Source organism: Crassostrea angulata, unplaced genomic scaffold, assembly GCF_025612915.1.
Source record: "Crassostrea angulata isolate pt1a10 unplaced genomic scaffold, ASM2561291v2 HiC_scaffold_1, whole genome shotgun sequence".
Classification (NCBI taxonomy): Eukaryota; Metazoa; Mollusca; class Bivalvia; order Ostreida; family Ostreidae; genus Magallana; species Magallana angulata.
Window position 1 is genome coordinate 3527 of NW_026441566.1, and position 134086 is coordinate 137612.

The 134086-nt window shown below is 34.4% G+C and overlaps 7 protein-coding genes, 11 non-coding genes and 1 pseudogene across 19 annotated transcripts; 3 read left to right on the top strand and 16 right to left on the bottom strand.

The window, feature by feature from the left end:
* The first annotated feature begins 8373 nt into the window (after positions 1 to 8373).
* Positions 8374 to 12388, top strand: LOC128168481 (zinc finger and BTB domain-containing protein 49-like). The gene is made up of 2 exons (XM_052834671.1): positions 8374 to 8527; positions 11296 to 12388. Exons 1-2 carry the CDS (start codon positions 8487 to 8489, stop codon positions 12200 to 12202), a joined length of 948 nt encoding a protein of 315 aa, XP_052690631.1. The 5' UTR covers positions 8374 to 8486; the 3' UTR covers positions 12203 to 12388.
* A 4943-nt stretch (positions 12389 to 17331) lies between these two features.
* On the bottom strand, positions 17332 to 17419 carry Trnay-gua (transfer RNA tyrosine (anticodon GUA)). The gene is given in 2 exon segments: positions 17332 to 17367; positions 17383 to 17419. It is a non-coding gene; the product is annotated as a tRNA-Tyr (tRNA).
* Positions 17420 to 18329: 910 nt separating this feature from the next.
* Trnay-gua (transfer RNA tyrosine (anticodon GUA)) lies at positions 18330 to 18417 on the bottom strand. Its single transcript is given in 2 exon segments — positions 18330 to 18365; positions 18381 to 18417. It is a non-coding gene; the product is annotated as a tRNA-Tyr (tRNA).
* A 1559-nt stretch (positions 18418 to 19976) lies between these two features.
* Trnay-gua (transfer RNA tyrosine (anticodon GUA)) lies at positions 19977 to 20064 on the top strand. The gene is given in 2 exon segments: positions 19977 to 20013; positions 20029 to 20064. It is a non-coding gene; the product is annotated as a tRNA-Tyr (tRNA).
* A 1123-nt stretch (positions 20065 to 21187) lies between these two features.
* Trnay-gua (transfer RNA tyrosine (anticodon GUA)) lies at positions 21188 to 21275 on the bottom strand. Its single transcript is given in 2 exon segments — positions 21188 to 21223; positions 21239 to 21275. It is a non-coding gene; the product is annotated as a tRNA-Tyr (tRNA).
* A 2514-nt stretch (positions 21276 to 23789) lies between these two features.
* Trnay-gua (transfer RNA tyrosine (anticodon GUA)) lies at positions 23790 to 23877 on the top strand. The gene is given in 2 exon segments: positions 23790 to 23826; positions 23842 to 23877. It is a non-coding gene; the product is annotated as a tRNA-Tyr (tRNA).
* Positions 23878 to 27281: 3404 nt separating this feature from the next.
* Positions 27282 to 27369, bottom strand: Trnay-gua (transfer RNA tyrosine (anticodon GUA)). Its single transcript is given in 2 exon segments — positions 27282 to 27317; positions 27333 to 27369. It is a non-coding gene; the product is annotated as a tRNA-Tyr (tRNA).
* A 1881-nt stretch (positions 27370 to 29250) lies between these two features.
* Positions 29251 to 29338, bottom strand: Trnay-gua (transfer RNA tyrosine (anticodon GUA)). The gene is given in 2 exon segments: positions 29251 to 29286; positions 29302 to 29338. It is a non-coding gene; the product is annotated as a tRNA-Tyr (tRNA).
* Positions 29339 to 30104: 766 nt separating this feature from the next.
* Trnay-gua (transfer RNA tyrosine (anticodon GUA)) lies at positions 30105 to 30192 on the bottom strand. The gene is given in 2 exon segments: positions 30105 to 30140; positions 30156 to 30192. It is a non-coding gene; the product is annotated as a tRNA-Tyr (tRNA).
* A 766-nt stretch (positions 30193 to 30958) lies between these two features.
* Trnay-gua (transfer RNA tyrosine (anticodon GUA)) lies at positions 30959 to 31045 on the bottom strand. The gene is given in 2 exon segments: positions 30959 to 30993; positions 31009 to 31045. It is a non-coding gene; the product is annotated as a tRNA-Tyr (tRNA).
* A 1518-nt stretch (positions 31046 to 32563) lies between these two features.
* Positions 32564 to 32651, bottom strand: Trnay-gua (transfer RNA tyrosine (anticodon GUA)). The gene is given in 2 exon segments: positions 32564 to 32599; positions 32615 to 32651. It is a non-coding gene; the product is annotated as a tRNA-Tyr (tRNA).
* Positions 32652 to 34129: 1478 nt separating this feature from the next.
* Positions 34130 to 34217, bottom strand: Trnay-gua (transfer RNA tyrosine (anticodon GUA)). Its single transcript is given in 2 exon segments — positions 34130 to 34165; positions 34181 to 34217. It is a non-coding gene; the product is annotated as a tRNA-Tyr (tRNA).
* Positions 34218 to 49186: 14969 nt separating this feature from the next.
* LOC128168505 (zinc finger protein 596-like) lies at positions 49187 to 53810 on the bottom strand. Its single transcript, XM_052834716.1, has 2 exons — positions 53656 to 53810; positions 49187 to 50579 (listed from the first exon to the last, which is right to left on the bottom strand). The coding sequence occupies exons 1-2, from the start codon at positions 53697 to 53699 to the stop codon at positions 49742 to 49744; spliced, it is 882 nt and encodes a 293-aa protein (XP_052690676.1). The 5' UTR covers positions 53700 to 53810; the 3' UTR covers positions 49187 to 49741.
* A 9115-nt stretch (positions 53811 to 62925) lies between these two features.
* On the bottom strand, positions 62926 to 73614 carry LOC128168502 (antiviral innate immune response receptor RIG-I-like). Of its 2 annotated transcripts, none has more exons than XM_052834711.1 (16): positions 73520 to 73614; positions 70503 to 70605; positions 69541 to 69675; positions 69107 to 69445; positions 68126 to 68698; positions 67694 to 67759; positions 67411 to 67578; positions 67240 to 67322; positions 66671 to 66925; positions 65968 to 66130; positions 65787 to 65882; positions 65345 to 65511; positions 64898 to 65060; positions 64193 to 64426; positions 63935 to 64102; positions 62926 to 63818 (listed from the first exon to the last, which is right to left on the bottom strand). In XM_052834711.1, the coding sequence occupies exons 2-16, from the start codon at positions 70585 to 70587 to the stop codon at positions 63184 to 63186; spliced, it is 3330 nt and encodes a 1109-aa protein (XP_052690671.1). In that variant the 5' UTR covers positions 70588 to 70605; positions 73520 to 73614; the 3' UTR covers positions 62926 to 63183. The 2 variants fall into 2 exon arrangements, with proteins under 2 accessions (XP_052690671.1, XP_052690672.1); XM_052834712.1 differs by lacking the exon at positions 73520 to 73614 and adding an exon at positions 73150 to 73171.
* A 16687-nt stretch (positions 73615 to 90301) lies between these two features.
* On the bottom strand, positions 90302 to 91647 carry LOC128168503 (interferon-induced helicase C domain-containing protein 1-like). Its single transcript, XM_052834713.1, is given in 3 exon segments — positions 90302 to 90963; positions 91184 to 91351; positions 91480 to 91647. Coding segments are annotated over 3 exon segments (939 nt in total). The 5' UTR covers positions 91643 to 91647; the 3' UTR covers positions 90302 to 90355.
* Positions 91648 to 105680: 14033 nt separating this feature from the next.
* Positions 105681 to 106760, bottom strand: LOC128168504 (ATP-dependent RNA helicase DHX58-like). Its single transcript, XM_052834715.1, has 2 exons — positions 106605 to 106760; positions 105681 to 106348 (listed from the first exon to the last, which is right to left on the bottom strand). Exons 1-2 carry the CDS (start codon positions 106609 to 106611, stop codon positions 105741 to 105743), a joined length of 615 nt encoding a protein of 204 aa, XP_052690675.1. The 5' UTR covers positions 106612 to 106760; the 3' UTR covers positions 105681 to 105740.
* A 2639-nt stretch (positions 106761 to 109399) lies between these two features.
* LOC128168506 (uncharacterized) lies at positions 109400 to 113844 on the bottom strand. Its single transcript, XM_052834717.1, has 4 exons — positions 113664 to 113844; positions 113226 to 113564; positions 112312 to 112854; positions 109400 to 110717 (listed from the first exon to the last, which is right to left on the bottom strand). The coding sequence occupies exons 1-4, from the start codon at positions 113842 to 113844 to the stop codon at positions 110056 to 110058; spliced, it is 1725 nt and encodes a 574-aa protein (XP_052690677.1). The 3' UTR covers positions 109400 to 110055.
* Positions 113845 to 119088: 5244 nt separating this feature from the next.
* LOC128168525 (antiviral innate immune response receptor RIG-I-like) lies at positions 119089 to 127288 on the bottom strand. The gene is made up of 14 exons (XM_052834739.1): positions 127130 to 127288; positions 124923 to 125072; positions 123437 to 123775; positions 123002 to 123115; positions 122716 to 122895; positions 122548 to 122630; positions 121974 to 122216; positions 121625 to 121787; positions 121416 to 121511; positions 121122 to 121288; positions 120717 to 120858; positions 120402 to 120632; positions 120124 to 120291; positions 119089 to 119904 (listed from the first exon to the last, which is right to left on the bottom strand). Exons 1-14 carry the CDS (start codon positions 127215 to 127217, stop codon positions 119297 to 119299), a joined length of 2772 nt encoding a protein of 923 aa, XP_052690699.1. The 5' UTR covers positions 127218 to 127288; the 3' UTR covers positions 119089 to 119296.
* A 1406-nt stretch (positions 127289 to 128694) lies between these two features.
* On the bottom strand, positions 128695 to 132357 carry LOC128168507 (heat shock 70 kDa protein 12A-like; annotated as a pseudogene).
* Positions 132358 to 134086: the final 1729 nt, after the last annotated feature.

A 134086-nucleotide genomic window follows, 5' to 3' on the forward strand; every position in this document is an offset into this window, starting at 1 on the left:
TTTCCCTATTCCGGTGCGTTCGTGAGGCTGTCAAATTAACCACTGTAGCCTATGATATCAAAACAATTTATGCAATTTTCTTAAGTTAAATCTGTACTTAAGATTGTAATAAAAATAAAACTGTCAGAGGTGCTGTTCTAGACCAATACGTGTTTGTGCGAGCGGTCGTAAAACAGAAATAAAACCACACACCTGTGTATTTCACTTACACTTGCGTGTGAACCCAAAGAATTCCGGCTTCGTTGGTATTCATCTTGTATATCATTGCCATCTCAAATTTATAATATGGCTTTCTCGACTTAAAGATTTTTTTTCCTTTTTTTTTTTTTGGCCCTTTTTTCTTTTTATTTTTTTTTTTATTTTTTGTTCATAAAAATTATAGGTTTCCTATCTACTAGCACGATGTGATGCTTTGATAAGTAAATTATTAAGAACACTCTTTACTATACAGTTAAGACATGAACTCATGTTAAGTGGTCATTTTCCTGTCTCAATAAAAATTATTTTAAAGAACGATCGTTTCTAATGGCGAAAGTAACCACCAAATCTTCACTAATACTACATGTACACATTAAATACAGCCAAATATTCTCCAATTTTTTGTTGTAATTCATGTTTTGACATTCATTGTTTAGGATTTCCAACAATTGATTTATAATTATAAAATAATAATATAAAATCATGTGGCACCTACTACTATTTCCAAAAACCTATCTTTTTTAATAATAAAAAAATAATGCCTCAAAATGTGTATCAAATAGTACTTTCAAAATGATGGATATTGTCCGGCCGTGATTTCCTCCCGCTGTTTTCTTATAAATTTCTGGCAAAATATTTTTTCTCTTTGCTTTACGTAGTCATTTTTTATGTTTACATATTATAAAGATGACAAATACCGATATAAATTTACAGAAAAGTAAAAAACATTGGCCATCATGATAGAAAAAATCCGACTGTGATGTTTGTGATCTCCAATTTGTGTTTCATTGAAAGGTTACATGTATATAAAAAGACTGTTATTTGTACAAAAATTCATATTTGATAACGCATATAAAAATCCACGTTTTTAATTATTAATCTGATTTACAAATGTACTTTAAAAACATTGAATTATTTTCTAATGGTTAAAAGTTTAAACATATTATTTTGATTAACACACGCCATAGTACAGCCAAAAATATACTAGTAGTCATTTCACAGAATTCACACATGATCATAATGTCAAAATGTCAAATCGTAAAACAAAAAGAAAAGTATGATATTGGTCATGCCTAAATTTTCAATATAAAGGTCATTTATGCTAATAAATTTATAATCATATTTATGAAACAGGAATCAAGCAGCCTAAGTTAATCATCATAATGTATGAATAACATAAAAACAGTAGCTGTTATAAAAAAGCTCAGTGAATATATTGAAATTGTCAGCAACTTTATTCTTTTAGATATCAATCTTTTTTTTGTACACATTGCTTTTATGAATATATATTGTTGAACTCTTTAAATATTGATTAAACCAAGACACTGACTGAAACATTAATACAGCAAGAAAATATTTGTTTTAATACACATTTTTATATTATACATGTTTAAAGCAAGATAGCAGAAAATTCCCGTGTGAGAATGCCAGCAATGATGTCGTGAGATCTGACAGAACGGTCGACAGAACACGTCTTTCTCTTTCTCTCGGTGAAATCCGATGAAAGTAAAAGTGTGAAACAGGAAAGTGAGGAAGTGCAATGAGATAAACTGAAGACAGTGTACTAGAGCTCCGGGATGTCGTAAAATGTCAACGAAGTACGGCATGTCGCAAAATACCATAGAAGTACAACTGGATATCTAGCCTTCAGCTATGGATTTGGACGAAGCTCGTGATTAAGATATGAAGAATAATAACGGTTAAATGATATTTGATTATTTTTAGATTGGTAACACATACGTCTGCAGTTAATTACTTTCATTCCCATTCTGAGGTTTCAAACTACAATACATGTACACACCTTTGTAGTAATGTTTTTTGTTGGGGAGGGTGATGGAAATTAGACACATGTTCGCTCCTTAGGTTTTGGGTAGCTATTTTGGGTCACCTCTAGTCTGAAAATTCTGCATCACATATTAATTCTAGCAGTATATTTATACTTAACAATGCCAAAAAAATTTTTATCGAATAAAATTGTTTTTAAAAAATTACATTTTTACAGAGGTTAGTAAGGGACTATATTTTGTGGCCGAAGGTTTTCAAGAAGGAAATGAGCAATTTTCATAACTCACTAGTTTTAGAGTACTGTAACTATAGCTTCCTAATTTTCAGCGCAGACCAAACTTCCAGTTAATTTTTGTATTACGATATAATTATGATTTTCTTTAAAAAAAAAACATATTTAGACAATATTTTGATATTTTTATCGTTATGTTTTGGCTTATTTAGCTTATATTTCACATGAGTTATGAAAAATTAACTCCCATTTTGGCCTAAAATTAGCTTATTTTATGCTATATCTCAGATTTTTGAGATGTGACCCCTACTAGTTTTACTTTTGAATGAGACATTAAATGTATCTATTTGTATGCAAAGTTTTGGAAAGATAACATTACAATGATTTTTTTTATTTGCGCTATAATTTGATTACCCCAAAATTTTGTAACGTATGTTGTTGTGTTCTTTATGTACTGGCCTTTGAGGCTACCATTAAAGCAAGATTTTTTTAACTTTGACTTAGATTTTACTTTAATAGTCATCACATGTGTTCAACTTCATACTGTATTAAAATCATAACTAAATAATAATTCAAACTTAAAATATTTGTTTGATTTCTTCAAATTACAAAGTCCATGTCTAATTTTAGTAAAAATTTCAGGAAAATAACCATATCTGTTTGGGGGCCTATATTTCCAGAAAAAGGCACGTGACATGGGTTACAATAAAAATAAATGAACATTTTAGGTCCCCATTTTTAAATCCAAGCGGTTTTCGGATGATTGACATTACTATTATTTCAGGTGCCAATTTTTTAAATTAAATTAAATTCGATGCATATATCAAATAAGTGAATCATTCTCTGCATGATGCTGAAACCTTTGTTGTCTACTGAACCTTATTTATCAAAACCATGAGTATTCCTAAACTTATTTTGATACAAAATAAAAAATCAGTAAAATACACTTGCTATCCAGGAAGATTTAGCAAAATGTTCATCAAGCATGCTGCCTTTTCTAAACACAGAGACAATTTGAAGCCATTAATATGTTCACCAAAAACCAAACACTTGTTTTATGTTCTGTTTTGGCTTTTTCAAAATACTTCTTTTTCCTTAACATAAAGAAACATAGAACTAACATGTTGTTGGATGAGACATTATAGGAGATCTTATATACATAGTCATATTACTTTATACGTGTAATTGGTTAAGTATAGTTTTTATTGATGCGCCATAATGTACATGTATATTAAGCATACGAATACGACAGAGTAGCAGCAGATACCTGTCTCTTAAAAATTAACATTTTTTTAGGGGGTAAATAATAACAGGAGACTTTTAAGGACATCAGATGCAAGGGTATGATAATACACTTTTTATTAAAAAGAAATGTATACATTATCAATGTTTAATTTTCAGAATTATTATAGTTATAAGCTGCGTAAAAATCTTTGAATCATATTATTGATACGTTTATTAATTAACTGTAGTATTGGTTTTTTGTTGTTTTCTAATGCATCAAACTGAACATTTTGCTTTCAGAACACTACACTTAAAAAAGACATTTGCTTTTTAAAAACAGTTCTCCTAAAATATTTATGATAATAGAAGACATTGTTTGGTCTCTTAATCAGATATACATGTGCATGTGATGTTGTTTGCTCGTATATTCACTGCGTCGCTGTTTATTTCATCTTTCCATTCCATGACTGCATAAAAGCCAATTGGCACGGTGTGGATTTTGCGATTAAAGATCGCCACAAGCAGAGGTTTGAATGACTGTTATTGGAACAGCTAAGCGATACTGCTCATTAAATGATGTGTTTAAAATTAGAGTCACAGCTAAATTGAAGAGCTGTCGTTTGTGATATTTTGTATCTCTTTCATAATTTGTCGGGGCCATTCTCCGCCATGGAACCCCAGCCGCGACTGTTTGTCGAACAAAATTGGGTAAATAAATTGTTTAATTTACTCCAGAAACATCCCTCAGATCCCCGCCGGGCCTAATCGACTCGGGGGCGAGGCCTGGTGGGGTGAGATACAAAGAGAACGAGGACTAGAGCGACATATCGTTAGTCTCGATGTCACTTGGATGGGAAACTCGACCCCAGGATAAAAAGAAATGATTTTCAAAATCAGCTCATAAAAAGACCTTGCAGTCATTCTTTTATGAATATGATATATTGACAACATACATTCCAGATTCCAGACTTTTTTGTAATTTGTAAAGTGTCTTCTTCTTTCACAATGTTATCGCAATCTATGTGATGTTTGTTACTTTATTTTAAAAGCAATCTTTTAAGATGAATTAGGCAAACTAAAAATGAATTTGGTGTTCAATATCTATAGGGATTATTTTTTTCTGCGTTGTTTGTTTCATTCTCTTTTTTTTTTTGGAGGGGTGGTTTTGTTTGTTTGTTTGTTTTGTTGTTTGTTTTGTTGTTTGTTTGTTTGTTAATATTTTCATTTTTCTTCTTGAATCATTGTTGTGTTTGTAATTACGTTTGGGTTTGTTTAAACATCAATCTTTTCCCCTTTGTGGATATGTTTTATAGTTTACAAGCTTTATCATTTTTTTAAGTGATGGAGTAAATTAACTTGTGTAGACAACAAAGCCCAATTGGATGAATTGTTAGTTTTCATTTAAAACTGGTGATTTCTAAAATTTCAAAATGTTATTTCCCTCTTTCTTTAAAAATTCTCGAAAGTCATTGTCTTCGGGGTAACTTTATTCATAAATTCATTAACGTGCGCAAAATGTTCTTACAATATTATATTTTTCTGCGTTGATGGGCAGTTTCCACGCCAAACTGGCTCAGATAGAACTGCAAAAGAACTGTCAGCAGAATTATCAACACTACAAAGAGACAACAAAAAACACAAATTAAAGAACCTGATACCTATATTCACTCTACTGTCCTAAAAATGGAACTCTTTATCTCACCCAAAGGAACGCGACTTCATAAAGCATGCGAGAAACAAAACAAAACTCGGCGAGCCACGGCTAAAAAACACCAACAATAATTTGCAACTCTGCATGGTTCCAATAAGCTGCACGCGCCAAATGATACATAAACAAAATTTTGCATATCATGAATGACTTCCATTTGGCATATGTGAGAAATACTAACCATTATTGACAGGAGTGGCAGTGCGACAATTACCCATAAAGCCAATTTGGGATACTCGATACAGCCTCGGGATCGGGAGCCTCACACGTTTTACAAATGCTGTGGTATTCCCCGCAATCAATTAAAGCAGATTTACGATCCCGCAATTGGATTGGGTACATGTGCCGAGAAATTGGAAAACATCTCATCGCTGCTCGTTTGATTTGGCATTTGGTTTCTGTACAATTCTCGTAATTACTGAGAAATAAGACAGATAAAAGAATAAGAAAAAATGGGGCTTTTTTCAATTATAAGCACGTGTAATTTTGTAAAATTTAATGATTTATATTAAATAGATGTGTTCACACTCGACAGTTCTTTTGAAAATACTAATGTTTATGTCCAGATTCGACATTTCTTATGAATATACTAATGTTTATGGCCAGATTTTACATTTCTTTTGAATATATTAAATAAATGTTTATATTCAGATTTGAAATTTCTTTTGAAAATACTGACGTACATGTCCAGATTTGACAATCCTTTTAAAAATACAAATTCATATATCCGCAAATTTTCTCGGGCAAGCTGTGTGTTTCTACATATCTAGAATATCGACAAAGGATGATATCCGATTCCCCGTCAAATATTACCTCGTCCCGAGTCCCCCTGTACACAATACAAATATGTTCATAGGACGAAACGAGAGTGCGCGAGTAGGTCCGTTTTTGTCGGATTGAATATCTAGGTGATATAATAATTGCAAGTGAATAAGTTTGGTCAATTAATTTCTGCGTGAGGAGGAACAATGATCGTGAATCTCTGTTTTCTGGTTGGGGCAGGTGTGGGTCCTGAGATCGGGATATCACTTACCAAATCTGGATGACAATGTGGGAATGGCGGAAAGTAAATACATACATCACTGGGAAGTCTTGGTTTTTTATTCGTGAAAAGATGGAAATTTCATATACCTCTGTACATTGGCTCAGCTTGAATTCTACATAATACACTTTATTATTGACAAAAAACATGATGTATTTTTCATGTTTGGGTATTTTCATGCAAACTTTAAGCAGTAATTGATAACCTTGTATTAAAAAGTAGGATAGAATTAAACTGCTGGTGCGTTGGTACGAATACAACCATATTTACCTCACTCCCCCTGTAAATTCAAGACCAGGCAGTTATTTTTCTCTTTAATCACAAGAGGAAAAAGATTTGTATTTTTTCTATAAATAATTTCTTCTGTCTCCCGAGTATCGTATTCCCCTAAACATTGCACCTCCAGGTTGACATAAAATATCGTGTTTTATGGACTATTACAATTTCTTTTCTTTAATTTAATTTTTTTCAAGTAATAAACACATATAAATCTTTCTTCATGTAGACGGTTGACGCCTGAAATTCACAGGAGAGTCCGGAAAAAGCCTCGCTACGAAGCAAGATGTCGTCTGCAACAGTCGTGTACAAAGACCTACCAACGAAACCACTCCGCGGGTGGGTGACCATAAAACCGGGGACTCCTATTGACAACAGACAAGCTGGTATTCCTAGTCGTAGAAATGACGATTATTTTCTGTATTTTAACGTTTCATAGCAGTTTAATTTAGTCCGAGAAAATCTACAGAGCGTAAATGGCCTCGCTGCAGAGTGGTTTTATTGCAGATTGAGGTACCTTAAATGGATTAAGATGGTATTGAGTTAATTTAAATGCTGATCCTCAGTGAACGGATTTTTTTTATCACTTGGATCTATCGCAAACGTGCGAATTAAATGTTTATTGGGCATTAAACTTAGAGGACTGTAGGAATGCTATTAAGAAATTAACTGACTGTCGAACGGTGGACAGTTAAGGTGTGCTAATCCCTCAGTCCTCTATTGTACAAGTTTGTCTATGTTTGTGCCTTTGTTAAATGAGTATTTACACATTCGGAATCCCTTTGAAGTTTTTCCTCCACAGACATGTTTCGTGTGTGGTACTTTACGTAACTGATTATTATAACATTTAGAACCGGAGTACAAGAAAATATAAGTTCAGTATAATTCACATAGTTATTCATTTTGTGTAAAAATGAGAAACGGATGATAAAGTATGAATGAAATATTATTAATTCTCTAACAAATCATGGATTTAAACAAAAATGGAAATACAGGAAATACATTCAAAAAATATTGTATAACTATGAAATTCAATTGCAAAAGAAATTATTTTATTTTTCTTTATTTCGTTTGAATATTTTTAGTCAATAATATGATGGTAGACAAAATATGATGAAACTTATCTTCCCCTGTGTTAATTATTTATCCGATGTCCGTGAAAAAACTGGAACAAGAAAATATTTGATTTTTAATCTTTATAGAACTATTAATTTTAAATATGATTTATGAATATCTCATTGATAAAATTTAAAAATTACAATGCATTTATTTTTGTTTAACAATTATAGCTTGCCTGACTTCCTTTTATTTTTGAAGTGCATGCATATTATTTATTTTCTCACCCAAATATTTATTCATTTTATACTGGGTGTTCCTTATGTATTTAAATACAGACATTTATTTTCTTAGAATTTTTGAATTTATGTAAAACAGTTTTGTTGTTAATTTGTGTCCATATTTCTTAAGGACGTTAGCATAATCAAAATAAAATAAAATTCAGATGAGCATCGTGCTATCTGATGTCATCAAAATTACAGATACTGGCGAGAAAACGGGGCAATATGCCGTCACACTATTTTCTGCACATTTGCATCTATAATTTTCAGTTTTCTACTTTACGATTAAAGATAATTACAGAGTCATTTCGCATTAAACGAAATCATATCATAAAGCCTCTATTTATATCGGTTTAATCTCAAACGCGGGAACGCCCCCTACATTTTTCACGTATCGCAGACGTATTATCCCGACTTAATTGACCATATTGCAAGCGGGGATCACGTGACAAGAGGCGGGTTGTGATTGGTCGCTGGCTATTGAACTCCGACTCTCACTCGATGCGTTTCCCTCTTTGTTACCCTGTAATAAATGTAAATTTTTTAAAACTCATCTCATTTTATTTGACAGAAAACGTTAGTAAAATACGTCGATGAAAGCGATAGAGTTCACATGTAGTCCCCAATAGAAAGCTAATTTCTGTATATTATATCACGACTCTTTCATCAATTTACGGAGAAGTCATGGAAGCAGGATCCGTTTTTCTCTATTCCACACCATTTAGGTAAGGTTTAATTGTAATTAAGATATTCATTATCATTTTAATATAAATTTAATCAGTTTGTAATTCGTTTTTACTATTCATTTACAAAAATGTACATGTACTGCTATAATTTGGATTATATTAATATTTTGTTTTGAAGAGAAAAACTAGCAATTCAGAAAATCTTTCAATGCAGAAAATCTTATTTTTCCATCAGTTAATTACTTGTTTAATAATAATATATATATAATTATTTTGTTTAAGTACACTGTTTCAATCAATCTAAACAAACTGGTTTTGGTTTGCACACTAATTAATTTTCTTGTTTAAATTTACCATGAAAAAATGACAATGTAGTAAAATAATTTATTTAATATTGCTTTTGGGTTTTTTCTTCTGTATCATCATTTTTATAGATTTTCAAAATATTTACATTTATAAAATTTTCTTTTTAACTATATATATTTTTAATATTTTTTTAATCAAAACAATTTGCATTTTAATCCCCAGGTATTTTTCTTTACAGTTTTTTTATTTATAGGAATTCAAAATTTAACAAAACCAATATTGTTTTATCTATGTGCTGAATATTTTTTTTGTCTATGGTACTGTTTGTTTATCATTTTTTCTAATATTTATATCAATGCACTAAACATTTTAAATCTGTCGGCTTTGTGCTTTTTACAAGCAACTCAAAAATCAGCAACGACAAATGAAATTGATTGAAACGAATTGAACGGTAGAATTGAAATACATTATTATAAAAGGATATAATTTTTTAACATATTTTCGTCAGTGTTTAAATTTTTCTTGAACGATTTTAACAAGATAATGCTTAATATTTTGTTTCACTTTTGGTTTTAAAAAAAAATACTGGATACAAATCTGGGCTGGTAAAGAGCTCGCTGTTCATTTATGTCAACCATTAACTTCAACGTTTCTGCATAATGATTAATTGCGCCAATATGACATCCATTTCATACACACGACCCCTAAACATCGGCAGACACCCAGTAACATGTCCTGTAATAGCTGGGTCTCTGTTCACATATTGCTGGAAAACAATCCCCTATTCTTGGACGAATGCGCGCCAGTGTAAAACCAAGAGCCGAATCTGTTCCCCTGACCCCGCATCTTACAAACCCGGCGACCTTCGAGGAATCCATCAAACAGGGACCAAGGTCAATGGTTTTATATAAAACCCCGTGTCACGGCGAAGTCGTTGATTTGACTTTTAATGCAGTGTCTCGGGAATTAATGGCGGTGGGCTTCTCTGGAATGAAGTACCCAACATCGCACAATCTAGTAACGGGGGTACTCGCTTACCACACGGAAATCCACTCATTCTAGTAACGGGGGGGGGGGGGGGGGTTACTCACTTACCCCACGGAAACCTGGTCAATGGTCAACTGTTAAAACAAAACCGGTATACACAACACAAACAGCAAACATTTGTATATATTTACATTAATGTGAAATTCAAAACTATTCACAATTGTTTCTCATGGGCTTTATAACAATTTAAAACAAGTGTAAAAAAAAAAAAATTAATAAATACATGTACATGATATAAACTACTCTCTTACGAATTCAAATATTTAAAAACAAATACCTTGTTTGTAATTTGTTTAAGGCATATTTTTACTTTTCTTTTGCACATATTTTTTTTAAATGTGTTATTTTCATAAGGAATAGAATTTTGGGGAAACCACTAAACGGGAAAAAGTAATTTAACTGACAGATAGACAGGGAAACTATATAACGCACTGCCTCTAGATCTCAGCGTAGGGTGGGGAATTTGCGTGGCACTAGTTCTCAATAACAAATCACGGCTCCTCAAATTACGAGGTTTCTTTGGGATGTAATGTCGTCATGCGAGATTTATATTTTCTCTATTTTTTTTACTTCTTCATAATCCCATACTTTTCCAGGTATTTGGTTATATATAAACGTTAATATTTCTTTCATTAAATGAATAAATTTACCAGTGAAAAACTGTAAAATGACTATATTTTAAATAATGAAAGAGTATGTGTCTAAGTATTTAAAAAAAGAGTATGTTTTTAAGTAATAAATATTCACAATTTTACTTTATTGTCTTTATCTCATGAAATTAATAATTGGAATTTTGCCTATTGAATAACAGTTTTCATTGGTACAATCGTTGACAATGATTAGCATCAAAATGTCCATACACATAACTTTTCGTGCTTTCATCAAGTAAAAAGTCTTCTTTAACCATTAGATTCTGTTTCTTGGATTTAGAATACATGTAAAAGATAGTCTTAGATTTGAAGATAACAAAAGGCTCTGAAATGTTTATAGAAACTTATTTACATTATCTAATTCCTTTATCATGGGAAATTTTTTATATATTTTCACAGAACAGGGAAATACAGCAATAAACTGTGATTAATGTCTTTCTTCTGTAACCATAAAATTTAAAAAAAAAAAAAAAACCAAACAATATGATAGTGAATACTCTAAACTCGACGACAGGCGTTCCGGGGTGTGGTGATTGGGTGGGGCTGTGTGGAATTATAGAGGACCGTGTGTCACAGATACCACAATTTCTAAAGGCCGTACAAGCTCTCGTCTCACTGGATCGAGTTCTCGTGGAGGTGGGACGTCATTGTCGTAGGGAGCAACACAATCTCTCCAGCAGATGTCTCCGTCCTCCTCGTCAAGAGCTGAAATATCTCGCACCTCACTGCTCAGCATTGAGTGGTAAAGTTTTAAATTTCACAGACCTACGAAAACTTAATGTCGGTTTTAAAATTTCATTTCAGACCTATACCCCTTTATGGCGGACAGAGGCCAACATTCGACTTTTCAAGGTTTGGTGCACTTAATCCATCATGGCCGGGATTTCTACCGTCGTCTCCATGGAAATTGACTGACGTCACATCCGCCACTGGAAGTGGAACGGCTACTTCCAATCACCTAGCGGCTTACAATCTCTACCTTCAAGAACACATTAAACGGTTACAAGAAGCCAGTTTTCCAAAACTATTTGACAGCACACCTACCGTTCAAGCTCAAAGGTTGCCAGTAGCAACGTCCGGTGAAACGCAAAGAGAAGAGGAAATTCGGAAGTCCCACGTGTCCCTGGTTTCTCCTACAAACAGTAAGGATGTCAAAAGCCCCAGCCTTACGTCGTCTTTCTCCGAGTCCTACGGCTCACAGTACAACCTGGGGAGGAAACTGTTTCCCTGTCCACAGTGCCGATACACCACGGACCGTCGAAACAACCTCAAACGCCACATGCTGACGATGCACCAAACTTGCTCCAAGTTGTTAGAATGTTGTGGGATTTTGTTCAATACTAAGGCCTCGTTACGGGAACATTCGATGATATTTCACTATCATGGATATACGTGTTTCTATTGCGGTCGCAGATTCTGTAGGAAAGCACTGCTGAAACGCCATCTTTCGGTACACAACGGCCAAAAAGACTTTGTATGTACAGTCTGTGATTATGCCACGAGCCACAAAAGTAATCTTGAGCGTCATCGGAAAGTCCATCTGCGTCAAGAAGACGCTTCAGATGAAGCGTCCAACGATAACGGGTTAGAGAGAGCTGTGAGTCCAAATGAAATGGAAAAGGGCGAAGAAGTGTGCGAGAAAGGAGAAGACATAGACGTGTCGGTTTGTTCAGAAAGTGAGGACGAAGAAATAAACGTCCATACTGACTAGATTTTGGGCCGAGAGGGACGGTGACTGTTTACATATTAATAACTAACTTAAGGACGATGGAGATTGTTGATTTTCTTTATCACTTTTCAGTGTATGTTAACTGTTGTGGGTGAATTTGTTATTTTACCATTTCAACTATGTGAGATTTATTACTGTATTAAATTAAAGTGATTTATTAACAAACAATTTCTATCGTACCTATATTTTTGCATTTTCAAAAGGGGCTAATCATAATACCATGCAAACATACCTCCTCAGAAAATTCTGATTACTAGTGTATTAAAATAACTAATCCAGACATAGGATTTTGACGTTAAATACGACCTCGTACTTAATTATTTGAGCCTGATATTGTATTGATATAACTAAAGACATGCGATACCACGCATGGAATGTTTAGTTACATTGCTACCCGCCCTATTTTGCCGGGTATTAGTTGCGTAGGGTTGTAATGCCGAACCCGATTAAATGATAACACGCATTATTATACCGCGTGCCCGAAATGAAAGTGTCCTTTTCAAATGATTGTGTCTCAGATTTCACTCCTGCAGAAGCATGCAACAAGAATGACTAAAACCTAGTTTTTTCGTGTACCAAGGGGACTAAACATGAAAACAAAGCCCCCGCCATTGTGAGGGGTAGTATCGGGTCCCCAGTGGAGAAGAGTCCCAGCTCCCCGCCATTGTTTGGAGCTAGTGTCATATTATAAAACATGTTTTAGTGACATCAATGAGTGACAGTAGAGAAGAGGGAACACAGAGACCTCAGATGCATCCTGTTTCTGGAATTAGTGTTGTCTGCTGACAAAAGATAATCTCTGTGATCACGAATTGAAAAAAAAAATGTTTGCATGAAAGGAGGCATTTTGTCAGTTTCGGCGTGTTTGCGGTTTAGTATACATGTATTGAAAACAAAATGCTTTAAAAATACATGAAAAATTACATTTTGTCAGTTTCGCCGTATTTGCTGTTTAGTATGGTACGAACTGAAAACAAAATGTTTACATGAAAGAAAACATGTCAGTTTCAGCCTCTGTAGTCCTGAAAGTAGGTACTTAAAATCAACCAGACGAGGTCAATGATTAAAATATATTGATAATTGAATCACCTACGTCATAGAACTAATAGCATCTAATTAAAGACGGTGGCTCCAATCAAAGCAATGACAATGACGAATTCTTTATTCTGTTAACGTAATTAACAGTGTCGAGTATATTTATAGTATACTTAACTGGCATGTATTCTAATCAAATAATTGTCAAAGGAACCAACTTATGTATAGTTTAGAAGTTGTCGATTCGATCTCAAATTTCAAACACATACCATGATTTATTGAATTTAATATTAATGAAAAATTCTATTATTGATTTCTCGTCTGTATGACGTAATGCCCTCTCTGATACTTTCTTAACTTGTAACATTTTGACTCAGAGTTTTGGGTCGCCATACCGAACATTCATTTCATGCTGACCAAATATGTACATGTATATAAGAATGCAGAGTGTAAAAAAAGACCCCGAATTGTGATATAGACAGTATATGTGTACATGTATTACCTGTCGAGATGGGTTAATCCTTGGATGGAGTGGAGGGGTTAACATCTAAATCAGTTTGAGATAATTTTTTAGTTAGTTGCAATTAATGGAGAACGGATGAAGTTAATTTACAATTAGGAAAATTAAATAAAAGTTAGTTAGGAAAAACATGTGACACGAGAGGATCTTAAAAGAATCAAAGAAAGAGGAACGTATTTTATTTTCTTTTACAAAGGAAATTTTAAGTATATCGGTTTAGTTATTTGATGGCTCTCTTTACAATATTGAGCGCTGTACGTGTTTTATTTGGTAACTTTTCTGCCAATTTCAGCAGTATTAATACAGTGCACCAATTAGTATTAATACAGTGCATCAATGATAGTGTAAAGGTGTTCTATAAACCAGTGAAAAATTCAAATCTTTGGGAAAATCAATTTTTAGAAGAGCAATAAATAAAAGAAGTTATAATTTACTGTAATCTGGAGAAAAAAATATCACAATTATGATAAAATTGATATTTGTCAAATTTTGATTGAGAACAATTGACGGGTTTTAAACGAGTTTCAATGTAAAACACCAAAATTTATATTTAAATATCTTAATAACCCAAAAATTAAAACCGCATGTTCTAGGCGTGCAATGTATACGGTCTTGAAATAAATTCTTATTGTACAGTAATCTTTCAAATTTATATCATCCAAACCTCTTTTACCATTATTCTTTTTTTTTGTTTCTTGGATGCAACATTATAAGTATCAGAAAAAAAAGACAGAGTACATTTCAAGTTGACAGTCAGAATCAGCTGCAAAAAATGAAAAAGATATGAGTTTGATTTTTTTTTATTTAAAAAAATCATTTAATGAAAAAGTACTTTAGGTTTATCTGTGAGTATTTCTGTTATCAATTTGGGTGAAACATTATAGCATTGTGCTATTTAATTAATGTGCAGATTTCTCAGCGCGTACAACCTGCAGCCCCTCGCTTCTCGCCATTCCTGATATCTTAACTGATGTCGCCCGCAACGAGCAGAGAGATGCACAACCAGCGATAGATAATTAAAGCGCGCACTGCCTGTTTACGCTCCCCCAATTATCACTCCGCCACGAGAATTGACAGAATGATAAAGACATTTACTTCTAAAGATAAACTTAAAACATGGCTTAAGGGATTTTTAGCGCTGAAACTTGCCTGTGATATGTTATGTCTTTTTATCTAGTTATCTTTAATTTACAATTAATGGCCGGGTTTATTCGCTACATCAGAGATCCTGCCGTTCATTTTCAGCAGCTAATGGCGTTTAATTAAACTCGTTATCTTTCTGTGATGACAATCGACTTTGAAATACTTTACAGTAGTTAACACATATTTATTACTGTTTTCCAAGCGTGTCCGATTCCTCTATTTAATATCAACCGGTATTGCACTGAGTGTCCGTTTTGCTCCGAGTTAGACAATTTAGGCGTGAGCCGTATCCTATTTCGTGTGTCATTTCCGGTGAAGCCTTCGGGAGCATTTATCATAATACAAAGATAAAACAAACTAAATTTTATGCTGATCAAACACAACATTGATTTCTGTTTAATCACTGCCTCTCTCACCTTCCATTTCGAACAACATTTCCTCACCGCTATAAAATACCTTAAATTGATAGATAATTGCCGTTAATGAGCTTCGTAAACGGGGCTGAATTCGCATAATGATGGCGATTCTATTTGATATCTTGGGCATGTACGGGGAAAAGTCATAACCGTTTACCGATTTGAATTTAAATATTTTGTTTTGGGTGACAGGGAGAGAACCTTCAGCCACGCGGCCGATCGATCGACGCGATAGGTACAACAGTCAATCATGATTCAGGAGCCTTTGACAAGGAGCTATATTATGATGGCGGATAAGGATGGCGGCTACACGCGACCACTTGAGAGAGGTGTACGCGCTGAGAGGTCGATACCACCTTATCACCGAACGCATCTTAAAAGCAGTTTGTTCTGGGGACGGGCGGCACGCTTTTCAACACTTACACCTAGTCCATTATCCGAAAGACTGAATTAAAAGTTTCAAATTTATACATGATTAAAAGTGATTTGAAATAAATACAGTAATAATTGAATATTGAGAAGAATGGATTTGCTTCTTTCTCTGCAATACAAAGAACATTTCTTGCATTTGCACTTCAATATTTTGAGTTCAAATCAGTTCGTTTACTCAGATATTCGCAAGTGTAGCCGATTTTTCTATCAACCTACCAAATGCATTAACTTTCTAAATAGCTGTTAAAAAATACAAATCTTAAATTTAGCAATTCCTTTTGAAGTTTGATTTTAGGCTTGTTCATATCATTTTGTGAATCTGTATTTCAATCGTTTGAATTTAATTGACAAAAGGTCTTCATTAGTCTGGGATACATATGTTACATTAATTCCTGAATTTAAAATGGCAGTATTCCTACTTTCAGCTGTTACAGTAGATTGATAACTTTCATATCATAGGTTTTACTTTTATTCTTTAATTCATTAAGATGTATATCGATGTATTTAGTGGGGTTTTTTTATAGCTCTGTTATGGAGGAATGAATTTGTTGAGGTTGGAAAACTTACTTGAGTTATTTATGTAAACGTTAAGCCAGTCACGATGGTCTAATTCATGTACTCGAAAATTATCCTGAATTGTTATCGATCACAGAAAGACTTTTACTCTGAATGTGGTTTACTCTGTCAGTTTCTCTTATTTCTCAAGAAAAAGTTTTATTTTCTCTGTTTTGAGTGTTTCTTTTTTTTTTTGGGGGGGGGGGGGGGTGGGTGGGGGTTTGTTTGTTTGTTTGTTTGTTTTGGGGCTTTTTTTGGTTAAATGTTAGGAAATGCAATTGGGAAAGTTAATACTTTATAATTCAAGTTACCCCCCCCCAAAAAAAAAATAAAAAAATTATTAAATAAACGCATAACCACAATCACCATTTTCGATGATTAGAAAAAAAAACACCAAAATACCTGATAATTTTTTAAATCTTGGAGACGATCGCGAATTGTCACTTTACTGATAAATATTATATGCATTCTAAAAAATATACATGTATATATATATAAGGTGCATGTAAATTGAATATAGCCCTTTTCATCTGAATTACATTAAAAAGAAGGTGGGTATCCATGTTTTAATCTCTTATTTATCCATTATGGTAATGTTGTAATGCCAAAAAATAAAATCTCTGCATGAATCAATTTTAATTTCTTTTTCTTTATAGAAATCCTACAAATGATGGGAATATAGTTCTTTTGATAGATTATGCTTGCTTTCAATGCGTATCGTATTTCTGTTATGCATAAAGTAATACCTTTTTTTAAGTAGCATTGCATTTAAAGTTTAAAAGTTAATCATCATTCTAATGAAAACTTGAGCACAAGGAACTTTTTTTGCTCTAACAATTAATTTTTTTATCAAAACAAATAGCCGAAATGTTTTAAAACAGCATTCATTAACATCTATTTGAAATAAAATAGATATCAGATAGATTTAGTGTACGAAAAATACTGTTATAGTATTTATTTATATATACAAATGCAAAGTGTGGGAGAAGATCTATTTTAAAAAATACTATTCCCGCGAGGCGGATTTGAACCACCGACCTAAGGATGACAGATTTCTACCACTACAGTCCTCCGCTCTACCAACTGAGCTATCACGGGATAACATTCAGTAATGAATACCTTTAATTAGATAAGTTTGTTGCCCTGTGCAATATTTTTTACCAAGGTAAAAATAACCAATAAATCATTCGTCACACGAGGAAGTGGTCTCTATGACCGGAGGTTATTCATAGACCACAATGCCACCACAGTACTCATCCATGTAAACATGTTCAAAATTCTCTTTTAATTTTCAACTTTGGAGGAAGGAAAAATATTAATATTTGCAGAATTTAAAATCAACGCACGTACATGTACATAATGTGTATTAAATATATAGCTACATGTACCCATCTGTAACGAATGCACCAATCCTATAATTTGCTTTTATCTAATTTTCATAAAAGTAGCCAAGAAAAAAAGTTCGGAGGAGTAAAACGAGGTAGAAAATTAGTACATGTATTTTACTCTGTATTACTATATAGCTACCAATTATTTAAATAATTATTTTTTTTTCAAATCACCTTTTAAAGGGAAAGGGTACATTTTTTTAATTTAACTAGATTTTAAAAGTTTCATGATAAGTGCATTTTAATGTTTGAAATGCTGAGTGGCTAATTATCGTTCGTAAAAAAAAATTGTGAAAAAATTTACATTATTATAAAATTATAGAAATGACATCTAGAGAAGAATCAGGTTAATGATAAACACGTAACAAATGCATCTATTCTTGATTTTAACATAGATGTAAATGCATCCTATTCTTGATTTTAACATAGATGTAAATGCATCCTATTATTGATTTTAACATAAATGAAAAAAATGTACATGTCCTTATAAATAAAGAGAAAAATCAAAGGTCTCTTCGTAAAGATACAAAATCTATACACTGAATCCGAAAAGCATGGTTTGTACTAGTCTTTGGATCTACGATGTGTGGGCATTGGGTCTCATTAAAAAATATTTATACTCCCGCGAGGCGGATTTGAACCACCGACCTAAGGATGACAGTTATCTACCACTACAGTCCTCCGCTCTACCAACTGAGCTATCACGGGATATAATTATGAAAAATGTTGACCTTTATATTAATTATTTTGCCTATTGGAAAATTGCCTTCTCCTTTCACTTTTTTAAAGACAAAATAATCAATCTATCATATACAGAAGAATGCATGTGGTCTGTTACAAGGGATCTAAAATGACCCACAACTTATCTCTATTTAACTGCTGTTGTGTTTTTCAATATTTTCTTTCACTGAAATTTTTCAGCTGAGGGTATTTTATAAGAGACCGTAATTAGCTGTATTCATAAATTAATTGTTATCTGTTATATATTAGTCTATCAATAACACATGTAGCTGGATAGTACCTTTAACTTATCTTTCATGCAGCAAGTATATCAACAGTTATCCTTGTTAATGAAGTTTCAAAATGTTTCAATAACATGTTTCGTAACAATAGGGAACCCAAAACGCACTGAATATATATATATATATATATATATATATATATATATATATATATATATATATATATATATATATATATATATATATATATATATATATATATATATATATATATATATATATATATATATATTCGCAATTTGAAATATATACTTAAAGTCTCTCCCACAAATATTCGGTCCTGCTGCCGACGGGCAATCTCTGGACAACCACGTGATTTGTCCCATGTACTTCCTAGTTCCCGACTCACGGGAACACACCAAGTGTGTGGCCGTCAAGTTATCAAACCAATGCAAAAATTACTCTAATATTTTAAGTGCTACTACTTTTCTCAATGTTTTATTTTCCTTCCACATTTTGGATACACCGCAAACATTGTAGATTTTTTTTTTATTCTGTCTGATAACATTTTGATTGATGGTCACAATGTTGGCTAAATTAACTGATAGATACATATGTAAATCAGATAATTTTAAGATCTGTAGTATTACATTTTTTAAACAAATGCGAGAAAGAAAAGGTTTTCTTTTCATCTTCTTAATTTCACAAATTTTACAAGATGACCAAAATTATAAAAGCAGCTGCATTTTTTATTAGTCGTAAAACAAATGGAATATAAAGTGCACAGTTGTGTGTGTGTGTGTGTGGGGGGGGGGGGGGGCAAATTTCATACTTCAAATTTGATCTTATATCCAATGTCGGAGGATCTCACTAAGGTTAAGTTCTCCCCTTTAGTCATTTTAGTTTTTTTTTCTTTATAGTGTCAAAATAAATATACTCGTACTCAAACATGTGTTTTTGACAGTCCTAGCCAGATCACCGATATAAAGTAGTTCAAAAGTAATCTGTAAATGAATCATTTTTTTTTTAAATTCCTCACATAAAGGATCTCCGTCATACGCCAAACTTAATTGATTACATGTATAAGGATTTTAAAATCTATTTTGTCTTATCAACCGTCCCGTAGTTATATATAGAAGTGTTTATTTGCACAGGTAAATGAAGTGTTTTGATGACTTAATGTTCGCCGGTGTGAATGATTGATAGCGTTCGCTGACCCCATATGCGACTTATGTCAACACTGCTATAAAAAAGTCTACCGGTAAATATATGACGAAAAATAATCTGATATACACAAATACTTATCCCGTGATAGCTCAGTTGGTAGAGCGGAGGACTGTAGTGGTAGAAAACTGTCATCCTTAGGTCGGTGGTTCAAATCCGCCTCGCGGGATTAGTACTTTTTAATGTGGTTACTTGTAAAATATACCCAATACCCAATATAAAAATATGTAGTTTTCATAACTTTCATATGACATTGCAGGTTGAATGGGACGTCTGTCGATATAAATCCAAACCGGTGGACGTATTTTTTACTATTATGTACTTTACGACATATGTACCATAGCACCTTAATGTGGATTAAAGTACGTTATAATTAAAATAGTTTCACCGGTTTAGAATTTTCAAATTTTACAATATTTTACCCAAAAAATTCGTTTTACAAATTTTTGAAAAGATAAATATTTTAAAATCCCAACGGGATTCGAACTCATGACTTACACATTCGTAGTGAACCCTTTAACCAACTGTACTACGCTGTTAGGTGACAAACTTGGGAAAGAAACTATTTATAAAATTACACTTGATTTTAATGTTAATTTCGATGAATAGTAAATCACAACATGGATATGTCCCATAACACCTTAAGTTATCTTGTTGATTTACCCAAAAGATATCTATACTAAAACGCAAATAGCTTTAGAACTGTATCTCTACGGGAAATTCTGGTTACCAGACCGTATAGCTACAATTCCATCTATACAAAACACATTGCGGTCAAAAAGTTGCTCACTGTTTTGGACTTATTAAACTATCTTAGGAATACTTGTACATTCTGTAAATATTTCCCAACCAAATATTCCCGAGAGATTTAAGTACTGATTCACCACTTCACTTTAAACGTTTTCTTAAACAACGTAACTGACCCCGGAAAGTGAAGTATATTAAATTCCATTCGGATCAAGAGTCGCCATTTTTACCTGTAAACAAACCTCCCGTTTCACTTTACGCACCTGGTGAGGATAATTGAAAGATATTCAGAGGCAAGTAATGACATCTGAAATATATGAAATGATATCTGTTTCAGGATATATTTTGTATTACAATTTTCACGTAATACATCCCTAAATTAAATATAGAGTTTGTTGTAAGTGTGGAACTGCAGCTCTGCGGTCTCTCAGCCCGAATTGGTAAAGCTAGCTGAAATACAAATGAAATATCAGACTAATTCTAAGCAAGATCAAAAATTCAGTGAAAAGTGAAAAACTTAACATCAAAAAGGAAAAAACAGCTACTCCCGCGAGGCGGATTTGAACCACCGACCTAAGGATGACAGTTTTCTACCACTACAGTCCTCCGCTCTACCAACTGAGCTATCACGGGATATTATTTTAAATCACAGGTGGGTTTTTTTTTATATCTCAAGATATTTTCCTTGCAATAGCCATGAAAATATGAAATACTTGTTAATTACTAGGTTAAGGTAAGTTATCATTTACATCGGCGTTTACTCTACATTCATCAAAACAGTTCATTGTGTACTATCGAGTATAATGAATCATACGTAAATATCATTTATCTCTTCTCATCAACTTAAGATTGAGCTTGAACGATTTTTATAATATTCAGAGAAACGAGAGATTTCATAAACCATGTTTACTAACACAGATTGATGATGAGTTTCGTTTTATTCTTACCTGTCCATTCTACAAGGATATAAGAAACGTGTGTGTAAAAAAAAAATTTAATACACTGTACAAAAATTCTTCTACCTTTAGGGTCCTCGTTACACTAATATTTTATTTGATTGATCGATAAACAATCTGTGTTTAAGTCATATTTAAAAAAAAATCTTAAAGGAACTTCAACACAATTGGAGCTCACGTTTTTAAATGTTATTTTTTCCGTTTTTAATGTTTTGAATTTTAAAAATGCGTACTATTAATGCTTCCTCAAAATTTGAAAGTCAAATATTGAGTTGGACGCAAGATGCAGTGTTTGAAATCCTCTGTTTTTGTTAAACAAAGCTGGAGTCATGTTACTGTGTACATTTAAGTTTCAATTAAATGTTGCCTTTTCTGCTGATAATATTGTTTATGAACAGATTAAAATCAAATATAAGACTCGAGCTTTGTTTACAGAACAATGATTTCTTACCTCTGTATCAAACTTATTACTTGACTTCAAACATTTAAACTTTGGTCAACTATTCAAGATGCACGTGTAAACCATATAATACATAAACAATAAAACTGTCATCTCAAATCGTGTCTGGGTCCCTCTGTTATCATGTTTACTATCATAATTATTTTTCCCATTTTCACCATATCATACTCATTATAATACATTACTTTCCCAATTTTATTTACCAGTATTTATATGTCTTCATATTTTTGTTCAACCAATTCATATGTATACTTTAAACCTATGAACGGTATTGCTTTTGGTAATTAGCAATACACTCTTCACAATAACATCATACATTTTTGACATGTGTATGATCTTTTTAAAAATATTGTTTTAACTTTTGCTGTAAATTAAACTTGGACAATGATATTAGGGAAAATGACGTCCACATTTACATATTTATCTCTATTTCATACTAGAATAACTTTTCCTTCTAGTTGCCTTAAAACACAATAATACTGTTCCTAAATATATTTTAAATGAAATAAGTCTTCATTCTTTAGAGAATAATGATCAAAGGCATTACAGTGTTGAATTTGTGAGAAGTAATTCTAACATAAGAGATGTTTGGTCATTTAACCACATTGGCTGTGTCCCTCTGGGTTATACCGGTATACCAGGAAGTAGGTTACATTATTTTACATGGTGTTCTGGAGAGCACCCCGCGGCAGAAGTATTTCTATGAAAAAGTGATCAAATAAAATTTTGGTGCCAGTCGTTGAGTTTTAAGCAAGATACAGGGCTTATAATTCTTCGTCATGTAAACAAGGCTCGTGTCCTGTTTTTGTTTACATAGGTTCAATATACCAGTAAAAAATCTTTTTAAAGCTAGTTTGTCTATCTAATTATTCAGTTTAAGCATAAATAAACAGTTCCTAATGATTAACACATTCATTTTAGGTCTAAAACTGGAATTTTCACTTCAACATTCAAAATGTAAACAAACGCATTGTTTTACATAGCGAAGAATTGTAAGCTCTGTAACTCGCTTATGACTCAACAAATGACACTCAAATTTTGGTTGTCTATTAAAATTGCCTTACTAAAGCAATGTAAACATTAAAATCGAAAAAATAATTTTTGACCAAAATCGTGACCATGCCCCTTTAAGAGAACCCACTTTATTACTGTACTGTTTTCATAATAGAAATGTTTATCTTCTAACTATTTTTCTCTTGTTGTTCATATTAATTTTATCCAACTTTAGGAAATCTTAAAATCTAAGAGGGCTTAATGTATCAGGTTTTAGATATCATTGCGAAATAACAATGTTGTATGATATAGATTCCGCGCATTTCTTTTTTCTTGTGAGGTTATTTGAAGCATTTAAAAACTTTATCATTTAGGGATTTTTTCATCACTAATAATTATACTATTTTGCAGCATGAAAGACAATGGTAAGAGAAAAATCCAGCATATATATATATTTTTTTTAATTTGATAGTCATAACAATATCCAGTGCGGTAATGATTACCTGTTGTTAATAATTACCTCTGTGACAAAATACCACAATAAAATGAAAAGTAAAAAATTCAAGCACAACAGCGAATAAACAAAATCATGTTGTGTTGTATTAATTAAGATCATTTCATTGTGTATGATTAATTAGTTTTTACACCTTGGTAAAAAAAAAAAATAGAAAGGGAGCAAGCAATTCGCTGACAGCAAAATATTTCATTAAAAAGATTGGTAATGAGATATACCAACATCCCGTGATAGCTCAGTTGGTAGAGCGGAGGACTGTAGTGGTAGAAATCTGTCATCCTTAGGTCGGTGGTTCAAATCCGCCTCGCGGGAATAGTATTTTTTTCCCATCTCTAGATGTTCAACATTAAGAGGGCTGGATAATCCTAACAACATTTTTGACTCTATTGATCTCCTATAAAAGAAGAGGTCTGTAAAAAGATGTAGGAAAATACTCGATGTCAAAAACTGATATAAATAGAAATTTTCTTTACAAAATAATAATCATAACAAAAGAAATAATTTCTAAAAATGTAAGGAAAATCTGATGGGTAATTTGTTGAATACCCAGCCTTTAACAGATCAAATATTGTGCCATTCAGTCAACTGAATAAAACTGAAAGGTTGTGAAATGTTTATGCATTAACTGCTTATTTTTGGATGCCGTCAGTCCTATAACACACCAAGCGGTGCACACAAATTGAAAACCGCGCGTTAGCGCAGTATGATAGTTTGTCTTCACCGCTTGCTGTGTTATATAACCGACGACATCCAAAAATAAGCATTCAATGCTTATATTTATATTTTCATACTGATGTCTTTTTAAATGAAATATTGTGTATCGCCCCTATAAAGCCGTTATTTGCGCTCTTAGTCAGGAATATGAAACATACATGGAACAGCCATATCAACCTGTTATTTAGTTAGCTTCCGAGACAAAAATTATAGTGCCCGAAACTTTGTGGTGAAAAATTTAATATTAATTATTGTTTTTCAAAAGTACATATCAAATTGGTTATGTAAGATTAAAAGTTTCATTTAATCTTGATAAAATAAATATACTCAAAACACGTGAAGACGTTTGTATCTGTGCTCATGGCGCATGAATTAGCACTTAAGTCTATTCATAGAAAATTGAGCGTCGCAGATTTCCAATGCAAACATAAGGGGAATTATACACTGAATATAAATATAGCTGAAAAATATTTGACCCTTAAGTTTTCCAGTCAGTCACTTTTTAGTTGCCAGAATGTCATAACTTGATCTTATGTCAAGATTCAGTAAAACACATTAATTTTTTTAATTTCAGCAATGTGTGATTTACATATAAGTATATACATATATATATAAGTATGTTTTACATCTTTTCATTTTAATGAAAATATTTTATAAAGAAATCCTTCATAAGTTCGAATATACAATGTATTACAATTATGTTTCATTCAATTATATGAATTAGAATAGCAATGCATGTATTTTATCAGTTCTGCAATGTATGTTGGGAAAATAATTTCTCTTGCATTAAACATGTGTGAAAAATACACTGTAAAATCAAGACCTTGTCGCTGACAATGGTATGAATCGACATACAATTAATATCTGCATTGCATTCATCTCTTTGATTTATGAACAAATGATTAATTGATTATGGTCAATAATGACCATAATCAATTAATGTACAGTTTAATTCAATAAAATGTTTTTCATTTTTTCAAAAAGGTTAGAAAAGTTTGGGTATTACATGTGCACTGTACATTGTGTATGCATGACAATTATGGACTGCAGTTCGTGTAAACAAAAGAATTTATAGTACAATTATTGGGGGGGGGGGGGGGGTTCGTTTCACTTTGAATGTTTTTCTTTTTTCCAATTTTTAAATCAGAAACATTTCACGATGTCTTCCCATGATTAAACACAATTTTAGCCATTTTATCAATCTGTTGTTCCTGTTTAGTATTTTTGATTTTTACTGTTTTTGCTTGTTTGTTTTTTAAAATAGGTAAACATTAAAACTTTTAGTATTCACCAGATTACTATTTTTCATGGATCAGTTTTACAGGGTTTTTTTATATTTAAATAAATAAAGATGAATTTTGTTCTAAGACATTTTCCCAAGAAAAGATTTGAGCCCTTCTTTTTAAGATTTACCCTAATCCTAACACATTTTTAATGATTGTCTTAACATGTATTAACAAAAGTTAGTACCGTCCATCTTCTTTGACTTTTGATAATGATAATGAGAAGTATAAATACATATTAATACAAAGAAAGTATAAAAAATACTCTTTGTCAATGATGAGAAAAACATCTCATTAAATCTTAAAGTATTAAAATATTTACATCTATATATTTAAATAATGTTTCTAAATGATTAACAACGAATTTGTTCATGTAGTTTATGACAAATACATGTAATAAATAAATGTATTATATATTTGTTCTGTATTGAGAAAAATTTGACAATAACTTGATTTTGTTTTACCAACTTTATACAATTGTTCCTGTGTAGTTATTGCATTATGATAAAATTTCAAATCTAGTTCAATAATTTCAGACGGTTTATAAAACTCCAAAATTGTAGCCTATCTTTTGGATAAAACAACGGAATAATCAATATTTCCATAACATATTTGATAGAGGATGTTGGTATTTAATTATTTTTGTACCAATAATTTGTAAAATATTTTAACAGGGGACATGTACTAAAAACTACATATTACTTTTTATAAATTCTGTCCATTTGTCGGAATGCTTTCTTGAAGAGTTATGTAATTTTTCTAATTAGCCGATACATTTGCATCAGGGCCTCCAACAATATAAGAACAGTAAAAATGTTGTCCGCTCTACCAACTGAGCTATCACGTGATATATATCAAACAGCCTTTAATCAAATATTTTTATCGCTCTAAGCAAACTGCATACTCTTTTTCTTTACAGAAATCTTTCTTCATAAAATTGAAAATTTTGAATATTGGTAACTGAAATTCATCAAATATATTTTAGAACAACAGTATCCGTTTATAAAATACCTAAGACTGATATTTTTCATCTTTTTCAAATTTATGATTAGTAAAGGCGATGAAGTACGAAATAAAATTGGCAAAAACATTAAGAAAAAAAAGAATACAAATAAATATATTTTTTAAATCTATAAGTAAAGGTAAAAAAAAAAAGTTAATGCTATCAATAACTCTGAATAGATAGAGAGGACAACCACGGTCAATTTTAGCCTTTAATTATTTAAAATCATTAACTAGTTCTGTTGTCGTGGGGTGATCTCAATACAACCACGTGACATGCCCCCCCCCCTTCCTGGTCCTTGACCTTCGGGAGTATAGCGAGTCTGGGACTGTAAAGTTCTAAACTAGTCCCCAAAATACCAATTCATATTAAATCAGTATTTGTAATGCCCAAAGTCAGAATTAAAAAAAAATAACCAGAAGTCTCAACCTACCCGTAAGATATTTATTGTGTATTTTGGTGTGAGGATCATAATATGGAATAGAAATAAAAATGGTCAGAGATATATATTAACGTCATAAATAATTAAGTTATGGAATTTGTTCCTCAAATCAAGAATCATAAAGATTGACTTTGGACAACACAAGTATTAAAATCTATTCCTTACGATTGATTTTTAAGAAGTCAGTAAATAATTTTCACTACATAGGTTACGAGTACGTTTTTTCAGTTAAACCATCGAGGTTATTTACATGTATTGGATGAAAAAATACTTTTCCCGCGAGGCGGATTTGAACCACCGACCTAAGGATGACAGTTTCTTACCACTACAGTCCTCCGCTCTACCAACTGAGCTATCACGGGATATCTAATATTGATAAGCAATTGATTTTTTAATTTATGTATTTCTGTTAAGCAATAACAAATTATTGGGTCGATAATAGTTGTTTACTGGAGACATTATTCACACAGGACTAGAGCAGTTCATTCACATGTGAAGGCATCAACAGAAAAACCAAACACAATGTATGAATTTAAATAACCGTCATATTTCAAAGTCATTCAATTCTTAAGTTTTATTTGTTTTCTGCTAAATAGTGCTCTGATATACCTGTGTTTATGGGTGTTAATGTTGGTACGAAGAGCAGAGTCAACAAGTTACTAGTATATACTTATCTAGATTCGGCAAAAAAATGTACATATATTAAGCTTAAATTGGGTCTTTATTTTCGTTAAATTCCTGTTGAAAATGGTTTCTCTAAAAATTTTTATGATTAATTGATTGGGTTCTTTCATTGTGTTTGCTGTGCAATGGGCATTTAAATATATAGATACTCATGTAAGTGGGTAAACGTGCAATGGATAAGTTGAATACTTTTCTAATGTAAAAGTAAATATTGCTCTTTCTGAAAAAGTTTTATTTTCCAGCAAGTCTGAAATTTTTGAGGAAACAAATTCAACATTGTGGATGGCAAATTTGATATTACGAACACACATTGTAGGTCTATTTGAATCAAAAGGAATTTTATCACCAGATTCAATAACTTTCAAACTGAATGAAGTTGTACCAATTTTTCTCCGTTTTCCATCATTTATTTTTAAACTTTGGTTTAAATGATTTTTCTTAATGCATTTCACCTGGTCAGCAATGATAGAACCTTTATACGTATCATTGACTTTGTGACTTGTTTTTGGGAGAGTTGGTTTTCCAGTGTCTTGTGGAAACAGTTGAAGAACAACGCCCTAAGCTTTGGTTGACGCTGTGCATATATGCTACGAAAGGGGTGTTGCTAGTATGTCTATTGCTGAAATGTCGTAGCAGAAGACACAGAAGAAATAAGCTAAGCTGCCGCCACTGGGGGAGTCTTGTAGGTATTGTATGGGTGAAAACGTCTATTCCACCCTTGATTTTGTTGTAGGAGGGCGCGGTTTTCCGCACTCCGAATTTTCTTCTTGTCATCTGAGTTGGTCTCAATTTCTCTTGATTGATGATCATTTACTGTTTTCCATCCGGCTGGAGAGGAATCAGCGATTCCAATATGTTTCTGGTGCGTTTTTATTTTTTCCCGCAATTCATTTTTAATTATAGTAACTGAATCGCAATCTTTAGTGTCAAAAGCTGGTGTTTTCCAGTTTATACAGATGTCATGTTGTAAATTTTGAATTTACTGGGTGGGTGTAAATACAAAATTTACAACATGACAAAGTTGTCATGTTGTAAATTTTGTATTTACACCCACCCAGTAAACTCAAAATTTACAACATGACACAGACCCTCGAAAATCTCAGCGTTAAACTCGTACTGTGCAGATTACTTCAGATTTAATTTTTAAAATAGATCTTAGTGATTAACTCAGACTGTTCTGCTTTAAGCTGACCTGATGAATTGTAAAATTGGGTTTGCTGAACGCCTGTGACGAGTTTAATCACGTCGGAAATATCCAGTGAAGGGTTTCAAACAGTTTCTTTTTGAGTTTCGTAGGTTTCGCTTCTTTCTTATAAAGAAATTCAAAGCCAGAGTCGTTATTACCGCACGAAACAGAGCCTCCAAACAGTTTCACTATTACACAATAACTTGCACGGTCACCCATAGCCCGTACTATGAATATGAATGTCACCTGACTAGTTGATAATTATAACAGTCAATAGAGGAAAATAATAAACAAACACAACCATGTGTTTGACTAACTTATTCATGTAGATGCATCATATTCATTATACATGCAATGGATGAAAAAATATTACTCCCGCGAGGCGGATTTGAACCACCGACCTAAGGATGACAGTTATCTACCACTACAGTCCTCCGCTCTACCAACTGAGCTATCACGGGATAAAAGTTAAAAAAAGCAATTGGTTTTTAAATATATATTTCTGTTAAGCAATAACAAATTATTGGGTCGATAATTGTTATTTACTAGAGACATAGTACGCTAATATTCACACAGGATTAGAGCAGTTCATTCACATGTGAATGCAGAACTTTAATATATCAACAGAACAACCAATCGCATTGAATGAATCTAAACAACATTCATATTTTAAAGTCATTCAATTCGTGTTATTTGTTTTCTACTAGATAATATTTTAATATACATGTATTTATTTTGAAAAATTAAACATCTGTTCAACATTGTTGGTACGAGTGGCAGAGTCGACAAGTCATTCACTTAATATGGTGTAGATCTAGATTCGACGAAAAATGCACATTTACAGAGTTTAAATCCAGTCTTTATTTTCTTTAAATTCCTGTTGTAAAGGGATTCTAACGTCTGTATATGTAATTGATTACGTTCTGTCATTGTAATCATGGTGTAATGGACATTTAAAGATATAGGTACTCATGTTAGCGGGTAAACTTGCAATGGCAGAGTTGAGCACTTTTCTAATGTAAAAGTAAATATTGTTCTTTCTATATATGTTTATGTTTCAAAAAATGTGAAATTTCTGAAGGAACAAATTCAGCATTGTGAATGGCTGATTTGTTATTACAAAAATACAGTGTCGGTAGATTTGAAATAAAAGGAATTTCATAGCCAGATTCAATAACTTTCGAAGAGAATTGTACCAATTTCTTGCAATGGATGAAAAGATATTACTCCCGCGAGGCGGATTTGAACCACCGACCTAAGGATGACAGTTATCTACCACTACAGTCCTCCGCTCTACCAACTGAGCTATCACGGGATAAAAGTTAAAAAAAGCAATTGGTTTTTAAATATATATTTCTGTTAAGCAATAACAAATTATTGGGTCGATAATTGTTATTTACTAGAGACATAGTACGCTAATATTCACACAGGATTAGAGCAGTTCATTCACATGTGAATGCAGAACTTTAATATATCAACAGAACAACCAATCGCATTGAATGAATCTAAACAACATTCATATTTTAAAGTCATTCAATTCGTGTTATTTGTTTTCTACTAGATAATATTTTAATATACATGTATTTATTTTGAAAAATTAAACATCTGTTCAACATTGTTGGTACGAGTGGCAGAGTCGACAAGTCATTCACTTAATATGGTGTAGATCTAGATTCGACGAAAAATGCACATTTACAGAGTTTAAATCCAGTCTTTATTTTCTTTAAATTCCTGTTGTAAAGGGATTCTAACGTCTGTATATGTAATTGATTACGTTCTGTCATTGTAATCATGGTGTAATGGACATTTAAAGATATAGGTACTCATGTTAGCGGGTAAACTTGCAATGGATGAGTTGAGCACTTTTCTAATGTAAAAGTAAATATTGTTCTTTCTATATATGTTTATGTTTCAAAAAATGTGAAATTTCTGAAGGAACAAATTCAGCATTGTGAATGGCTGATTTGTTATTACAAAAATACAGTGTCGGTAGATTTGAAATAAAAGGAATTTCATAGCCAGATTCAATAACTTTCGAAGAGAATTGTACCAATTTCTTGCAATGGATGAAAAGATATTACTCCCGCGAGGCGGATTGAACCACCGACCTAAGGATGACAGTTATCTACCACTACAGTCCTCCGCTCTACCAACTGAGCTATCACGGGATAAAAGTTAAAAAAAGCAATTGGTTTTTAAATATATATTTCTGTTAAGCAATAACAAATTATTGGGTCGATAATTGTTATTTACTAGAGACATAGTACGCTAATATTCACACAGGATTAGAGCAGTTCATTCACATGTGGATGCAGAACTTTAATATATCAACAGAACAACCAATCGCATTGAATGAATCTAAACAACATTCATATTTTAAAGTCATTCAATTCGTGTTATTTGTTTTCTACTAGATAATATTTTAATATACATGTATTTATTTTGAAAAATTAAACATCTGTTCAACATTGTTGGTACGAGTGGCAGAGTCGACAAGTCATTCACTTAATATGGTGTAGATCTAGATTCGACGAAAAATGCACATTTACAGAGTTTAAATCCAGTCTTTATTTTCTTTAAATTCCTGTTGTAAAGGGTTTCTAACGTCTGTATATGTAATTGATTATGTTCTGTCATTGTAATCATGGTGTAATGGACATTTAAAGATATAGGTACTCATGTTAGCGGGTAAACTTGCAATGGATGAGTTGAGCACTTTTCTAATGTAAAAGTAAATATTGTTCTTTCTATATATGTTTATGTTTCAAAAAATGTGAAATTTCTGAAGGAACAAATTCAGCATTGTGAATGGCTGATTTGTTATTACAAAAATACATTGTCGGTAGATTTGAAATAAAAGGAATTTCATAGCCAGATTCAATAACTTTCGAAGAGAATTGTACCAATTTCTTTCCATTTATAAAGATTCTTTTTAACTTGTGTTTATCAATGAACTTTGCTTTAAATAATTTTTCTGAAAGCATTTCATCTGGCGAGCAATAATAGAATTACCATTATGACCTTTATACTTATCAATGACTCTGTGTATTTGGGACAGTTGCTTTTCCAGTGCCTTGGGTAAAAACAGTTAATGCACACGTCACTGGGCCATGCGTTTAATTTCTTAGCGATAGATTCAAACTGGTCTGCCTTAAGCTACATCCCGATAAATTTCGATATTGGGTCTGCAAAACGCCCGTGACGAGCTTCACCACATCAGCAATATCCAGTGGATGGTTTCCAGCGGTTACTTTTTGAGTTTGGTTGGTTTCGCCTTTTTCTAATAGAGAAATTTCGTCGCGAGAGTAGTCCATGACAAGTCTGTCTTGACTGCACAAAACGGAGCCTTTGAATGGTTTTACTAGTACACAATAACTGTCATTGTCGTAATTTTGTATAATTAATTGTCATTCTGTACACTCAAAATTTACAACGTGACATTACTTTCACGATCACTCATATCCCGTGCTATGAATATTGTCATCTGACTAGTTGACAATTATAACAGTCAATAGATGAAAAGCATAAACAACCACAACCACGTGTTTGAGTAACATTAATAATCATTAAAAAGTACTTAACTTTTATTTTAAATTTTATCAAGGTTCCTTTAAACTGCATTTACGAGAACGTTTTTCAGTTACAACATTAAGGTTTTCAACATGTATTGGAGGAAAAAATGCTATTCCCGCGAGGCGGATTTGAACCACCGACCTAAGGATGACAGTTTTCTACCACTACAGTCCTCCGCTCTACCAACTGAGCTATCACGGGATATTTAATATTGAAAAGTAATTGATTTTTAATATGTATTCCTGTTAACCAATAACAAATTATTTGGTTGATAATTGTTGTTTACTGGAGATTAGTTACGCTATCATTCACACAGGACTAGAGCAGTTTTACATGTGGAGGCAGAATATCAGTTTATATAAACAGAAAAAGTGTTATTTGTTTTCTGCTAAAAAAAACACCAAGAAGTGTATTATGTTATACTTGTATTAAGTAAAGTTAAATATTTGTTAATTGTTTGTAGGAGGACATAGTCAACAAGATAATTAATTAACATGGTGTAGATATAGATACGGCGAAAAAATACATTTATAAAGTTTAAAGTGAGTCCCAATTTTTTTTTAAATTCATGTTGTAAAATGTCACTTACGTTTTTGTGATTAATTGATTGCGTTCTTTTAAATGTGTTCGCTTCGCCGTGTAATGGGCGTTTAAATACATAGGTATCCATTTAAGTAGGCCAATTTGCAACGAATAAGTTGAGCACTTTTCTATATACTTAGTAAAGGACATACAATGTATTGCTCTTTCTAAATAAGTTTAAATTTTTTGAAAAAACAAATTCACAGAAAGGCTGTTGCTAGTATGCCAATGACTGAAATGTAGTAGCAGAAGACACAGAAGAACTGAGCTGAGGTGCCGATCCTGTCGTCGCCGCTGGGAGAGTCTTGTAGTAGGTGCCAAATGGATGAAAACGCCTGTTCTGTCGGAGGGCGCGGTTTTCCGCACTTCGAATTTTCTTCTCGTCATCGGAGTTGTCCGCAATTTCTCTTGATTATTGCTCATTTACTGATTTCCACCTGACTGGAGAGGAATCAGCTATTCGAATATGCTTCTGACGCGTTTTTAGGTTTATTACGCAATCCTCTCATAACTGTAACTCACACGCTGTCTTTTAGAGTTAAAAAAAAAAACTATAATTTCCAGTTTACATAGACCCCAGATAATTTTACTGTGCACGGTTACCTTCATTATTTCTTAGTGATAGACTTACACTGTTCTGCTTTAAGCTGACCTGATAAACTGTGAAACTTGGTCTGCAAAACAACCGTGACGAGCTTCACAACGTCGGCAATATCCAGTGAAGGGTTTCCAACAGTTTCCTTTTTAGTTTGGTTGGTTTCGCTTCTTTCTTAGAGAAGTTCGTCGCTACAATCGTTCATGACAAGCGTGTCTTGACTGCACGAAACAGAGCCTCCGAACGGTTTTACTAGTACACAATAACTTTTACGGTCTCTCATAAACCGTGCCATGAATATTTATGTCACCTGACTAGGTGACAATTATAACAGTCAACAGAGGAAAATAATAAACAAACACAACCACGTGTCTGACTAACATATTCATGTAGATGCATCATGTTCAATATTAGCAGACTTCGTCTAAACAGCATTTACGAGTACGTTTCTCAGTTGCAACATCAGGGTTACTTATACATGTAATGGATAAAAAAATATTACTCCCGCGAGGCGGATTTGAACCACCGACCTAAGGATGACAGTTATCTACCACTACAGTCCTCCGCTCTACCAACTGAGCTATCACGGGATAAAAGTAATTAAAAGCAATTGATTTTTAAATATATATTTCTGTTAAGCAATAACCAATTATTGGGTCGATAATTGTTCTTTACTAGAGACATAGTACGCTAATATTCACACAGGATTAGAGCAGTTCATTCACATGTGAAGGCAGAAATCTTATATATATCAACAGAACAAGTGTTATTTGTTTTTCTTCTCCACAAAAATGCTTGTTTTTATGTAAAGTTAAACATTTGTTAACTGTTTGTACGAGAGGTTATTTACTTTACATTGTGTGGATCTGGAAACACGATACAAAATACATTTTAAAGTTTAAATTGAGTCTTTATTTTCTTTAAATTCAAGTTGTAAAGGGTTACTAACGTTTTTATGAAAAACTTATTGCGATCATTCAATTGTGTTTGCTTTTTTGTGTAATGGACATTTAAATATGTAGGTATTGATGTTAGCAGGTAAATTTGGATGGATAAGTTGAACACTTTTCTAATGTAAAAGTAAATGTTGCTCTATCTAAATACATGTAAAAACAAATTATTTCTTTAAATCTGTGACTCAGTGTCAAAATATGACAAATGACATTGGGGAGCCAAAGAGTCAGACCCGATTCCAGAATTCACGAATCGGCTTGTTGTAGTTAAGCTTTAGGACTCGGCGTCCAAAGGGTCATTGCCTATCAGCAGGGATTTTCTTCACCGTTCCAAATTGTCATTAGATTCCTCTCAGTAGCGTCATATACACCCTTTGTTGACAAAAGTCAACTTACAAGCCGGAAAAGAGGCCGTAATGGAGTCGTCTTTTATACTCGCAATAATCCTTGTCAGTTCTAATGGATGGTCCATTCAGAGATGAGTAGCAGCCACTCCATCAAACGCTTTTAAGACCCTTGAAGTGTTTGAAGAGGGACAGACAGGAGCAAATCGTTCTCATTTTTCTGATTGGAAGACTATTTCATGCTATTGACAAAAGATTTGCTCCGTGTTTGATTCTGTTGTCAATACATTGGTTTACAGGATGCCGCCAAGTTGCCGGACCGTGGGGGAGAATCAATGGTGGAGAAGGGGGCGTGGTCGAGAGGATGAGTCAAGTGACCGTTGTGGTCGGCTTTAATTGTTACTTCTCCAGAGTCAGAGTAAGGGTGGTCTAGGACTCTGTGATCTAAAGGTTTCATCACGACATCTCTCTCAGAAACTAGGGTTATAAGGGAGCAAATTTATCTGTTTACCCAACTCAGGAAAACCCGTTGGCCAATTGTCCTCATATATACGTCCTTGAACGCTGATTATATGTATGTCGATAACGGTTAGAGCAGAAACGAAAAAAACCCTGATCATTTTATTAGATTAATCTCCTGTCGCATTACATTTCACCCGCTCCGTTGTCAATGGATCGTGGCGATTAAACAGTTCTTCGATCAGATTCTCTCTATTGATGGCACATCGTTCATTGTTCTATCAGCGTGCCACTTTCCATGTTGTTTGTTGTCTATCCTCCTGTACGTTTCAGCGATTTGTTGTTTTTTTCCTGAGCGAGTGACAACACGTCCAGCAACTGAGCGAATGACTAGAGTGAGATATGGAGAAGGTTGGGTTTCTCTCACGTTCCAGTATACCAGATTTGGGCGCATTGTGTTTTAATAATCATTGATTATGAATACTTTCAGCATGTTGTTGCCCATAGGTTAACGGCGCGGGACGGAGGCTGATTCATAATTTACAGCGGGAATCGAATTCATTGAACATTGATAGGACCTATCAAATTTTACAGCGCAAAGAAAAAAGAAGTCAACTTCACATGAGCACGCCTGCTCGTATGACTTGGACAGCTGTTGATAATATAAGCATTAAAGAACATACTGAATGTATGCAGCTACAGCCTTTAACAACAGTCGGCGAACTCAATAGTATAGAACAAATTGAATGGAGACATGTATAACCAACAAAAACAGTAAGCAAACACAAAATGGTGCGGGAAATGGCAAATAAGACAATGTATATGATAACTCTAAGAACAGAAAAAATGGAACAATAAGATGGAACAGCATGAAATAGAAACTTATAAAACGGAACATTTTTTTTAAATATCAAACAATACTTCTTTAGAAACAATTAAAAAGAGAGAAGCACAAAATAAATGAAATGTGTAACCAATCGCAACTTCTCGCACCTTTCGTCAGAGCTTAGAAAAGCACCTCGAATATATTAACATTACCAGATGTTAGAATTTAAAAAAAAAAAATACTGTCGCTTCCCATCAATTTAAGTATCGGCGACACAGCATTGCATGTATATTTCAGGATACATCATTCAATATATAAGTTTCACCTGCATCTCAACCGATCGTAAATTAGGTTGTATTTATCTCAAGTTTTACAGAAGTGCAGGAGGGTGTCATGGACGCCAAGTAACGAGGGGCAACGAATGAAAGCGAGTCAAAGGTCAAAATGTACTGACTTCTTCAATCATGCATGATCCGTTTCTTACTTTCATCTATTTTATTTCAAGAATAACCGTTAGAAAGATTTAAGAAAATTAGCAGCAAAAAGTTATTTTTTGCCTCTTATGTGTGTTATAACGGAAAAAATAAAAAAAGGCAATAAGGAAATCATTGTTGTTATTATTCAAAACATAAAGAGTATATCACATGTTATTAAAGTATATAATGTGATGTATATAAAAACACAACAAATTAAATAAAATATTACATAAAAATATATTCAAGATTTTATTTTCTTAAACATAAAAAAATATAAATTAACAATCATAGACTGAATTACAACAGAATACAATTAAGAACTGTATTCTATTTTATGCATCAATTTAATTTTTATGAAATTGTTTCAAGTTTGACTTTAAAGTTTAGATTAAACTTATAATTTGATACTGGCTAAGGCTGGGTAGTCAACAATTTAACCATCATTCTTTCATTCATGCTTTATTTCCTCTACATAGAGATTCAACATAATACATAAAGTAAAGATACTGTTAAGAGTCAAATCAATTATATAAAAACAAATAAATAAATAAATAATTTTAACTTTTAAATTTTAGTAGTTTCCTAAACATCTCAATACAGAGTTCTTCTTCTAAAGGAGATCAAAACAGTCTAAAATGGTCACAACCACCCAGTCCTCTTAAGTTGAATGCATACAGTATACTGTTCGTATCACAGAGGGGAGAGGGTTTGTTAGACGGCCCTCTGTGTGTTTGTGTGAGGGGGACTAGGAGAGAGAAAGGAAATGTGAAATACAGTGATACCACATTCCAAAACACTCGAACCCTCCCCGGACATCACATACCGAGGACTTAGAAATATTATCCGCTGCATAATTCATCATAATATTATAGCGTTTTCAACATCACGATTCAATAAATCTGGCCTGATATATTTGATATACCCAATAGCCAGCGTTCCAGAGTTTAACATAAATAATATACACGTTTATCCCATAAATTGCTGGGTGCAATATGAACGAAGTCCAAAACTCATGAAAGGCAATCTGCAGCTACTTTATAACAGGTGCTAGGGAATCGGGATAGAGTTTCCATTTATTTTGAACACCTGTATAGGCAGCGGACGTATCCCCCCACTTACTCACTGCATATCGAGTCCCATGTTGTGACAGGGGTTTTCCCGGGGCCCTGCACAGAATGCACACTTGATCAGGAGTCACAAAACCCACCATTGTCCACGCGACGGTTCATTCACTTCACAAGTCTGCTCTGACTCAGAGAGGGGGTCCAACAGAAGCTTTCTGTATCTTTGTTTCAAGCGATGTGATACAATGGGTGAATTCAGATCGTAGATTATACTTGGCATTCATTAATGAAATTGGTTGTAAAAGATAGCTATTAATATTAGTTCGACAAACTGTTACATAATATAATATGCTCCATTCATCCGAAAGGGTCCACGAAATTCAAGATCTTGAATAAACCCCCCGACCCATGCTTCCAGCTCGGCACGTGTGTGTCTTAATCTTTGTCATCTAAACCCCCGAAAGTCTGGGATTATGATCAGCTAAAATTCCCATCACGAGCTCCATTTCAACAAAAAGAATTATGTTTAGGAATACATTTTGTTGTTAAAGAAAACAAAAGACTTTTTGTTTTTCTAAACTAGCAGAAAACGAAAATGAGTTTGCCACGAGCCCCCAAATAGCAGTTCAAATTGATGTGTTTTACAAAGGCTAACATTTCATATAGAGTTACGTGTATAAAGCCAAAGTGAATTTAGAAAGGATTTTATTTTTCGCAAAAGATATGACCCTTTATCCGTTTATTGAGTGGTATTTTGACTTCCAGAGTATATTTTCTTTCCCTCGAGACCAAATTCTAAAGAATAGCAAAATGTTTCAGTGATGAATTCATATCAATAAATGTAAATAAAAGTTTAGGGCAAATGCAAAAAACTGTATTTTAATGTCAGAGTGTACTTGAAATTTGCTGCAATCAAATGCAGTCCGAAAAATGGCCTTAAACGAGCTGTTACTTTGGACTTCGGACTTTTGAGTTCGAGATACAACCAAATAGTTTGTTAAAATAAAAAGTTCTCTAAAAGGCAGGAGTACGATGCACGACTTCAGGTTCCCGTTTGTGGCGTCACATTCTGTGCGGTGCTGGAAAATGCCGACAAACTCTCGTTTGTAAAAGTCTGACCAAATCCATTAAGATTAGACAAAAGTCCGGAAAAACCTGTGATGTGGTATAGAGAAGAAAATGCTCTCATTGTTACCTCACGGTCGGCATATTTCCCATATTCTTAATAAATTTGTCGGTGGAGGGTTGCGGCTAATTGCATGCTGAGTCCAGGATAAATTGATTTTTAACACCAGAACACTGATTGGTTTGTTGTAAAAACAAAGTTCAATTCAGCAACAGATAATGCTATATTTTGGAGTTAATACTTGGGCTGTTGTCTGTTGATTTATGACCAATCAGATAACATCATAACGAGAGTCACCATGCCACAGCAGGCTCTTAATCGTTTCTCACCCGACCAGTCTGGCCCTCCTAACAACACGTTGCGTCTTGCAGCACAACCTTAATGCGCGGAGCATGAAAACGGAACCTAATCATTCAAACATTAATTGTATACTTCAGAAATATTTAAAGTTCGAAAGGTCAGTCTATCTATACGCCTTGATTGACCTAGGCGAGCAGAAGAAAATGGTGATAAGATCTCGGGTATTTAGGAGGGCTAGATCTTTATCCAGCATGGGTGGGAAAGACAACAAAACATTATGTATCGTGTAACAGGCTGGGGTTGTGTTTTCGCTTTCTGGTAATCAATCGCTGCTTACCGATTTACATCTCGTACGATACTTGAAGCCAGTAGAGCGAAAGGGACCGCGGCAATACACAACCCTTTACGTGTGCGGAGGTCTAAAAGCGAACCGATTAAAAGAAAAAAAAACACAAGGTATTCTTGTTGATGAAGGCTGAAGACATGCTGGCATGACAAATTTGCCTGATAAAACAATACGGTGTCTATTTCGCCGAAATAAAGGTGTTCCTATGACATTGCGGCGGGCCACCATTGTTCTTCTTTGCCTGATGTGTTGACCTTGTGATGTCAAAGGTCAGCCTTGACATCTGTAGGAGAAGAAAATCCTCAAAAAGTGACTTCGTATCCGATCAGTAATTCAATGCCTTCAAATATTTGTCATAGCTTAAAGAGATAACAATTGAATGGGTAATCCTTGCATACTATATACAAACCACAATGACAACCAAAGTGATATTTCGTTGATAATATCTTAAGTGTCAAGTGAAAACTTTGAGCAAAGTTTTATCCAAACCCTCATTTGCTTTCTGTACCATCATCATCCACAAACGTATGAATCTACATTATAATTTTACTGTAATACTGTTACATTATTTCTTCCTTAGAATCCGTACCCAATATTCATTTTTTTGTCTCCATTTACCCTATAACCAGCAATGCTTGGTAGGAAAGACGTTAAACAAGACACGAATTCGTGCAAATGTTTTTATTGACCCTAAAACTTATGTAGGACCATTTGACTTTTTGAACCTTGAATATCAGGCTTTGAATTGACCTTGACACATATCCATGACCTTGGGATTTGTAAGCTAGCGACAGAACAAAGGAACACAAACGTTACAATACGGCCCTTGGTCATAGATACAAACGGAAAAGCCTGGTGAACTTTTTGTACAAGAAAACTCGGTTAAAACAATCATTTTTTATCATCAGAATTCTTATAAATCACAAGAACTATTATATATGTATCCGCCATGAGCCAAATACCGTTACACTATTACAGGTCGTAATGGATCTCTCACTTACATACAGTATTCCGATCAGTGAGCAGACTGGAAGGAAGAATAAAATAAAAGGAGATAATTATACAAGTATAATTTTAATCATTGGTACCACTGGGGGAATTTGTTAGGGATCCAGAGGGGGACACCAAACTTATATACCAATACAAACCCAAAGGCAAGTGTATGGTTTGGCAAAAAGCAAAAAAATGCAAAGTGATGAAATCTGAAGCTGACTTTGGGTTTTACATGTATGTTTGCTATGATCGGCCTTTGGTGACTTTAATATGCATACCAAAAACAAATAAACAAAAATTTGGCCACGTGTTAGAATTTGGACACCGCATGGGATATTGTTAAGGAAATACAAGGTTTTTCTGTTCGGTTCGTGGGTGAGTACATGGAATTATCTCCACTGGTCTGTGAGGATGATGCACACCGCGCCTGTTCCCAGGTGTGCTAGTCTTACCTGTGTCCAGGTGTGGGTCTGTGCAGGCTGGTAGTGTTGATTACAATCCTGGAATCCGCGTCATTTAGATATCTGCTTCAGAAAGCCAAACAATTTGTTATGGTCTAAGTTTACATAAAACGGAAATGATGCAAACGGTTGTCTACTTATTACATCTTCCCAAGTCACGTGTTTCTGATCCGCTCCGCTACTACGTGTGGAGCTACAAGTAGAGCGGATCAGAAACTATTGACTTATGAATATGATTTTTTAAAGAGAATAATTTGTTTCCTTGCGAGTTTTCTATTTCTGCATACATGGACTTAACCTCGTTTGTAGAGGAGGGATATCACCTTGCAATGAATAGAGTTAGTTTAAAAACCCTTCCTCCTGGAGAGACAAAAACCCGATTGATTTCAATAGTTAATATGTTAATCATTTAACCGTATTTTGACACCTGAACAACGTTCATATGCACAGAAAGAGCACTCTATACTCAAATACTGTATGTAACCTGACGACGAGAAATGAAGCAGACAGGTAGAGTGCACGAGATAAATAAATGATAGCAGTCGTATTTTCCGGACGAGTCGAACAGAGCAGACATTTCATATTTCAGGAAATAAAACTTTAAAGCAACACATATTATCTGCTCGTAAAAGTGCCAGTCTCAGTGATGTGGAGATTGCAGCGATCCTAAGGTTGTATGTAGCGAATATTAATCGGACATAACTTTGTTGAAAGCGTTCTCTTTAATCCACCAGGTCAGGGGTCAACAGAGATGGAATCGTTACAACTGGGAGTGATTCCCATCCCTAATTTGTACTTCAACACTATTGTGATGAGACTATCTTTGAAATCTTTGTATTTGTTCCATTGTTGTGTGATTTCAATGCCGGGACTATAAAACAAACCATAAAAGAAGTTTGTCAAACCAGACTTATAATAAAGCCGGTATCACGAGCTCGGCAACCCCCCAGTTAGTTGATATCAAATTCCGGGACAGAAAAACCAACCCATACACGGATCTTCATAAATAAAAATTTGGAGGTTTATATTGCGCTCAGCAATTACTTTATCCGCGCTCGGTTGCAGTGAAAAATGGGATCGGGCTCGGAATTTGCATATTGGGACAGCATTTCCATGGATCCCTGTAATTATTTAGCTCCCATCCTGCACCCCTTCTGAGCCAATTTACATAAGTTCCTCGGGTGTCTCATTCCAGCACGGTATGCGCCAAGTCATGATTTTTTATTGCAGCCCAAACTCTCTTACTTCCAACCTTCAAAGCGCGGTTTGTAATTTGTCTTTTGGAGTCCTGTGACATTACGAATTATAGATGCCTTGTTATTTCCTTACATAAGACAAAAAAGAACCATCGTATGCAAAGACTCGGGGTTACAAGGTATAAGCGCGGCTCTGATCAGTGGTGATGGAGTCCATGATGTTCCGTAATGCCTGTTCAACACAACACTACAACTTGTCCACTGGCTATTTCCTTTATCGTAGTCGGCGATTAACGCGGGATTTACATCTCGGCTAAATGTAACCCTGTAATCCTCGGAAAGAAGAATTGCAGTATTAAATATTTTTGTCCGACATGAAGGGAACATTGATCATGTTTATTGCGTAATTATGCCGGGAATTACCTTGAGTACTGCTGGAGTCGCTCAGTAGGTCAGCACTGGGACTCGGTGCAACCGGGTGAGGGGTGTTAAGATCCAAGCCATAAATGTCACCAATGGCCGCGCTACGTTCTGATATTATACAAGATGCATACTACCGCTTTAGTTCTGAAAGCTTAACCTAAATGTGGCTTGATAAAATGTTACTTTTTTGCTTTGTGCTTTGAGTGCGCTGGGCGTTCTGACTTGAAGGTTTTGTGTATTTTTTTTCGTTCCCTTTTGATCCACAAACCTACGGATGGATTACGCCACGCATTAACTCGTCAAAATTGACCCGATTTGAGGTCGACGAGAACTAGATATTCCGTTAATTGGTTTGGAGACCATCCAGTGTAGACACTTTAAGTGAAAGTCCTGTTTGACGTCGTGTGGTTGGGAGAAGTCGCGTGCTTAGTAACCAAGCAGATGCGACTCTTAAATTGGCGCCTTGATTTGTCTTTCCATAACAATCATCCTCTGACGATTTCTCCGTCGCTAACGGGCCATCACTGGATTCGGAGGCGCTAATCGTCATTGTTTACAGTCCCTCGTCGCCAATATATCTAATTCCCGGGAACCGACAAACAAGCCAGCAGACTAATGTCTTCACTTGCCGTGCAAATCCGTCAGGAGAAATGTACGGCCGTCACGAAGATTTCTCGCAATTCTCGCCTGCTGTTTCCCGCTAATATATCGCTGGTTAAGCGTTTGGTTGAATCAGAGTCCGAGCGCACGCCTCTGTGGAGACTTGCGTTTCCGAGGCTCGGAATGGTCATTCGTGCCTCGCGATAATCTCACGAGAGTTGGTTTTCCTCGACACTGAATTCAGGATGAGTCTGTATTTTAGGGAACAAACGCAAGACTTCTGGCGCCCACGTCAAAACTGAAGAATTCTTTTCCCTAATTATTAGATACGTTGAGAAAATAAATTTATTGAATTTTCCAGAAGCTATTGTTTATGAAATGAATAAAACTTAAGAGGCGTCCGTTTTAATCAAAAAGTTATAAATTATAACATTAATCATATTTAACTCGATGAGAACGTGGATTCCAGAATGACGGCCTTGTTACATGTATAATGAATTTTGGAGACACTTTGATAGTGTGTATGAACTATCTTAGATTAAAGAACAGTGGGAGAGCTAACTGCCTCGTCTCCGCCATTTACAAACGCTCAACTTCTATAAAAAGGAAGTGCACCGCAATTCCGTAGAACTGTGTTCACAGCCGGCTGTCAACACAAAAGAAAGGACGAGAGATTTTTCGTTTTATCAACTGGTCTGCTTGTATGACTTTTATTGTTATTTAAAACGCTACATTAAATTACCACAGACGTTGTTAGTTTAATTCCGAGGCGAATTCCGGAATAGTTCATTCCTTTCTTCCGAGCGGCGGCACAGTCTGTATTTTACTTGATACGAAAATTGCAAATACAACGTTTTCTTTTAAAATGTAACAATGATCAAAAATATTTTAATTAACTCTTTTTCTGCATTTTAAATTACAGTTAGCGAGGAACTGCGCGTCCTGGAAGACTTTGTGTCTTTTTCCACGTGCAGCAAGAGGATGCAAGGACGATATTATTCAACATAAACCAATATTTAATTGCAATAAACCGTGCGCTTTAAATTTCGTCAGCATTTGTAACGAAGCATTAAAATTTCCGGCGGTTTTTTTCTCTGATGTTCATGTTATTTTCTTGGGTAATAAACTTGATTTGCATTGTTCTTTGAGTCGCATTTTCTGGGGATCTGGTAAACCGAAATCACACCCCATCATCAGCCGATCGTCAATATGACAGAACAGAAGAAGTTCCTCGCTTCATAATTAGGACAACCAAACATTAGTGGTTGTAAAACAGAAATGTGGCAATAGACAATGTTAAAGTAATCGGCCAGACACGTTACAGTGAGAAATACAAAAATGTTTAGGTTTTTTGGGAAAACAAGGTTGTTCGGTTGGTAAAAATGTCATGTTGTTAATTTTGAATTAACCGGGTGGCAATAAGTACAAATTTTACAACATGACAACTTTACATGTTGTAAATTTGTTATCTACTTGCCATTCAAAATTCAAAATAAAAACATGACAAAAATATCATTTCTATTATGAATATTCCAAAGCATATCACTATTTTCTCATAATTTATTTGTCTTGATAAAACTCAAATTATTTCCTAATTTCTTACCCGATGCCATATGTAGTAAAATATTGGGTGTTTTTTGTTGTTGTTTTTTTGTGGTTTTTTTTGGTTTTTATTTGAGGGGCCAAAAAAATTAAAGCAAACAAACTTATATCTGAAACAAAAAGCTCTAAACAATTATAGTGCAAAATTACTGTATCCTTAATTACAGTACATTTTATAGAATTATGAAGTAAATAGGGGAATCCTAAATACGGTTTTTGTACGCATTGTGACGTGTACGAGGTGTTATTCCATGCAATGGTTTCTTGGACATTACCGTCCCCGCTGTACATTCTCTGGGTGACTTCATTCTGAGCCACCACGCTATCTTAACCACCTTGGCGATCTTAAAGTCAATAGTAGGTCTGAACTTTAACATCCTTCAGGCATGCACATTAATTTAAGTGTCAATTGCTTTGAATTAAAACGAACCCGTCATTAGGATCACGCCCGATTCTCACCGAGGGGCGAGAGTATATAATTATCAGCCGGCAACAGCATGAATACCAAAATAACAATTAAACGTTTTACTGAGCCAGATCAAGAAGCGCTCCGCGAGTTTCCTTTAACTCTTCATTTTTCGCGCAAGCTCGATAAAAATTTTCTCTCCGGGTGGCACAGGTGTTTGAAAATAAAATGGCCGTGGTCGGTGCTGATTGTCAAGTTATAATGTCACTACAAATAGAATTTGATTGGGCAGTAATAATAAATCGCATTTCATATGGTTTCTTACTCTTCAATTAAGTCGCAGGGGCCTTTTATGGGGGTGCATTGTCCTAAGATTGCTATTTCATTGGGTTGTTTACTGAAACTCTCTTTATCTCCCAAACATTCCTAAATTTGCAACTCTATAAGATGCTCGAAGCAAAGACCGTTATTTCAAGGGTGAACAGAAACGTGAAGAAAATGGTATATGTCTTCAGTTCTTCTTGAGATTTGGATAGTCAGATTAACGATTGTTAGCGTAATACAATTTACTTTAAGTGCTGTATCTAAAGCAGTCATCAACTAATTCACTGCAACTTGCATGTACAAAGAGAAATTATTTAGGTAGTATAATCGTCTCTTTGACTGTATCCTAGACATGCAAATGTGTAAACTCCTGAGATGTTCTTATCTAAGGTTTTCTGTAGAATTTTTATGAAAACATTTTTTGTTTTGAAAACAAGCTCCAAAAACTGAACAAGTCATGAGAAACATAATTTTATCGACAGATTTAAATGGGAAAATGCGTATCTTGATAAATAATTATGTTTTGTTCACTTGAGCGTGTTTTAACCTTTTGTATCCCAGAAACGATAAAACAGTATAATGGACGTAAATTTTCATTTGTTCATAGTTTATCAGATGTATCAATACACTGTCAGTGATATTAACAGAGGAACTATTTTTTTAAGGAAGTTGAAAACTCGAGACCGATATTCCCTTGTCGTGCAACTTTCGTCCGAAAAAATCATCAAATTTGCACCCAGGAAACTTTTTGTGATATAAAATGAAATTTATATGAAGCTTGGCCAGGTGTTTATTGGGAGGCTCCTCTCTCTTGTCATTGATATCAAAGTTAGAATTACAGTTGTTTGACCTGATAACAATTAATATACAGCCACTATGTGCCGTGAACCCGCGCTGAACGCACCCGACGATCACGCGACGATTAGCGCCATTGTTTATACGGGTTACTTTGCGTTCTAAACTACGAAGCGCGAATTATCTGCATGTAAAAATATCGTGTAAGAAATGGATGAGGATTTAATTGGAGTTTCTCTCTATTAATCTCACTATTGATATCGATAAATAATACTCGAGGAGAAGTTTATTAAAGTTGTAAAACTCACGCAAAGTTCGCTCGGCGGTGTTTTGTAAATGGCGACCCACAGTGGCTACGTGCTAATAAGTGCGGGATATGAAAAATGACAGAGTGAGACTTAACGCTGTTATATATTTCAGTCACTTTTTGAGGTCCTTTTATTTGGTTTCAGATGCTTGCAAACTGTCGTCCGGTCAGTAGACTATGGTCATTGGACGCATGTTACACACGGCACGGTGTGTAGTTTCTAAATCACATGTCATAACTAATGTGACATAATTTATTGACCTTTGCTAAATACATATCAAAACAAATTCTGTTGAAAATAAAATCGCAGTTAGGATTCTTATATAAATAAATATAAGTATTTTACAAATTACAAATATAAGTATTTTAACCCCAACAAAATAACTAATCCTTATCAAGTTTAATCATTTATTTTTATATGATAAAAGAAAACCCTGAACAGTACCGATTTGAGTCATTTGTTATACATCAACAACAAAAATAACAACTGGTTTTTTTTTCTAATTTGGAATTTGGAGGAGGGGGGGGGGGTTAGTGTCTATTTGTTTTGGCTTAATAATACTATATACATAAAAAAAGGGTAAAGTTTTTTATGGACCTGAAAACAACTCCAATTACTTATAATCCGAGTAAATAAAATCAAATAGGTCAAGGAGGATGGATGGTCAACAAACAGATCTACCTGACATTGTTAAAAATGATTTTTAAGCTCTATACTTTTATTTAGTAAAGAGAAATTCCACATTTTTTTACTCTAAAATTTTGTTGTTTATCAGAAATTTCATATGCTTTTACCTTAAAACCTGAATGTTCATCTTTATTCAGAGCTCTTTTTTTAGGAGATACAAATAGTCTAAAAATGGCCACGACCATCCCACCCGTTCAACAATACAAATATTTTGACATTACAATTAATGCTGAGAGAACTCTCGCTGGTTCTAAAGGCTATTCTTGTAACAAATTAACAATAAAAACCGATATCAAACTTTTAAAAAAGCCTTACATTATATATATCAGTTAAAACTGTTTTAAATGATTTTTATCACACTACTGACCACACTAATCTACATGAACTGTGGAATCATTAATATTCGTGGATGCCAATTTTCGTGAATTGCTTAAAATTTACAGGTTTGTAGGGACGTAGTTTCGTCTATTATATTATACCTACAAAAGGAAATAGACTTTACAACTTTAATTTATTTATTCGTGTAGGATGTTTTAAATTCGTGAATGAGAGGTACTCACGAATTCAATGAAAATTGAACCACCTCGAAATCTAATGATTCCACAGGATATGGTTCAGGGTATGATATTTTATCTACCGAATTTAAAAGAAATCTAAATTTTGCATTAGCCAATGTACCAAGATTAAGGTGATGAAAATCTTAATCTTAGATTTTTAACTAGAATTTTTTATGGTTCGATGTAATGCAGCAACTTTGCCCTAAGATCTGGGCTAGGACAATAATAACTATTGCATATACACTGTTTACTATTTATTAGAAATATGTTGTCATAAAAATAAGCATTGCTCCCATTGTAATATCCTGTTGTTCTATATATCCTTGATTCCTCTGGACCCTTCTTTATCTTTCCTTCTTTGTTTTTTTTTTTTTTTTTTGGTTCTTGATCTTTACAGCTTATCGAGATCCCAAATTGGACAAATAAATATAGTGTATATAAATGTACGGTAAATCCCAAAAACAAGCATTGGTCTTTTTTTTCGTACATACCGGGTATTTCTCTGATATTTGTCTCACCATCTTTTACAAAATGTAGCGAATATTTAACTTTAGCTGTCAATTTTTGATTCAAGAACAGACAACAATACTTAATTGACATGTAAAGAGAGATTAACTCATACATGTAAGACACATGCAATGTATTTCTTCCGAATAAACTTTTTAGTAAATAAACAACCTGTCATTAAGAACTGTTTAATTAAAATGTATGTATTATGTCCTTCTGGAAAGAAAATGACTGGATGCTTTGCTTTTTCAAAGATATTCAGCACGTGTTTCTGAAATCGATGTAGTAAATTATGTTACTTCTTTTATCAATATATAACTTCTTTTTAATTTAAATGTAAGTCAATAAAGAATTTTATTTAATAGTCAAGACTAGAGTTGAATGACAATATCTAAAGAATTACAAAAAAAATATTGTGTAGGGATGCATGAAGATCTAGAGCTTGAAAAAAAAATAACTCAAAAAATTTAAATGCAGGCAATATATCTTCTTTTGTGAAAGATAAGTGATATGTTATTTGTGTAAGAATGAAGAGTTGGTTTTTATTTATTTTTTGTTTGTTTGTAATCTGTTTTTTACTTTTAAATTTAAATCAATTAAATGTTTTTTATTAGATTTTTTTTTAAATAAGACTTTCATTTCGTTTTATATTTAACTATTACAACGCCAGATTTAAATCACAATTCTTTTAAAGGATATCGCATGTCATCATTTCAAATAATTCTTGTGAAAAACGTTTTTGAAAAGCAAATCAAGCTAGAATAGTGTATGTTTCATGTTTTACTTTGTTTACTGACAAATGTAGAAAGAAGAAAGAGATCAACTTTTTTCTTCAAATTTTATTGCGTATCTCTCCTCAAAAATAAAATAGTTTTGGTCAACGCCCTCAGAGCTGGATTGTGGCTAAAATGGCGTGAGTGCAAGACATTACGAGAAAGATGAGGAAAAATGTATTTAACAACTAACCACAGACATGATTCTCTGTCATCCAACACACTCCCACACACACAGCATACATTCTCCCTGCCCAAATCTCACGTGCCTATAGCCCAGGCAAAGACAGGTGATGGAATCATAGATTGTAATGGATCAGGAAAAGTTTTATTGGATTCTAAAAAGGAATGTATTAACTCTGTACTGAATTCATATACATATATATTATGTTTCAAATATGACACTAAAAATATCTACAAACATTTGACCACGTCATAGTGGTGTGGTAAACATGAAATAAAAAAAAATAACATTTCAAAACAAAAAATATTAAATATTTGCTTATTTTTATATAAATTATTTGAATAAAATATATCTATGATATCAATGATTCGAAAATTTAAAAAAATTGATTTTATTTCTGTAAATTAGTCCGAACTGACATCAATTTCTTCATCTGATGTTTCTGCTGACGAGGAGTCGGCGACATATGACTGTTCCGGAGTAAACGAACTGTCGTCTGCTGAGGATCGGGTTTCGCTTGAACTGTCCGAGTTAGTCTGTCGCACGTGCACCTTCCTGTGTCGCTCCAGATTACTTTTGTGACTAGTTGCGTAATCGCACAGATGACACCGGAAGTCCTTTTTCCCGTTGTGAACCGACAGATGTCGCTTCAATAGAGCTTTTCTACAAAATCGCCTACCACAATATAAGCACACGTAACCATGGGAATGAAAAATCATGGAGTGTTCACGTAAAGAAGCCTTGGTACCAAACACAATCCCGCAGCATTCCAAAAGTTTGGAGGACTGCTGGTGCATGGTTAGTAGGTGTCTCTTGAGGTTGTTCCGCCGGTCCGTGGTGTAACGGCACTGTGGACAGGGGAACAGCTTCCGCCCAGCTATGACTGTGTTTTGAAGGTCGACCAGGTTGGAGGCAGACGACGGAAAACTTTGTACGCGCTCGGGCGGAAGTTGTCGACTGGAATGGAATGATTCCGGGTCCACCAAAGATGGCGCTGCTGGTTTTGTTGCCGCAAACGAAAGCGAGGCTTGGAGAAACTTCCAGTGCTCCTTGTAGTAGTTGAGGATGTCCGCGGGGTGGGGGTTTATGTAGTGGGGAAACACGGCCCTTGGTTCCGGTTTTATCGGCTGGGAATGCCCGACTTCTGATTTCCACGGCTGGAACAGTTTGCCGTCTTTGGTGCTGCTTTTGCTGTCATTGTCTGTTTGTCTGTAGGATGTGAGGGTGTAGGTGGGTATTGGCCTGGAAAGAGAACAATGTTGATGGTTGTTATTCAAAGAATTATCCACTGCCGGGATTCATTTTATTTCACGGGGCATTCAGATAATGAATGTATTGAATGAATATTAGCATAAATGAGAATCTGGCTATTTTGAATATATTTTATTTGTGTTTATTACATAGACATAAGTATTTGATGTACGTTGACTGCATTTATTACACTTTGACGTCACCGATCACGGAAGTAGTAAAATTTGTAGGACCGTTACGGAGCACGCATCAAACCGTCTTCTGAACGCCATCCTATGTAATAAGGACATGTAGATACAAACCACTCTACCCAGCGAGAGAAGGGAATATATTTTGTCAGAATGTAATTCAGCGATAAACGGACAATAAACCTGCTAAGACCAATAGATGTAAACACCAATAGGATGTTTTATTACGCGGTGATGTCAGATTTCGGAGTGTTCATTATTTTCTCAAATTTTAGTGAAAATGAAGCATAATCGATAAAAAGCACTCAAAACAAGCGGCCATAAAACGACTCGTCCAAGTTGGTTGGTATTTTATGACAAAACTCGTATAAACCTCACATTTTCCGCCCCATTGAAGAGCCTAAATCTCTTGAGTAATGATGGAATAATACGAGTCCTGTGTTACGGAGCCTGCACCGGGAATTTCCCTACTAACCAGGCTCCCACTAAAACCCGTGACGGATCTAATTGGACTGATGTTCCTAATGGCTGCAGATGATGCTTGGCAATTTGTTGAAATCAGTGTTCATTTCACCGTTAAATAAACAAGCCAATTTGCGGGAAGATGTATTGATAAATGGACGGCCATTTATTTGATTTCATTTTTACAACAGATTTTTAATGCTATTTTTGTGATGTGATACTTCGAACGAATGTATTCTCTCAAATCATAATTTTTCACTTCTTTATACTAATTTTTTGGCAAACTGTCTTAGTTTAAGAAGAATTTTTTTCGGTTCTTTTTACGTTTCTCTCTTTTTTGTGATACATAAAAAAAAATTGCCCATATGCAGTTTTAGTTATTTTTTCTTTAATTTCGTGTAAATCCAGCTTATGAAAACAAAAGTGGAAATCCTATTTTTCACAATCAAATGTCAAAAGAATTTTATCCACAGCTATGGGGACCAAAATACAATATAATATATCCAAATCAAAATAAAAATATGTGTAGGTTCAGTGTAGCGGGTAGTGTGACCGTTGTGTGATGACATTGTTCAGTGGTTGACAGTTGTTTCGTGTTTTGTTTGTGTTTATTTCGTCAGATTACCGAGATTGTAGATGTGGTTTACAGCCCTACAACGTCATGTTACAGAGTTTACACCCATATACTCCTACACACGCCCAGCACACAGTACACAGACAACAGAAGACATCAATACACATACATTCCTACAGAACCACTGGTTCTGTGGGTATCAATCTTCCTGGTTGGAATGAAATTAGTTTCTTGTATTTATTAAGTAGCCTCAAAGCACGTGTCTTATGGTTTTGAAAGATTAAGTATAATAATTTTGCAATACCTTATTTGCCAAATATAGGTGTTCTTATACATACATAATAATGTTGAATCTTGCTAAGTAGCTAAAACTCTTGCATACGACGATTTGCATATTTGAAAAACCAAATCAAATCGAATAAACGTAACAAGAAAAAAATGGCATTTCATTTGATCAAAGTCCTGTGTATATATATATTGTTCATGTCTGTCCTAGCTCTTTCAATCATCCAGCTCTTTCCCTTTTGTATATGTTTATTGAATGTTTTATGTTCATTTGATGTTGTATGTACAGTCTTCATGTTGCCCCTTGAGAGCCCTTAATTGGTTAATAAAGAAATTGGAAAAAAATTATATATATATATATATATATATATATATATATATATATATATATATATATATATATATATATATATATATATATTCCTTTTTAAATTGTTTACAGTGGGTGATAATCGTTACGATTACGCATTTGTGGTGCAGTGCATCAAAATCTTCCGCACAATTTGTTCATGTTCCAAAGGCGTGTATTACACTCGTCTTTCAATTTGTAAACAAACAGACAGAAATCAGCTCAATATACGGGTGGATAATTTGTGTTCTCCATTTATAGTTTATACATAAATTTATGCATTCTGAATTATAAAATTTATAATTGAAATTATTCACTTATTTAGAAATGAATTAATTATACTAGAAGTGTTTAATTCAAAAATGTATGACAAGTATTTCTTGTAATCATCTACATATTTTGAATACCGGGTTTTTTTTATATAAAAATCATTGGTTTTATCTTATAATAATAAAAACTTTGAAGAATGAATTCAGCTTTCTAATTAATGATCTTAACAAATAGTTGCTATTTGCAAAGAATAACTGTGGTTGCTTTGTACAAATTAAAACATAAAATGTTAAAAAAAAAAATTAAAATAATTGATGGCTCACTAAATCCTTTTTTTTTTTCATTATTTGGTTTTATTTACTACATGTTAGGCTTTCTTTAATAGTTTTATAATTTATTAGAAATAAAAGATCTGACTATTTAGTATTTTTCCATATAAATTATACGATATTCAGAATTATTTGTTATAACATATACAAACATACAAAGTAATATTTATATTCAAACTCTCGTTCACCTGTCTATTTATTTTTGTCAGCGATCCTCCGTTTACTGTACGAGTTCGAAAACAATCATGATTTTTTTTTAAACATCTCAAAATTTAGATATTCAAAATATGTCTGCATTTAGAAAACAACTTAGGAGCACATTTTATTTTTATCTCAGTCGAATACTGTTAGATAATACATTAAGCGATTCAATTAACAATATTCTAATCATAACTCTTATCATAATTTTAGTTGCTGCGAAATAGCGGGGGAGCTTGATGACTGCATTATACCGTAAAGCCTCTTAAGGTCATGAAATATTTTTCGCATAGGATTAACTATATTTTTCAACAAATTTCTTGAAGCAAATTCTGACAAGAAATTTTAGGCTTTACATTCCACGATTTAAGTCTTAAATACAGGTAACATGAGGTATAAGATAAAAGCTTACCTTAGAGGGGTAATATTCCGAAAACCCGGAACACTATTCTCCATGGTAACGGTCCTAGCATGCAGAATCCAGATACCCCGACTTTGATCCTCTTATTATCTAATCTCGACCACTTACCAATAATCTCTGTCCGCCGTCAATTTTAGCGTTACGGGACACTAAAATTGGATTTGGTATGATTTTGAAAGCAACATCCAATCAGATTGTGTTTTGTAATTTATGCTGATGAGACAAGTTCCGGTTGACAGACTATGAAGTGAAATGGGCGTCCTCTTGACGATGGTGGCTTTTCACGTTCCAGTGCGTCCATGACCAAACAACATTATTATTTCTGTGGCTTAATTCAACCGTCCGAGATTTTGGGGAAAATATTAATCTGATTTTTACTGAATTTGTAAATGTAGCTGAGTTTCTGTTGCCGGCGCTGTAACGAACGTTTGACAAAGTCCCGATACAAGCACGGAAATGCAACCGTCTCAAAAACTGTAGGAAGTAGTCGTTCTACTTATCTAATCAGCTCAACTGATCAGTGGAGAAATGTTTTGATTGTTTTTCTTTTTAAAATAGTCAATTTCATTTTTAATCTCTCTCTCTCTCTCTCTCTTTCTCTCTCTCTCTCTCTCTCTCTCTCTCTCTCTCTCTCTCTCTCTCTCGTAAATGATAAACCAAACTGAATAAAACAAAGCATTTTTATATTCAAATTTTATATTTCTTTATTTCCTTTTGTTAGAAAAGAAGTAAATAAAAAAGATAATTTTACGATTTACATATAAAGTAAATTATAAAGTAAAGTAAATTAAACAAATATAGGTTAACAAATGTTAATGATATATCAACTTGTTTTCATTTTAAATGGAGTCTCATTTCTTAAAATGATGAACACATATATTGTGTTAACTGTTTACGTTAAGTGTGTCAATCTCAATTGTAAACAAAAATATTGCTATCATTACTGACATTAGCATCACTATTGTGTGTTTGTTTTGGGTTTTTTTTCACATTTTATTAATTATTGAACAAAACACGAAGAGACAAACATATACACACTCATTCACACACACACACATTCAAAATGTACAAAGTCTAGTAGTTATCATTTTGAAAATATTTCCATTGTGTTAGGATGATAAAATGAGGAAAAAAATTGAACAACAAAAAAAGTAACTAATTAAAGACCAATACATAATTCAAGTGATGTAATAAAGTTATTAAGCATACCCATCTTATAGTGAATTTATCTTACATCATTTGAGTAGCATATACTTTTTTCTCTATCAAATAATATGAATATATTTAATTTTTGAGTTCACTGATATAAAGGCTTGAGCTTTTTCTTGATTTGTAAAATATGTATTTCTTTGTTAACAAAATCAATAAATTAAGAATATCATTTGTTTATCTTGTATAACCAAACATGATTTCACACAATGAAAAATGGACATTGAAGTGACAATAGACTGATATTAAGTATTCCAACTGTATCCACAGTTGTTTACTCTTATTACAGTAAAAAAAAACAGGTGTGCATAAATTACATTTGTTGTTGTTAGTTATTTTACAATTGAATAAATACGTATTTGTTCCTAGAATTCGGTGAAGTATTCAATATTCCAGCCATAGCAGCTTACTGTCTTTTGTGCATTTAAAAAGTGCATTATATATTGCTTTCCAACAGAATGAGTCATCTAGGTTAAATAAAGTTTTTCATTTTTCTTCATGTATTATAGTTACTTATAAACACATTATTACATCTCTGTTGCTTTTGATAAGATTAGAAATGTATCTTGGCAAAATAGGCAACGTTTTATCCCATTCATTAACATTGTTCACAAATAAACAAAGGGCTCTTTTAAGTCCAAGTATAATGGTGAAGGGTGAATTTACATTGAAATCATTATATTGAGCTGGATAAACTCTCCATCTTCAATCAAAAAGTCAGATACATATATAAACCCCTTTTTATACAGTATTTCAAAAAATATTGATTTTCTATCCATATTTATCTGGGGGTTAAACCACACTGGGGCCTGTTGTATATTTGATGATTTTTGTACTATGCCAATGTATTCACTAAATGCCAGTAATGATTCTTTACAAAAAAAGTTATGAATTTTTATGAAATATTTCTTGAGTAATCAGATCCCTTCTGCAAAAATTTTGAGACTGTGCTTTTTGTGATTATAACAAATAGAGTATTCTGTAGATCATCTGTAGATTGTAAAATTCTTCTGAACCATGATAATTTGAGTGATTTGATATATGATTCTAAGTGTACCATTTGGAGTCCCCCATCAGTATATTTCTGAACTAATAATGTTCTTGATACCATATCATTTTTTTTCATTCCAAATAAATTGAAAAAACAGTTTTTCAAGTTTTGTTATCCACTGTTTAGAGGGTGTAGGTAAAGTTATAAACAGATGGGTCAATTCGGGTAATAAAGGGGATTTAATGACCGTTATTTTTCTGTCTTTTATTCCAGTTATTTATTTCTTTGATAATTGATGCAAGTTTTGGTTCAAAGTTTATTTCTGTAATATAAGTAAGACTTGAGTTAAATTTAATTCCTAATACATTGAAGTCTTCGTTTGTCCATTGTATTTTAAAGATTGGACATAAGATTTCACTGCTTCCAGATTTTGATCCTCGTGTGTTTGTTGATATTAAGTTGTTTAAATGAAGAAGCTCTAAACGTTTAGATCAAAGACATACATGTACATAAGTGTGTGTGTTTTCTCTTTGTGGTGAATATCGGTATATTATTTATCCCGGTTTTCTTTTCAACTGCAATTCAGCACTAACACAACTCCTTCATTTCCGAAGTATATGACTTTTTACAATATATTTTAATTAGTTTTTTTAATATATCTTAAAATTACTAATCATTGAAAATTTCAATGAAAATAAAGAGCGAAATGATTAAAATAGGTTAAAAGATATAATAAGCACAGTATAAATCGGGTACACTTTTCACCCAAAAAAAATTAATGGATCTAGTCTTGTAATTAAATAAAATTACAAATCGGGATAAAATAAACAATTTAATGATTAGAGAGATATCAGTTATCATATTTCAAAATTTTCTCAAATATATGAAATGACACAAAACAATTGAATACAATGAAATATTCCGAAATCCATACAACTTTTTTAAATCTCTTTATATAGTGTGAAATAGAGACATCGTTTGTTGGCAGAGACGCTACCTTTCTATTGGCATAATTTGTCAAATATTAGTGTTAGTTTCAAAAAACTATATTGAATAGTTTTTCGAATATGAGAACTACAAAAAACTATTTGAGCCGGTGGAAAAAGTACGACATTCGATCGCCAAATCAGTACCAGATCCTTGGTACACGGGCTGCTGCAACATTTAGAGTGATTTAAGTTGTCAGAGTTTTTCTAGTTTATGACTTTAATTTAGAAATTTATGAATTAAATTTCCGGAGTGAATAATGTAAAAATCGCAGTGATCCGACCTCACTCTATTTGTCATCAAAATGTTTTATGATAAGCAAGAATTTTTTGACATTTTTCATCTATTTCTTATATCACATATTTAATTTCAGCCTATCAGTCGTAAAAAGTCTATAAAACGCCAATAAAGAGGGAAGGAATTGAATTTCTTTGAGGTTTTTACGGTTCAAATCTACCTCGCCGAATCACCAAGATTGTCTCAAACAATGGCGAAATTAAGAATCGTCATCCCAGCTGACATTTTGATGGCATCAGACTCGGTTTCACCTCGCTCCAGAGTCCCCCTCCCGCACATAAAACCAGAAGTTACCTTTCAGGTTTATTGAAACGAGCAACGTAAAAATCAACTTTGGAGAATGTCTTGGGCATCAAACTTGACCCCGGGTGTATGGTGGGTGCCGGCGTAAATTGGGGTGTAAGGTTGCTTGGTAAGGATGTGTCATGGAGCCGTGATGCTGGTATGTGTGTGTTGGCGCGGGGTTGTTTACACTCTATGACACGGCTATCCTACAGAAAAGCTGTACTGTATTTACATGTAACATGTAGTCAGACATGAGTCAGCAGGATATTACTTTATGTATGTAAAGTGTAGTTAGTCGTGAATTATGCACCCCGAGACAGAGTATGTCTTACGATGTATGCAACAAAAGACAGTTTAAGTTAAAGAAATATTACTTATGATATATCATAAAAATCAGTTATAGTGAATTATGGGGTCTCAAACCAAGACTCGAACCGCGATCTGAGCTCACTGAGTGAGAACTTTTAGCCACGCACCTGTTCATCCGGTGACGTGTACGAGTCATACTCAAGGAACAATAAAATTCATTTTAATGTGTTTCATTTTTACTCTTTAGTTTTGATTTTATCATATATACCTTTTATCCCAGATTTTATAAATACTTTTTTTTTTGCTTTTTATTTGCTTTTGCTGTTTTGTCACTGATAGTCATTTCTACAAGTTAACTGAGGAATTCCCTTTGACAGAAACAATCGATTCCCGGAAAAATCACAACATTTAGTATCAACACAGCTATGAGCTTAAAACATTTAATTTCAATGGACGCAGAAAATATATTATTTGCGAAAGAGAATTTTAACTCTTAATCGGCATTCTCAGAGCAACTCGGGCTTAATCGATGACCAAAATAATCTAGGTATGTACAGCAAGACTTAAACGAAATCAACAAAAGAAATGGAAAAACCTCTAAAAACTCTAGCGATTGTCTATTGTGAAGAATTCAAAATTAAGAGATCGTTTGTCAAGCAAAATTTTTTATTTTCAGAGAAATATGAATTTCACATTGTATTCCGAAGGAAATTTTGCCCAGACAAAACCATTGGTCTTTCCTCTGAGAGCTTGCATAGGTTTATCATAGGTTTATCATAGGTTTATCATAGGTTTATCATAGGTTTGTCATAGGTTTATCATAGGTTTATCATAGGGTTTATCATAGGTTTATCATAGGTTTATCATAGGTTTATCATAGGTTTATCATTCAATAATCGCAGTTGGAATATAAGTTATAACTAAATGCTGAATCAGTTAAAGTCATTATTAAAGTTGATACATTATTTATTATTTAATTCGATACATTGACACGAATACTAGAAATATTGTCAGCAAATTTCTAAGCCGTGTAGCAATAGCATACCTTTTTAACGATTCAAAGAAAATTTGTTTCATTTCAGTGTTGATCTGCTAATGTTATTCGATACAGTAACTGGCCATCATTTTCATAAAACCAATTAATCGGAACACCGAGTGACGACAATGGCTGACAACATGCATCCATTCGATGAAAGTCGTGTTATTAATAAGTTCATCCAGAAAACTACTATCTTAAATTTCATTTTAACTGTAAATTTTGTCTGTGAACAAAAACAATCGATTAATGGGATTTTCAGAAGCGTGCCATAACCGCTTCCTTATGTGATAAATCTACAAATAGTCACAGTGGTTTCCCGACATCTTACCCGCCGCACGAGTCCGCGAGGCGGCGCTTTTCACGGGTTGTTTCCCGCGCCTTGTCCCGTACCTTTCAGAGCGCGATTACGCCAGCAGATTAAGGTTGCTATCGACCTCGGCATCTGAGACGGTTCCAGGACTTCAGCCGCACACGGGGCACTTTATATTTATACCAATAATTTAGTTCTGATTCAGTCAACACTTTTCCCCTCTTATCGAAGAAATGAATCTATAATTGCGCTATATCGATACTATTACAAGGAGATTGGAGGAAATTGTGTTAGGGGTGACTTTTGTTCCATCTCTGATCCACGTCCTCTGTTTTCACTGAAATGTCGAACTCTTTCAGCGTCAACCCCCAATCACGATCAAACTCGCCGATGAATGAGCGCTCGGCCTTGTTCTGTTTTTATCTTTCACCCAGCGGCCGGATTTTCCGCGGGCGATTCTGTTCCCTTTATACGGACCCAGATCCCGCCTCATCCCACGAAAACCTTTCTCTGTGTACTTCAAACGCCGATCAATGTCGTCGTGCTCGTGTCGGTAGGCAATGAAAGATTCATTAAAATTACATACATGCATATAACTATTGATAAGCCATGAAGTAGAGCCCTGTGTGCGCTGTGTTTTTGTCTTCAAACGGCCGTTAATTGCTGCTACCGCCGGCAGCTCGTTGTTATAAAATCAAATTAACGTTTGATATGTGGACTCCCTGAGAGTACGCCCGGAACGGAACGGAGCAGAACCGGAAGTACAGATCTACACAGCTTCCGGGTCGATGCATTTTCCGCACAATCACCACCAACTTCCGCCTGGAGGGCAGCATTAACAACTAGCGGCCTACGTGCGTAGAGCAGCGCTCAGAAACAGATTATCAAATGTCATCTTAATTATTACTTTAAATAACGAACAATGCATTTATGGCATTCTTGTAGATTAGACTTCATTTAAACAAATAACTTTAATGCACAAGGTTTGAACTTAAGAGGAGCAGCATCGTTTTCTTTAGCAAGACATTTTTACATGTAAGTTAAAAGTATACAAAATCTTTATTATATAAATGATCGTTCCATTGAGTGGTAAACTGTTTCTGTTTCACTAGTTAGATGTAAACGTGACTTAGACCCAACCGCGTCCAAACCGTTGTTTGTTGTTCTACTGGATAACCATCCAGGTACCAAGAAAGATAACCCCCGAGTGTGTGCTTTTTCAAAGAATGCGATCATAATATTTGCCATATCTATGTGGGGTTTTTTAAAATCATTTTTGATATAACTGTTAAACAGAATAAATCTTCAAATTTGGCAAGAATCTATACTACTATATTAAAATAATAGATTCGATTTTTGGGCTTTAATACCGAGACATCGGAAGACTACACTGTCTTTTGTTTTATATATTTTAAACATTATTGGTACTTGCAGATTACCAGTTTGTTTTCATTTTTCTCAATCAATCTTCGCTAATTAATAATCAACGAAAATTACCTTTAAACATCCGGAAATCATCAGGATTATTTGGATTTTAAAATCTTGCGCAGGCGCATTACACTCACGCTAAATCACAGGAGGCTCTTCACTTTATGTTTCCACAATATCACATTTGCATGGATCAACTCAGAAACGATATTACAAAAACATGAACAAAAACATTGAAAATTTGTCATATAAGGAAATACGGGAGATAAATCTAATTCGGTGCATTCAATAGGAAAAATTCCGAGAGTTCCGAATGTCAACGTTAACATGATGTGTAGTTAAAAACATTGGTGAAAAAATGTGTTGTTTTCTTCATTAATATGAATTAAATTTTTAGATGAAAGGTATTTACAGCCCTATAATGGTTTGTTATGAATAATTTGACTGTTATTTTCAATGCAGCTTCATTAATTTTCTCAAAAATGGTTTCGGAGCGATTCTGCAATTTTTTGCTACATCACGGGTATACAGTATGGGAGGCATTTTAACTGTTGTGAAATCCTGTCCCGAGACACAGTTAGATTATTCTAACTAAGCAGAGTGTAGTGAAATAGCATTATTGTAGGCTTAAAGCTTGGTTATGTAAATGTGAACAATACGTTGTGTCGATATGAATGTATTTCGTAAATGTCCGATATCATTTGCAATGTCAACCCGTGAACGCACGGGTGAAAGTCTAGTATTTATTAATGGTCCGATAAGATGCCATTAGAGGTCAATTCTAAATCGGACTAGCACGATATGTACATGTATTCCACTCAGAACCCACGTTCTTTTTCAGAACAATGAGACCCAAAAAAAAAATTCTTAAAAAAACTCGCTTCTCTTCGATATTCATAAACACCTCAGGATTCCACGGATGTTTATTCAATCGTTTAAGTCTAAAAACCAACAAAAATTCATAAAAATCTACGGGAATTTCTATTGTATACGATATGAAAATACCCCGGATGATAATCTAAAATATTGTGTGAGATGTTCTTAGTGACATCCGAAATTAAAAAAAAAATATGTCAGATTTTCCCATTGTAAATCTCCGTTGAAATTCTTTATCCTTCATGTGAATAACTCAAAGAGATGATTGTTTTTTTGACAGAATTTGCGTATAAATAAGGTTATTCCGCCCAAAACTAGTGCACGTTTTTCTGCGCAATAAATACTCATTTTTTTCAGTGGATGGCACTGTAGCTCCCAGGTCGTCCATCAGAATTTTTTCAGACCGGGAGCTACAGACCTGCAGCTAAGAGATGACGTATTAATTTAACAAGTTGCTATCCTTTAAAAAAGGACTACAATACGTGGACCATTTGCTTGTTTCCAACGAAAACGTGAAAGCCTTAAGATTATCAGAGATTCCACCGACTCTAGCCCTCTGCTTTTAACCACTAAATTTGTACGTTGCATTATGTATACATGTATGTATAGCCCTGACTTTTTATCTCAGAATTTAAAGGGTTCATACTTTTAAAATAATTATGATCTATGAATGAAGTTTCCATGTATAGTATCAGGCATTTGGTGAATTCTACTATTTGCGCACACATTACGATTCGCACTACTTTGTTAATTAACGTTATACAGTGACAGCATTGTGTAAATTAAAAATTTTATATTTTGATGCATTTTTCTTGAGATTTAAACTTTTATACAGTGACATAATTATTCAATCATACTTAAATGCTTAAAAAAATTAATCGGGAAGTTCTCTAGTCTAGCCTTGCCTACTATAAAAGTAAAGTTAAGTTACATGTGTATTCGGAAAACAACAAAACATTGCAAATCATGCTATTTGATGCATGTTGTAGTTTCGGCATAACATAAACTTATTTCATAATACTGATAGTTCATATCACATGCCAATCATTTCTTTAAAAGGGATACTTTGTTTCTGTACTGTTTACCGACACATTTTTAATTACAGCGCCTTTGAACTTATGTGTGCATATTGCACGGAATCCCGATCCCGATTCAGAGAAACGTGCTAGCCTGGTTCCCTGAGCTACCAATTACGCACAGGAACTAGGCTAGCTCATGCGCAGGCTAAATTTTTCCCATAGCATCCGGTTTAACCTCGCTTATATATTTTCTGCGTTGACCTCATGGTCCACGCAATGAAGAATTCTTTGAGTTTTACCCTCTTATCGTTTTTAATAGTAACTTTTTGACCGCTGTGTATTTTATCGCTAAAAGAAGTCAAAAATGACAGAAAACGGTATCTTGGACAGACTATACATGTAGCTGTAGTCCTTTGAGTATCTCACTTGTTTTGTGAAACAGGAATACTTCTACTTACAGAATTTGACGTCATATATTCAGTATAATTAGATAAACATAAATCGACGATCAATCATTTCCAGTTTTATTAATAGAAAATAAAACGTGCATTTCATTCGGATAAAAGCTCACACTGTGCTGCGTACGATCCCAATGGATGAAAAAAAAGGAAAGTGGACGTAGAACGATAGGTTATGAAACAATATTGCGTCAATAACGATACAAGAAACAGAAGATAAAACCAGTACTTGAAACTTTTTCATTACATTTGTGTCCCTGACAGGGTAGGCAGGGTGTGTCTGACATCAGAGGGTATAAACACCTCTCATCTTACGTGGTTATGACGTCATTTTTCCCGTTGTTGAGATTCTCAAGCAGCTTGATTTTGCCGATGTTTGCAATGGCGAACTCCACTCTCCCCCAGGTCTTGAAGCGCTTGCGTTCCTTCCACTCCGACAAATCTCCTCCGGTGTACCCAGGGACGAAGAGAAAGGCTTTCACCTTTAGGACAGGAACTTCAAACTCGTCCACCCCAAACGTGGTCCCCCATTTTGTTTTACATTCCTTACAACGGATAATCCGCTTCTTGAACCTCGAAGTTTCGTCCAAGTCCTCCAGCACACAGCGGTCCAGAAAGTCTGGATCCAGTACAATCCGGTGCTGACCGGTATAAATTCTGACGTCATTGCCATGTACTGCAAACGCCTGACATTTCCAGCAGATAATGGCGAATGACATGGTTTCTTTTGTTACTGAGTTTTCCAGGAAGAAGGACCCGATTTCTGTGTCCTTTATTGTCGTCTGCTGCTCCCGGATCTTCCTGTGTCGGTCCTCCTCCTTCATGTCACCCAGGCGGTCAAACGCACGCGCCATCAGTAGGGCTTTCTGTAGACTGGTCTCCTCTCGGCGCTGTATCGTCTGGTCAGAGATGTGAGTCACTGTGGAGTCCTGTCGTCTTGCACGTCCTGAAAAATATCAACACTCTAATAATCAACAATGCTTTATAATAATTTGCTTTTAAGGTTTCAGATACTTTAGAAACGAATTGTACATTTGTTATTATTGCTTTTAAATTACGCACCACTCATTTGCATGATGTCGGCCTCGTTTCCGGTGTAGTTGTAGGTGATGATGAAGTTACTGTCTGGGACATCAATCCCCTCACTGCCGACAGAGGTCGCCACCAATAGATTGATCTCCCCTTTCCTGTATTTCTTCAAAGTGTCGGTCTTTTCTTCCTCAAGCATACCTATAAAAGTCAAAACTTTTAGTATTTCTTTCGTAAAGGAGGGAAAGCTTCTAGCGATAAACTGAAATCGGTGACGAAAAATTGGAATACCTTCACTGCTGTCACTGGATTTACTTCCGGTGAATGGCCCTGCCCTGTATCTCATCATTTCTAATTCTTCAGTGATGTATTTTGCGAGGGCAAAGGCAGTGGCTCTGGTTTCCACGAAGATCATGCCCTTGACGTCATCGCCAAGGTCAGTCCGAAGCTCGACTAGGATATCCCTCAAAGTCTTTAGATGGTCATTAGTGACACCTCTCAATAACTCCAATTGCTGACAAACCTCTGACAAGAAGAACACAAGTCTGATGATACCTGTATACTGGTTTTGGGGACAACTTTGTAACTAGGATCTGCCGAGATACTATTTTCTAAGATCCAGTCAGAGACAATACCGTAAGTGATGTCGAGAGGGCAATAAACTTGCTATTGTCAGAAAAGTCAGGAAACATATGTGTGTTTTTATACAGAATAATTCTCTTTGTTGGGCTTAGTTGTGTATAAAAAAATTAGAAACAATACCATAATTATCCAAATAACACTAGAAATGTTCCGAAATTATTATCAGAATAATAAGTTTCGCAAGGACACAATTTCTCAATTAACTTTGTCTAAAGAAAAGCAGGTTTAATAAAAGGAAAAACTGTTCAAAGGTAAAATAAAAAAAATAATAGTATTTATCTTTGTTTTCATGAGTCATGCACATATCATAAGCTTGTAAGAGGTTTCATCTGTAATATATCTTATGGTACCTACCTTCATGATATCGCAAAAGTTTATCTTCAGCGTCATTAAAAGACGCCTTCTCCTTCAGTATCACCTTATGCTGTTTTATATCGTCTGCCAACTTCTGCTTCAGGAATTCTGCCACGTGGGTGCTGTTCATTAAGTAGTTGACAGCAAGAGCCTCGTTATAGGTCTACAGAGATCACGTGATCATTGGTTTGTAATCCATCGGTAATGCATAATTATATGTACTTACATAAAACAAAATCCTTCTCTTAATTGACCCTCACCCTTAAAAATGCATTTTTCATTCAACTAGAGATTGCCCATAGTTCCAAATGATTTATCGATCTTAAGAGTTTTAAGGGATACACAGTGGTCATCACTAGCTTGCAGTATTTAATTTTTAAATGAACGTATTTTTATGGATGACAATTAGATCATAGTAATATGAATTGTTTTGAAAACGATGCATACCGACAGATGTGTGAGAGCTGCGTGTAACTGTCTCAGGAGTGTAGGCTCTGTTTTCAGTTTACAGATCACTCTATTTCTCAGATGAATGGTCCACTTCTGATATTGTTTACCATCTCTTTTCTTTGGTTTTTTGTCCCATTGTTTCTTCAGTTTCGGCTGATTGACGACTGAGAAAGTAAAATTGAAAAAAATGTACTTCTTAGTTTTGGAAATTTAATCTGAATGTATAAATAATATAATAGAATTACATAGTCAAATCATTATAAAGTACGTGCAAGTTTACATCTGATCTGGTAAGCTCTATTTTCTTCAATGTCATGTAGATTTCAATGATCTTCATTTGTCTAAATGATTCTTATGGATAAAACTCTTTACTTTCAATCAGTTTACCTCAGGTACTTGTCAGCAAGTTTATCTTTACTTTATTTGAATTCATTGTTACCTTCAGTTTTCGCAACATATTTTTCAATCAACTCCATTTTTTCCAAAATGATATGTTTGGGTAAGTCTTTCTCCTTTTCCATCAATTTCTTGGTTTCTATGATAAAAAAGCAATATTATAATTCAAAGCAATATGCAGTCGGAAATTGTTGACACAAAAAGTTAATTTCAGTTTAACTTGCCTCGTTTTGGTATTGCCACGTGACTTTCTAATTCCTCTTTGTTGTTCTTGACCATTGAAATGTCTAATACGTCTAAACTTGCACACACGCTTAGAATGTGTGACACGGCTCCGTCCAGGGTACTGGATTTACCCACCCCTATTGTAGCAGTTAGTCCAAGAACCTATTAATAAAATCACCAATTAGATAGGTGCAATTGAAATCGTCGTTTTGACTAGTGGTGAAAAGAAATGTTGGTTATTATTTGTCTGCAATCAAAAAATATCTACTTGTCGTTAACACAACTGTACATAGATTGATTTTTTTACCACGAAGCTGCTATTTTCTTATCACAATTACAATTATGTACTTTTGTTTGATAATTTTTTTGTTTCGTTTCGATTGCTTACAAATGAAATTTAAAGCAAGAAGAAAATTTGCATATTTATTTATTTCCTTTATTTGACTATTATCTATATAAATGCCGAAAAAACTAACAAAATAAGGATAACGCGGAGGATCTCAAATACATAATCCGTTAAAGTGAAAACTATAGTTAGATAATTAAAACTTCAACATGATCTCACTTACCGACGGGCGGTAGCGTAAAACAGAATATACTTGCTTCTACACTGTAGATCGCTTGCATATATTTAACAGATATAATATTTGATCACTTAGCATATTCTTATAACAAATATGACGAAAGATTTGGCGCTCCAACCCGAGGAAGAGAGGTGTTCTTGCTGTCCCTCTTCAGGTGAAGGTACTGCTTCATCACGTTGTTGTACGGCTCGCGCTTGCGCGTGTGGTGGCATTCATCCAGAATCAGGAGGGACACTTCCTGTAGAGAGATCTGTTTGCTGTTTATGTTGTTCAACAGAATTTGGGGAGTCATGAAGAAAACCTGGTGGTTCTCTTTCGCCATTACTAGCTTCCTTCCCATTGCCGCGGTTTTGTCCGTTTTTAAATGATAAACCTTACACAAGAAAAAAAAGTTGTCTTCAATAAATGGTTTGTTATGGTTTGAAGGAAACCGTAAATATATGAAACAAGCATCATAAAAGTACTACAAATAAGTGATACATATCCCCTAACGGCACCCCTTTTCATTTTTAAATAGGTTTGGGAAAATTCGGATCTTTTTTAAAAGGACGAGTCGTTTAAAATTATTTTTTTCTTCATCAGTTGTTGATTCCTTTGAAAAATATTCTCTTAAGATGAGTTTTAAAAAAAAATAAGCTTAATTCTTTATTAATAAAATAAGTATTTATACCAGTATTTGTAACTTACCTTATATTTGTATAGGAACTTACTAAACTTCTCGTACTGTTGTTCAACCAAGGCGTTTGTTCGAGCCAAGAAAACAACACAGGCTAAAAATTCATAATAGATTAAATTTAATATTTCAATATGTACATTTTCATAATTTGATGTAACTTTTTATAAATGGCACAAATCTACCGTCATTTTTGCTTGCAAGATGTTGCTGTGTGAGGTAGAGCGCCACGTATGTTTTTCCGGTTCCGGTTTCTGCGCAGATTATGGTGTTCCGACCACTCAAAGCTATTTCCGCTAACTCTAACTGGTAGTTCCTCATTGTCAGTGTAGGAAAGGTTTCCTTCTCAGTGGCTTTAAAAAAATATGAAACAGTTATTTTGACATAAATTACAAGTATTTTTGTTGGGGTTTTTTCTTTAGACAAATAATGATGTCATTTTTTTATGATTTACAAAAACCTGTTAACCTTCATTGATGTCCTTTTCACTCCGCGGACCGTCGTCTTTGTCCGATGACACTTCCGATTCTTCGTCTATAATTCAACTCATTATTAGTTCTTAATGTTTTTTAAAACTTTTTAAAAGACTTAATTGATATGAATAATACTAACAACTGTATAAATACATAAATAAAAATAACTTGTTTAAAATTTAAAAAAAAATGATAAAGGTTTTTAACTTCAGAATTTGACAAAATGTAATTAATTAAGATATTGTTAAGTCATATAAGATAACCTTAAATAACTTTTTTTATATGTTTCTCCCCATTGTAAGTAAAATAGTGTTGTATTTGTACATCCGTCTTCCGGTTAAGAAACCTACCCCTATAAATTGCCGAACGGTCCGATTAAGGTACCTACCCCTATACATTGCTGGTTAGTTCCGATTAAGGTACTTACCCCTATACATCGCCGAGTCGTTCCGGAGCCGGGATCGCTCCACAGTAGCATCTAAAACCTCGCCTATTTGATTAATTTCACCTGTAGTTACTTCGCGAGCTGAGTTCTGATGGACCTCCCTTGGTGATTCGATAGATATATATTCTCCAGGGTCACTTATCGAGATCTCTTGAGATCCCCTCATGCAGGATTCTGAGCTCAAAGAGGACAAACTTTCTCCGACCTTTTTGGGTAAGTCTGAGAGATGCGTGCTTCCCCCCACGCAGGGTTCTGTGTGCAAAGTGGATAGACTTTCTCCGATTCTTTCGGGTAAGTCTGAGAGTCTCGTGTTTTCATGTACGTCTGTGGAGAAAGTGGCCGGACTACTTTCCGTCTCAGTTACACGATTGCTTTCGGATGTTCCCGATGCCATGTGCAATAGTTGGGCGTCAGTATGTAGCAATGTTTTTGGTTCGGTCTCTTCCTGTTCAGACTTGGCTTTTTGCCTCCGGTCTCTATCAACATACGTCATTGTGACGCCACTGTCTTCCTTGACAACATTAGAAACTTCCTTTGGTTCTGTTTCTTCCGCACCTAAGATTTGAAAATTGAATGCAAAACGTTTTAGTTTAATATTCCTATTAACGATTCCAATGATTCAAGTTTGCAACTTACTGTGGAATCTTCATTGTTTGTGGGAGACAAATGCTTGTAGTTGGTAACCCTTGCCCACGAATTAAAATCTCCACGAACCTATACATTTATAATAATAAATGACCGGAAACGGCGGCTGTGTCACTTCCGGTCATTTATGATTCATTTATTTAATATTTATTATAATTATCCCGATTACACTACCAAGGAAATTACGTCCCCATGAACCAAAACAATTTTGGCTACCCACGAACAGTGACCCCACGAATAAAAATGATTCCACATTCATGCATGCCTAAGAAGAACTTATTGATTTCACATATATAATGAGAAAGGTAATTTTTATACCTGTACTGTACTGAAAAAGCTTCTGAGAGAAGACGTCATCCTTCGATTTGAAAATGTTCGACAACTCCTCAATCCACTTCGTGTTTTTTCTCCACAGTCTGTCCAAAAGTACCAAAACGGCGGCTGTGTCACTTTCGGTCTTTTCTCTTTCTGATGAAATATTGTAAATGTCTTCATTAAATAGCACATTTCTTTCAACCAATTTCTTTTGCGAATCAGAGCTCAGGAGACCATGTAAATGCTTGATGTTTTCAGGTTGTAGTAATAGTTCGGAATACACTTTCCGTACAGTATTGGGAATCTTTTCATATTTCAGGGCAGTGATCACGTGTTCAAAATCTACAATAGGTAATTGCAGTTAGTTTAATATTAGAAAAACACACAAAGAGTCCATATTGCTGTGAGCTTGCTGATCGAGAAGGTCATTGAATTACCGTTATTTTTCAGAGCCTTGTAGAAGATTTCCCATTTGTCCTGGTTGGGGCTGGCGTCTATCAGACCCAGTAGGACCTGCATGGACCCCGAGGCTCCTTCCCTTTTCCCCGCCCTCCGGACCTCCCGTCTGCCATCTGTAACCGAGCAACAGATGTCAGAATCAAAGTACCGAATATGCATTCGGCATGGTACATTAATGGGTTACTATTTCTTGCATAATTTTCATGTCTTAAATTTGTTAATCTATGCAATAATTATGCATCTTCATTGGCGGATCCAGAAAGGGGGTTCCGGTGGTCGGAACCCCCCCCCCCCTTTCTCTGGGACATATGAATTTTTTGGAAAACTTGTAATGCCTATTTAAAGGCAATTTTTCCCATTTATACTATAAATAATTAGATATTGACGAGATAACTGATAATTAAATTTACGCACAGAAAACATTCAAAAGGCCTTGTTTATTGACAATAATGAATTTTGCACGTATCGATTTTCATCGATTGGAAACCCCCCCCCTTTCCCAAATTGCTGGATCCGCCTCTGATCTTTACTATATAAATGAAGTAACATTTTCTATGAATTAGAACCGTTATAAACAAGAGCTTGGACTTTGGGCAGAACGTGATAAACTCAGATTTGATGAAGGCGGGGTCTACTAATAGTTAACTGTCCAGCCATTGGCTAATAGATATGCATACATTGGACGCATTGACACTCGTCCGACTTCATCCAGGGATGTATATTTCGCTGAAACAGCGTCAGTTTCACACAGCAGAGCAACGGTTTTGACAGCATATGAATATTAATGAGGTTCTCTTAGCGAATTCTAAGAAAGGAGGTCAATAATTGACAGCTTGTTTTGATGAGCACACTAGTTAAAACATCCCACCGAAAGTCCAAGCTTTTGTTAAAACGGTTCTATATCTATGAAATTGATGTTGCCTCAATATAAAACACTCACTTTCGTCTATGACGTCACCGAGGTCAGACAGAAGGTCAGTGCCACCGATACAATCCTTCAGCAAGGGCCGGTAGAGGGACACCATTGTTTAAAAAGTTTTAGTCTAAAAAGAAAATGTTCCAATTTTCTCACATAATTTTTTTTTTAAAAATGCGACACTCAAATGCTGTATTAGAGTTCAATCGCTTCCTAATAATGAGATCATAAAAATAAAAGATGGCGCTCAATGTTTTTTTAATCTGTGTTTATGTTCGTCTTTATGCTGTTTCGCATTCATGTTCCAATCTTTTTCCTCTTCACAGTACTTTGGAACTTAAGGAAGGAGTCTTTTCATTATCAAACATACTTCTTATAATAAGAAATGCATGAAATTTTGACACAGTCAAACGGATCATATTACTTAATGATTCTATCAGTTTAATTAAATTTGACCTTTTTGTTTTCGGATAAAGGTCAGGTCAAGGTCACTACCTTTTTCCTCAACGTAAAGAGTGATATAAATAAGTGTAGCTCTTTATAGTTCTGTAGACATTTGTTTAAGATTTGAAGATTTAAATCTTCAATGAAATCATAGACCATGAGAGTGTCTATCAGCTTATGCTACTAAATGGAATAAATATTTATACTAAAATTGATATTGCTTAGCCCGCATTTCCTCTAATTTTCTTAAATTTTGAAGAAATTTTGATTATTTTTTTATGCTTCCAATAATGAAATATTTCTAATTTTTATGTATTATGAAGACTTTATATGAAGATATAAATTGACAGAAAAGCTAATTTATTGACCGTTTCATAAGAGGGAAAAACTGATTTTAGTGATTTTTCACAAAAATCAATGTATAGAATGGGCGCTTTAAAAAGCTTATAAAAATGTTATTTGATAGGCAAATCATATTTTAAAAACATATTCTGAAACCCAAGTATCATATTATAAATTCACATTAGTAAAAATAAATCCAACATTATTGTTATTGTTTTTAAAATGCTAAAACAGACTCATTATATATATATAATCTGCAGCAATTCTGAATTGCGCAACATGTGATACTTTCCTACGCCAATATTACGCCAAAAATATAGTCCTTGTTCCATTCTAAACATTGATTACATTTTTCTATGCCAAGTTGTATGATAGTAAAAAAGAAAGAAAAATATACTATTTTAATTTCCTTTCATCTTGATTTAATGAACAATTAATCAAATTTACGTTTGACAAGTCGAAAACGAGAAAAGACTCCTTCCTTAACCGTGTGTTTGTCTGTTTGTCGGTGTGGACTTTTTTGTCAAATGAATTTTTCCAGAAAGGAGTATTTACATTATTCAATGAAACGCAATACTTTGATGTGAAATGTATAAATGCTTCAGAATCACATTTGACGTCAAATTTTGAAAACGTATTTCATGTGCTTATTTTATGCAAGAGTGTTTATCATATCAAATGCACTTAATCTAGAACATGGAATTCATGTCAATTTTATTTTAACATGAAATGCGCCGGGGTGTTTTTGTCTCGTGAATCTCTGAAGAAAAACACGGGAAATAAAGATGATGTACATGGGACATTTCTTATTTGTTTAACAGAATGTTTAAAACTATATTTTAAAAATTTAATCTGATGACAATGCGGTCGTGGGCGATAAAACCCAGTAAAGCCGATGGGCTTTATGATAGATTTGACCACTCCACGACAATATTTATCATGTAAATGATTTCTTATGACATTTATTTATTTAATGTCCAATAATTGTTCAACGAAAAAGATAAATTTCACCACCCCGCGACAATATTTATCGCCTCATAAAATTTCATAAACGATTTCTGTAACTTTTATTTATTAAATGTTCACTAATTGTTCAATTAAATATTAAGTTATTGACATTTTAACGCAACTATTACAAATCAATTTGTACAAGAGTGAAGATGTAAAAAAAAAAATTACTCATCAAACTTAATCATAGAATTTTTAAAACAAACTTCAATTTAGAAAAGTACTTGTTGATTTTACCTAGAGATCTACCGATCACGTTTACAAAATTACGAACCCTGTAACCATCAATTCCCAATAGAAACAGGTAGATGGAAATAATATTGATGAAAATTTATGAAAATGTACATTGTGTGATTGTAATAGTATTTTATATTTAGAATGTACACGCTTTTCAAACAATAGAAAAATGTTTTTGTTCAAGACATCCTCCAAATATTGTAAAATTTAAAGAGCTTATGAATATTTATGTTATAGAAAAACTAAAATCTTTGTCAAGATTTATTTAAAACATTGAAACTCATATAAAAAAAGTAAACAATTCTTGAGTGAATAAAGAATTGAATTGAATTGAGATTACAAAAGATATAACAAAGATACTGGAAAATGTAAATATATATGTTAAAATTTGGTGTTTGAATAAAATTCGACAATTAAGGCATGTAAAGTATAATTTCCAACGAAATTTTTAACCATAAAATTAGCGTATTTACGTTATATCTTGCAATTGTCTGATCCGAAGAATATTTTTACAGAACCGCTCTCAGTCGGATTTAGCGAGTGAATTGTTGCTTTTTTTTAAAATCTCGACAAATGTATACAAGATAAAAGATCAATACAGATTATCATTCTATACAAGTATAGATATTATTCTACTTACCTGTATGTTATAATAAAACGTGTATGTTTTAATCCGAGGTCTATATTTGTAATAAGAATGAAAATCGATCTATTCTAAAATTAGACATGGAAAACCCACGCGTCTATAATTAAGTTGCTCTTAAATGTTCAAAATATCGGGTTTCTTATTTATCGGGTTTCTTTTTTATCTTAGATACACAGATATACTGAGTGAAGACACATACGAAGTGTACTCATTAATTTCTATGATATGTAATTAAAGTTTTCTACATATGAATGAGTAAACTGTTCATCATAGGAAATTCTTTCTTTACGAACTGGTGATAATCGGCTGTAATGTTCAATAAAAATAGCTAAAGGGAATCCCATCTCAATGATTATGTACTTACACAAATTATCTTCCATGGAGTACGGAACCAAAATTCCATTGGAATTTCATGCACACGTAGACTTTTGTTCCAGGTAAATATATCGAAAGTAAAACTGACGAATTATGGAGGCTCACATTTGTCAAATATACACATGGTCAACATAACAATAAATGAAAAAGAAATTTTGAAATCTGTGATTTTTGTGTGTTGTTTATTAATTTTTTATATTTTTATTTTGTTATTTTTTGTAGTTGTTTTTTTCTATTTTTTTTTAAATATTTTTTGGTATATTTTCTTTCTTTCTTTTTTTTTTTGGGGGGGGGGGGGGTGGGGTGGGGGTGGGGGGGGGTCTTGGGGGCTGTACGTGTGTCTTATGTGACCTTGTGACTGGGAGCCGCTTAATTATCCCAAGAAGCGAGTAGATCAATAGTTACATGGACGTACATGTATTTGGCGTATCTAGGCTAGAATTTTCGACATGATGTTGAATATATAGATAAGGCCTAAAAAAAAAAGTGTGTTTCGGGTAACCGGACCTAACCTACAAAAATGGCCCAATCCTACCATTTTTAGATGCCTGATTTTTTCTGATTGTGAATTTTATCTTACTTCCAATAAAAAATACGTTTTTAAATATGAAACAAACAAACATTCTTAGACTTAGGATTCATGCCAAAAAATATGATAAAATAAAAAAAAAATCCCTACCTACCTAACCTAATTTTTTCATCAGTGTTTCCCTAAACACACAAATTTTTTTTTAGGCGTAAGTGTTACACATATTTTGATAAATCAATGTTCGCAATTAGAACACTTCATGGTAACTGTAGTACTGCTCTTATGCAAGGAAAAATGACATATTGTGGTGAAATTTGACGTAACGTCAATTATTTTTTTACGGCATTTAATTATCTACCAATAAAAATTTGGCAAAATATATCTTCCCAGTAAGAGAGCAGTACCGCAGTTTTCAATTAATTCTTTTGTCTAGTAAATACCCATTGCCACTTGTTTTACCTTGAACAGCATATACTACTATGCATGAACAATGAGTGAACAATAATTTATATAGTAATATATTTGATTCAATAAAAATCCTTACATACTATCGATCTAGATATCTCAATCTTTCTAATTGTTTGTTGTTGATAATATAAGAATAACTAGACTTTGACCCGTGCGTGCACGGGTTGACATTGCTTATCGGACATTTACGAAATAGGTACATCGAAACACTTTAATTATTATTGACATTTACATAACAAAGCTATAAACCTACAATAATGCTATTAATTTTTACTACACTTTCCTTAGTTTGAATAATCTGTGTCTCGGGAAAGGCCCTCACCACAGTTAAAATTATACCCTTATACCCGTAATGTAGCAGAAAATTGCAGAATCGCTCCGGAACGATTTTGGAGAAAGTTAATGAAGTTGCCTTGAAAATAACAGTCAAATTCATCGCAACAAACCTTTTTGAGACTGCAAATACCTTTCGAGTAAAAATGTTAATCCATTGAATGGAAGAATTCAACACCTTTTCACCAACGTACACGTATTTTCTTTGTAAAACTGGGTCATTAGGACATTATTCATTTTTACGATAAAACGTATTCTATCTTCACTCTCCTTAAAAAATATATGTAACTTTTTTTGCATGTAATCAAACATTTTTGTCATCACGAAGACAAAAGTAAGTACTTAGTTGAAATGTATATTTGATATTTTATACTTTCTCTCATAAGAAATCATTTATATATAAGAACAGAATATATAGCAAAAGTCCAATGAAAATTTGCCCGTATTTGTATTACCATTTCTGAGTTTATTCATGCAGATATGATATTGTGGAAACATAAACTAAAGATCCCGTTAGCGTGAATGTTTTGCGCAAGCGCAAGATTGTAAAATCTAAAAAATTCAGGTGATTTCCGGGATTTTTTGAGGAATTTTCGTTAATTATTAATTAGCGAAGCTTAATTGAGAAAACATAAAAACAAATTGGTAATCTTCAAGTACCAATGATGTTTAAAATATATAAAACAAAAGACAGTATTCTTCCGATTTCTCGGTATTAAAGACCAAAAATTCGAGTCTATTATTTTAATATAGTAGTATAGATTTCTCCAGACCAGTGTAAGGCGGAACTATTCAGAGCGTTTGTATATTTTTTTAATAATTGAAGAAAGAGAATATTACCTTTGTAATGCGCTTCACTTAATATCAATATAAATGATACCACCACTGTTGTGACGATATTTTTTAAACTAATGAAAAATTATATAGTTTCATATGTATAGCGTTAATAAGTTTTAGTCTACTTCGCTTCTCAACAGGTTTTATAAGTCTTAAATCCAGAAATATTTATTCATATCACAGAGTATGGCTTAGACGTAAAAAATGTGTAAAGACATCACTGTGCTTGTATGTTATGGATAATCTTCAGTGGAAAGACTTAAGTTGAAAGACGGATTAAATTAAAAATTTTTGCTTTCCATTCTCGAGTCAACCGTTATCGGATGTTACACAAATCTCCATATTTCCTGTATTTTATAAAAATCTGACAGGGCATAGGATGTCATAGCTTAGGAAAACACCTGAATACCTTGGTTCTTCTTTTTGTTTCTTGATTTATATTCGTAGAAAGTATAAAAACAGACAATATCTTAAGAAAGATAACACTTCGAAATTTAGCAGGATGAGTATCTGACAACTTTCAGAATTAGATAGAATTAAGACTAAATATTTTAAGTTATTTTATTTGTCAAAACATTCACAATTTTTAATGCAATATAAAAGATGATAAAAAATTAAAGCCCATTTTCATAATGAAATTGTTCATAATCATATAATCGTAATCAAATATTGTTTTATTGATTCAAAAGAATTATAGATAGTATGCATGCCAATATTCGTCACAGATGATCTTATCTTTTTTTTTTTTTTCGTTTCTTCAGTCGTCCGGTTCTTCTAATTCCGGAGCGTCTTTGAATATATCCAGAAGTTCCTGTTTGTCGATGCTTTCAATGTGGAGGCTGACTTTTCCCCATTTCTTGAATCGATGAGGCTCCTCGCCTCCCGTCGTAAACAAGAAGGCGGTCACTTTCAGGACGGGGATCTCCAGCTTTTCGATTTTGAAGGTTGTTCCCCACTTCAGCTTGCATTTGACGCACCTGATGATAGATATAGTGTACCTAGATGGCGTCGTGTTGGTGTCAAACTCACAACGAGACCGGAAGTCGGGATTCGTCACAACACGATGCTGTCCGACATATAACCTCAAGTCAGTGTTGCTGACTGCCTCGGCGTGGCATTTAAAGCATATTAACTAGAAAGATTTCTTGGCTTTGCTCGCTTCGTCCACCGAAAGCGAATCGTCAACGTTTCGTATCTCAGATTGGTATTTAAGGATTTTACCCATACGGTCATCTGGGTGCATCATGTACAGTCGTCGGAAAGCTTCGCCCATTAGTCTAGCCTTCTGAAGACTGACTTCCTCTCGTCTTTGGATAGTCTGGTCAGATATGTGAGCTACAGTGGAACCATGTCTGCGCGCTCGACCTATTTAAAAAAATTTCAACTTTATTTACATAATCATTTTTGCAAATATCTTATTTGGGTTTTTGTTAACATTAACACAATTGTAGTGACAGAACCAGACTTAGAATTTTCACTTTAACTCAATCAATATCCAAGTTAACCATCTATGTAAAGATTCAAATGTATAACATTTCACACATGTACAAACAAGGAATATCGGTGTTATGGATTAACTTACCGCTCATCTGGATGACGCTCGCCTCGTTTCCGGTGAAGTTGTAGGTGATGATAAAGTAACAGTCCGGGACATCAATCCCCTCACTGCCGACAGAGGTCGCCACCAATACGTTCACATCGCCTTTACGGAAGTTGTCCAGGGTTTCATTTTTCTGTGCATCCGGCATTCCTGTGAACACATACATTAAAAATGTATCGGAATTTGGATAGGGTTACAGAATATGCTCTCTCTCTCTCTCTCTCTCTCTCTCTCTCTCTCTCTCTCTCTCTCTATACCTTTACTGGTTTCCGAGGAGTTGGTCCCAGTGAACGGAGCTGCTCGTATCCCTAGTGATACCAGCTCCTGACTCAGATACTGTGCCAGGGCGAACGCCGTGGCTCTCGTCTGACTGAAGACCATCCCCTTCACTTCCTTGTATTCTCCCACAAATTCAACCATTTTCTCTCTCATCAACTTAAGGTAGGGATTCATCTCGACTTTCATCTCTCCAGCCTTCTTACAAAATTCTGAAACAAAACATATGGTGAGTAATCATTATTATAATAAACATATATATAATAAATTTGTATATTACATAAATATAGGCGTTTATATTTAGATTTACCCGTTATCATTTGTAGAAACTCTCTTTCTTTTGTACTTGCGGTGTCAATCGTTTTGAGGTCATCCTCGAATTTCCTCTGCAGATGTTCAATGACATGATCCTTGCTCATCAAATATTGACATCGAGGGCTTCGTTGTAAGTCTGCAGAAAGGACATCCATTCATCTAGCAAGCTGCCCTTCAGGATCTTTGAAATTCATTAACAAGTGTTTTACAAAATGAACTACAGCCAGTAATTCCTTTCTGGTAACACAATATTTCCTTTCAGATTTGGCCAGGCATCTGCTTGCATATGCAATAGGTCGTTCTATGCCATTTTGTATCTGAGACAACACTGCACCAATTGCATAGTTACTAGCATCAGTGTCAAGAATGAATCTTTCCTTAAAATCTGGGTGTGCTAGCACGGGGATGTAGATAGTTTCTTACGCAGTATGTCAAATGATGTCTGACAGTCGTCAGTCCACCTAAATAAACTACCTTTCTTGGTTAGTTCATAAAGAGGTTTAGCTATTGCTGCAAAGTTTTCTACAAAACGTCTGTAGTAGCTACAGAATCCTAAAAATGACCTCAATTCTGACACATTTGAAGGAACTTCCCACTCTTGGACAGCTTTGATTTTATCTGGGTGTGTTGCTATCCCCTCTGCAGACACAATGTGTCCCAGATATTCTAAATCTGTAGCAAATAGGTTGCATTTTTTAGCTTTCAATTTGAGCCCAGCTGCCAATAAGCGGTCAAACACTTGAGTAAGGTTTTCAATCATGGACTCTACAGTCTTACCAACCACAATAATGTCGTCAAGGTAGACCAGACAGTGTTTCCATTGTAAACCTCTAAGTACTGACTCCATCAGTCTTTTAAATGTTGAGGGGGCATTGCAGAGCCCGAATGGCATGACTTTAAAGCCATATAATCCCTTTCTAGTCACAAATGCAGTCTTAGCTCTATCTTTATCAGCCATTTCTACCTGCCAGTATCCAGCATTTAAATCTAAAGTTGAAAAATACTTTGTACCCGAGAGCTGGTCAAGAGAATCATCTATTCTTGGGAGTGGGTAAGCATCTTTAATTGTTACATTGTTCAATTTCCTATAATCTACGCAAAACCTGGTTGTTCCATCCTTTTTCTTAACCAGGACGACTGGAGATGACCAAGGACTAGAACATTCTTCAATGACTCCTCTTTTCAACATGTCATCGACATGTTGATCTGCCTCAGCTTGCATATGGTTTGGCATTCTCCTTGCATGTTGTTTAATTGGGGTTGCTGGTCCAGTGTCAATGGTGTGTTCGATCACTTTTGTTCGTCCTAAATCTGCGTCATTGGCAGCAAACAGGTGTGAATACCGCAAAAGTAAATCTTTAACTGCCTTAGCATTATCTGCTGTTAGTCCAGCAACAGACCTTTTATACAAATCTTTAAGGTGACTAGGAAATCCTTTAATATGATAAAACTGACTGTCATTTTCATAGACACTGTCAACAGCTGACAGTATTGCCACAAATGTACCTTTGTATATATTCTGTGCCTCCTTAGATGGATTCATAAGTCTGACTGGAGCTACTTTGTTTCCTTTGATTAACGTTCTAGCCACCAGCCCTCGATCTGACTCTAAGAAACGATCCGATGGTTCGACAATACCGAACAGTGGAACTTTCTCAAATACAGGAGGCTTGACATTGCACATAGTAATCAATTCACTGCATGGAGGAATCGTGACATTTTCTGCTACTATTATTCTGCAACATCCCAACTTTCCCTCAAAAGAAAGTTTTATCTGCTTTCCTTTAACAATCATTGATGCATTATAAACATCAACAAGACTTTCATTGTTGGTCATAAAATCAAATCCAAGTATTCCATCAATACCAATGTCTGCTACTGCAAACTTCTGAGTAAAAGAGAAACTTGATATTGTGAGGGGTATTATGAGGGAACCCTCAACTTTCATGGCTGTTCCATCTGCTGTGAGGATAGGCTAAGTAACTTTGGCAAGGTTTTGGTTAGCTCTCTCAACCACAGTATTGAGTATATCTGGCGAAATAATACTAAGTGTTGCACCAGTGTTTATCAACAATTTCACCTTATATCCATTGAGGGAGGCATCAACAAAAATAACAGCCTCACCTGCCTTGCGGCTGACACCAGTCCGGCTTGACGCATCCTTTGTTTTATCATTGGAATTTTCTTCTCTCTGTCCAGTCTTTGGCTGTTTAACAAGAGGGTTTGCACCTAAAGACTCTTGATACTTGAAGCAATATCTCTTGATGTGACCTTTCCTCTTACAAAAATTGCAGATCACAGAAGATGACTTAGCAGGTTTTGGTTTTGTCATTTCTAGCTTCAGTATCTTCATCTCCTCCTTTATATCCTGTACTGCTTTTATCAGTGCAGTCATAGAGTCATCCTGCTTAGAGTCCTCCGCACTCTTGGCTTCTCTCAGATAGCCTTTACTTTCTTGTAAACGCTGTTCCGCTGAGTTGAAAGCGTCGAGCTCTACTGCATGCCGGATAGCATCATTCAGGTCCAATGGTCTGGCCTGCTTTACTCTTAATCGCATGTCACTATCCTTAAGGGCATCAATAAACTGCTCCTGAGCAAGGGTTTCTCTCACCTCCGTAGGGGCTGTAGGATATGCCAAGTTTGTCAGGCGACGCATGTCCTGACCAAGCTCTGGTAGTGTCTCAGATGCTCGTTGTCTTCTCTCTCGCAACTGTGCTCTGTATAACTCTGTCTGGTTCGCAGGTGCAAACCTTTCTTCCAGTGCCCTGCATAAGTATCTATAGTTGCACTTATCTTCCCTTGACAAATTTCCAAGAACACCCTGTGCCTGACCTCTCAGAGCAACAGCTAGGTACATGCCTTTCTCTGCTGTAGTCCACTCATTTAATTCAGCACATACATCAAAATGGGACTTAAAGTCAATCCACGAGGAATTTCCATCATATTTGTCTGGCTTAACACAACCACTTTTAGACTTGTCTGTTCTAGCTGTACCAGTGCCACGGCGAGTCGTAACATTACTCTCCCTTGGTAAATTGTAATCATATCTGGGTAGATCTGCATGATAGGGTGTACTAGTAAATGAGGGTCTATCTGTCATTCTATTAACACGTCTATCGGGATCTAGGGGACTTTCAGGCCTTTGATTTTCTATGGTGTCTGTCCTAATGTTTTTAAGTCTTGCACCCTGTTCTAAGTAGTCTTGATCTTCGGTGGAATTCCGCATACTTTCAGGTAAACCTGAATCTCTTGCGGCTTTACTCCTACTTTTATTTATGCTCTCCTGAAGTCTATTAAACTCATCTTCAAGCCCCATTAATTCATCTTGCAGATCTGTCATCATGTCAAAATATGCCACCCAATATAATGATACAATCTAACTAACAAAATATAAACAAAGCAAATAAAACAATGCAAGTGTATCTAATTGTTAACCCCAAATCCCGACGCTGCCACCAAATTTCTGTAACGTACCGAGCTACTAATACTGCCAGGGGAAGGGTTCGTGCCTGGTCTTTTCCAGGGTTTTGGGTGTACACTAACAAAGTCTTATAATATAATGATTTTCTATTGATTGTCAAAAATGATTGGTATAGCCTAACCTTACTTAGGTTATTAACCAACAAGCAATTTCAGGGAATCTAGAATATTTACAAACAAAACAAGGGTAAAATAAATATATATAATTGACACTGTGTGTGATGTACTGGTGTTGCCTTGTTCAGGTCGGACAGTACACACCCACAGTGACAATCCACTGAGGTCAACCACTCAGCTAAAATGACTGACCGTCCTCAGATTACCGCATATACTGTAGGCTGCCTTATTCAGGACGGACAGTATATGTGGTAGCCCTTCAACCACTGTGCATACTGTAGGCTGCCTTATTCAGGACGGACAGTGGGCACAACGGCCTGGACGACAGTCTGATCAGCCACTAGAGATATGAACAATGGCTAGCCTCTCCGAGGAAAGCTTACTGTGACACACTGACAAGCCAAAATGACTGCAACCTACAGTACCAAGAGGACAACCTCTCTATGGCCTATCAAAAACACTTAACGCCGTTACGAACGGACGACCACTGTATTGACACAATACCTTTTATTATTATACTTCACAGCCTTCTCTCTTCTGCTGATTTCCAAGTAAGCAGCCGACAGCTGATTCACTGTCGTATTTATACCCTTGTATCACGTGACATAAACAAAGGAACTAAAAGAAAAACTCGGTCCGGGCCGAACCTAAAATATCCGGAATTATTACAATAACAATAGAAAGGTTGTCAAATGTAACAAAACCAAAAACGGGTGAAAGTCTAGTATTTACTTATTAATTGTCCTTCGAATGTATTCAGATAAGAGGCCATTAGAGGTCAATTCTAAATCGGACCAGCACGATATGTACATGTATTCCAGTCAGAACCCACGTTCTTTTTCAGAACAATGATACCCAGTATTTTTGTCTTATAAAAACTCACTACTCTTCCATATTCATAAACACCTAATGATTCTTACGATGTTTATTCAATCGTTCAAGTCTAAAAACCAACAAAAATTCATAAAATCCGCGGAGAATTTCTATTGTATACGATATGAAACTACCCCGGATGATAATCTAAAATATTGTGTGAAATATTTGTCACAATTTACGTCCATGTTCAAAAGTCATGAGGAAACCAGCTGAAGTAAACAAAATACCAGAGAAACCAAAAGAAGGACACCCTCAACAGCAACAGAAGTCAAGGTTTGTTCCAATAAATGAAAGAAACTGTTATAATTGTAATAAACACGGTCATATTGCACCACAATGCAAATTCAGAAACAGAAATTCTAGTGCAGCAGTATATGCGGAGGACGACGCAGACAAACAAACCACTTGACACGCTACTGCAAAGAATTGCGCTGCTCTTATCTACACCCAAAATCTATCAATTTATACTCAAGTAAGTGACCAAACACCTGATTTAACATCTGCTTGTCACTCTGTGCAAAAACCAATGCCACTCTCAGCGGGTTACGTTGATGGTCAACCAGTAACGTTACTTAGAGATTCTGGTTGTCGGAAAATTGTTGTTCGGAAAAGTCTTGTAAGAGATGACTACTTTACAGGTAAACATGAAACTTGTATTCTAGCAGATAGTACAAGGATAGTGGTTCCAGTGGCAAAAGTTGTTATTGATTCCCACAATGCATCTGGTGAATATGAAGTTTGGTGTATGGATAACCCTGTATTTGATTTGATCATAGGTGAAGTAGACAATGCAAGAAAACCTAATGATCCAGATCCAGAATGGAAACCAAACACTGTGTCTACTGAGGAGACGTGAAATCAGGTAAAAGACAAACAGAAAGCATACCCACCACTCAAGGTTCCGGAATCGTCAAAGAAGAAATCAGTCCTGAGGACATACTGCGAGAACAACAAGCAGTTCCTTCGCTCGAAACAGCCCGTCAGAATGTAAGAGACGGTCGAACATCACGTGATGGTAAAGTAAAATGGATTGAAAGAAAAGGTTTACTGTACCGTGAATATGAAGGATTGGAAAAAGATAGGAGTAAAACCTATTCTCAGCTCATTGTTCCTTCAAAGTTTCGCCATATTGTAATGAAGTTGGCTCATGAATCAATTATGTCAGGGCACTTAGCAATACAGAGAACGATTTCTAGAAATTTGTCAGAATCTTTGGCCAGGTATGCAGTCCGAGATCAAACGTTTCTGTCAATCTTGCGAGACCGTGTCAAAAGGAAAGGTGAGTAAACGGAAATTATTCTCCCTGCTAGAAATATATAACTAAAGTATATATATATGATGAAAAATAAATTGAGTTTTCTCGTTGTTTTAGTGCAGTTTTCTCTTGTTTTAATTGTTTACAAATTCCTATTATTTTTACTAACCTGAGAGTCAAGCTTCGAGTTATAAGAAAGATAAAGAGCTTTGCGCCGCACAATGCTACTATATGTTTGTACACAAAGCTGAGGTCATGCTTTAGTTTGTTTATATTTTAAATGCAGCTATGCTGAATAGGAAATATCAAGTTTGAAATTCTTTAAGTTGAATGTAAAAAACTCACGTGAACAAAAACATGACTCAAACCAAGCTATGAATCTTGCTTATGATTCTACGATTGACACTGAAATTTTGGTTGATCAATAGAAATGTCTTGCTTAAAGGATGATATGCTGTGATTACTTTCTGTTGCCCCTTCTTCAACGGTGAATAGCTTAAAATCTACACAAATTTTTTATAATTTTTGAACACTAGTAAATGAAAACAATGCCTTTTTAACAGTTTCCATAGGCCTGACACATTATTATTATGAGGATAAAAGCATTATCGGTGTTCTTATTGCAATGGAAAATCTTTTCATTTAGTTATTTATATTGCATATGATCTTATTTTCGGTAAAAATGGTATTCATGAAGGTAAATATGTCAAAGATTAAGTATATGCAAAAATGAGTGAAAATTCGGATATTCATTTTTGGTTAATTTACCGAGGGGCCACATGGCACAATAAGCTTTGAACGCCCATTTAAAGCCAGTGTTGCTCAGGTGAGCGATGTGGCCCATTGGGCCTCTTGTTTGCATTCCAGTCATGTTTATGGCGGATCATTTGTGGCAATAACTGATATGAAATTAATTTCTCATAATAAAGGATAATAATGGCATTTATTAATACATAGTATAAAATACCTGGATTTTTGTGATCGGCTTCGGCCGATCACTGTTGTGTCAATATTAGGCATTTGGCAAATGCTTCCACGTGCGCACACATTCCGCTTGCATAAGTAGTTCTTATCAAAACTTGAAGTTTGGTTTAGTATTCATATAACATTTTAATGCGACCTCAATAGCAAGTTATGATGGCATTCAATGTTTTTCAGTCGCATTAAATTATTTTAATACAACTCTTTTTTTGTATACGTGTTAATGCTCTTTGAGTAGCCCTATTCAGTATTCTGAAGAAGAAGATACATAAACATTTAATAATTACGTTAAAAAATTAAATTTGTTGACGGTTTATAATGATCAAATTATGGTGTACAGATTCAAAATATTCTATATAAACTACAGTCCTTTTTTAATTATTTTACATCAAACTGATCATGTTGATTGCTTCTAGCTATCAATATATCATTATTGCCGATCATCCCTTTAAAAGGAATACTTGTTTCACTTTTATATGAACAAAGACAAGCGCCTTTATAACATTCCTGTGGCATTCCCATTTATTTCACCATTTGTTACACCTTTTTGGAACACCTTTTATTCGGATTTCGGAATACCTCAAATCTTTCCCGACTAATCGATGCTTATCTACAGTTTTGACTTTGACGTTATGACATCGACATTTTTCACAGAACACGGCATAATACATTATAAATAGGGATGTCAATTTTACTCGGTTGGCTTAGTCGATTAATCGGAGGCTTTAGTCGAGCGATAGTCGTTTACTCGATGATTTTTGCGTATTTTAAACTGAGAGTCTTTTTTTAATCAAATAATGTTATTGCCACATTGATCTTATCATAAATTAAAGAACATCTAAAAATTTATGATAACATATACCAAATGTATTTGACTTAAAATAAATTGGAAAGTATTTCATCGAAATAACCGTTAGAAAGTGCTCTGGCTTTTCCTTTTTTTCTCGTGACTCTTACATATAATTTAGCTTCGTATCATCTTAGGCAAATCAAATGTGACATTCTCCACGTTACTAAGTCATTGTCCTTGCCTAATCAACAATCAAATATTAATGATTATAAAAACAAATGCCGTAAGATAATTATTGATATGATTAAAATTTTGTTTATACATGTACAAACATCTAATCCCATACATAACTTAGAAGAAACACAAATTGGTAGGTAACGGTATATGTCTAAGTAAAGAGAAATAATCAAAAGAAAATAATTATTAGCCGCTTAAAAAATACACACGGGACATCGATGAAAACGAGCGTAACTTACGGATCAAACATGTCAATAAAAGAAAAACTGTTATCAACATCTGTAGAACAAAAACTGCCGCGTTACGAAAAAATTATCAATATTATTTTTTAATTTTATTTACTTTATTACGAGTAATCGACTAAGAAAATTTTAGTCGATGATCGGTGTGATCGAGCGATAGTCTTTACATCTGTAGTAATTACAAACGCTATATCGGGATCTATTGGATCATTAATAAAGTCTGCATCGCCGACAAATAAAGTTTTCCTCGGTATATTTACTGTACTGACTCCTCGGACGATAGCAAGTTTATTGTCCCCCCCCCCCCTCAACAGCATCTATTTTTCTCATCTTCGCCACTTGAAATAGTTGCTATCTTTGGGGACAATAAACTTGCTATCGTCCTCATAGCCAGTAAATAGGTATATAATGTTACATTGCTTCGAGGGCGATATACCAGAAAATTTGCCCTGAGATGACAGGAAAGACCTGGAGTGTTATGTCACCCGATGCCGAGGACACGTTAGATCCCAAGGCTTTCCTTTCACCGAGGGACAAATATTATGGTATTGTCGACCGAGAAGACATGTAATATATGTTATATAGCATTTTTATGAAAAATCAAAATCAGTTTTAGGACATATCTAACTCATTAAAAATGTATTTTATTATATGTGACATATCTCCATTTCTTACAAATCAATGTAAGATGTTTTGTTAAATTTCGATCTGTGCTTTCAATTTAAATGATTATTTTTTTCAAATTAAACAACTTAAGTAATTTCCTTTGAATAGCAGCGTCCCGAATGTCTGACACTGTCCTGACATTTTGATTTACTAAAACTGTTTACGTTAGCTAAATTTCGAACCCAATATAATTGATATACATAGTTGATGCGCGCGAGTGTGATATAACAATTTCGGGAGGGCAATATTACTATTTTCGGTAGAATATAACTGTTTCTGGGGGCGATATAACTATTTCCAGTGTAATTAAGCAATTTTCAGGGCATATGAAAAAAATTATCTCATTTGTGATACAACGAGAAAACTTGTTCAAAAATATTATGTATACTTTTGAATGATATTAATTACTTTGCCTCGATGAAAATTGGGTAAGGTCTGAACACACTACTACTTCATTAGCGATCCTTCAGTTCTTCCAAAAATTCTCTAAAACAGAGGTTTAGCCTGGGCAAAATTTGCACAAACAGACACTCAGACTGACAAATTTATTAAAAAATTCTCAATACAAGTGTTTATTTTTTAAAACCAAGTACTTTTTCAATTAATTACCTTAATAAAGTTCTATTTATAATTCCATTACACGTATGTTCCATTTTCAGCATTGTTTATAAAAAATAATAAATCGGCAAAACGAATCTTAACCTGTACAGATGAATACAGGTATACATGTATGCAACCTGGGAGTGTAGAAATATTGGTTTTATTCCTTACTGTGTTTCCATAAATATTTTTTTTTATAAAATCTGAACCAAAAACGTGAGGGAGAAACCGTAATATTGTGGAAAAGCTACTATATAGTAGCTTTCCCCCAAGGAAGAAAGGCTACTTTGTAGTAGGTTTTCCGTAGGAAAAAAATTCTTTGGAGTCTAATGTAGTCCAAGAACCCCAGTACCTAGGCAAGTGGATCGTCGAGTCGTTACGGGTTCGGGATTGCTCCACACTAGCGTCCAGATCCAACACAATCTGATCAATATCCCCTACCGAAGAACCCGAGTACCTTGGCCAGTGCATCGCCGAGTCGTTCCGGAGCCGGGATCGCTCCACACTAGCGTCCAGATTTAACGCAATCTGATCAATATCCCCTGTAGTTACCTCGTCGGTGGCGTCAACATCGTGATCTATTTGAAAAAAATCTCCTATATCAGCCTCTTCGTAATCCCTGTACTGGCTCCGTACGATCTCCCTAATTGGTTTGAAATCTCCAGTTTTGGAATCTTTAACTAAAATATGTTCAAGCCTCTCCGCGCTGTCCTCCAACATAGAGGACAAGTCTATTCCAACTTCCTTGGGTAAGTTTGAGAGACTGGTGCTTTCTTCCTTGAAAAAAGTGAAGAGACTACTTTTTGTATCATTTTCCTGATTGTTTTCGGATGTTCCCGATGCCATGTGAATTGGCTGGGCGTCAGTCTGTAGCAGTGATTTTGGTTCAGTCTCTTCTTGTTCAGGCTTGGCTTTCTGCCTCTGGTTCCTATCAAATTTTATTTTGACGCCTTTGTCTTCCTTGACAACATTGGAAACTTCCTTTGGTTCTGTTTCTTCCGCACCTAAGATTTTAAAAAATGCATTGATTGTATAAGACATTTTTAGTTTAATAAACCTATTAAAGAGTCCAATGATTTAAGTTTGCAACTTACTGTGGAATCATCATTGTTCGTGGAGGACCAATGTTCGTGCTGTTCGTGGGTAACCATTCCCAACGAGCCTTTAAACAATCATTTGTTTAATATTTATTAAAATTATCCCGATTATACTACCAACGAAATTACTTCCCCACGAACAAAAACAATTTTGGATACCAATGAACATTGACCCCCACGAAGAAAAATTATTCCACATTAATCATGTAATCCTTAGAAGTAATTATTGATTTCACATACATGTACTAGTGTATAATGAGAAAGGTGATTTTTATACCTGCACAATACAGAAAAAGCTTCTGAGAGAAGACGTCATCCTTCAATTTGAAAATGTTTGACAACTCCTCAATCCACTTCGTGTTTTTTCTCCACAGTCTGTCCAAAAGTACCAAAACGGCGGCTGTGTCACTTCCGGTTATTTCTCTTTCTGATGAAATATTGTCCATGTCTTCATTAAATAGCACATTTCTTTCTACCAATTTCTTTTGTGAATCAGGGCTCAGGAGGCCATGCAATTGCTTGACGTTTTCAGGTTGTAGTAAAAGTTCGGAATACACTTTCCGTACAGTCTGGGGAATCTTTTCATATTTCAGGGCAGTGATCACGTGTTCAAAATCTACAACATGTAAATGAGGATATTAAAATATTAGAACAACACATAAAAGAGTCCATATTCAGGCACGTAGCATCAGGGGGGGCCAGGGGTAATAGAAAGCCTTTAACTGTGGTGAAGGCCTGTCTCGATACACAGTTAGATTACTCTAACTAAGCAGAGTGTAGTTGAATTAATAGCATTATTTTAGGCTTAAATTTCAAGCTTGGTTATGTAAATTTAAAAAATACGGTGTCACTTAATGTATCTATTTCGTAAAATTCCGATATCATATGCAATGTCAACCCGTGCACGCACGGGTCAAAGTCTAGTATTTGTAATAAGAATGAAAATCGATCTATTCTAAACTTAGACATGGAAAACCCATGCGTCTATAATTAAGTTGCTATTAAATATTCAATTTACATCTTAAATTCCTAGGACATAGATATACTGAGAAAAGATACACAAGAAGTGTATTCATTTTTTAGTTTTCATTACATGTAATTTCAGTTTTCTACATATGAATGAGTAAACTGTTCATCATAGGAAATTCTGTCTTTAGGAGCTGGTGGTAATTGGCTGTAATGTTTAATAAAAATAACTAAAGGAAATCCCATCTCAATGATTATGTACTTACACAAATTATCTTCCATGGAGTTCATAACCAAAATTCCATTGGAATTTCATGCACACGTAGACCTTTGTTCCAGGTAAATAACTGAGGAATTATGGAGGCTCACATTTGTCAAATATACACATGGTCAACATAACAAAACATGAAAAAGAAATTTTAAAATCTGAGACTTTTGTTTGATGTGTATAATTTTTTTTTATTTGTTTGTTTTATTAATACTTTTTTCGTTTTTCGACATGAAGTTGAATATAGATATGTTTTATACATATTTAAATATGTCAATCTATTTCTAAAATATCTATTAGATTGATTTATCAATGTCCGCCAATATATCTCTTCACGGTAACTGTGGTAGCCTTTTGTAGAGATCTCATTGTGCTTTTACGTTATGGATAATCTTAAATGGAATGACCTAAGTCAAAGACGGATTATTATATTAGAATTTTTTGCTTTCCATTCTCAAGTCAACCGTGATCGGATGTTACACAAATCTCCATATTTCCTGTTTTTTATAACAATTTGGCAGGGCATCGAATGTCATAGCTTAGAAAAACATCAGAGTACGTTACTCATTCTCTTTTCTTGATTTACATTCGTAGAAAGAATAAAAACAGACAATGTCTCAAGAAATATAAAACTCTAAAATTTAGCAGGATGAGTATCTGACAACTTTAAGAATTACATGTTGATAAAAATTAGGACTTAAAATCTTAGTTATTTAATTTGTCAAGACATTCACAATTTTTTATGCAATAAAATCATAATAAAAAACTAAAGCCCATTTTCATAATGAAATTGTTCATAATCATATAATCTTAATCGGATATTGCTTCATTGATTTATAGATAGAATGCATCACAATATTCGTCTCAGATGGTCTTATTTTTTTTCGTTTCTTCAGTCGTCCGGTTCTTCTAATTCCAGAGTGTCTTTGTATATATCCAGAAGTTCTTGTTTGTCGATGCTTTCAATATGGAGGCTGACTTTTCCCCATTTCTTGAATCGATGAGGCTCCTCGCCACCCGTTGTAAACAAGAAGGCGGTCACTTTCAGGACAGCGATCTCCAGTTTCTCGATTTTGAAGGTTGTTCCCCACGTCAGCTTGCATTTCGCGCACCTGATGATAGATATAGTGTACCTAGATGGCGTCGAGTTGGTGTCAAACTCACAACGAGACCGGAAGTCGGGATTCGTCACAACACGATGCTGTCCGACCTATAACCTCAAGTCAGTGTTGCTGACGGCCTCGGCGTGGCATTTAAAGCATATTAACTGGAAAGGTTTCTTGGCTTTGCTCGTTTCGTCCACCGAACGCAAATCGTCAACGTTTCGTATCTCAGATTGGTATTTGAGGATTTTACCCATACGGTCATCTGGGTGCATCATGTACAGTCGTCGGAAAGCTTCGTCCATTAGTCTAGCCTTCTGAAGACTGACTTCCTCTCGTCTCTGGATAGTCTGGTCAGATATGTGAGCTATAGTGGAACCATGTCTGCGCGCTCGACCTTTTTATTTAAAAAGTATTCAACTTTATTTACATATTCATTTTTACAAATATCTTATTTGGGTTTTTGTTAATATTAACACAACTGTAGTGACAGGATCAGACTTTGAATTTTCACTTTAACTCAATCAATATCCAAGTTAACGATCTATGTAAAGATTCAAATGTATAACATTTCACACATGTACAAACAAGCAATCTCGGTCTTTGGATTAACTTACCGCTCATCTGGATAACGCTCGCCTCGTTTCCGGTGTAGTTGTAGGTGATGATGAAGTTACAGTCAGGAACATCAATTCCCTCACTGCCAACTGAGGTCGCTACCAATACGTTCACATCGCCTTTACGGAAGTTGTCCAGGGTTTCATTTTTCTGTGCATCCGGCATTCCTGTGAACCCATACATTAAAAATGTATCGGAATTTGGATAAGGGAACAGAATCGTTCGTTCTCTCTCTCTCTCTCTCTCTCTCTCTCTCTCTCTCTCTCTCTCTCTCTCTCTCTCTCTCTCTCCCTACCTTTACTGGTTTCCGATGAGTTGGTCCCAGTGAACGGAGCTGCTCGTATCCCAAATGATGCCAGTTCCTGACTCAGATACTGTGCCAGGGCGAACGCTGTGGCTCTCGTCTGAATGAAGACCATCCCCTTCACTTCCTCGTATTCTCCCACAAATTCAACCATTTTCTCTCTCATCAACTTACAGCAAAGTACATTGAAGCGTTAAATAGGCGCTTACTCCACAAAAGTTTCTACGTAATGTTTTGACTGACCGTTGTCCAATCAGATCGTAGCTGGGCGGAGTTGAGACATTACCGCTCGTGACCTGAGAGAGAGAGAGAGAGAGAGAGAGAGAGAGAGAGAGCTGGTTAACTGGTTAATGGAGTAAATTATAGCCTAGATGAGTCAGATGAGCGAACTATCTGTCAACAATAGTTATAAAGTAACAAATCAAGGTCTAACGTTAGTTCATCTTTTTTAATTTATGAAACTTTGAAGTCAACAATATCTATATATAGATAATGTGAGGAGTTAATGTCAAACATAGAAGACTGTACGAATATTTAAGAAACTGTTTTTATTACAAGTGTTACCGTTAGTACTCTAATCAAAGTTTGCCGAATCTTCCTGGAATTAAACATAGGTTGTAAACTTACTATAAAAACTGTCTTCATGGTTACTCAGTGTGAAACATTCTTTACCTTAGGACGAATTTGTCCGCCATTGTTTTACTTTTCTACTAAGCATCCGCCTGCGTTGCCTTTCCTTTACACTACATCTCAATTCATAAGTGATCATTCGTTCGCATTTCAAAATATTTAATGTCCGTATTCTCGGACTCCATGCTAGGAGATTTAGTTGGTTAGCTTCGTCATTCTTATCCATGTACATGTTGTCGACGGCGCGCGGCCAAAGAAATTTTCACAATCGTTCTTTAAAACGCTTTAAAGTTATACCAATATAGGATATACATGTAATTTTATATTCAGACCTTAATTAATTTGTTTGCAAGTTAATAACAATGATAATTTCTTCATCGGCACCACTTATCATTTACTCAATTCACTCTCTCTCTCTCTTCTTTTTCTCTCTCTCTCTCTCTTTCTCATTCAAGTCACGAGCAATGTCTTAACTCCGCCCAGCTACGATCTGATTGGACAAAGGTCAGTCAAAACATTACGTAGAAACTTTTCTAGAGTTCACCTCTATTAAACGCTTCAATGTACTTTGCTGTAAGGTAGGGATTCATCTCGACTTTCATCTCGCCAGCCTTCTTACAAAATTCTGAAACAAAAGATATGATGAGTAATCATTAGTATAATAAACATATATATATTATTAATTTGTATATTACATTAATATAGGCGTTTATATTTAGATTTACCCGTTATCATTTGTAGAAACTCTCTTTCTTTTGTACTTGCGGTGTCAATCGTTTTGAGGTCATCCTCGAATTTCCTCTGCAGATGTTCAATGACATGATTCTTGCTCATCAAATAGTTGACATCGAGGGCTTCGTTGTAAGCCTGTTTTATCAAACGGAAAAGTTAGTTGTATATGCACCAAAAGCAGATGACCACAGGCAAAACACAAAAGGAAAATCAGTTACCGGGTAACCATTATTTAGTAATAACAATAGAAAGGTTGTCAAATGTAACAAAACCAAAAACGGGTGAAAGTCTAGTATTTACTTATTAATGGTCCTTCGAATGTATTCAGATAAGCGGCCATTAGAGGTCAATTCTAAATCGGACCAGCACGATATGTACATGTATTCCAGTCAGAACCCACGTTCTTTTTTAGAAAAATGAGACCCAGTAGTTTTGTCTTACAAAAACTCACTACTCTTCGATATTCATAAACACCTAAGGATTCCAACGATGTTTATTCAATCGTTCAAGTCTAAAAACCAACAAAAATTCATAAAATCCACGGGGAATTTCTATTGTATACGATATGAAAATACCCCGGATGATAATCTAAAATATTGTGTGAAATATTTGTCACAATTTACGTCCATGTTCAAAAGTCATGAGGAAACCAGCTGAAGTAAACAAAATACCAGAGAAACCAAAAGAATTACACCCTAAACAGCAACAGAAGTCAAGGTTTGTTCCAATAAATGATAGAAAGTGTTATATTTGTAATAAACACGGTCATATTGCACTACAATGCAAATTCAGAAACAGAAATTCAGGTCCAGCAGTATATGCGGAGGACGACGCAGACAAACAAGCCACTTGTCACGCTACTGCAAAGAATTGTTCTGCTCTTATCTACACCCAAAATCTATCAATTTTTACTCAAGTAAGTGACCAAACACCTGATTTAACATCTGCTTGTCACTCTGTGCAAAAACCAATGCCACTCTCAGCGGGTTACGTTGATGGTCAACCAGTAACGTTACTTAGAGATTCTGGTTGTCGGAAAATTGTTGTTCGGAAAAGTCTTGTAAGAGATGACTACTTTACAGGTAAACATGAAACTTGTATTCTAGCAGATAGTACAAGGATAGTGGTTCCAGTGGCAAAAGTTGTTATTGATTCCCACAATGCATCTGGTGAATATGAAGTTTGGTGTATGGATAACTATGTATTTGATTTGATCATAGGTGAAGTAGACAATGCAAGAAAACCACATGATCCAGATCCGGAATGGTAACCAAACACTGTGTCTACTATGGAGACGCGAAATGAGGTAAAAGACAAACAGAAAGCATACCCACCGACAATGTTTCTGAAATCGTCAAAGAAGAAATCAGTCCTGAGGACATACTGCGAGAACAACAAGCAGATCCTTCGCTAGAAACAGCACGTCATAATGTAAGAGAAGGTCGAACATCACGTGATGGTAAAGTAAAATGGATTGAAAGAAAAGGTTTACTGTACCGTGAATATGAAGGATTGGAAAAAGATAGAAGTAAAACCTATTCTCAGCTCATTGTTCCTGCAAAGTTTCGCCATATTGTAATGAAGTTGGCTCATGAATCAAATATGTCAGGGCACTTAGCAATACAGAGAACGATTTCTAGAATTTTGTCAGAATTCTTTTGGCCAGGTATGCAGTCCGAGATCAAACGTTTCTTTCAATCTTGCGATACCTGTCAAAGGACCGTGTCAAAAGGAAAGGTGAGTAAACGGAGATTATTCTCGCTGCTAGAAATATATAACTAAAGTATATATATATGATGAAAAGTAAATTGAGTTTTCTCTTTGTTTTAGTGCAGCTTTTTCTTGTTTTAATTGTTTACAAATTCCTATTATTTTTACTAGCCTGAGAGTCAAGCTTCGAGTTATAAGCAAGATACAGAGCTTTGCGCACAATGCTTCTATATGTTTGTACACAAAGCTGAGGTCATGCTTTAGTTTGTTTATATTTTAAATGAAGCTATGCTGAATAGGAAATACCAAGTTCAAAATTCTTAAGTTGAATGTAATAAACTCATGTGAACAAAAACATGACTCAAACCAAGCTATGAATCTTGCTTATGATTCTACGAATGACACTGAAATTTTGGTTGATCAATAGAAATGTCTTGCTAAAAGGATGATATGCTGTGATTACTTTCTGTTGCCCCTTTTTCAACGATGAATTGCATAAAATCTACACAAATTTTTGATAGTTTTTCAAACACAAGTAAAGGAAAACAATGCCTTTTAAACAGTTTCCATAGGCCTGACACATTATTATTATGAGGATAAAAGCATAATCGGTGTTCTTATTGCAATGGAAAATCATCTTTGTACACATTTGTTGTTTTTTAATAAAGATGAAAATGATGGAAAGGCCTTGGTACAATAGAGCGACATGCCTGCCAATACATTAATTTGAATTATAGCTTTTTAACATATGTGACAACATTTTCAGTTAAGTTTATTTTCTTCAATCAAGTGAGTAAGGATATGAAAGGTCATACGAAATGAATTCATGCCTGGTAAATGACAATCGTCTACAATGGAGAAGGCCAATTGAATTTTTCAATGTTTTTAACTTGAGGAATAGAGCGCATTCATTCTGGTGCATTGAGGTACACTTTTCTTCTTTCACATATAGAATTTTTTAAAATACAATAACTAGTAAGAAGTGGAGGGAGAAAATTTACCTGTATGCTCTCATGTATTTTAATCGTTTTATAAAGTGATGGGAGGGGGGGGCTAAAATAAAGGGAACTGGGAGTTAACCGTGAACACCAACTGAAAATTTAGTAATTTACATTGCATATGATCTTATTTTCGGTAAAAATGATATTCATGAAGGTAAATATGTCAAAGATTAAGTATATGCAAAAATAAGTGAAAATTCGGATATTCATTTTTGGTTAATCTACTGAGGGGCCACGTGGCACAATAAGCTTTGAACGCCCATTTAAAGCCAGTGTTGCTCATGTGAGCGATGTGGCCCATTGGGCCTCTTGTTTACATTCCAGTCATGTTTATGGCGGATCATTTGTGGCAATAATTTGCAATAACTGATATGATATTAATTTCTCATAATAAAGGGTAATAATGGCATTTATAAATACATAGTATAAAATACCTGGATTTTTGTGATCGGCTTCGGCCGATCACTGTTGTGTCCATATGATGCATTTGGCAAATGCTTCCACGTGCGCACACATTCCGCTTGCATAAGAAGTTTGGTTTAGTATTTATATAACATTTTACCCAGTTTTATTTTAGTTCATTTACCTTAAGAGATGCAAACATACATAAAATACAGTTCGACCTGTTAATTCAAGAATGCACATTTTGTCTCACGCGTAAGAATTTAATCGAAAGATTCATTCAGTAAAGCAGTTGACCTCGATGAACTGACCTCAATCAAAAGAAGATGCTCCATGAACTGACCTCGATCTATTGATGTTGCATAATAGTAGCTAGGAAGACGGCTTGATTTATAAACAAGGTTACGTTATAATGCGACCTCAATAGCAAGCTATGATGGCATTCAATGTTTTTCAGTCGCATTAAATTATTTTAATGCAGCTCTGTTTTTGTATACGTGTTAATGCTCTTTAAAGAGCCCTACTCAGTATTCTGAAGAAGAAGAGATACATTAACATTTAATAGCGAGCGCAACTCGCCGGCGCGCAGGGCCGGCGCGAAGCGAGCTCTACCGGCAAGGCGGGTGTGAATAGAAAATTCGGACTATATGCACATTCATTCAACGCTTTTTTTGGCGTCAGTAAATCGGACCAGTAATGCATTGTTTTAATCGTCCCAGTAGTTCCCTGTAATTATGTTTTCCCATTTCACACTCTCACGAGAACAAGATAAAATACTATGTACATGCACTGTAAATAACACAACGCCAATTTCCATTATTTTAAAGACTAATGGAGTTATCGTCCTTTCGAGTGACGTCACAATGGATTTCTTACACATTGATCCGACAAAATTTTTCGGAGTCAGTAAATTTCGACCCTCAATGCAATTCCTCAATGTCGGCCGATCTCACTAGACTGGATACCATCTCGCGAGAATCAAAGTAAAACTTTTGAGAAACAGATGAATTGTGTAATTTCCAGAACAATATGCTTTTTAAGTGAACGAAACAGTATTTTTCGCTTAGTTTTTTTTCTAGTGTGTTTTCAAAGAGACAAACTACACTTGACCGACGTGAACTTTGACGTCACAATAAGGGGACACTACTCTAAGTAGTTATTGTAAATCTGCTGAAATATAAATACCAAAATCTTCTCAAAATCTTGCAGAGCTAACGAATCGGGACATTTCTTCAGAGATAGGAAACAGCTTTAACTTGCTCTCATTTGGATGAATGCTCACATTTAGTATTCACTATATTTACGGTAATTTCCAGGAACGTTTTTTAAATGGGGCGTGGCAACATCATTCAAAAAATCTTCACATGCAAAAAGAAAAAGAAAATTCTCAAAATCAGGAAAATTCTAATCGGGGTGAGGAATGGGGAGTGCGTGGTATGCCTTTAGCTCTTTAGCTGCTCAAAAGTGTCTTTATTTGAGGATCCATTTTCCTTATGTGATCAACAAATTGTTTTTATACGTTTATTTGATTTTTTTTTTTAAACGGGGGAGGGGGGAATCTGTGATAAGTCAATTTTTATTTGTAAGTTTAAGAAAAATGTCTGCTGCAAGTAAAGAGGAAATAAACTGCAATGTACATTATGTTAAAATCTTTATTATTCAGCAACATTTTATCTGAGATAAATTCTATACTGGCGTGCGACCAGTATATAAACAATCTAAATTAAAATCAGATCTTTGATCCGCTCCAACAAATTCTGATGTCGCTATTGTTCAGCGACTCTCAGAATTTCGGAGCGTTACAAAGATCTGATTTTAATCAGATTGGTATAATAAATAAATAAAAATCTTATGAATTATGAATAATGAAAATTTACTGGGAAAATAGGTATATTTATTTTATTTTGCATTCAAATTCATTTACTTTACGTCACTACTTTTATTTTTCTTGATTTATCATAATTCATTTTTGATCACCTGCTGCGCTCGCCCCAACGGTCGCACCGTAAAACATATTAATCAATAAAATATAAAACTAGACAAGGAGTTTACGACCGGTTTTCCCCAAATTTATTTCAAAATTAAATTTGTTGACAGTTTATAATGGTGAAATTATGGTGTACAGATTCAAAATATTCTATATTTTGTAAAAATACAGTACTTTTTAAATTATTTTTCATCAAACTGATCGATGGAAAAGAGCGTAACTTACGGATCAAACATGTCGATAAAAAAAAATCAACATCTGTAGAACAAAAACTGCCGCGTTAAGAAAAAATTAATAATATTTTTTATGTTAATTTTATTTACTTTATTACGAGTAATCGACTAAGAAAATTCTAGTCGATGATTGGTGTGATCAAGCGATAGTCGAGTACTCGAGTACTCGTTGACATCCCTAATTATAAAAAATGAAAATACGCCGGCTTGGAACTTTTGCCATGTATTTGACATGTATTCATGTTATCATCTATGTATAATCTCCTCCCATAAAACTAACTGACTAATCTTGACTTCATTTTGTAGTTGAAGAAATAAGAATTCGAAAAAATATGTATTACTTCAAAAGGCTATAAATTATAAACTAAACCGTTAGAATTTACGATTTTAAATATGATTTTATTTATATATTAAACTAGAGACAGGATGCAATATATCGAGAAACTGAAATGTTTTACTTCGAATGATGGGGTTTTTAATCATGGATAAGGGGTATTATATCTGATTATGTATTAAAAGCATGTGTTAGGTTAGTATTTAAAATTTTATTCGAAAGTCACGCATATTCATGTTTTATTTTTTTTACGAAAGTCGAGGTTTTATAATGTAAACAATTTTTTAAAAATGAAATGGCTTCACAACCATAACAAAGTCGGTATCTTTGTTGGTTACTTAAAAAATGAGAAATGAGCCTAAACTAACCTTATGTATATATTATCATTCACTGCGTGCTAATTTGTCCGCTTTTTATTTTGCACCGTGATTTAGAAATATACAATTTGGGAAACTATGCCATATGAAACAAGATATACGACTAACTTACCTAAAAATCTTATCATACTATTTATTTCATATTTTTGCAATAAAGATTGACTTGTTTTCTGTATCATTTCTTCGAACATTGAAACAAGGGTAACTGAAAATTATAAAAATAACATATTTTTGTAATGAGCTGACTTATTTTTTGAAATACAAGCTTGTTCTTCCAATCAATTGGCGAGTAACACAAGTGCGCTTTCAAAATCAAGGAAATAAACAAAAATATCACGTAAATTCTTATTGGACGCATACAGCTGTAGACACTGTACTCCTTTAATGTATGGTCATTACGGACGCTCTATTGGGGCGCAGCTACATGTGCATATAGGCAGCATACACTTTACATCTTTAGTCATTACGGACGCTCTATTGGGATCTATAGGATCATTAATAAAGTCTGCATCGCCGACAAATAAATTTTTTCCTCGGTATATTTACTGACTCCTCGGACGATAGCAAGTTTATTGCCCTCCACGACAGCATCTATTTTTCTCGTCTTCGCCTCTTGAAATAGTTGCTGTCTTGGGGGACAATAAACTTGCTATCGTCTTCATAGCCAGTAAATAGGTATATTTCTGGTATATCGAGGGCGATATACCAGAAAATTTGCCCTGAGATGACAGGAAAGACCTGGAGTGTTATGTCACTCAATGCCGAAGACACGCTAGATCCCATGGCTTTCCTTTCACCGAGGGACAAATATTATGGTATTGTCGCCCGAGAAGACATGTAATATTTGTTATATAGCATTTTTTATGAAAAATCAAAATCAGTTTAAGAACATATCTAACTCATTAAAAAATGTATTTTATTACATGTGATATATCTCCATTTCTTACAAATCAATGTAAGATGTTTTTGTTAAATTACGATCTGTGCATTCAATAAAAATAATTATTTTTTTTTCAAATTAAACAACTTAATATCCTTTGAATAGCAGCGTCCCGAATAGCTGACACTGTCCTGACATTTTGATTTACTAAAACTGATATACAGAATGATGCACGCGAGTGTGATATAACAATTTCGGGAGGGCAATACAACTATTTTCTGTGGAATATAACTGTTACTGGATGTGATATAACTATTTTCGGTGTAATTAAGCAATTTTTAGGGCATATGAAAAAAGAATATCTCATTTGTGACACAACGAGAAAACTTGTTCAAAAATATGTATACTTTTGAATGATATTAATTACTTTGCCTCGATGAAAATTGGGTAAGGTCTGAACACACTACTACTTCTTAGGGCATCCTTTAGTTCTTCCAAAAATTCCCTAAAACAGAGGTTTAGCCTGGGCAAAATTTGCACAAACAGACAGACAGACTGACAGATTTATTAAAAAATTATCAAAACATTTTTTACTTACAAATTCACAACACAGCGTTAAGCATACAAGTGTATATTTTTTAAAACCAAGTACTTTTTCAATTAATTACCTTAATAAAGTTCTATATATAATTCCATTACACGTATATTCCATTTTCAGCATTGTTTAAAAAAAATAATAAATAATAAATCGGTCAAAACGAAACTTAACCTGTACAGATGAATACAGGTATACATGTATGCAACCTGGGAGTGTAGAAACATTGATTTTATTCCTTACTGTGTTTTCATAAATATTTTTTTTTATAAAATCTGAACCAAAAAACGTTACGGAGAAACCGTAGTATAGGGGAAAAGTTACTATATAGTAGCTTTCCCCACAGGGAGAAAGGCTACTCTGTAGTTGGTTTTCCGTGGGGAAAAGCTCGTATGGGTAAAGATACCAGTACTCCAGTACCCCAGTACCTACGCCTGTACATCTCCGAGTCGTTCCGGAGCCGGGATCGCTCCACACTAGCGTCCAGATCTAACGCTATCTGATCAATATCCCCTGTAGTCACCTCGTCGGTGGCGTCAAGATCGTCATCTATTTGAAAAAAAATCTTCTATACCAGCCTCTTTGTAAGCTCTGTACTGGCTCCGTACGATCTCCCTAAATGATTTGAATTCTCCAGAAGTATCATTTTCCTGATTTTTTTCTGATGTTCCCGGTGCCACGTGCATTGGCTGAGTGTCAGTCTGTAGCAGTGTTTTTGGTTCAGTCTCTTCTTGTTCAGGCTTGGCTTTCTGCCTCTGGTTCCTATCATATTTTATTTTGACGCCTTTGTCTTCATTGACAACGTTAGAAACTTCCTTTGGTTCTGTTTCTTCCGCACCTAAGATTTCAAAAAATGCATTGATTGTATAAGACATTTTTAGTTTAATAAACCTATTAAAAAGTCCAATGATTTAAGTTTGCAACTTACTGTGGAATCATCATTGTTCGTGGAGGACCAATGTTCGTGGTGTTCGTGGGTAACCATTCCCAACGAGCTTTTAAACAATCATTTGTTTAATATTTATCAAAATTATCCCGATTATACTACCAACGAAATTACTTCCCCACGAACAAAAACAATTTTGGATACCAATGTACATTGAAATGACCCCCACGAAAAAAAAATGATTCCACATTAATCACGTAAGCCTAAGAAGTAATTATTGATTTAACATACATGTACTAGTAAATACTGAGAAAGGTGATTTTTATACCTGCACAATACAGAAAAAGCTTCTGAGAGAAGACGTCATCCTTCAATTTGAAAATGTTCGACAACTCCTCCACTTCGTGTTTTTTCTCCACAGTCTGTCCAAAAGTACCAAAACGGCGGCTGTGTCACTTCCGGTCATTTCTCTTTCTGATGAAATATTGTCAATGTCTTCATTAAATAGCACATTTCTTTCTACCAATTTCTTTTGCGAATCAGGGCCCAGGAGGCCATGCAAATGCTTGACGTTTTCAGGTTGTAGTAAAAGTTCGGAATACACTTTCCGTACAGTCTGGGGAATCTTTTCATAGTTCAGGGCAGTGATCACGTGTTCAAAATCTACAACATGTAAATGAGGATATTATAATTATATTAGAACAACACATAAAAGAGTCCATATTGCTGTGAGCTTGCTGATCGAGAAGGTCATTGAATTACCGTTATTTTTCAGAGCCTTATAGAAGATTTCCCATTTGTCCTGGTTGGGGCTGGCGTCTATCAGACCCAGCAGGACTTGCATGGACCGCGAGGCCCCCTCCTCTCTCCCCGCCCTCCGGACCTCCAGTCTGCCTTCTGTAACTGAGCAACAGATGTCAGAATCAAAGTACCGAGAATGCATTCGGCATGATATATAAATGGGTGACTATTTCTTGCATGCATAATTCTAGTTGTTAAATAATCTATACAATAATTATGCATATTTACTATGTAAATGAAGTATCATTTTCTATGAAATTTCTATTTTTATGAAATTGTAGTCTAAATATAGAACACTGACCTTTGTCTATGACGTCACGGAGGTCAGACAGAAGGTCAGTTCCACCGATACACTCCTTCAGCAAGGGCCGGTAGAGGGACACCATTGTTTAAATAGTTCTAGCCTTAAAAGAAAATGTTCTATGTTTCTCACGTACAAATTAAAGAAGATATCAACGCTCAAATACTGTATCAGAGTTCAATCGCTTCCTAATATTATTAAGAAGCGATTGAACTCTTATACAGTATTTGAGTGTTGATATTAAATCTGTCTATAAAAAAAGATGGTGCACAATGTTTTTTGATCTGTATGTCGTCTGTCCGTCTTTTTCCTGTTTGCCTGATCTAACTTCTGAATCGAAGTAGATGAACTCCAAAGTTCCGTACATAAGTTCCAGTTTCCCCCCTTTCAATGTACTCCGGTATTTAACTGTGTGCTTGTCTGTTTGTTGGTGGGGACTGACTACGTCAATTTTTTGTTACATGAATTTTTCGAGGAAGGAATATTTACATTATTCAATGAAACACAATACTTTGATGTGAAATATTTAACTGAATTCAGAAACTCATTTGACGTCAAATACGCTTATTTATGCAAGAGTATTTATCTTTTCAAATGCACTTAATCTGGAACCTGGAATTCATGTCAATTTTATTTTCACATGAAATGTGACTGAGTTTTTTTGTCACAGGTCATAAAGATAATGTACAGGGGACATTTTTATTTGTTTAATAAAATGTTTAAAACTATATTTAAAATTTTTGATGACAATACGGTCGTGGGTGATCAAACCCAGTAAAGCCGATGGGCTTTATGATTGATTTGATCAATTTATCATGTAAATGATTTCTTATGCATGACATTTATTTACTTGATGTCCACTAATTGTTCGATGAAATAGATAAGTATGACCACCCCACGACAATATTTATCCCCTCATAAAATCCCATAAATGATTTCTTATAACTTTTATTTACTTAATGTTACTAATTGTTGAATTAAATATTCAATTATTGACATTTTAACGCAAATATTACAAAATCAATTTGTACAAGAGTGAAGAGGTATAAAAAAAAAATAGCTTATCAAACTGAATTGATTATAGAAATTTTAAAACAAACTTCAATTTAGAAAAGTATGTGTTGATTCAATCTAATTAAAATTAGATCCTTCACGCTCTCGTATTTGATATGTCACAGCGACATATCAAATAAGAGAGCGTGAAGGATCTAATTTTAATTAGATTGGTGTTGATTTTACCTAGAAATATACGGATCCCATTTACTAAATTACGAACATGTAACCATCGATTCCCAATTTTTTTTAATCTCGACAAATGTATACAAGATAAAAAGATCAATACAGATTATCATTCTATACAAATATAGATATTATTCTACTTACCTGTATGTTATAATAAAACGTGTATGTTTTAATCCGAGGTCTATATTTGTAATAAGAATGAAAATCGATCTATTCTAAAATTAGACATGGAAAACCCACGCGTCTATAATTAAGTTGCTATTAAATGTTCAAAATATCGGGTTTCTAATTTATCGGGTTTCTTTTTTATCTTAAATACACAGATATACTGATTGAAGACACATACGAAGTGTACTCATTAGTTTCTATGATATGTAATTAAAGTTTTCTACATATGAATGTGTCACGTGGTCACTTGGAGGGAAGTAGTGGATTTTTTCGCTCAGGAACTTTCTGTAAATTTTGTTAAATTTAATGGTTGTTTACAGCGAACAAATTGTATAAACTTGCCTTTATTCAAGTGACCATTATATGTATTTTACATGTGTATATTAATTGTATATGTCTATGAGCTGTACAGCTGTTGACCAATAAACAATACAATACAATGAGTAAACTGTTCATCATAGGAAATTCTTTCTTTACGAACTGGTGATAATCGGCTGTAATGTTCAATAAAAATAGCTAAAGGGAATCCCATCTCAATGATTATGTACTTACACAAATTATCTTCCATGGAGTACGGAACTAAAATTCCATTGGAATTTCATGCACACGTAGACTTTTGTTCCAGGTAAATATATCGAAAGTAAAACTGACGAATTATGGAGGCTCACATTTGTCAAATATACACATGGTCAACATAACAATAAAAAAAAAAAGAAATTTTGAAATCTGTGATTTTTGTGTGTTGTTTATAAATTAATTAATTTTTTATATTTTTATTTTTTGTAGTTGTTTTTTGTATTTTTTTAAAAATATTTTTTGGTATATTTTCTTTCCTTCTTTCTTTTTTTTTTTGGGGGGGGGGGGGGGGGTGGGGGGGGTCTTGTGGGCTGTACGTGTGTCTTATGTGACCTTGTGACTGGGAGCCGCTTAATAATCGCAAGAAGCGAGTAGATCAATAGTTACGTACATGTATGTGGCGTATCTAGGCTAGAATTTTCGACATGATGTTGAATATAGATAAGGCCTAAAAAAAAGTTTTGTGTTTCGGGTAACCCGACCTAACCTACAAAAATGGCCCGATCCTACCATTTTTAGATGCCTGATTTTTTTCTGATTGTGAATTTTATCTTATTTCAAATAAAACATACGTTTTTAAATATGAAACAAACAAACATTCTTAGACTTAGGATTCATGCAAAAAATATGATAAAATAAAGAAAAATTCCTACCTACCTAACCTAATTTTTTCATCAGTGTTACCCTAAACACACAATATTTTTTTAGGCCTAAGTGTTACACATATTTTGATAAATCAACACTTCATGGTAACTGTAGTACTGCTCTTTTGCAAGGCAAAATGACATAGTGTGGTGAAATTTGACGTAACGTCAATTATTCTTTTACGGATTTTAATTATCTACCAATAAAATTTGGCAAAATATATCTTCCCAGCAAGAGAGCAGTACCACAGTTTTCAATTTTAAATTCTTGTGTCTGGTAAATACCCATTGCCACTTGTTTTACCTTGAACAGCATATACTAATATGCATGAACAATGAATGAACAATAATTTATATAGTAATATACTTGATTCAATAAAAATCCTTACATACTATCGATCTAGATATCTCAATCATTCTAATCGTTTGTTGTTGATAATATAAAAATAATATCTCCAGACCAGTGTAAGGCGGAACTATTCAGAGCGTTTGTATATTTTTTAATAATTGAAGAAAGTAAAAGAAAATATTACCTTTGTAATGCGTTTCACTTTATATCAATATAAATGATACCACCACTGTTGTGACGATATCTTTTAAACTAAGATGGTAAAAAATTTAAGCACATTTTCATAATGAAATTGTTCATAATCATATAATCGTAGTCGGAAATTGTTTTATTGATTCAAAAGAATTATAGATAGTATGTATGACAATATTCGTCACAGATGGCCTTATTTTTTTTTCGTTTCTTCAGTCGTCCGGTTCTTCTAATTCAGGAGCGTCTTTGTATATATCCAGAAGTTCCTGTTTGTCGATGCTTTCAATATAGAGGCTGACTTTTCCCCATTTCTTGAATCGATGAGGCTCCTCGCCTCCCGTCGTAAACAAGAAGGCGGTCACTTTCAGGACGGGGATCTCCAGCTTCTCGATTTTGAAGGTTGTTCCCCACTTCAGCTTGCATTTGGCGCACCTGATGATTGATATGGTGTACCTAGATGGCGTCGAGTTGGTGTCAAACTCACAACGAGACCGGAAGTCGGGATTTGTCACAACACGATGCTGTCCGACATATAACCTCAAGTCAGTGTTGCTGACGGCCTCGGCGTGGCATTTAAAGCATATTAACTGGAAAGGTTTCTTGGCTTTGCTCGTTTCGTCCACCGAAAGCGAATCGTCAACGTTTCGTATCTCAGATTGGTATTTGAGGATGTTACCCATACAGTCATCTGGGTGCATCATGTACAGTCGTCGGAAAGCTTCGTCCATTAGTCTAGCCTTCTGAAGACTGACTTCCTCGCGTCTCTGGATAGTCTGGTCAGATATGTGAGCTACAGTTGAACCATGTCTGCGTGCTCGACCTTTTTATTTAAAAAGTTTTCAACTTTATTTACATATCCAGTTTTGCAAATATCTTATATGGGTTTTTGTTAATATTAACACAATTGTAGTGACAAAACCAGACTTAGAGTTTTCACTTTAACTTAATCAATATCCAAGTTAACCATCTGTATAAAGATTCAAATGTATAACATTTCACATATGTGTAAAGATTTAAACGTATAACATTTCAAAAATGTGCAAAACAAGCAATTTCGGTGTTATGGATAGACTTACCGCTCATCTGGATAACGCTCGCCTCGTTTCCGGTGTAGTTGTAGGTGATGATAAAGTTACAGTCCGGGACATCAATCCCCTCACTGCCGACAGAGGTCGCCACCAATATGGTATCAATGTGGTATTTTTAATTGTTTGGATTTTTTTTTAGAATTTTTTTGTATCAAAATTGTGATAAGTTTAAGATGGAAAATATTGTGATTGTAGCGACCCTGTATTAAAATAAGTCTGTTATTTACAATGTATTAAAATGGTTTCATTATTTGTTCAATTTAAAGGTTTCTTTTTTTATTATTGAATTAACCAACATTAGTAACATTGCTACATATATTAGGCATTCTATAACAAGACATCAAAAAATGAAAACGACTTATAATAGAACATGTCGTATCGATAATACATGTAGTTACATAAAGACATGTATGGCATTGCGTTAAAATTGGCTGTTTGCATATGCACTCGACTTGAGGGATCAAATAGGATATGGGGTGGATTAGATACGGGGGGTTCACCCCCCCCCCCCCCCCCCAAATTTCAAACTTTTTCAATTTTGTAATAAAATTATCGAAAATATTATCTCCCCCCCCCCCAACCCGACAAACATAGATCTATATCGCTCGGCCCCCCTCTCCCTCTCCCTCACCCACACCCCCTCTCCCTTCCCCCTTACACACATTTTCTCGAGGATATGAAACCAAAACTTAAGCAATTGTCTGTAAGATTAATATTTATCTTGATTTATTTTGACTGTTGACCATTACATTGTGCAGTAGATAGTAGCACTAGCTTGATCGGAGTGGTAGTATATAAATAGTGCCTGTTTGGGCGGGTAATTGTTGAAATTGACATCCCGAGAAAGCCATTGTCAACCGACGCGAAGCGGAGGTTGACAATGGTTTTCGAGGGGTGTTGATTTCAACGCTTACCCTCCCACACAGGCACTATTTACTTTATTATACTGAATGTCTTAATTTCAAAGAAAACTTAACTGCTTTTATATTGGAAAGACGTGGATTCTATGGCGAACCGTACGCGCATATTTACGCGCATGTAACAATTCGTTTTATTATACTTTCATGTTAAATACTGAAATCTGATTGGTTAAGACGCAGTTGATAATCCGTTCTATTACCCTCAGCGTTAGCAACACACTTAGCAACGGGTAACACAACGAATTGTTACATGCGCGTAAATTATGCGCGTACGGTTCGCCGTAGAATTCACGTCATTTCTATATAAAAGCAATATAAAAATTCTCTAAAATTAAGACATTGAGTATAATAAAATAAAAAGTGCCTGTTTGGAAGGATAACAGTTGAAATTGACACCCCTCAAAAACCATTGTCAACCTCCGCTTCGCGTCGGTTGACAATGGTTTCCTTGGGGTGTCAATTTCATCTGTTACCCTCCCAAACAGGCACTATTTATATAGTGTTAACCGTTACCAAGTGTGTTGCTAACGCTGAGGGTAATAGAACGAATAATCAAATGCGTCTTAACCAATCAGATTTCAGTATTTAACATGAAAGTATAATAATCTGATATACCTTCTTCTCTGAAAGCATTGATGAGTTTGTCAACATTTTCAAATATCTCCTCCTCATTTTCCCTATTAAGGATTAACTTCAAAAACTTCATACATGCTTCCTTTCTGTTGCCAGCCTCCTGTAGCTGAGTTATCATAAAAACCTCGTCAACTGTGATAAAACTAATAATATCATAAAACACTGCTGTGATGTCATTTCTTTGTTCCAGCAATCTAATATTTTATCATTACTGATATCCTTCAAAATCGGACTGTCTCAGGTAAAATTCAATGGCAGTCTCTTAAGTACGATATATGTCCCAAATAGTTCTGTGTAAAAAAAAATCAAATTGTTCTCGGCCCTGACGGGCCTCGAAACTGTCTGGTATTTTTTCATACAGAACTGTTTTCGGCATTATCCATTACATATCATTATGATCTAAAGTGGCCTCCGTACTGAATAAACGGGACGTCTATTTATAAACGAAAAATCTAACTTACCATTTCGTCAGATGCTGACACGTATTCTTTCGTTGATTTATCTATATCTTTTATTCACATAACTGTGTTTAATTCACTAATTTACTGACATAACTTACAATATACATTTACTACGCAACATCTTAATTGAGTAACTATTGACCAATAACGCGATATGAAAACGTTTTTCTAAAATACAAACCTGACAGGAACGTAAAATGATCCAAAACATCGCTAGGTTCTAAGTGCTCTCCACTTCGGACAAAAACTGTTGAGTTATCTTCGCCATTACTGCGACGATCGAGAAGGAAAAACGAAACTAATATTATTTCTTGTTATTTACACTGGAAGTGCTTCTAATTATCAATAGAATTTGAGATTTCCTGTCTGCCGATTTTTACTATTTTTATACAATTTTGAACAGCTTCTTTTACAGCAAATGTACGCATTTTTATGCATAAACACAAGTTAAACATGTTTATTATTTTAAACCTAATCATGTTACTTTCAATTAAGTATTATACCTTGTCCACAAGCACCTTGATCTGTATATTACTACGATTAAAGCTTTTATCCTTAGTTGTGTGTAAATCAATATTATTGTACTTGAATGTCACGAAATCATTGTGTAAGAATTAAATATAAATTTACTCATTACATTTCTATGTATCGGCTACGACAATTGTATGAATATACAGGTATACCAAACCCAATATAATTTGTTTTTATTTTATTGAGTGTAGCAATAACAATTTTATATGAGAAAAACTAATTAATGTACATGTATGAGTTAAAGATAATCCAGACTATTATTTCCATATTCTTTTTTAAACCAAAATTACTCTTTCAATCAAAGACCTAGTTGGACAAAGGATTGCCTAGGTCACTGCTAATTCAAGTGCCCTATTCAAGTTAAATCTTTCAGATTCTCTTAAAGGGAAACTCCTTTCCTAATCATATTTATGCATACATCAGTTCACAACGGCATGGTTTCATAGCATGATCGTCGTATCATACCGCTAAAATGAATGAGTTTCGCTGTCTTGTTGATGAATTGGTGAATTGGGAAAAAATATCTTTAGAATTGATGACAGTTTCACAAGACAGTTTTATCAACTGGTCTCTCGTGCAAAACCATCGTTTTTCGCTCATTCAGGATTAGCTTACTTATGTAATTCATATTTTTCGCCAAATATTTCATAACTGATTTGGACAAAAGCTAATAATTTTCTTTAAAAAACACCAAAGGAATAAAAGCTATATTTGTACAAAATAACATAGTTTTAGGAAGTCTGTAAATGAAAATGCGTTTATCTGCAGATGAAAACAATTGCAACCATCTGTAACGTTTTCTAAATATTACATACTAAGTTACATTTGAGATATATAGATTTAAAATACTAAGGCTACCGACTTATTCTACAAAATAACGCGTAAGATTGTGTTCTACAAAAAGCAATCGAGTTTGGCTTTCCACGATTTTTGTGTTTTTAAATCAATGGCTGTTGCAATTTGTTCCGTGAAACCAAAATTTAGCTTGAATTTAAACAATCTTTTGTCACGTGCATCATCAGAAACCCTGACAAGAATGTGACCAATTTTCTCGCATCCTTCTTCGTGGCAGTACTGCACTTCTTTGTATGAGCGATAAATTTCTACACTTATCAGGGAAGAATTAAACGATCTAAATGTCTTCTCTATGCTTGTCTTCCCTATTTCAAGCTCTTGATTTCGTTTTATGAGGCAATCAAAAATGCCCGAACATATCGTTTTTCCCTCTTCATTGGTATATTTACAAACCAGAGGGTGTTCACCATCGACAAAGGGGAGATCGGCGGCGACACCATAGTAGGCCATACTCCTCCGAACTACACAACGAGGGAACTCGCCAAAATTATCGAGCTGATGCCCCTGTTCTATCCTTTTTCGAGCTATAATCTCAGCTCTGTGTCCAAACAACACTGCTCCCTTCATCACGGCAGTGCTGCCATTTCGCGCATTAACAATTGCCTTGTTTGGAAACTCCTTCTGTATTTCTTTTTGAAGCATTGGACATTCAGAGTATCCCCCAACTATCAATATGATATCAGTATCTTCCAAGTCTTTCTCTGTAAACAAATTTTTCAAGTGTTTTACAATATCTTTGATTGAGCCAGCAAAAACTGTGTCTGTAAAATACAATTCCTTAATGCACAGCTTTGGATCTCTACATTTTACCTTCTTACTCAATTCCATTTCTTGCAACCTAATAATCATTAATAAAGTCTGCATCGCCGACAAATAACGTTTTCCTCGATATGTTTACTGACTCCTCGGACGATAGCAAGTTTATTGCCCCCCTCGACAGCATCTATTTTTCTCGTCTTCGCCTCTTTAATTGAAATAGTTGTGGTCTTGGGGGACAATAAACTTGCTATCGTCCTCATAGCCAGTAAATAGGTATATAATGTTACATTGCTTCGAGGGCGATATACCAGAAAATTTGCCCCGAGATGACAGGAAGGACCTGGAGTGTTATGTCACCCGATGCCGAAGACAAGTTAGATCCCAGGGCTTTCCGTTCACCGAGGGACAAATATTATGGTATTGTCTCCCGAGAAGACATGTAATATTATGTTATATAGCATTTTTTATGAAAAATCAAAATCAGTTTAAGTACACATCTAACTCATTAAAAAATGTATTTTATTACATTTGACATTCTCCATTTCTTATAAATCAATGTAAGATGTTTTGTTAAATTTCGATGTGCTTTCAATAAAAATGATTATTTTTTTCAAATTAAACAACTAAAGTAATTTTCTTTGAATAGCAGCGTCCCGAATAGCTGACACTGTCCTGACATTTTGATTTACTAAAACTGTTTACGTTAGCTTAATTTCGAACCCAACATAATTTATATACAGAGTTGATGCGCGCGAGTGTGATATTACAATTTCGGGAGGGCAATATGATTATTTTCTGTAGAATATAACTGTTTCTGGGGGCGATATAACTATTTCCGGTGTAATTAAGCAATTTCCAGGGCATATGAAAAAAATTATCTCATTTGTGATACAACGAGAAAACTTGTTCAAAAATATTATATATATTATTATTATAATATATAGATATTTATTACTTTGCCTCGATGAAAATTGGGTGAGGTCTGAACACACTACTACTTCTTAAGTGATCCTTCAGTTCTTCCAAATATTCTCTAATACAGAGGTTTAGCCTGGGCAAAATTTGCACAAACAGACAGACAGATTGACAGATTTATTAAAAAATTCTCAAAACATTTTTTACTTACAAATTCAGAACACAGAGTTAAGCATACAATTGTATATCTTTTAAAACCAAATACTTTTTCAATTAATTACCTTAATAAAGTTCAATGTATAATTCCATTACACATATGTTCCATTTTCATTATTGTTTATAAAAAATAATAAATCGGCGAAACTTAACCTGTACAGATGAATACAGGTATACATGTATGCAACCTGGGAGTGTAGAAACATTGATTGTATTCCTTAATGTGTTTCTATAAATATTTTTTTATAAAGTCTGAACCAAAAACGTGAGGGGGAAGCCGTAGTATGGGGGAAAAGCTACTATATAGTAGCCCCCCCCCCCCCGGGAGAAAAGCCACTATATAGTAGGTTTTCCGTGGGGAAAACCTACTATGGGGGAAAACTGCTATAGAACACCGGTACCTACCCCTGTACATCGCCGAGTCGTTCAGGAGCCGGGATCGCTCCACACTAGCGTCCAAATCCAACGCTATCTGATCAATATCCCCTGTAGTCACCTCGTCGGTGGCGTCAAGATCGGCATCTATTTGAAAAAAATTTCCTATATCAAACTCTTCGTAAGCTCTGTACTGGCTCCGTACGATCTCCCTAAATGGTTTGAATTCTCCAGTTTTGGAATCTTTAACGAAAATCTGTTCAAGCCTCTCCGCGCTGTCCTCCAACATAGAGGACAAATCTATTCCAACTTCCGTGGGTAAGTTTGAGAGACTGGTGCTTTCTTCCTTGAAAAAAGTGAAGAAACTACTTTTTGTATCATTTTCCTGATTGTTTTCGGATGTTCCTAATGCCACGTGCATTGGCTGGGTGTCAGTCTGTAGCAGTGTTTTTGGTTCAGTCTCTTCTTGTTCAGGCTTGGCTTTCTGCCTTTGGTTCCTATCATATTTTATTTTGACGCCTTTGTCTTCCTTGACAACGTTAGAAACTTCCTTTGGTTGTGTTTCTTCCGCACCTAAGATTTTAAAAAATGCATGGATTGTATAAGACATTTTTAGTTTAATAAACCTATTAAAGAGTCCAATGATTTAAGTTTGCAACTTACTGTGGAATTATCATTGTTCGTGGAGGACCAATGTTCGTGGTGTTCGTGGGTAACCATTCCCAATGAGCCTTTAAACAATCATATGTTTAATATTTATTAAAATTATCCCGATTATACTACCAACGAAATTACTTCCTCACGAACAAAAACATTTTTGGATACCAATGAACATTGACCCCCACGAAAAATAAATGATTCCACAATAATCATGTAAGCCTTAGAAGTAATTATTGATTTCACACACATGTACTAGTATATAATGAGAAAGGTGATTTTTATACCTGCACAATACAGAAAAAGCTTCTGAGAGAAGACGTCATCCTTCAATTTGAAAATGTTCGACAACTCCTCAATCCACTTCGTGTTTTTTCTCCACAGTCTGTCCAAAAGTACCAAAACGGCGGCTGTGTCACTTCCGGTCATTTCTCTTTCTGATGAAATATTATCAATGTCTTCATTAAATAGCACATTTCTTTCTACCAATTTCTTTTGCGAATCAGGGCCCAGGAGGCCATGCAATTGCTTGACGTTTTCAGGTTGTAGTAAAAGTTCGGAATACACTTTCCGTACAGTCTGGGGAATCTTTTCATATTTCAGGGCAGTGATCACGTGTTCAAAATCTACAACATGTAAATGAGGATATTATAATTATATTAGAACAACACATAAAAGAGTCCATATTGCTGTGAGCTTATTGATCGAGAAGATCATTGAATTACCGTTATTTTTCAGAGCCTTATAGAAGATTTCCCATTTCTCCTGGTTGGGACTGGCGTCTATCAGACCCAGCAGGACCTGCATGGACCCCAAAGCTCCCTCCTCTCTCCCCGCCCTCCGGACCTCCCGTCTGCCATCTTTAACCGAGCAACAGATGTCAGAATCAAAGTACTGAAGATGCATTCGGCATGGTACATTAATGGGTTACTATATCTTGCATAATTTTCTTGTATTAAACTTGTTAATAATCTATGCATCTTTACTATGTAAATGAAGTAATATTTTCTATGAACTAGAACCGTTTTAACGAGAGCTTGGACTTTGGACAGAACGTGATAAACTCCGATTTGATGAAGGCGGGGTCTAATAATAGTAAACTGTCAAGCCATTGGCTAATAGATATGCATACATTGAACGCATTGATACTCGTCCGAATTCATCTAGGAATGTATATTTCGCTGAAACAGCGTCAGTTTCACACAGCAGAGCAAGGTTTTGACAGCATAGGAATATTAATGAGGTTCTCTTAGTGAATTGGAAGAAAGGAGGTCAATAATTGACAGCTTGTTTTGATGAGCACACTAGATAATCAAAGTACTGAAGTACTGACGGGAGTTGATTTTATCGATTGTTATTTATTTTAAAATCAACAATATGTTATTTTGCATGGCAAATAAATTCCTATAAGTATTTAAATTACGCACATTTTTAAAAATAAAAGATGGTGCTCAATATTGTTTTTTATCTGTGTTTATGTCCGTCTTTATCCTGTTTCACATTCATGTTCCAGTCTTTTTCCTCTTCAAAGTTCTTCGGAATTTAACCGTCTGTTTGTCTGTTTGTCTGTGTGGACTTTTTTGTCACATAATTTTTCGAGAAAGGAGTATTTACATTATTCAATAATTTAATTCTGGTTGTAACGCGCTTTCTGATTGGCTAAAATATTTTTTTATATCGCATAAAGAATGTTGCCTACGTCATAGTAAGACTAACGTATAAAACGTATCAATACGCCTGACGTTACGTTTGAATTTTTTACAATTTTACGTCATTTTAAAGGTCAAATAACCGTTTTTATCTACTATGAAGAGTGAAAAAAAATTAAATTATAAGCAATGAAATCAATATTTATCTGTTTTATACGATATAAAATGGTTTGAAACAGTTTACGCTTTTTTATAAACCGCTTCGAGATTTATAAAGCGTAAACTGCCCCAAACCATTTTATACCGTATAAAACAAATAAATATTGAATTCATTCCTTAAATGAAACGCAATACTTTGATGTGAAATTTTGATGTAAATGGCTTCAGAATCACATTTGACGTCAAATTTTGAAAATTTCATATGCTTATAAATGCAAGAGTGTTTATCATATCAAATGCACTTAATCTGGAACCTGGAATTCATGTCAATTTTATTTTCACGTGAAATGCGCCTGGGTGTTTTTGTCACGTGAATCTCAGAAGAAAAACACGGGAAATAAAGATAATGTACAGGGGACATTTCTTTTTTGTTTGAAAAAAATGTTTAAAACTATCTTTAAAATGTTTGATCTAATGACAATACGGTCGTGGGCGATCAGACCCAGTATAGCTCGATGGGCTTTATGATAGATTTGATCAGTCCACCACAATATTTATCATTTAAATTAGTTCTTAAAACCTTTATTTATTTAATGTATACTACTTTTTCAATTAAATATTCAATTATTGACAGTTTAACGCAAATATTACAAAATCAAGTTGTACAGGAGTGCTTATGTCTAAAAACAAACACCCTATAAAACTGAATTAAATCATATAAATTTCTACGGATCACGTTTACAAAAATACAAAATACATGATATACTTGTTTCCTATGGAAACAAGTAAATGGAAATAACATTGCCAAAAATGTACAACGTGTGATTGTTATAGTATTGGAAATGAATTTCTTTATGCAATGTATTTAGAATGTACATATTTTGCAGAAAATAGAAAAAAATGTTTTTCTTCACGAGATTCCCTAAATATTATAAAATTTAAAGAGCTTATGAATGCAAATGTTGTTAAAAAACTAAAACTATTGTCGAAATTTATCTTTAAAAATTCAGTCTGTTCTTCCTAAAAACAATCCTATACAACCTACTGTATTGTACTGATCAACTTTTTATCTTTAATCTTTATTACTACTACTATACATGTGATCCTTGCCTGTTTTTGTATTCCATTGTATTGACTAATATTGAACTTCAAATACCAGTGAACTGGTCTTGAGTGCATAAAGAATTGAATTCAGATTCAAAATTGATTCAAAATAGAGTTCGCACAAAAACGCCGGAAATGTTAATATTTATGTTAAAATTCGGGTTTTTCTTTTGAATAAAAATTGACAAGGCATGTAACGTATTATTTCCCACAGGTGCTTGAGGACAGGATCGACCCCCGCCACTTCCACACCCCCACACCCCCCCCCCCCCCGCCCCAATATATAGAACCCCGGGACTTTATTTTTCTTTTTCATTATATTATCCTTTTATGATATATTTCTAATCTAATTTATTCATCCATTGCCCAAAATTACATAAAACAAACATTTTTTTAAAAAATCAGACCCTCTGTACATATAATACAAGTTATATATGTACATGTAGAGGGTCTGATTTTTTAAAAATATTTGTTTTAGGTAATTTGGGGCAATGAATGTATAAATTAGATTTATATATTTAGAAATATGTCATAAAAGGATAATTTAATAACAAAAATAATAATTAAGTCCCGGGGGTCTGTAATATTGGGGGGGGGGGGGTCGATCCTGTCCTCAAGCACCTGTGTTATTTCCATAGAATGGTAACCTTATTTACATTAGGCCACACCAATATAATATCTTGTTTGTCGGACATCAAATAAAAAAAAAGCCGGAGTGGGCGAGGGATTAAATTTAAACAAATATTTTTATTTGTAGGCAGACTTTTCAGGCAGTTATTGTACATAAATAAATTTGTGCGGACGGTTATATTTGTTTTACTCGTACTGATCTATGAATTAAAACTACATAAAATACGAAAAATAGGGCGGGAATAGAACAGATAATAGCTTAGAATTTCCTGGATGCGGGAAATTATTAATATCATTTGTATATTGGTGTTACCTAAAGTGAATGAGGTAATATCCTGTAATATCCTTAAGTAATAACCGCTGACAAACAATTTCTCAGTCAGATTTAACGAGTGGATTGGGTTTTTTTTAATCTCGACAAATGTATACTTGTCAAGATAAAGGATCAATACAGATTATCATTCTATATAGATTGATGTTACTTACCAGTATATTATCACAAAACGTGTATGTTTTGATCCTAGGTCTATATCTATAATAAGAATGAAAATCGACTTATTATAAAATTAGATACGGAAAACCCACACCTCTAAAAATAAGTTGCTACTTGGTATTCAAAATATCGGTTTCTTTTTTATCTTAAATACTAGTACATAGATATAGTTAGTAAAGATACACAAGAAGTGTATTCATTAGTTTTCATTACAGGTAATTAAAGTTTTATACATATGAATGAGTACAATGTTCATCATTGGAAATTCTGTCTTTAGGAGCTGGTGGTAATCGGCTGTAATGTTTAATAAAAATAATAACTAAAGGGAATCCCCTCTTAATCATGATTATGTACTTACATAAATTATCTTCCATGGAGTACGGAACCAAAATTCCATTGGAATTTCATGTACACGTAGACTTTTGTTCCAGGTAAATATATCGAAAGTAAAATTGACGAATTATGGAGGCTCACATTTGTCAAATATAAACATGGTCAACGTAACAATGAATGAAAAAGAAATTTTCAAATCTGTGACTTTTGTTTGCTGTTTAAATTTTTTGTTTATTTTCTTTTGTTGTTATTTTTTTGTTTTTTAATACCTTTTTGGTTTCTTTTTTTGGTCGTGTTTTTTTTTTTTCAGGGGGGGGGGTCTTGGAAGTTGTTTAACTTATGTAATTTTGTGACTAGGAAGTTGAATATAGATATGTTTTATACATATTTAAATATGTCAATCTATTTCTAAAATATCTATTAGATTGATTTATCAATATCCGCCAACATATCTCTTCACGGTAACTGTGGTAGCCTTTTGCTCTTTGGCAAAATGACATACCGGGTAGTTTAGTGAAATTTGACGTAACATCAATTGTTTTGTTTACGTCATTCAATTATCTACCAAATAAAACTTTGGCAAAGTGAAGGGGTACCGGTATATTCTTGCCTCTGGTAAATGCCCATTGCCACTCGATTTATTTTGAACAGCATATACTAATATGCATAAACAATGAATGAACAATAATTTATATAGTAATATACTTGATTCAGCAAAAATCCTTGTATCCTAGCGACCTAAATATTTCAATCTGTTTAACCATTTTTTTTTGTAGATAGTACAAAAGTAATATCTCCAGACCAGTGTTAGGTGGAATTATTCAGAGCGTTTGTATATTTTTTTTAATGAATGAAGAAAATAAAAGAGAACATTACCTTTGTAATGCGTTTGACTTTATTTAAGGAATGAATTCAAAATTTATTTGTTTTATACGATATAAAATGGTTTGTAACAGTTTACGCTTTTTTATAAACCGCTTCGTGGTTTATAAAGCGTAAACTGCCCCAAACCATTTTATATCGTATAAAACTAATAAATTTTGAATTCATTGCTTATAATTTAATTTTTTATACTTCATTGTATATAAAAACGGTCATTTTACCTTTAAAATGACGTAAAATTGTACAAAATTCAAACGTAACGTCAGGCGTATAAATACATTTTAGACGTTAGTCTTACTATGATGTAGGCAACATTCTTTATACGATATAAAATAATTTTTTAGCCAAGCAGAAAGCTTGTTACATCCAGAATTAAATTATATCAATATAAATGATACTACCACTGTTGTGACGATATCTTTTAAACTAAGAAAATGATATAGTTTCAATATGTATAGCGTTAATACGTTCGACCGCTTCTCAACAGGTTTTATAAGTCTTAAATCCAGACATATTTTATTTATATCACAGAATTTGGCGCTTAGACGTCAGAAAATGTGTAGAGATATCTCACTGTGCTTTTATGTTATGGATAATCTTCAGTGGAAAGACTTAAGTTGAAAGACGGATTAAATTAGAATTTTTTGCTTTCCATTCTCGAGTCAAACGTTATCGGATGTTACACAAATCTCCATAGTTCCTGTATTTTATAACAATTTGACAGGGCATGGAATGTCATAGCTTAGGAAAACACCTGAATACCTTGGTTCTTCTTTTTGTTTCTTGATTTATATTCGTAGAAAGTATAAAAATAGACAATATCTTAAGAAAGATAACACTTCGAAATTTAGTGTGCTGGATGAGTATCTGACAACTTTTAAAATTAGATAAAATTAAGACTTAATATTTAAAGTTATTTTATTTGTCAAGACATTCTCAATTTTTAATTCAATATAAAAGATGATAAAAAATTAAAGCCCATTTTCATAATGAAATTGTTCACAATTATATAATCGTAATCGGATATTGTTTTATTGATTCAAAAGAATAATAGATAGTATGTATGACAATATTCGTAACAGATGGTCTTATCTTTTTTTTCGTTTCTTCAGTCGTCCGGTTCTTCTAATTCCGGAGTGTCCTTGTATATATCCAGAAGTTCCTGTTTGTCGATGCTTTCAATATGGAGGCTGACTTTTCCCCATTTCTTGAATCGATGGGGCTCCTCGCCTCCCGTCGTAAACAAAAAGGCGGTCACTTTCAGGACGGGGATCTCCAGCGTCTCGATTTTGAAGGTTGTTCCCCACTTCAGCTTGCATTTGACGCACCTGATGATAGATATAGTGTACCTAGATGGCGTCGTGTTGGTGTCAAACTCACAACGTGACCGGAAGTCGGGATTCGTCACAACACGATGCTGTCCGACATATAACCTCAAGTCAGTGTTGCTGACGGCCTGGGCGTGGCATTTAAAGCATATTAACTGGAAAGGTTTCTTGGCTTTGCTCGCTTCGTCCACCGAAAGCGAATCGTCAACGTTTCGTATCTCAGATTGGTATTTAAGGATTTTACCCATACGGTCATCTGGGTGCATCATGTACAGTCGTCGGAAAGCTTCGTCCATTAGTCTAGCCTTCTGAAGACTGACTTCCTCTCGTCTCTGGATAGCCTGGTCAGATATGTGAGCTACAGTGGAACCATGTCTGCGCGCTCGACCTTTTTTAAAAAAGTTTTCAACTTTATTTACATATTCATTTTTGCAAATATCTTATTTGGGTTTTTGTTAATATTAACACAACTGTAGTGACAGGATCAGACTTTGAATTTTCACTTTAACTCAATCAATATCCAAGTTAACCATCTATGTAAAGATTCAAATGTATAACATTTCACACATGTACAAACAAGCAATCTCGGTGTTATGGATTAACTTACCGCTCATCTGGATAACGCTCGCCTCGTTTCCGGTGTAGTTGTAGGTGATGATAAAGTTACAGTCAGGAACATCAATCCCCTCACTGCCGACAGAGGTCGCCACCAATACGTTCACATCGCCTTTACGGAAGTTGTCCAGGGTTTCATTTTTCTGTGCATCCGGCATTCCTGTAAACCCATACATTAAAAATGTATCGGAATTTGGATAAGGTAACAGAATCTCTCTCTCTCTCTCTCTCTCTCTCTCTCTCTCTCTCTCTCTCTCTCTCTCTCCATACCTTTACTGGTTTCCGATGAGTTGGTCCCAGTGAACGGAGCTGCTCGTATCCCCAGTGATGCCAGCTCCTGACTCAGATACTGTGCCAGGGCGAACGCTGTGGCTCTCGTCTGAATGAAGACCATCCCCTTCACTTCCTCGTATTCTCCCACAAATTCAACCATTTTCTCTCTCATCAACTTAAGGTAGAGATTCATCTCGACTTTCATCTCTCCAGCCTTCTTACAAAATTCTGTAACGTATTCATTAGTATAATAAACATACATATGATTAATTTGTATATTACATTAAAATAGGCATTTATATTTAGATTTACCCATTATCATTTGTAGGAACTCTTTTTCTTTTGTACTTGCGGTGTCAATCGTTTTGAGGTCATCCTCGAATTTCCTCTGCAGATGTTCAATGACATGATCCCTGTTCATCAAATAGTTGACATCGAGGGCCTCGTTGTAAGCCTGGTTTATCAAACGGAAAAGTTAGTTGTATATGCACCAAAAGCAGATGACCACAAGCAAAACAAACACACACAAAATCAGTTATCAATTATCTGTATCCCTTATTCAGTAATAACAAAAAAATGATTAACAAATTATAACTTAAACACGAAACACATATACCAATACCAATATGGATTTCATTCTCTTTTAAATTCTCAATATTAAACCAAATACACTTAAGCTTATCACCAATTTCTTTAAAGGACATCAAATTTTCTCACCGCTAGATGTGTCATGGCGGCGTGAACTTCTCGCACCAGCTGTTTGTTGTTCCTTAGTTTACATGACACCTTGTTCCGGAAGTGGACTGTCCACCTTTGGTAGTGTTTACCGTCCTTCCGTTTTGGCTTTTTCTGCCACATCGGGTTTAGTTGTTTGTTGTTGTTTACTTATAGACATATAAAAACTAGATTCAATGACAAATTGGTTAAAGGGTATGTAATCTTTATATATTTGATAACAAAAACCAACTTTTAGTTGTGAGTTTTCCTTTAGCCTATCAATTAATCACATACCTTCTGTGGTGCTGATATACTCCTCAATTCGTTCAATATTTTGAAGAATAATACTCTTTAGAGGGTCCTTTTCTTTTTCTCCCATTTTGATCGTCTCTGAAAGCATTAAGAAGGCATATCAACAAGTCAACACATAGCTAGATACATTTGTTACAATACAAGCAGGTGCATTATCTACTATAGTCACACAATATAATTAGAATATTAACCTCGTTTTGGAATAGCTACATGTTTTTGGAACTCCTCTATGTTTTTCGTTACAGTCGAGATATCGTAAACGTCTAGATTGGCGCAGAGTTTGAGCATGTGCTGTAGCGCCCCGCTCTCCGTGGTGGAATCCCCCACACCTAATGTTGCCGTCAGACCCACTACCTAGAGGCACAAATTGTATGATCCTACATTACAACTCAAGACAATAACAAAACTATAAATAGAGTCATAATTTTTATGACCTCGTTTCGACGTTGTGTGGTGGTTACTGTTAAACAAGACGGATGTGTAAATTGTAATCGTTTTCTTGTTTTATTAACTTTTTTTCATAAAAATGAAAACCGTTACCTGTGGAACTTTTTTCTCCTTCCTCTTCATCGTTAGGTATTGCTTCATTACGTTGTTGTAAGGCTCTCGTTTCCTGGTGTGGTGGCACTCGTCAAAGATCAGCAGAGATACGTCACTCAGGCTGATCCTTTTGTTGTTGATGTTGTTCAGTAGGATTTGCGGCGTCAGGAAAAACACGTGGTGGTCCTCAAACACCAGGTTCATTCCTAGACACTCCTTCGTGGCGGTGTGTAAGTGGTAAATCTTCATAGAGAAAATATTTCAATCATTTTATGCAACGATGGTAGACCAGAAGTAACAAAAAGGAGAATCATTAACAATGATCTGAACACTATATTCTAAAAAGAGTAAGATTTAAAAAATCTTTAAAGGAATGATGACGGAATAACGAAAATTCTATGTTTTGTGTGAAATTAAACATTATTTTAGTCTTTTTATATTCATTTTCTTTTCACACGAAACAAATTAATATTGTACGCAAAACGAAGTTTATGTTAAATATGGCAAATGCATGTCTAATAAATATGTTATATATATGAACAATACTCAGACTATCCCTTAAGTTTAAACTTACTTTTTTATCTGGAATGTACTTTTGGAACAAGTTAAATTGCTGTTCAACTAAAGCATTTGTTCTGGCAAGGAAAACCACACGACCTAAATGAGAAAAATAATTTCATTACAAAATATAGTCCTCATACGAATGTTTGAAGAAAATCAAGCAATTTTCTGTGTTCCATACCCTCAGGATTTTTCAACAGGTGCTCCTTTGTAATATGAAGAGCGACCCACGTTTTTCCGGTTCCAGTATGAGCACACACGATTGTATTATGACCATTTATTGCGCTTTCTGCCAGTTCTAGTTGATAAGGACGAAGTCTCATTTCCGGCACTTTTTTCCTTTTCATAGTTTTCTCACTCACTAAATGTATTTTTAAACCAGATCAGTCTTGTATAATTGCATGGTCTTATTATTAAATGAAATTCATTAAAAGTATTACATTTATATTTTGCATGGTTGCTAGTACCTTCTTTGTCGTATTTTTCAAGGTCAGAGTTATACTCCTCTTCAGAATCAATTTCAGTGGACGGGGCTGGACTACTCTCCGGGGCTGCTACCAATCCTTTCTGTACTAGTTCATCTGATAAAAGTAAACACTTGACAATATTTTTTTCTTTAAATCTAAATATGATTGTTTGAAAACAGTTTTCGTCCAGTGTTGTCCTGTCAAACTTTCAAGAGATTTCAGCTCGTTTCAAATTCCCAATGTCTCCATGTCCAATTTTACCGGTATTTTATAAGACAGTAATTATCCATTTTAGGTGAGTCCCGTTTAAATTTTCTTACATAAGATAGAAACCAAGTGGTTAAAATGAATTTGATGTGGGGATGTATCCAGTTCCTCCAAGACTTACCGTTTGTTGCACCAGAGCGCTGGCTGGGTCTCATTAAGGAGACTTACCGTTTGTTGCGCCGGGGTCGATTTTTGTCAGTAGCGCTGGCTGGGTCTCATTAAGGGCGTCGAACAGCGCCGCGGCCCAGTGTTTGTGCTTCTTCTTCATCCTCCTGACCAGCTCCCTACAGGCCTCAGACCTGTCCCCAACCTGTAGAGAGTTCAGGTACTGCTGGTCCTTGACCTTGATGTAACCTTTGGCCAATAAGATCGGGATCAGAGAGGCTGCGTCGATTTCATTCATCAGTTCCGGTTTTGTCATCTTGAACAGGAATTCCATGAAATCTTCATCGGCAGCTCGGTCTTCATCGTCAGTGTTCTCGTAGCAATCCACCAGCCTCTGGTAGCCTAGCCAAGAAAATCTATTTTTATACCTGATGTATCATATATAGAAGAAACCATTGGCATCTTGGATGCACCAGTTTTTGGTAGCCTATATTTAGATGTGATGTAAGATCAACCTGTAAGTATTAGGTCTACATAGCTATGTCTTGAGTCGACTTTTCCTTTTTTTTTTTTTTGCATCAGACCAATATTTTGAGGATGACGACCCTCACACTTTGCAAGTACCATTTAAATTCATGTAGAAAAGTGATGTATATTTTTTTCTAACTTTTCTGTATATTTATTTAAAACATTTGCAAAGTTTTTCTTAAATAAACAAAAAAGTACTACAGATAACAGAATCGATTTTTAAATAAGAGTAATACGAAAAAAACCAGCTTCTTATTCTGACTTCACATTTTTTTAAAAGAATCTTTGGTACATATACCATCAATGTGGTATCTGAACAGTTTTTAATTGTTTATTTTTTAGAATTCTTATTGTATCAAAATTGTGATAAGTTTAATTTAAGATGAAAATATTGTGATTGTAGCGACCCTGTATTAAAATAAGTTTGTTATTTACAATGTATTAAATTGGTTTAATTATTTGTTCAATTTAAAGGTTTCTTTTTTTATTATTGAATTAACCAACATAAGTAACATTGCTCAAATATATTTTGGACATTCTATAACAAGACATCAAAAAAAGAAAACGAGTTATGAAAGAAAATGTCGTATCGATAATAATTAAGACATGTATTGCATTGAGTTAAAGTTGGCTATTTGCATATGCACTCGACTTGAGGGATCAAATAGGATAGGGGTGGATTAAATTCGGCGTGTTCGCCCCCACCCCCACCCCCAAATTTCAAACTTTTTCAAATTTCGTAATAAAATTATCGAAAATATGCCCCTAACCTGAGAAACATAGATCTATATCGATCCCCCCTCCCTCTCCCGCACCCCCGGCCCCTATCCCCTTCCCCTCACCCACACACACACACATTTTCTCGATTCGCGCATTGTTGGCTATATGAAACCAAGACTTAAGCAACTGTCTGAAAGATTAATATTTATCTTGATTTATTTTGACTGTTGACCATTACATTGTGCAGTAAGATAAATGTAGATAGTAGCACTAGCTTGATCAGAATGGGAGTCTGATATACCTTCTTCTCTGAAAGCATTGATGAGTTTGTCAACATTTTCCAATATCTCCTCCTCATTTTCCCTTTTAAGGATTAACTTCAAAAACTTCATACATGCTTTTTCTCTGTGGCCAGCCTCTTGTAGCTGAGTTATCATATAAACCTCGTCTTCTGTAATAAAAATAATAATTTCGTAAAAACACTGCTGTGATGTCACTCCTTTGTTCCAGCAGTCTAATTGCGTGGACCCAGAGGTCCACGCAGAAAATATACAAGTTGCTGTCCTTTAAAAAAGGACTACAATACGTGGACCATTTGCATGTGTTTCCAACGAAAACGTGAAAGCCTTAAGATTATCAGAGATTCCACCGACTCTAGCCCTCTGCTTTTTACCACTAAATTATATTTTTACGTTGTATTACGTATACATGTATGTATAGCCCTGGCATTTTATCTCAGAATTTAAAGGGTTCATAGTTCTAAAATGATTTTGCTCTATCTATGAATGAAGTTTGCATGTATAGTATCAGGCATTCGGTGAATTCTACTATTTGCACACACATTACGATTCGCACTACTTTGTTATCTATGCAGTGACAGCTTTGTGTAAATTAAAAATTGTATATTTTGATGCATTTTTCTTGAGATTTAAACTTTTATACAGTGCCATAATTATTCAATCATACTTAAATGCTTAAAAAATTTGATCGGGAAGTTCTCTAGCCTCGCCTATGGTACGGAATCCCGATCGTGATTCAGATAAACGTGTGCTAGCCTGGTTCCCTGAGCTACCCATTATGCACAGGAACCAGTCTAGCTCATGTGCAAGCTGAATTTTCCCCATAGCATCCGGTTTAACCTCGCTTATATATTTTCTGCGTGGACCTCAGGGTCCACGCAATAAGCGAGGTTAAACCGGATGCTATGGGGAAAATTCAGCCTACGCATGAGCTAGCCTGGTTCCTGTACGTAATGAGTAGCTCAGGGTACCAGGCAAGCACAGTTTTATTTGAATCGGGATCGGGATTCCATGCCATATGCACATATAAGTTCAAAGGCGCTGTAATTGTAAAGTTGTCGGTAAACGTTACAGAAAGTATTCCTTTTAAAGAAATGATTGGCATGTGATATAAACTGTCAGTATTATGAAATAAGGTAGTGTTATGCCGAAACTAAAGCATGCATCAAATAGCATAATTTATAATGTTTTGTTGTTTTCCGAATACACACGTAGCTTAACGTTAGTTTTACTTTTATAGAGGGCGAGGCTAGAGTACTTCCCGATGAAAATTATTTAAGCATTTAAGTATGATTGAATAATTATGTGACTGTATATAATAGATGATTGAATAATTATGTCACTATATAAAAGTTTAAATCTCAAGAAAAATGCATCAAAATATGAAATTGATTTACACATTTATAGTAAAACTGTCACTGCATGACGTAGTTAACAAAGTAGTGCGAAGCGTGATGTGTGCGTAAATAGTAGAATTTACCGAATGTCTGATACTATGCATGCAATCTTCATTTATATTGATCATAATTATTTTAGAAGAATGAACCCTTTAAATTCTGAGATTAAAAGTCAACTATACATAGATATACGTAATACAACGTACAAATGTAGTGGTTAAAAACAGGGGGCTACAGTCGGTGGAATCTGTGATAATTTTACGTTTTCGCGTTTTCATTGGAATCACATGCAAATGGTCCACGTATTGCAGTCCTTTTTTAAAGGACAGCAACTTGTATTTTATCATTATTGATATCCTTCAAAATCGGACTGTCTCATGTTAATCAAATTCAATGGCAGCGTGTTAAGTACTATATATATGCCCCCAAACAATTCTGTATGAAAAAATAGCAGACAGTTCTCGGTTCTAACAAGTCTCAAAACTGTGAGATATTTTTTTCATACAGAACTGTTTTCGGCATATATATCCATTACATATCATTGTGATCTAAACTGTCCGCCGTACATGTGATTAAACGCCCCGTCAATTTAAAAATGAAAAATCTAACTTATTATTTCGTCAGATGCCGACACGTATTCCTTCATTGATTTATCTATATTTTTTATTCACATTTTTTATTCACATTAATGTTTTTAATTCACTTACTTACTGACATACCTTACTATATATACATTTACTACGCAACATTTTATTGAGTAACTATTTTGACTAATAACGGGATACGACAACGTTAAATCCTAAAATACAAACCTGGTAGGGACGTAAAATGATCCAAAACATCGCTTGGTTCTAAGTGCTCCTTCACCTCTGACAAAAACCGTTGAGTTATCTTCGCCATTATTGTGACGATCCAGAAGGAAAAACGAAACTTATTTACACAGGAAGTGCTTATTTCTATCAATAGAATTGGGGATTTCCTGTCTGCCGATTATTACTATTTTTATACAATTTTGAACAGCTTCTTTTACAGCAAATGTAGGCATTTTTATGCATAAACACAAGTTACAATGTAAACATGTTTATTATTTTCAACCTAATTATGTCACTTTCAATAAGTACAATACCTTGTCCACAGGCACCTTGATCTGTATATTACTACGATTAAAGCTCTTATCCTTAGTTGTTAAGTAATTCAATATGTTTGTATTGCCATCGCTTTAAATTCGCAAAACGAATCTTCACTCAGCTTTTATTAATTAAATTTACACGCATGGCTATGAAATATTGTAAATCAGTGAAATTGACTAAAAAAACTAGAAGTACAATTCTATTTTAATATGTTTTACGGTGCTACCGTTCTGGCGAGCGCAGCAAGAATTACACATACTGTACCTTGCATCATTGTCAACTTATAGTTTTATTTAGGTATCAAAGAACGTCAAAGAATTTTTGAGAGAGTATTGCTCTACAATAAGTATGCCAAAGGTACTAATTTTAATGGTTATGATAAATACAGCGCAACCCCCTACCCAGAGAGAGAGAGAGAGAGTGTGTGTGTGTGTGTGTGTGTGCGTGCGTGCGTGCGTGCGTGCGTGCGTGCGTGCGTGCGTGCGTGCGTGCGTGCGTGCGTGTGTGTGTGTGTGTGTCCGGTTCCTGTTTGTAGGGGTGTAATTTCCCACTTTTAAATTTAATAGTCTGACTATATGCAATATCTACATAATTTTTTTACCTGTTTATTTTTTCATTTTATTCCTTTTTACTTAGTTCAAAATGTCCTATTGTTTATTTCCTCCCTACTCATATACTTACCTGCCTACTGTACATGCATACACAATTAGTTTAAAAATGGATCGATATGACAGTAAAGTATGGCTCTTGTTAGTATATATATATAAAATCTCTATATTAAAAAAAGATTAAAAACAAATCAAATGTCAATGAGGCAGGTATCGCAGACTATACTGAAATAGCCAGTACACTCATTACAGATGTTTGATCCACCTCTAAATTTATCGCGGGAAATATAGCGCGAGTGCACTGTGACGTCATCCATGACTTTGTTCGTTTTTGTTTACGTTTCTCGACTCAATACGAAGGTATGGAAGGATGTAACAAATCTTTTGACTCTCGCCAAAGCATATGCGGTACTCAAAACGTGTCTTCAAACTTTAAGTCACCGTAAATTACGAGTTAAAAGTCGGCCATTTTTTGCATAGCACCACGGGTGAAAACATTAGAGAGCATTATGGGACGTAGACAAAAAATTTTGTTTGATGAACTGTAGGTTTAGCTCGTTCTTTTTCCCGCGCACACTGGTTCTTAGAGCTCGCTTCACTAGCCGGCGCTGCGCGCCGGCGAGCTGCGCTCGCTATTATCATGAGCTGCGGGTGATGTATTTAATTTTAAAATCGTCTGTTGCTTTTAAAATTTTTAATGGGTAGTTCTACATGTTACACAGGATATCTCAATTTCTCAAAAATATTGCTAAAAATATATTTTTAAATAATCGGATCTTTAATAGTCGTTTTTCCTAACGAAAGGGTAGGGTTTCAAAGTATGATTGTCGTTTTCATACCTTTAAAATTAATAAGCTAATTCGCTTTCTCGTTAGTGAATTGGAAAGAATAGATTTATTATTTATAACATTGTTGAGAGTTTCACAAGACAGTAAAAATATGCGGGCAGGTCATAGGTTTCCGACAATATTTTAGCAACACAAATATAGGAAATAACAATTAAAACCTTTTTTTTTTTAAGCAACATTTTTATCATCTGGTCTCTCGTGCGAAACCATCCTTTGTCGCTAATTCAAGATTAGCTTACCTATGTAATTCATATTTTTCGCGAAATATTTCATAACTGATTTGGACAAAAGCTAATAACATTGTAAAAAAAACATCAAAAGAATAAAAGCTATACTTGTACAAAATATCATAGGTCTAGGAAGTCTGTGAATATAAATGCGTTGATCTGAAAACAATTGCAACCATCTGTAACTTTTTTCTAAATATCATATACGTAGTTACATTTGAGATAGATTTAAAATACTAAAGCTACCGATTTATTCTACAGAATTCTTCAAAAAAGCAATCGAGTTTTGCTTTCCACGATTCTTGTGTTTTTAAATCAATGGCTGTTGCAATTATTTCTGTGAAACCAAAATGAAGCTTGAATTCAAACAATCTTTTGTCACGTGAATCATCAGAAACCTTGACAAGAATGTGACCAATTTTCTTGCATCCTTCTTCATGACAGTACTGAACCTCTCTGTCTGAGCGATAAATTTCTACACTTATCAGGGAAGAATTAAACGATCTAAATGTCTTCTCTATGCTTGTCTTCCCTATTTCAAGCTCTTGATTTCGTTTTATTAGGCAATCAAAAATGCCCGAACATATCGTTTTTCCCTCTTCATTGGTATATTTACAAACCAGAGGGTGTTCACCATCGACAAAGGGGAGATCGGCGGCGACACCATAGTAGGGCCTACTCCTCCGAACTACACAATTAGGGAACTCGCCAAAATTATCTAGCTGATGTCCCTGTTCTATCCTTTTTCGAGCTATAATCTCAGCATTGTGTCCAAACAACACTGCTCCCATCATCACAGCAGTGCTGCCCTCTCGCGGATTAACAATTGCCTTGTTTGGAAACTCCATCTGTATTTCTTTTTGAAGCATTGGACATTCGGAGAACCCCCCAACAAGCAATATGATATCAATATCTTCCACGTCTTTCTCTTTAAACAAATTCTTCAAGTGTTTTACAATATCTTTGATTGGGCCAGCAAAAACTGTGTCTGTAAAATACAATTCCTTAATGCGCAGCTTTGGATCTCTACATTTTATCTTCTTACTCAATTCCATTTCTTGCAACCTAATTTTAACTGAATTTTTTCTGCTTTTGTTTGCCTTCTTGAATTTCTCAAATAGCATACCGAAGTGTGAAAACGTAATCAATTCGTCAGGATTGTTGTGTCCAATGTTACGTTTATTAACCTCAAAACCTCTCCACATTTCTAGCCAGTCTGATGGAGAACTATTCTTAAATTCATGTACAACGTTCTCTCCAAATATGTCATTAAGAAGTTCGAAGAACAGGTCGTCCACGTTAGTTCCTCCGACATTTTTTCCAGAAGCACAGTGTAACTCTCTCAGAGATTGGTCATCCTCAACGCTATAAGCTGTAACGTCAACTGTTCCCCCTTTGAAACAAAGACAATAACATGGTTTTATCATCAAAAATGAAATACTAATGGGCTGATTTGATAACAACGAACTAAACAGTTGACTTACCCCCACAATCTATAACCATGAACTTGTTACCAGATTTAAACGTCTGTACACTTTTTGATCAGTGCTAAATGCTTACAGAGCAGAGCTGTGGACTCCGGTTCTAACGCTAGAACGAGATTATCGTCTTTAATACCTGCCTAAACATGAGGAAAAAACTAACGAACTTCCAATCAACACATTTAATCATATAACACTTAAAATTATAACATATAAACCTGTATAGCTGCTTCTTGCATGAACTGCTTTGCTTGGTCATGCCAAATTGCAGGAACTGTTAGGACCCACAATACGAAGGTTAATCGAAAAAAACTTTTGTCATAGCTATGTTACTTAAACGTCATATCATTACTAAATTTGGTAGACATAATTTAGCAATAGTTTCAAAAAATTTGCAAGAAAAAAATTAATAAATTCCTTTATTTCTAAGAATTATTTAGAATCTAATCCTGCAAAAAATGAGGTCACGGCGCACGGTCAAGATTTGTGTTATGTCAACATAAAACAATATAATGTTAAAAGTAATATCTCTATAAATTGGGATTAAAACCAAATAATATTGAAACCTCAAATTAAGTATAGTCTTGGTATTCTTTTTACCAAATAATGACAGGATATATTGTTTTGTCAAACAGATTTTAGTAACTAAAGACAGATAGTCCTCTTAGAATTGACTAAAAACATCGACGTCGCCGGACGTCACGGCGCAACGAGAAGTACAAACAAAATTGATTTAACTCAGAAAAAGCCGATACAAGCTATGAAAATGCTCAATGGTGCAAAAAAAAAGGCAACAATTATTTGCAACTTTTTGTTAAAATGTAATAAATTTTGTGGGGGTGTTGGTAATTATATTTTGAATATAAAACAGTCCGAAAGAGAGTAAAATATCTGTAATTATTTGGTCAAAAATAAGTAACGTCAACCGATGTTCAGTGTTATCCCTACTGTACACTAAGAGATACACGGATAGAAAATGAAAAATTTGAAAAACTAACATATGATTCTTGAACAAATGTATGCAAATATGATGTTAAGTGGTTCAGTGCCATTTGAAATTGTAAGGAGAAAGGCACAAGAGACTAAGCGCGATATAAAGATGGGGTATATCCATAAACTGTGCATGTCTTGACGTCATATTTTGAACGTTACCGTGCGCCGTGGTGACAAAACATGTTGTTTTTAAAAAGGGGTAACAATAATACCGTTTCATCATATGTCTTTCATATTGCATTTCATAACTATTAATAGCGAATATATTTGCTGTGAACCATGAGCCTTTAATTCAATGTATTATAATTAGCCTTCAAAACCTTTTGTTTGTGGACATTTCATATTGTTTAACATGAAATTAAACCAACCAAATAATCTCCATACAACTTCATTTTAAATCTTCAGAAGTAAAGGCATTCTGCAACGCTGTATTTTTTTCTTCGTCTTTTTTGTCATCGGTGTCATCGCTTTCGACGTCCTCTTTACTGTCTTGCTCTTCCTGAGCTTTCTCCGCTAACTGGGCATATTTCTTTTCTGTTTTGTACCCAAAACAATTAAAGTTTTCCGCCTTATTAAACAAGATGCTGGTCGGTGTTTTGAGTGCATCATTTCTGTGTTGTGCCATACTAGATTCGATTCAATATTTAATATGTTCCTCCCATAATCTGGTCGCAAGGAATAAGCATATCAAATGTATGTAGTCCCACAGTCAATAGCGCACACAACGGGCTAAAAACTGAAATGATCATCCATTAGGAAACCAAAACATCCTCAGTTTATTACGCAACTGTTTAGCTGTTTCGGTTGCGAGTATAGATCTTGCAGCGTAAACAGTCGGTATCCATATCAGTTGGTATCTGTCCTCTAAGGCTGGTTGACTGTTGAAGGTCTTCTTTTTGTGACTGAGTTTAATTTAGTAACTAAAAAAATATAATATTTAATGCACTGTCATATAAGATCGTTATTAAAAAAACCCATCATATTTCAATTTTTTCAATAAATGTTTTTTTAACTTGAACTTTACTTTCGCTTTTATCTGATTGCCGAATACCTAAATGCTCGCATATATGCTTATAAGTTCAGGCATTTTGCAAATAAACTACAAAATTGATAGACCAGAGTAACTGTGTACACCTTTGGTATTTCAACGTGTGAGGTTATGTCCGTAAACTATTATTAGATTTTAACTGATGAGTAATTATTGTGAAATGAATCAAAAACCTACTTTCGTTTTTGATAAACAAGCTCGAAGTAGCAAAAATAAGAGTAAGGTGGTGGACACGCTTTGGCGGATCCAAGTTAGGGGTAGATTGCATCAAAATGTATACTTGCAATGAAATAATATTGAATAATTACGTAAAGAATGTATATTTGCTGGTAACTTATTTCGAGAATACTCAAAAGTTAATATTTGACAAACGTTGAACAAATAACACTGCAGAAAATTATTTAAAATGTCAGGAAATTCATATTCCCTCTTATCAACATTTCTATATTACTATAAATTCTTTTTAACATTAAAACTTTAACCTCTAAGACATAATGCAGGTTGGGGTTTAAAGGGTTTTTTTTAAATTTGTCGCATTATAAGGCGATGCTTCTCTGTTTTGTTCCATAGTTAATTGCACACCAAAAAAAGTTCATTTAGATATATACAAAACAAAACTTGTAATGTTTTTTCAAATATTCATTTATTTTTTATAATTGAGGTTTCTTAATTATTTCTACTGCTTGTGAATAATGTTAAGGTTATTAGTTACAATTGATTTTAGATTAAGTATCCAAATATATATGCTACTTTATATATTCATGCACTTTCTCATTCAATACATCGATATCTGAATCATTTCAAAAAACAAATTTGTAAAATTGTATTAAAATATTGACAGAATAATGGTTTGTTTTTTTTGTGTTCTTTCAAGTCCCTGTAGTCACTGAATGATCTATAACCGCAACAAAAGCAGCTGAAAATAGCGACGTCTGAATGAACTTTTCATATAAAAAATGGGTATTTGAAGTACGCTGGCAAACATTTCTCGCATATCTATTTATTGACAGGTGTAATAAGTTGTTTAGTTGAATCAGTAATAAGCTAAGATATTAAAGGGGCAAGGTCACGATTTGGGTCAAATTCTTTTCTGTTTTTATTATGTACAATGCTTTAGGAATGCATTTCCAATGACCAAATGAGAGTCAGTATTGAAGTTATAAGGAAGATACAGGACTCATAATTCTTTGTCGTGTAAACAAGGCTCGTGCCCTGCTTTTGTTTACATTAGTTCAATATACCGGTAAAAGTTATTTTTCAAGCTGATTTTTCCATCTTCTTATTCAATTCAAGCATAATTAAACAGATCTCAACGTTTACCACATTCATTTTCGGTATAAAACTTAATTTTCACTTCAACGTTCAAAATGTAAACAAAGTTAATGCTTTGTTTACATTGCAAAGAATTGTAAGCTCTGTAATTCGATTTAAACT

Bases quoted from the DNA above. Each gene is read 5' to 3' on its own strand.
- LOC128168502 (XM_052834711.1), bottom strand. From the start codon at position 70,587: ATGGTGTCCCTCTACCGGCCCTTGCTGAAGGATTGTATCGGTGGCACT. The intron at 69,676-70,502 runs GTGAGTGTTTTA...GCTCGGTTACAG, and splicing joins CGGTGACGTCATAGACGAAA to ATGGCAGACGGGAGGTCCGG. The intron at 64,427-64,897 runs GTAGGTACCATA...TCTTCTTGTCAG, and splicing joins ACTTTTGCGATATCATGAAG to AGGTTTGTCAGCAATTGGAG.
- LOC128168525 (XM_052834739.1), bottom strand. From the start codon at position 127,217: ATGGCGAAGATAACTCAACGGTTTTTGTCAGAGGTGAAGGAGCACTTA. The intron at 125,073-127,129 runs GTTTGTATTTTA...TTTTTATTACAG, and splicing joins TCATTTTACGTCCCTACCAG to AAGACGAGGTTTATATGATA. The intron at 121,289-121,415 runs GTATGTGATTAA...TATGTCTATAAG, and splicing joins GTATATCAGCACCACAGAAG to TAAACAACAACAAACAACTA.
- LOC128168505 (XM_052834716.1), bottom strand. From the start codon at position 53,699: ATGGAGAATAGTGTTCCGGGTTTTCGGAATATTACCCCTCTAAG. The intron at 50,580-53,655 runs GTAAGCTTTTAT...TTCTCTTTCCAG, and splicing joins CGGAATATTACCCCTCTAAG to GCCAATACCCACCTACACCC.
- LOC128168506 (XM_052834717.1), bottom strand. From the start codon at position 113,844: ATGCATCTTCAGTACTTTGATTCTGACATCTGTTGCTCGGTTAAAGAT. The intron at 112,855-113,225 runs GTATAAAAATCA...TTAAAATCTTAG, and splicing joins GCTTTTTCTGTATTGTGCAG to GTGCGGAAGAAACACAACCA. The intron at 110,718-112,311 runs GTAGGTACCGGT...ATTTGTTTACAG, and splicing joins CGACTCGGCGATGTACAGGG to AGAAAGACTTGGAAGATACT.
- LOC128168481 (XM_052834671.1), top strand. From the start codon at position 8,487: ATGGAAGCAGGATCCGTTTTTCTCTATTCCACACCATTTAG. The intron at 8,528-11,295 runs GTAAGGTTTAAT...ATTTCATTTCAG, and splicing joins CTCTATTCCACACCATTTAG to ACCTATACCCCTTTATGGCG.